This window comes from Necator americanus, chromosome II (genome assembly GCF_031761385.1).
Source record: "Necator americanus strain Aroian chromosome II, whole genome shotgun sequence".
In the NCBI taxonomy this organism is placed as follows: Eukaryota; Metazoa; Nematoda; class Chromadorea; order Rhabditida; family Ancylostomatidae; genus Necator; species Necator americanus.
In genome coordinates, this window is record NC_087372.1 from 30,339,466 (window position 1) to 30,453,973 (window position 114,508).

At 40.3% G+C, this 114,508-nt stretch overlaps 19 protein-coding genes across 26 annotated transcripts; 11 read left to right on the forward strand and 8 right to left on the reverse strand.

Moving 5' to 3' along the window:
- Window positions 1-17,484: 17,484 nt before the first annotated feature.
- On the forward strand, window positions 17,485-25,847 carry RB195_019938 (uncharacterized protein; the record flags this gene model as incomplete). The annotated part of the gene is made up of 16 exons (XM_064188019.1): window positions 17,485-17,532; window positions 17,655-17,803; window positions 17,864-17,940; window positions 18,000-18,064; window positions 19,297-19,377; window positions 19,457-19,578; window positions 20,875-20,933; window positions 20,992-21,051; window positions 21,130-21,267; window positions 21,359-21,498; window positions 21,576-21,675; window positions 22,387-22,468; window positions 22,724-22,822; window positions 23,941-24,079; window positions 25,041-25,112; window positions 25,791-25,847. The coding sequence occupies 16 exons, from the start codon at window positions 17,485-17,487 to the stop codon at window positions 25,845-25,847; spliced, it is 1,488 nt and encodes a 495-aa protein (XP_064043900.1).
- A 461-nt stretch (window positions 25,848-26,308) lies between these two features.
- RB195_019939 (uncharacterized protein) lies at window positions 26,309-30,261 on the reverse strand (the record flags this gene model as incomplete). The annotated part of the gene is made up of 5 exons (XM_064188020.1): window positions 26,309-26,374; window positions 26,480-26,612; window positions 26,670-26,756; window positions 29,836-29,981; window positions 30,133-30,261. The coding sequence occupies 5 exons, from the start codon at window positions 30,259-30,261 to the stop codon at window positions 26,309-26,311; spliced, it is 561 nt and encodes a 186-aa protein (XP_064043901.1).
- Window positions 30,262-30,364: 103 nt separating this feature from the next.
- Window positions 30,365-30,751, reverse strand: RB195_019940 (uncharacterized protein; the record flags this gene model as incomplete). The annotated part of the gene is made up of 2 exons (XM_064188021.1): window positions 30,365-30,472; window positions 30,554-30,751. 2 exons carry the CDS (start codon window positions 30,749-30,751, stop codon window positions 30,365-30,367), a joined length of 306 nt encoding a protein of 101 aa, XP_064043902.1.
- Window positions 30,752-33,059: 2,308 nt separating this feature from the next.
- RB195_019941 (uncharacterized protein) lies at window positions 33,060-33,556 on the reverse strand (the record flags this gene model as incomplete). 2 transcript variants are annotated; one of them, XM_064188022.1, is made up of 3 exons in its annotated part: window positions 33,060-33,194; window positions 33,276-33,376; window positions 33,484-33,556. In XM_064188022.1, 3 exons carry the CDS (start codon window positions 33,554-33,556, stop codon window positions 33,060-33,062), a joined length of 309 nt encoding a protein of 102 aa, XP_064043903.1. The 2 variants fall into 2 exon arrangements, with proteins under 2 accessions (XP_064043903.1, XP_064043904.1); XM_064188023.1 differs by lacking the exon at window positions 33,484-33,556 and having other exon boundaries at window positions 33,276-33,368.
- Window positions 33,557-35,160: 1,604 nt separating this feature from the next.
- On the forward strand, window positions 35,161-47,559 carry RB195_019942 (uncharacterized protein; the record flags this gene model as incomplete). 4 transcript variants are annotated; one of them, XM_064188024.1, is made up of 17 exons in its annotated part: window positions 35,161-35,290; window positions 35,370-35,482; window positions 36,474-36,529; window positions 37,939-38,018; window positions 39,504-39,644; window positions 39,747-39,837; window positions 40,538-40,651; window positions 40,711-40,849; window positions 41,080-41,178; window positions 42,456-42,534; window positions 42,589-42,701; window positions 42,797-42,925; window positions 43,793-43,897; window positions 43,965-44,075; window positions 45,882-45,968; window positions 46,033-46,196; window positions 47,415-47,559. In XM_064188024.1, the coding sequence occupies 17 exons, from the start codon at window positions 35,161-35,163 to the stop codon at window positions 47,557-47,559; spliced, it is 1,896 nt and encodes a 631-aa protein (XP_064043905.1). The 4 variants fall into 4 exon arrangements, with proteins under 4 accessions (XP_064043905.1, XP_064043906.1, XP_064043907.1 ...); XM_064188027.1 differs by lacking the exons at window positions 35,161-35,290; window positions 35,370-35,482; window positions 36,474-36,529; ... (5 more) ...; window positions 46,033-46,196; window positions 47,415-47,559 and adding exons at window positions 37,358-37,458; window positions 44,993-45,098; window positions 45,292-45,404; window positions 47,020-47,229; XM_064188026.1 differs by lacking the exons at window positions 35,161-35,290; window positions 35,370-35,482; window positions 36,474-36,529; ... (7 more) ...; window positions 46,033-46,196; window positions 47,415-47,559 and adding exons at window positions 37,358-37,458; window positions 40,927-40,944.
- A 4,947-nt stretch (window positions 47,560-52,506) lies between these two features.
- Window positions 52,507-60,940, forward strand: RB195_019943 (uncharacterized protein; the record flags this gene model as incomplete). Its single annotated transcript, XM_064188028.1, has 18 exons — window positions 52,507-52,578; window positions 53,156-53,217; window positions 54,238-54,328; window positions 55,041-55,129; window positions 55,372-55,477; window positions 55,558-55,878; window positions 55,935-56,030; window positions 56,096-56,269; window positions 56,582-56,848; window positions 57,013-57,138; window positions 58,000-58,070; window positions 58,122-58,302; window positions 58,965-59,093; window positions 59,171-59,238; window positions 59,291-59,598; window positions 59,658-60,178; window positions 60,597-60,715; window positions 60,802-60,940. 18 exons carry the CDS (start codon window positions 52,507-52,509, stop codon window positions 60,938-60,940), a joined length of 2,940 nt encoding a protein of 979 aa, XP_064043909.1.
- A 5,197-nt stretch (window positions 60,941-66,137) lies between these two features.
- On the forward strand, window positions 66,138-66,473 carry RB195_019944 (uncharacterized protein; the record flags this gene model as incomplete). The annotated part of the gene is made up of 1 exon (XM_064188029.1): window positions 66,138-66,473. One exon carries the CDS (start codon window positions 66,138-66,140, stop codon window positions 66,471-66,473), a length of 336 nt encoding a protein of 111 aa, XP_064043910.1.
- A 995-nt stretch (window positions 66,474-67,468) lies between these two features.
- Window positions 67,469-67,804, reverse strand: RB195_019945 (uncharacterized protein; the record flags this gene model as incomplete). Its single annotated transcript, XM_064188030.1, has 1 exon — window positions 67,469-67,804. One exon carries the CDS (start codon window positions 67,802-67,804, stop codon window positions 67,469-67,471), a length of 336 nt encoding a protein of 111 aa, XP_064043911.1.
- A 220-nt stretch (window positions 67,805-68,024) lies between these two features.
- On the reverse strand, window positions 68,025-68,855 carry RB195_019946 (uncharacterized protein; the record flags this gene model as incomplete). Its single annotated transcript, XM_064188031.1, has 1 exon — window positions 68,025-68,855. One exon carries the CDS (start codon window positions 68,853-68,855, stop codon window positions 68,025-68,027), a length of 831 nt encoding a protein of 276 aa, XP_064043912.1.
- Window positions 68,856-69,195: 340 nt separating this feature from the next.
- RB195_019947 (uncharacterized protein) lies at window positions 69,196-69,651 on the reverse strand (the record flags this gene model as incomplete). The annotated part of the gene is made up of 1 exon (XM_064188032.1): window positions 69,196-69,651. The coding sequence occupies one exon, from the start codon at window positions 69,649-69,651 to the stop codon at window positions 69,196-69,198; it is 456 nt and encodes a 151-aa protein (XP_064043913.1).
- A 5,028-nt stretch (window positions 69,652-74,679) lies between these two features.
- Window positions 74,680-75,957, forward strand: RB195_019948 (uncharacterized protein; the record flags this gene model as incomplete). The annotated part of the gene is made up of 1 exon (XM_064188033.1): window positions 74,680-75,957. One exon carries the CDS (start codon window positions 74,680-74,682, stop codon window positions 75,955-75,957), a length of 1,278 nt encoding a protein of 425 aa, XP_064043914.1.
- Window positions 75,958-76,199: 242 nt separating this feature from the next.
- Window positions 76,200-76,754, forward strand: RB195_019949 (uncharacterized protein; the record flags this gene model as incomplete). The annotated part of the gene is made up of 1 exon (XM_064188034.1): window positions 76,200-76,754. The coding sequence occupies one exon, from the start codon at window positions 76,200-76,202 to the stop codon at window positions 76,752-76,754; it is 555 nt and encodes a 184-aa protein (XP_064043915.1).
- Window positions 76,755-77,870: 1,116 nt separating this feature from the next.
- On the forward strand, window positions 77,871-78,638 carry RB195_019950 (uncharacterized protein; the record flags this gene model as incomplete). 2 transcript variants are annotated; one of them, XM_064188036.1, is made up of 2 exons in its annotated part: window positions 77,871-78,138; window positions 78,247-78,638. In XM_064188036.1, the coding sequence occupies 2 exons, from the start codon at window positions 77,871-77,873 to the stop codon at window positions 78,636-78,638; spliced, it is 660 nt and encodes a 219-aa protein (XP_064043916.1). The 2 variants fall into 2 exon arrangements, with proteins under 2 accessions (XP_064043916.1, XP_064043917.1); XM_064188035.1 differs by lacking the exon at window positions 78,247-78,638 and having other exon boundaries at window positions 77,871-78,203.
- On the forward strand, window positions 78,291-78,638 carry RB195_019951 (uncharacterized protein; the record flags this gene model as incomplete). Its single annotated transcript, XM_064188037.1, has 1 exon — window positions 78,291-78,638. The coding sequence occupies one exon, from the start codon at window positions 78,291-78,293 to the stop codon at window positions 78,636-78,638; it is 348 nt and encodes a 115-aa protein (XP_064043918.1).
- A 7,297-nt stretch (window positions 78,639-85,935) lies between these two features.
- Window positions 85,936-92,997, reverse strand: RB195_019952 (uncharacterized protein; the record flags this gene model as incomplete). 2 transcript variants are annotated; one of them, XM_064188038.1, is made up of 14 exons in its annotated part: window positions 85,936-86,057; window positions 86,159-86,298; window positions 87,011-87,174; window positions 87,282-87,398; window positions 87,467-87,541; window positions 87,779-87,886; window positions 88,396-88,539; window positions 88,594-88,710; window positions 89,069-89,146; window positions 89,234-89,326; window positions 89,409-89,549; window positions 90,388-90,494; window positions 90,557-90,649; window positions 92,916-92,997. In XM_064188038.1, the coding sequence occupies 14 exons, from the start codon at window positions 92,995-92,997 to the stop codon at window positions 85,936-85,938; spliced, it is 1,581 nt and encodes a 526-aa protein (XP_064043919.1). The 2 variants fall into 2 exon arrangements, with proteins under 2 accessions (XP_064043919.1, XP_064043920.1); XM_064188039.1 differs by lacking the exon at window positions 92,916-92,997 and adding an exon at window positions 91,805-91,925.
- A 1,283-nt stretch (window positions 92,998-94,280) lies between these two features.
- RB195_019953 (uncharacterized protein) lies at window positions 94,281-97,170 on the forward strand (the record flags this gene model as incomplete). Of its 2 annotated transcripts, XM_064188041.1 has the most annotated exons (8): window positions 94,281-94,294; window positions 94,412-94,571; window positions 94,651-94,773; window positions 94,830-94,996; window positions 95,542-95,713; window positions 95,807-95,865; window positions 96,803-96,938; window positions 96,994-97,170. In XM_064188041.1, the coding sequence occupies 8 exons, from the start codon at window positions 94,281-94,283 to the stop codon at window positions 97,168-97,170; spliced, it is 1,008 nt and encodes a 335-aa protein (XP_064043921.1). The 2 variants fall into 2 exon arrangements, with proteins under 2 accessions (XP_064043921.1, XP_064043922.1); XM_064188040.1 differs by lacking the exon at window positions 94,281-94,294 and having other exon boundaries at window positions 94,413-94,571.
- Window positions 97,171-97,384: 214 nt separating this feature from the next.
- Window positions 97,385-100,757, reverse strand: RB195_019954 (uncharacterized protein; the record flags this gene model as incomplete). The annotated part of the gene is made up of 9 exons (XM_064188042.1): window positions 97,385-97,487; window positions 97,542-97,718; window positions 97,986-98,145; window positions 98,271-98,364; window positions 98,418-98,534; window positions 98,657-98,836; window positions 100,321-100,458; window positions 100,514-100,642; window positions 100,698-100,757. 9 exons carry the CDS (start codon window positions 100,755-100,757, stop codon window positions 97,385-97,387), a joined length of 1,158 nt encoding a protein of 385 aa, XP_064043923.1.
- Window positions 100,758-100,883: 126 nt separating this feature from the next.
- On the forward strand, window positions 100,884-108,189 carry RB195_019955 (uncharacterized protein; the record flags this gene model as incomplete). The annotated part of the gene is made up of 20 exons (XM_064188043.1): window positions 100,884-100,931; window positions 101,018-101,120; window positions 101,252-101,391; window positions 102,867-102,985; window positions 103,056-103,153; window positions 103,218-103,303; window positions 103,467-103,556; window positions 103,691-103,837; window positions 103,905-103,997; window positions 104,111-104,164; window positions 104,690-104,816; window positions 105,578-105,680; window positions 105,759-105,906; window positions 105,991-106,151; window positions 106,244-106,364; window positions 106,756-106,875; window positions 107,077-107,162; window positions 107,325-107,395; window positions 107,766-107,943; window positions 108,036-108,189. 20 exons carry the CDS (start codon window positions 100,884-100,886, stop codon window positions 108,187-108,189), a joined length of 2,247 nt encoding a protein of 748 aa, XP_064043924.1.
- Window positions 108,190-109,135: 946 nt separating this feature from the next.
- On the forward strand, window positions 109,136-112,270 carry RB195_019956 (uncharacterized protein; the record flags this gene model as incomplete). Its single annotated transcript, XM_064188044.1, has 9 exons — window positions 109,136-109,246; window positions 109,483-109,593; window positions 110,223-110,381; window positions 110,847-110,962; window positions 111,155-111,260; window positions 111,318-111,437; window positions 111,511-111,636; window positions 112,017-112,139; window positions 112,193-112,270. 9 exons carry the CDS (start codon window positions 109,136-109,138, stop codon window positions 112,268-112,270), a joined length of 1,050 nt encoding a protein of 349 aa, XP_064043925.1.
- Window positions 112,271-114,508: the final 2,238 nt, after the last annotated feature.

Here is a 114,508-nt window from a genome sequence, read left to right on the forward strand (position 1 = left end):
AGTAAATTTAAAAACACTAAGAAAACTCCAGTAGAAAGATTAATTAATGGGGAAGTCATTTTTGAGTATTAGAACAAAATTTTCTTCTTAATTCCAAAGAAAGAGTAGAATTTGTTGTGATGATAGAAAAATTTCGCTTACGTCAATCTGTCAAAGTCGAGTTGTACTGTTTTATACTGATCAAGATGGATAGTTCTAAGTGACAAAAAGAAACCATATTCTGGAATTCAGAGCTGTGAACCATTAAGATTTTATAACTTTGGAAAAGTATGATTTAGAAGAGGAAGAACACACCGCAAACACTTTTTTCTGGAGTGAATGAATGAGTTTTTTCTGCTATTTTGATTTGATGTAGCAAGAAGAACGTTTCCAGATTCTTTTGCCACAATCTTCAAATCTGCTTTTCAAAATAATACAACTCGTACTAGATTTTCCAAAATTTTCTTTTGGCTGATTCCTTGCTAGTTCTATTTTAGTTTAAAATGAATGCATGCTTCCTTTTTTCCCCATTTCAAAAATGTGAGGTTTGAATGCACTTGCCCAGCTTCATTCTCCAGTTGTGTAATCTATCTTTGTCAATTTTTCTGCTTTTCAAGTATTTTCTATCTGCTCGTGAAATAAAACGAGAGTAAATCCAGCTCATTTACCAACCATGGTGTTCTCTTGGATCTCTATAGTAACTCTATGCATCGTAGAAAGATGTTTATTGAGGTCATTTTGTATTTGCGAGTTAGGCAGACATCATCCAAATTTGGAGGATAAAGTAAAGTCTTTGGCGGATCAATCCTTTTTTCCCCAAATTGGGATGCGCCTACGTGTTTTTACTGCAATTCGTAATTGTTGAGGTTTTGGAACGGCCACCCCCCACAAGTCATTGGCCTATACAATGACTTCCGAGGGCTAGCCGATGTGTCAACTCGGTGTATTTATCCTCCCAGACAAGTCCGGAACCAATTTATCGACCCGGAGGGATGAAAGGCTTGGTTTGCGCCACGGCGGTCTCGAACCGTCGACCGTGCGACCACTGCGAAACCCCTTACCGACCGCGCTACAACCGTCCTGTCAACGTTGTTAGTACACACCAATCCTCAAAAGCGAAAAAAAGAAACATATTGACTGGAGGTAAAAGTATAGTATATTTACTAGTTTTCAGTTGCATCCAAATTTAGGCTAGTGATTTTAAAGTTCTGTATGTAGTTTCTAGTTCGAACTATTTCTAGATTCTCTCTGACTATCAGGGTGAGGCTGTGTACTGTCCCATTCTAAGTTTTTTTTTTTGAAACAGATGTTTGTGATAATGCGAATGAACAACAAATTCGTTTAGAAAACATTATTCAAGGGAAGATATCAGAGTAGGCAAAAGCTGGACCAAATATTTAATTGTGGAGTGATTGATGAGGCTGGAAAACCGTTAAAGTCAGCATAGCACGGATCTGATGTGGTGACAAGAAAAGCTCTAGATGAGGTTGTAAATTGCGGGATACGGGGTGGTACTCAATCAGTATTTCCCTATTAAGAAGAAGCGGACGATAATCAGCCGCAACCGCACGCCCTCGCGCACGCGCCGCATCCGCGTGCGAGCGGTCGACGACAAGTGATCTCTTCTCGCCAACTTATTCAAGTGAAACTATTGAATATTCTGCTGACCACACCGGAACGTGTACACAGAGGAGCTTTCCAGCGTACCTAGTAGGGATCAAAACGAGTCCCACACCGTTTTTACGGCGACTGAGGAAAGATGGGCGGAACAAAAATGGATCAATCTACAACGTCATGTCAACCTTTCACTCCGCACCACGTTAGACTCCTGCTATGCTGCCTTTAACAACGTAGAGGACATTCGGCCCTTTATCAGCGAATGGATGGTGTTTGGTAGATCAAAACACTCAAAGAAATGTACTCAACACTTGTTTTACAACATTTTCAACATATTTCTCACTTTCTGGACGTGACGCTCCTTGTCCGTCACCGAAAAGACGCTACGAGGTTTCTGATTCATGTAACACCTTCTTCACTTGTAAAATATGAACAGTAACTGAAAGAAAGGATTCATTCTTCACTCCAAAAAAGAAGTTCATTATCTGAATCAATATCTTTATTTAACTTTTGCTAAGCTACTTGCTCTTATTATCGACTTTTGCAATAGAAAACAAACTAATAATTTCGAGACAAATCTGTAAATGAACAAAGTCAGACACGGAAACCTTAGGAGTCGCTGTAGGAAAATAAACTTACCCGCATGTAGTGTTCCTTGCACCTAATACGTCTTCCGTGTAGTCGATATTAAAGATAAATTCCACCCATTATTCGCTCAAGAATCAAGGATCTTTAAAGATCCTGTCTCAAACTTCAACAATAATTCACGAAAACTCATAATAAAGCAATAGAGTTCTTACTTTCTGCCCAAGTCAAGTCCTCTTTAACCACAGCTCTTTCTTTCGCTAATTTAGGGTCCTCTGTTTCTTTTTTATTTGTCTTTAAAGGCATCACCTCACGATGCTGGGGTGGTACCGGTTTCAGGCGGGTAATGCCTATACGGGGTCGTAGATTGTGGGGAAGAGGAGGGTGATTCCGTTCATCTCTTCCTGTATGAGTGTAAACGCACGACCCCAGAACGCTGTTTCTTACGACGTCCTCTATTGCATCACGCAACCGTTGGCTCCACCCCCGCCTGCGATTCGTCGAAAACCGACTCGGACGCCACGATAGGAAATCCATTTCATTCCACGAATCGCAGGCGGGGGCGGAGCGCAAAGGTGGCGCGTTATAATAGAGGACGTTGTAAGAAACAGCGTTCTAGAGTCCTCCGTTTGCATTGATGGAGGAAGAGATGAGAGGAATCACCCTCTTCCCACAGTGTACGACCCCGTGTAGGTGTTACCCGCCTGAAACCCGTACCAACCCAGACTTGTGAGGTTATGCCTTTAAATTTCGTATTTCATTAATTCAAAGTGCACATTGCTCTTCTGTTCTCTTTTTTTCATCAGTACCAAGTGGTGCACTGATCCTCCGAATATGGGTTGCTGTTCGCCCTAATTCTTCGATTTCCCTTTCCTAAAGAGCAGAGTTCCACTCTTCTCGTCTTCGTCATGGTGTTTTTTGAAGAATAAAATCATATGAGGCAATGAATGTATGCATTGGTTCAATGCAGAAGACATTAAAATACGGGACCCTAGCTTCATGAAGGTAAAAAAATGGAGAATTTTGGTTATCTGCTGCTGTTTTCGGATGACATACCCAAAAGTCTATGCTTTTCCTACATACTTTATACTTTATGAGATTTTAGTAATGGTATACGGTAATGAGAATCAGGAAACCCATATGTATATGTTTAACAGATGTGATTTGTGAAGGATGTGCTTTATCTCAGCTCACTCTTCACTCTCGAAACATTCGCAGATGATTTTTCTCATCTGTTAGTAATATTTGCAGGAAAAGCAGTAACAGTAATATTTGCGATTAGTGATTATGTTCCACTGCACTTGAATATTGACATTTTGAATAAGTAGCATTTTTTCAATTGATTTGTTTGACCTGTAGCCAAGATTGGTATCGATTTTTCCTTAGTAGAGGCTAATGTTTCGCTGTTATCACCTTTTCAGAACCTTGAAGATCAAAGCCATCAGTGACTTATCCTCTCATGGGCCTCCTCATCCTACAGAAAGCATTCAAATGATAGGCAAACTCAACAACAAAAACAACACATCGGCTAGTGCTTATCTCATTTGCTGCTGAATCCGGTAACGTAACAGATCACCATGTACCACAGCTATGGATCACAAGGTCTTTTTATACGGACCTGAAGGGACGTCCCGTACGTCAAAATCCATAAAGACGTTGATACGGCGGTAGTATACGTTTCTTATACTACCCGCTTCGTTTCGTTCTAGTACTGTACACTTTCGTGATCGCACCGCACTCATCCCATCTGTTCATTTTCGGACCTGTGCCAGTTATCCAAAATGCCTCAGGTGTTCTGCGCGCTATGGACTCGGTCTCGAAGGATAGTATCGTAACGTCCACCTCTGTGTCGGAGTTTTGATGACATATTCTACGGTGTGCTCCGAGTCCGGTAGAGAGTTTAGATTTTGCGAGTCCATCTAGGCGCTTCTCTACCCGAGTACCGAGTGGACGCCCCGTTTCCCCTATATCATCGTCACCACACGACCTCGAGTTCGCTCCAATTTTGACTACAGCTCAACCAAGTCACTGAGTTACAGTTTCTTTCTCCACTTGAATGACTCTTTCGGCAGCTACCCATCCGATGAAGCACTCGATAATCCTTTCTAATTCGTCTCAATCTTCCAAATCTTCTTTACTGGATTTTTAGCTCTTCCAATCTAAAAGATTTGTCTCTGCTGACAGATTTTTACCTCTACATTCATATGAAAATTGTTTTTATATGATTACTTGCCATTCGCTCTTTCTCCAACGAGCATTTTGAAGCAAATTTAAAGAATCTGGCCGAATTGCTGTCTCCGCGCTTAATACACTTTGAAAATTCGATTTTCTTCTGCAATAAATGATGAAGAAAATTGAAGACATTTTGCGATTCTCAGCATCAAACATTGTCTTTTTTCTGATGTCCAAACTCAAAACAGATTTGCAGAAACCATCTGTGCCTTTCGCTGGAAAAGCTCATAATACATGTTTCCTTCAAGAACTGATCTCCTCGATCTCAAGAGGAACACAAAAATGAATGTGCACTTGAAAACACGTAATCTACTAGCCATTTCTTTGAAATATGGGTTTTTTTTTCGGAAATGGAGAGCACAACGAAGTTCCCTCATAAATACATGAATGATTACCCTTTCGTCGACAGCGCTGCTCACCAGTGAGGTGCACACTTTTCAGCGGTAATTTTTCCTCAGTTTTTCCAGTAATTTCTTTAACGTCAACTACCACGAAATTGACGATGTTGGGATTTCCCCGTAGATAGATAGCAGCGGATGATTAGTTAGTTCAGTGGCTGTTGTTGTGTGCATAGTTGGGAAATTGTTTGAATTGAAAGGGAAACAAGGTTTTTTCCAGTGCTGTTTTTCAGAGCATATTTCAGAACTGAGCGTGAACTACACCACTAGCCCCGTCTATTCGCAACTTTCTATTCCCTGTGGAGAGATAGTTCATACTACGCTTCCTTTAAATGTCCTCACAAAACAAGTAAAAAGAGGCAAAATCTTCTAGTGATAGAGGAGAAATTCACTTCTCTTGGATCGACTGAAAATGCATGTGTGCACACAATTCCCACTATTTCTTACTGTTCGCCTTTCTGGATTTTTTTCGTACAATATGCAATAAATCTGCCATACATAGGTTAAAATGCATTTCGATTTGACTGCTAGAACACTTTCGCACTTTTTATAAGATAAAGTGAATGATGTGCACGGCGTTGATCCATAACTATAAGGATGCCCTGTTCAATTCAGTTCAGAATCATTTGAGGTTCACGAACATGTAACTGGCCTATAAAATGACTTGCGGGGGCTAGGCGATGTGTCAAGTCAGTGTTTTACCCTCCCAGACCATGTCCGACACCAATTTATCGACCCCCGAAAGGATGAAAGGATTGGTGGACGCTAGGGCGGATTCGAACCACCGGTCGGTTGTGCAGCCATAGCTGAACCTCTTACCGACCGCGCTACATCCGCACTTCTCACATACATCTCGTTTGTGAGTGTATTTAAGGATACTGAGAAAGTCATCCGCCCATTTGAAATATCCTACCGTCATAGCAATAACGACTCCTCTTTTTTATTCCTCTTCAGACGTTCGTTGCTTATAAAAATGAAGAATATTTCTCTCAGCTGATGTTCCTTTCGTATTTCACGTGCAATATTTTTTCCCACTTCCTATTCTTCTCTCAGTTGGGAAAAGTCATCATAGAAGGGGATTTTGCTTTTATGGAAATATGTAACCATAAACTAAAAGCAATTTAACTTTTTAGAAGGTATATTGAATTCTATACCTTCTATCACGATATTGAAATCTAAAGCTCTTTTTAGTGCCTGGAGCCGCTAAGCCAAAGACAGACAAAAAAACGTTCCGTAATTCTATATCCTGCAAATGAAACATTGGGCTGTCTCATAAAAATTTACCCTTGATATTTTCGAAAATTATTTTTCTAAATAGCTTAGAAACGTACTAAAGTGCTTGAGATTGAAGTTAAGAAATTAATAAAACAAAAATCGACTTTTGGGGACAATTTTGAAGTTTTTTCTAATGTTACTCCGAAAATAATCTGAAATTAACTTTAATTCAGAATTTTAATAACAGCATGATTCTTATCTGGATTTCTTACTGTAATGAACAATATCTGTGGGACATCTTGTTGTGCTTTGTTCCACCTATACACGTGAAACGCACATTCCACCATCTACATATTTCTTAAATTGAAACATACATTCTACCATCTATTTCTCAAATACTTTACACATTCTTAGCCACGGCATACTGTAGCATTCTGCATAGCAATGCACACAGCTGTTGCGTGTAGCCTTTGAAGGAGAATGATTTCCCTTTTCTCTTTCTCTTTTCTTTTCGCTCCCCTCTTCTTTCTTTTGATAATAGTTGTAAAAACTCGGTATTTTATTTGAAGGTCGTATATATTATTGGCAAAAATTCATTGACAGTTTTCGCTTGTTTTCATTCAATGACTGTAGAATAATTATGTAAATGTAAAAGAAGAGCAAAGTCTTGCTCGTTTATTTCTGATCTTTGGCAGAAGAAATTGCTATCGTTGGAGCAAGAAATTCGAATAATATGTATATGCTAAAAAAAGAGCTGATCTAACGATACCCATGGAGGAAAACAATGACTCATCCACCATCATGTTGTGTGCTCGACGAATTTCTGAGGGATAAAAGATAAAGTGTCTGACGTCAATCAATCCGCCTAGGATGCGCCACCGCGTTCACATCAATTCAGAATCGTTTGAGGTTAACGGATGCGTGCCTAGCCTGTACAGTTACTTGCGGGGGCTAACCGGGGTATCATGTCAATGTTTTTATTCCTCCGAATAAGTCTGGTACCGATTTGTCGACCAAGAAGGAAGGAAAGGATGGTTGGCATTGGGACGGTTTCGAACCAATGATCGATCGTGCAGACGCAGCGGAACCTCTTACCGACTGCGCTACACCTACTCGCTCTACATTTCTTTTACTCTCTATCACTTGTTAATTGCACTCAGCGTCGAATGTGTCCAACCGTATCTCGCATATCGATCCATCTACGACTTAGAGAGGTTAGAAGAGAGAAGAGAGGGTGTGAGTAGCAAAGAAGGGGCGTGCGCTGCGTTAAAGGCGTCGCGTCAGTGCAGCTGAACACGTCTGGCGGCGACTGTAAGTGAGTCCCTCCCTGATCAAATCTAACGCTATCGCTTTTACCCTTTCAAACTTTATTTTGAAGAAAAAACTGAGTGATAAATTCGCGATGAAAATCCGGTTAGTGAAACACTAAGAAAACTTATGTACGGTTCTTTTGGTGTAATGAAATTGTTTTCATACTTGATGATTACCGAATATCTTCACTTTTTTATGAATAGGTTTTTTTTAATGACTCACAAATTGTGAGAATTGTTCGGTTGTCCACATTATACACGGATTTCCAAAGATTTTCGTCGTTTTTTGCTGTTGCGTGAGCTACAAAAACCTTATAATTTCGCGTTTAGGTAGCTAGGGGTCTAATGTTCCAGTTGACAGCTGGATCAATTCTCAAATGGCTTTTGGAATGAACATTTGTGAAGATTTACGCTCTTTTAAATCCACATCTGGTAGCAAACACAGGAAATCAATGCGACGCAAGGAAAACACTGCACTTTGCGCGAAACCATGTGTTGTTCAGCAGCATCGCTCATCTTATCCATCCATCCGTTAGACATAAAATTATTTTCTTCATGAAAACATGCTATTAATACACTTTTTTGCGCGGCTTAATTTCTCAAACTGCTCAAATAGCGCTTAGGTCGTTCTCTTGACATATGCGTTCACTGGCGTTTATGATGTATTGTTTTGAGGTTCGCCTCTTCTCGACAGAGTTGTTAGCATAAGCGACTCACATCAATATGAGGCAAGTTTTGAGAAAGCACAAGTTCTGCTGAAACACGGGATGAAAACAAGCGTAAATTGTTCATTTGAAATCTCCCCCCCCCCCCCCACCCCTCCAAAGAAGAAAATCAAAATTTTGCGAGATGACATTCATGAGGACTGAGCAGGACTGAACACTGTGCTGTGCTTTCCTTCGACTCCGAAAAGTATTTCTTTAAAAAGAAATGCCAGAAATGATCGTGTTTGTGGCTTTTCGAAGAAATGAAAATACGATAAAAGTCTACAAAAATCGTTCATTTCACATTAGGTTAGACACATTAATGGGCTCACTGTTTGAAATTAGTTTTTTAGTAACATTGTCGGAAGATTGTTAAAATTTTCCAAGAAGAAAGGAAGGCAAGAGCTAATTTTTCAGCTGTAGCTGATGTAGAGCTACCGTCAAAGAGAAAATAATGTTTATTTTACTCCATTCCTCTTGGTTTCGCCAAGAGAAAAAGAATCGTTAGAAATGAGCGAGTAATGATGATGCGAAACGACTGCGGATTATGCTTCCGCTAGTTTTCCTGCTCATGTTTTTAAAATATGTCAACTCGTCTCAGAGCGAAATCCTTAGATGAGCTGAGAAACATTTTGGTGGGTCTTCAGCAAAGAAGAACCGCTGTGACGACCTATGAATGTAGTGTTGTGCGACAACAATATAAAACGATTTCTCGGCTGTTTTTGATTTTGTAGTTTTTTTTGAAAAGAACATTCTGGTCTTTGCAATGAAAAAATCCATTAAAAAGACCAAAAATCAGGAAGAAAATGTTGGATCCCGAAGGATTTTGAATCGTTCTATAGTTTTGTCTGAAAGAGGATAGGCCACGATTAATCCATCTTGCCTTCAATCATTACTTTTTTTCTTCCTTTCCCCTTGTACGGATCCAGAAGAAGAAGAAGACAACTGACGGAAACCATATCGACAGAAAGAGCCATTCTTGACGTACTCTATGGACTCTGCGGAATCTATTTCACTACATCGAGGAGTACTGTACGAAAAATGTAGTTAATTTCTTTGAAATGGTAACTTTTCCCCGTTTCATAATTTTTATTTATAGAAAACTTAAAGGTTAGGTTGGCGGTAAACGTGGACAAAAATAAGGGATTTGTCGTCCTTGAAAAGTAATTTGTTTAGGGATATCACTGAAATGTCATTTACTGGCTATACTGCTCTGCAAACGCTGCAAGGGCTCTTTCGCTGTGCGATGACCGTAACCGGTAGCTACCGTAACCGATAACCAGATTTTTGCTTTGCCTTTAACATTTGCAGAGAACCTAGTTACGATTGATCCTTCCCCGGGCAGGAAGCAGGCGCATTCCAATAATTGCTGTCTTTCGTGGAACTTCGAATCGAAAGTACGGTACTATTCAGTGCAGTAGGAAGATGCGGATTTAATAATTAGTAGAACTCTGGTCTTGGACATCGGAAGATTATCCTCTTGTCAAAACTCTCCCACATTCCTTTCGCTCTTTCGCTGTTTAACTCCACGTTGGTTCCGAAACTGTAGTTTTGTGCAACTCATTGCACGGAAGTAAACATTCCGTTCCTATCACGACGATTCATCCCTGTCTTCATCTTATGCGCAGAGGAATTGTTTTAAGTACTGGTTTTCTCTTTCATTTTTCTTTTTCTCGTTTTATTCTTTTTCTTTCTCTACTTTCTCTTCTCTCTACTTCTCCATCTATCCTTTTTTTACTTTCTAGAAGCCTCTCATCTACTCACCAGAATTCTAGGATTAAAATTTTTGCATGTTTCTGAGAAATTCCATGTTTCCGTTTTGTTATTTCCCAAAGTTTATTTTAAATTGCAATCCTCCCTAGAAATTTGTAGAACACCTAATCATCATGCTTTTTGAGATGACATCAAAAGAATCTAAATGGTAAAAAAGGAAAGATTTCTGGCTGACAGAATTTAGAGAGACATATCCTTGGAGTCCATTATGTGTTGCTATTAGTAATAAAGTAATAATAAAGTAAATTAGACTTAGAATTAGTAAAGTATATGCAAGAAGTGAAGTAGTTTTTTCTCTGAAAGTTTCTCGACCCTAGCCACGGATAAAAGAGCATCCCCACAAATTCTATTTTATGAAACCTCTCAAAACTCATTTCGAATTATTTTATTTACCTTCCGAAACACTACTCGCCTAATAATGATTCTATCAGTGAGATTTGTGGTGAAAGGAGTTTATTTTCGCATTGAATGCGGCTTGAAGTTCTTAAACAAAGGTAATTTTTCTATGAATTTTATGATGTGACTAAGAAATTTTACTTTACCGGTAGGTGACAAAGAAAAAAAAACCTCTGTGCAATTCACCACTCAACGAATTTATCAGCAACGCTCAAATTTGGTTGCACACGAAGTCTTTCAGATATAGGGAATCCCAGTTCCCTGGTTAATGGAGAAACTGTGCTTGTTTCAGGGTTACCGTTCCCTTACACTTGTAGCTGTTCAGTGTTAGCAGTTATAGACGGGACCCTTCCCACTTCAGGGTCCTCCTGCCGTGGATCCACAATAGAATTGTTCATATTTGGTCCTCAAGAACACTAGGAGAACATATGTATGTATTTGTTGTCGAAAGAACATTTTTAAAACAGTAAAAAAACTAAGTATTGGGAATGAATTCTGTAATTACACACCTTTCCTGTTCCTCCTCGCTACACGTGAATAATGCTAAGTTCAGCACAAATACTAATGAGGTTCTTCCTCGCTACATTCCCCAAAGGAGCCACGGAATGATTAGTAGTTCAAGAATTAATAATAGTTTTAAAAGAGCAATAATTAATAAATAATGACGAATAATAAAATAGTTAATAATAATCTGATACTCTGAAATTGTTCCCTCTAACATGAACATATGTACATCGCTGTGCAATAAAATTTAGTGGAATTTTAAATTGGAAACAGTGGTTCATCTGCTGAAAAACAAGTAAATAAACAAGCTAACAATAGCAAAGCAGCAAATAAACAAATTATTTTTCAGAAATAGGAAGTCATGCAAAGTCTTTTTCCGTTGGTTTCAGTAATTATCCGTAATGAGAATCATATGCTCGAGCGATTTCCGTCATTACGGATTTTCCATGGAGCCGAGAATTGCTTTCCGCGCCTAAGAAGCTAATTATCAAACAAAAAAAAAACGATTCAATTATGTGAAATCATCTAAATCAATCTTTAATGAGATAAGAAAAAAATCCGAAGCTTCCGGCGATGTGCCGTCACATCTGCATTTGCAGAACCGTTGTCTGAGTTGGGATCTGACCGCTGCTCGATTTTCCTGAATGGTATGGATGTGCTGAGAAAAAGAGATTAATGTCCGTTTAGGATGCGCAACGCCGGTGCGACAGATATGTCCAGTTCCCAGTGATGATGACAGAAAAGCAATTTTTTTCCTCTACATCTCCTCACGTCTTTCCTAACTATTTATAGAATCCTTTTTTTTCGAACATTTCTGGAGCTCTGGCAGAATCTTTTGATGGATTTGTAGATGTGCAGCCACAGATAAGTAAATTATATAGTATAATGCACTATCTATTTCCAGACGTCCCTTATTTGATTCCCTCTTTTCCGGACTTTTCCTTTCTCGCCTAATTCTCTTACACTTTTAAAAACTCTTTCAAAAACTTAAAAACTTGAGTCTCACAATCAAAAGATTTGATTTCCCTTTTATTCAAAGACATCCATATTTTGCTCAGTTTTATGTCTTGCATCCACAAGCAATGAATAAATAGAAGAAATTCTATTCTGGACGATGTGATACGGATAAGGTAAATTGACAAACTCAACGGTGCACCCAAAACGACATCCCCATACACCGTTTTGGTTTTGGTTAAAAACACACTGATACGATAATGATAATGATTTGACAGTAAAAATGAGACAAAAAACCGTAAAAATAAAACATTTCTACAAAAATTATATGGGGAACCGTTAAACTGTAAAAAATAAAATATTAGCGTAAAAATCATACGGTAATACAGTCTCATGATCTGCACAAACCCCATCTGCGTGTAAGTAAACGCCCCATTGCAACGTTGTTCATCTACATGCGTGCCCCACCTCTTGTGTTTACCCTCCAACCTGGATGGCAAAAAAAAGAAAGATTCCTTAGATTTGTTTGTTTATTTATTTTATTGGGAACACTCATAGGTGTGCTATAGAGCAGAAACAAGAAAGAACAGAGCTCACTATAATTTTGCCGAATTTTAATACAGCAATTTACCAACTTAAAAAGAAAGAAGGCATTCTAAAGGTTTCTTTGTAGGTATGGTAACTATCTTTGTAAAATAAGTCTTTTTTTTACTGAGTAAGCTGGCTCTTTTTAGCTCATCGCGCAAGTTAAGGCTAGCGAAAGACGTTAAGAAATCGTGTTTTTTCATACATTTTTTTCACCCCCGTTTGCTTTTCACCAAAAAAAATTGTCAGACCATTTCTCAGCAATCGTTAACTTTTCCAAGGATTCATCGGGACATTTTTCCTTTTCCTCGGCTTTAATCGCTCTCCGAAACAGGATTCGCTTGAACATTGCGCCGTGGTCATAAAGATTACCAAAAACCCTTAACTTCGATGCTGCAAACTTCTAATGGCCATAAGAGGGAGGATAGGTGCTCATGTTTGAATTTATGGATGCTTTTCGTGAAAACCATAGCATTTTATGGATCTATAAGGATTGACGAAGGGAAGCAATACTATTCTTATGCAGTATTCAGCAGCAGAACCTGAATAAGCTTTTCTTCCGGGACCATACGCACTTTTCGGCGAAGCTTTTGGTTCTCGAAGAAAAGTTCTGGAAACTTCCGCTGTGGTGTGTGATTCATTTCCATTGTCAATTGACGCAGGTAGAGCGGATTTTTATGGAATCATTTTAATCTAAAATTTCTGTTGCTTGGACCCGGAGACTTCTACCCGCAGAAAACATAACTTTTGATTTTTGATTTTGTCATATTGCTATGAAATGAGCAAAACAAAAGCTTAAAAATGGGATTGCTATGGACAGGTTGTGCATTTGTTTTCAAGATCGCCTTTTTGTGGTTGAAAATCCACCATTCTTCCCATTCCCTCACATTAACGGATATTGAATCAAGCATAAGTAAAATGAAAATAGATGAAGATGGAACAGATGGATCCACCCAATTGAGTTTGACCGGTCTTCCATTCTCTTTTCCCAAGCCACTCAGAAATTTCATTTCTTTCCGTTCTATAGCTTTTGCATCAATTATATATTTATTCGCTGTAAATCAATAAACTACAAATATAATATTCCGGCATATATACTACGCACTATGTTATTATTTTAATATTTTTTGCCCTTTTTTAAAATTCCATCTATCGCTATTTATTATTTATTTATTATAAACGTACGGGTGTAGTGTAGCGGTTAGAGGTTCCGCTTCCTGCACGATCGAACGTAGGTTTGAATCCGCCCTAGTGCTCACCAAGCCTTCCATCCCTCCGTTGTCGATAAATTGGTACCAGACCTGTCTGGGAGGATAAAAACACTGACTTGATCATCGGCTAGCCACCGCAAGTCATTGTATGGGTCAGTTACACGTTCGTAAACCTCAAACGATGCTGAATTAAAGTGAACGTGGGGGCGCATCCCAAGCGGATTGATTAGAGCCAGAAACTTTATCCTTTAATTAATTCTCGTTCTTTTGTGTACCCATTGTTCTAGTAGTTAGATATTGGAAAAAAGACAGCTTTGAGGACACCATAGCACGAATCTCACTTAGTGAAGGAATCTGCGGGAAATTCTAGAGTTAGGATTGTAGATTTCTGGATAAGATGTTGTTCGTGGACGTTGGGTGTGGCACAGTCGGTTAGAAGTCCGCTGTAGCCACACGGTCGAGGGTTGGAAACCGCCCTAGTGCAAACCAAGCCTTTCATCCCTCCGAGGGAAAATTAAATTATTACCAGACTTGTCTGGGAGGATAAAAACAATGACTTGATCATCGGCTGGCCCCCGCAAGTCATCGTATAGGCCAACACGCGTTCCAAAACCTCAACGATTACGAATTCCAGTAAAACGCGTTGGCGCATCCCAAATGGATTGATACGCCAGTGACAGCCACTTTATCCATTCTATCCTTTATATGTAGATAAAATAAAAATACAATTGAACATAACTCTCTCTGCACTAATGATACCATAGATTTTTTTGCGAAAATTTTGCAGAAATTTTTTGCGCGTGAATGAATCGTTCAAATATTTCTTTTTTTTATTCCCAGAAATTCTCGGCAAATGAACGATTGAACATTTGCGAAATGGAGTCGCAGCTGGGACTGAGAAATTTCGTCCAAATATAATTTGTGACTTCCGGCGGTTGGTATCCGGCGTGGTTTTTAACGGCCTGAAGTTGGCGGCGTTCGTCTTCACTCTATAGTCCCTGGGGTCCGCTGGATTCGCTTCACGTACTGCGCTGTCCACACTCGTCAATGCATAAATAGCCGTCGGGTAACTCTTTGGGACCATAAGTTGTCGCTGGCGCCGAGCCGATGCTTCGTACTACTCATTGAAATTTCCCATGAACGCAATAATCTTTCTATCAGCAACCTTCGCATTGTCCTGGATGCATTGCATACTGCATCCCAAATTTTTCTTTGAGAAAATTGCTCCTGAATTCCGAGCTCATTAGAGATAGCAATTTCGCGTTCTCATTTCCCAACAGTTTGCTCTCTTTAATTTGAATTTCTTCGTTGCTCTCATTAATGATCCTTTAAAAAGCTTCGAAAAAAGTTCTTCCTCACTTTCATCGCTCAAACGTGGGGCATCGAGAAAGGCATCTGATTTTTTCCATTTTGCCGGTTCCAGAGGACAATTCGTGCTCCAGCCTGAAAGTGTGGAAGTGTTCTTTCTCAGGAATATTTGAGTCATATGTCAATAGTGTATACTGTAACCTAGCAGAGGATAAAACCATTCACTTTTTCGTAAGATCGGCTGAAAGGAGACAACTTTCTTTCAAGAGGAAGGGGACGACGTTTTTCCGACATTTAGCTGTTTTTTGAGTGCATTTTCTACCTACTATTACACACACATGACGGACATCATCGATATTTTTTTGCTGCGCAGCTTCCGTCCTTTTTCCCTCAAAGTTTCTCCAAATCACTGTCGTAGTGGCGTTTTTCTTAAGTGCTGCATTCCTTTTTTTTTGTTTATTGAAAGAACGGTAGTTCTTCTCAGAATTGATGAATATTTGGAGGGAAGTTTTATTCTCTTCGATAGTTCTTAGTTTTCATCTTTATTAGTTTCGAATAAAACCGCGAAAAAACTAATCCTTGCTTCGTGGATGTGACCTTGTGGGTTAAGGTCAGCATTCCACGGAATAGGCGTTGTTTTAAACTAACCAGAAAAAGATAGAGTTAGGGATGTAGATAATGAGTATGACCATGGTCACGTTGAATTCCCCTTAACTCTCCTGAAAAAAGCCGTGGGAATAGCTTTTTGCTTGTTTTTTTTTTCTACGAGGCACGTTATAACGCGCCACCCTTGTACACGCGTCGCGTCCGCGAGCGAGCGAGAATGAGGTTTTGCGGCAGTCTATTCAGGTGAACGAAACGGAGTGCTGAAGGAACCGATACGTATACAAACAAGGTGTTAGATGGTGCCTCGCTGGAAAAAACGTGCAGAAAGACCGTCCTGTTGCCGTTTTTCCAGAAAGATTAGGGAGAATTGAGCGTCATTATGCTCATACTCGTAATCTACATCCCTCAACCCTATCTTTTCTTGGCGAGAACTCAACATCAACAAATTCATGGAATGCTGCTTTTCCTCAGATGTTCTTAGTTGAGTCTCTAGACATCCTGGCATGACTAAGCACCATAAGAAAAATCCCGAGACACAAGATCAGGGTTTTTAGCAGGTCTTGATGCACCGGGTTGGTCCGTTGGATGCCGAAGCATTACATCATTGTGCAATTACAGCTTGATTTTGTAGGAAAAATTACAACGATAGTCCTTTAATAATCGTTTTAGTTAACAATGATATACGTAGCGCTCTCGGGTATCACACCCTACAAAAATTTTACTCGGATGTGATACACGAGTGAAAGTTTTTTCCTAGTGTTTTGATGAACATGAACACTTCTATTGTGGATCCACGGCAGGAGGATCCTGAAGTGGGAAGGGTCCCGTTCATAACTGCTAACACTGAACAGCTACAAGAGTAAGGGAACGGTCACCCTGAAATAAGCACAGTTTCTCCATCAACCACGAAACTGAGATTCCTTATATCAGAAAGACTTCGTGTGCAACCAAATTTGAGCGTTGGTGATAAATTCGTTGAGCGGTGGATTGGACAAAAGTCTTTTTTTTTCTTTGTGACCTTAGGATAAAGAAAAAGGTCTTAGTCACATCATAAAATCCAGAGGAAGATCATCTTTGTTTAAGAACTTCAAGCCGCATTCACTGCGAAAATAAACTTCTTTCACCACAAATCTCACTGATAGAATCGTTATTAAGCGAGCAGTGTTTAGAAAGTAATTAAAATAATTCGAATTGAGTTCTGAGAGGTTTCATAAAATAGAATTTGTGGGGATGCTCTTTTATCCGTGGCTAGAGTCGAGCAAGTTTCAGAACAAAAAACAACTTTATTTTTGCATATACTTTTTCTAATCCGCTTTATTACTGATAGCAACACATAATGGATTCCGAAGATATGCCTCTCTAAATTCTCCCAGGCAAAAATCTTTTCCTTTTTAGCAGCACATGCTCCTATGTCATGGAATCCTGGAATTGGAACTTCTGGCTATGTTTTCTATTAGTGTGCCCACGAGAATTTCGAAAAGGACCTTCGTTTCGTCTTAAATAGAGATTTAATCGGAACAATCCTACGTTTATTCCGCCAAGTGCCACACTATCCTGGCGTGGTGTTACGATACTCGTTGAACGTAGCGGAAGCGGAAACCACTTGTACGTTAAATCTATTCTTACGCAGTGTTCCGCCGTATGTGCGGCCTATCAACTTGTCATTTAATAATTATGCAACTTTCCGCATATCAGAACGCTAGGCAGCAAATACAAATTGAAATTAAATCACAAGTTATAATCAATTATAGTAATTATTAATTAATTTGAAATCATTCGATAACACTTCAGTGAGTAAGTTAAGTAATCATTTTCAATGCTCATTCGTACACCTGAAGATGCTTCAAATTTTTCATTTCGAGTTGATTTGAAGTTGAATTTAGAAGTTGAATTTTCATTAATTCATTTTTAATCTTTAAAATTAAAATGCAAATTTTGCTATGCAGATGTTCCCAGCTCAGGTCTGCACGACTCGTCTGCACTTCTTCTTCCTCTTTTCGTTCCTCTTTTTTCATGTTCGTTTCTCTGAGTTCGTTTAATTCATTCATTCATTCCGGGGAAATTTCTCTAAATAACAAATGTAAGACTTTCAGAGCACTTCGCATTGATGCAGATCCTGCTCCTCTGTCTAACCATCGTCTCTCTGTATAAACAAGTGAGCTCCACAACAATAAATACGTGTATATATCTTTTAACTGAGTCTCCGATGAGCATTAAATTTTCTTCGCAGTCCTTCTCCATGAGCCCCGGCTCATCTCCTCACAAAAAAACGTTCAGGCTAATGCTGTACGAGGTGCACTTGTACTGAAAAAGTCACACCAACTATCTATGGATTCTGACGATAACGCAGAAGAATTGGAAGAGTTAGAAGAGGAAGAGGAGTATCGGCAGCATGATTTAGACAAAGCAAGCATTTTTGAACAAGGGTTAGGTGACGTTCGTTTTGAGTCGGATAACGACAATCCACAGCAATCATTTCATTGCAGAGAAACTCGGGATTTTCTACAATTTCTGAGAAAAATCAAATACGATCATAGACAATGCCCGGATGATGAGAAAGGCGGTAGGTGATGGAGACTGCATTCGCGAGAAAATCATGGATCTCAGAGAATCCCGCTTCAGGGCCTGTATCCGTGAACGTTTCCATCGTGGTCAGCAATGTGAGATCCGTGTCTGAGGTGACCATGGTGAGTCCATAAACTATTAAAGAAATAAAATAAATAAATAAATGCATCAGCAAAAGTCATTCGAGACTATCCGTGTTTGTCCTCTTTTATGTAGTTTCTTCCACACACTTTTTCTTTACTGCATATTCAATTTCTTTTTGAATTTCTTCCTTCTTCGTTCTGAATTCTTTCTTCTTTTTGTTTTGTTTTTGATTACTAAATCGTCTCTGTGCCAGAAGCGTTCACGTGACTGATCACTGCTCATTCTATTCTGTTCTTGTTGCTGGATTTTCTATTGTTTATTTATATTCATCCTTGTCTCATCCTCTTCGCACGCCATTGAGCGCGTTAAATAACTAAATAAATAAACATTCAAAATCGAACATTTTTGTAATTGTTGTTTTCAATAAGCTGCGCGCCCATCTTTTACAAAATACTAATAATTATTCGCTTTTAGTTATACCTCTTACTCTCCTTCAAATACCGCTTTCGTATGCATTTTTCCTATTTTTAACGCACTTTTGCTAGGTTATACTCCTCGAACTCATGGGGATTATTAAGAACTCCTGCTAAGCGACCTCTCCTGCTTTTTAGGTGTATTGAGAACATGATGAATTCTGTGAGTTCCATTAGATCAAAAAAAGAGCAAGGACGTTGAATTGCGCAAGCAAGGAATTAATACGAATGATTGCAGAAAGAAAGTAATAAGGTAGTAAGTAGTGAAATATTCACAAAACTTTTAAAGGATAAACAAGACTAAAACTTTGCTAATTCCTGTAATTCATATGGGGATTCAAGCTATGTAAGTGTTTTCCTCGTGGAGTACTGTCGCAAAGTGTCAGCAGCACGTTCTTCCTTGCTGATCAGCTTCGTCTGATTGATCTATTCGATTCCTGGTATTTAAGAATCATTGTTCAGAAAGATTCTGAGCCGAAAACGCGTCCAAAAATTTATTTTCCCATTACTTCACTCTTCAAATAATTTCGTTCAAGTTCGACGAATACAAATTAAATTTTCTCCTCCTCTCTCTTCAATAACAATTGCCTTTTTCTGGTTACCTTTACCAAGAAAAAAATGTAGCGAGCGTATATTTCAAAGAACTTTCTCTTATTTTTAAGGAATGGGGACAATCTCATTATGATGTTTTTCTTCCATTCTTAGGTGAAGAATTTTATAAACGGAAATGTGTCAAAACAATAATCAAAAGTCAGTAGACAACAACTCCATGAGCTCGCCGGTACGCTCTATTTTAGGACTATTCCATTGAGATGTTCTACAGAGAAGCATGGCGAGATCCGCGTTTGAAGTACAGTAAGGCAAAATTTAAGAATAAGGTAACCACAATGATTTACTCGTGTGGCTTAACAGCGCTGCTAACCAATCAGTAATCACAACTAAACCGAGAGATTTCAGACGGAAATCTCGTTACACGAAAGCTATTCGAACTTCCTTTGGCATCCGGACACATTTGTTCCGAATGCAATTGCATCGAAGAATCCAAGAAAACAAAGCATTACACACAGGTCACTGTTGAGGTACGTTTACTACTGATTCAAGCAGAGAACAATCGGCACTCGTGCTTCACCGGATGCTTGAGAGGAGTTCACGTCCTCTCGTACAACTCACTTCCCAGCACATACTCTTCTAAGTTGACGTCGTTGGTTTTTCGCAAAATGTAACCATTTCAAACAAGGTTAGAGGCTAATTTAAAAATTTAAGAACTTCAAAAAGTCTAGACTTAGAGACACGTAACGGTGGCTCCAATTCACTTTAGTAAACGTCTTTGTAACGATTCAAATACAATTGGAACACGTCTATTTGATTTGACTTAGTTTGCAGTAAGAAAAGTCAATCTTACGGAAATTCGAGAAGTCCTGGGTGGGCGGGGTGGTGCATGGAGGTTGGCTGGAACTCCTGGACTTACATTGTAGTAAAATACTCTCGAGCTTTTAGAATCACATCCACTATTCAAAACCCTCTGACACGTCCGAAGGCGATCTGAACACTGAGCTTTCGACGGAAAACAGAATCTTATCAGCAAATAACGAAGTCCTCCAACTATAAGATTAATTCGAAATGAATTATAAGAATGAAAGGATAAGTAGATCAACAATGTCGACTCGTCCGAGCGGGTCTTAAGGGGAAGGAGGTGCAGGAAAAGGATCTCTTGAGGATCATCAATTAGGGACTGGCTGCGTAAGCATGGTCACCGAGCGCAGCGTGGTCGAACCGCAAAGGTTTTGAAGGAACCGTTACACCTGTCTTCGCTTACGAGAGGTTTCACTCATTCCAACTTGGGGCGTACGAGTGAGCGAGCGCGACTGTCTTCTTCAGCTCAGACTCTTCTTCGTTCGCTGCGCGTTGTCAAACATTGTCTGAAAAAGAATCAGCAAATATCCTTTAAAACCTGAACAGAAACACAGTTTTTTATTTCAACATTTTGTTACTAACTGTAAAATTTATTCATTTATTTGTAGTGTTATTTATTTGTACTTATTTATTTTATTTTTACTATCTTTCGGAGCCATTTAAATCTGTATTAAAAGAAAAGATAAAGTCACTGGTGGATCAATCCACTTGCGCCGTCGCGTTTTACTGGAATTCGTAATTGTTGAGGTTTCTCGACCCGGATTTCGAAGGATGAGAGGCTTGGTTTGAACTTGAACACTAGGGCGGTTTCGAACCCTCGACCGTTTGGCTACAACGGACCTCTAACCGACCACGCCACACCCGCCCCAATTTGTATAATTTATTATTAAATCTCGGAAAAAAGGAGAAACATTGCTGTGGTTATGATTTAAAAAAATCTATGAGTTTTGCATACGTTACAGGCTACGAAACGACGGCAGCATTCTCTACAGTCGTCGTCTTTCGTTGGTGGTTACTTGTGGTAAGATTTTAATATTAGTTCTATACAAGTGAATATTTTCTTAAATATTTCTTTCAAGGAATGGATCTAACCTTGTTCCCGTTCGACTCTCAGCTCTGTAAGCTTGGAATTGAAAGCTGTAAGTTTTTCTCAACTATATGTATGGAACGGAGTCTATAATCACTCTATTCGAGTTGTTTGAACTGAACTTTTCTAGACGGTTACACAGCCGATCAAGTACGGTATGTGTGGTCGCAAGGTCGAATTCAAGCCTTAATACTGCATAAAATTCGTCTACCAGACTTTCAGATCAAAGAGAGTTACGTGACAAGTCGGGTAGAGAGCTATGCGACAGGTTTGTGATACTGTACGATATAATAATAATAATAATATATATAATATAATGACATTATTTTTTAATAAAAGGTCGTGACAGCCCCGTTTAGGCGACTATTCGCGGTTGTACGTTTGCTTCGTTTTCTCACGATCAGCCGGATTCTGCTTCCTGCAGTTGATCATTCCTTCTACCGCTGTAGTCATTACATCATGGGTATCGCTGTGGATGGAGAACGAAACCTCCTTCCAAGTGAGGCTTGCGGAAATTCTTCTTCTCATTTCCAAGCGACAGAAAATCGATATTTTGTTTTATCACCATAATTTCAGGATATGATCTCAATCATACTTACTATCACATTTTTATTGTTTTCATATAATGAGGTAATGCCACGGGTGAGTTATATCAAAGCAATGGATGTTTATCTTGGTGAGTTCTCTTATTTCAACGGGAAGAGAAAGTGATTTCTTTTTAATTTGAAAGGAAAAGCAGTTTTTATCTACGACTATGCTGGTGCGTCGATGGTACGAAAACAGGAAATCGGAAAAACTCTTGAAGATTTTTTAACTTCTGATTTTTTAAAAACAGTGAATGAATTATTTTTAAGTAGCTATCCGTCTGCGTTTTTCAATGTTTATATATATTTGTTGACTTTTTTCGAAATTTTTCTCATCAAATTTTTAGAGGACGCATCTATTCATGCAACGTTTTCGTTTCTGTACGTTCGAAACTGCGTTGGCGGGATGCGTGAGGAAATAAATTAGCAAAATATTGCTGAAAATAAGCTCTGAAAATACATAGATCACGACATTCACGAATCGTAACCATATCCAGGGATTTGGATTTTCTAGAAGTCTTGGAGACTTATGTTGTCATTCAAAAGACGTTGAGTCAACATACTTTCGTTTTCTGTCTCTTCCGTAATGCAATTTTTCTTTAAATTCTGAATATAGTACAGAAATTGTCGTAGGTTCCTTGAAGTAACCCCTCCTTGTATGCGACTGTAATGATCTGCAAAGTGCACGGTCTTGCAGTGGACCAAAAATATTCAATATGTAGACAATCTGATTTCCATGAAGGCATTATTCTGAGATCAGTTCATTGTTTATCGATTCGCTACGGTATGGTGAACATTTTCAGGTGTCTGTTTTTGCATAGTATTTTGCTCGTTAATAAAATTGGCTATCGTCAAGTACATGAGGCAAAGGTTAAGATTAACGCGGTATGTCTTCCAGGTTATTTTTTTTTGTTGAGGGATAGTATCCCGCAAAAATTTCTGTTCCTTCGCCCAGTTGCCCTGTACGACAGTGGGGCGAGCGACTGCAACTCGATCAGCTCAAGTTTCAGTACGCTCGCCTCTTTACGGTATCGATTGGCAGTCGTGATCATCCGACACTGGGAAACCGAAGACAGAACTTTCGACGGAGACTATGTGTTAGAAATTTTTGAATGCACTTCTGAAATCACCGTAGTTCAGCGACACGTCGATTGTGGCGGGATTGCTACCGATTGTACGAGTCTCGAACTGTCTGGTAGATCCTAGCAGCTGCACCGTCGAACAGAATGGTTTGAAGAAGTGAGTATTTCATTGAATTCCCCGGATATATGCCTATATTATTGTGCTCATTGTGATATTTATGACGGAACAAACTTGTAGCTCTAAGAAAGTTGAGTGTGATGAGTGCCTATGAGGTTAACAATTCCAAGAAAAATCAGCTAGAGGCTCTTTAATTGTAGAAAATACATAAAAATTGTATTCAAGAATAGAAGATGCAAGAATCTTGAAATACGGATGCTAGCTTTGAAAAAATGGAAAGGAAAACTTTGCTTTTTTTGACTGACTACTACCATTAAATCGAAGTACAGTGACGAAAAGTTATTGAAAATAACTACATTTTAAGTTTCGCGTTCTGTCAGAGGACTTTCAGTAGAGTATGTATGTTCCGACAGAAGTTTCTTCCATCAACGTATTCCGATATATTCTTCGTCTGTTCCCAACAACAAATTTTTGAAGTCACAATTTTAAAGAATCGTGTATGAAGCTATGGAGCTGCAGCAGATCACGTGCAACAAAACATTAAAGGCATCACCCCACAAATCTGGAGTGGTACGGATTTCCGGTGGAGTATTCGTATACGGGATCGTAGATTAAGGAGAGGGGGTGATTCCGTCCATTTCTTCCTAATTGCCGTAAAATAATGGACCGAAATATTCGGCTTCGAGTGTTCTGGCGGGCTACTTTCTACAACGAGTACGATTGGAGCGCGCCAGGCTCGTCCACGCGCCGCATCTTCCGGGCCGTTTCTTACGGTAATTAGGAAGAAATGGACGGAATCAGTCTCCTCTTCATAATCTACTATGCCGTATACGAATACTCCACGTGAAATCCGAAACCTCAGGTTCGTGGGGTGATGCCTTTAAGGAGGTCATAATTTCTGTCACATTTTTATGTTACGGTAAAAAAAAAGCTGAGAACAACTTGTAACTCTCTAACTTGAATTCACTGCCCTACCGCCCCTATTGTGGTTTCTTCACTACCTTAACTAATACTCAATAAAGATAATAATCCAGATATAGGGTTTAAGTCTTCGTCTGGTAAAAAAAGTAGTTTTTGATGCTCCTTACTGCTTCGAGCGATGGGACGTCTAGTTTAGTACATGACACAATGATGTGATAGTAACGGCAGTGGTTTAGAAGTTCTCTACCTCAAACCGCTGGTCTCTACAATTCCGTTCCTTCGGAGAAGTTAGAATCGACAATATCCATCGATCCTAAACCTAAGACTATTGAATTCACTCCTCGGTTCATGCATAGGTTTCACTGGATATCACAGGTAAGAAATTTTGAGCTTTCCTAAGCAACGAGGTCATGGGGAAAATCTATTTTCTAAGAATCGGTCGTGAATACGTGGTCAGTTCTGTAAATACGCGAAATGAGCTGCTGTAGAGTAGCCTTGAGCCGTTGTTTGGATACTGTAGCTAGACTGTACTGATGGTGTTGGACCAACTGTAGGGTCGGTTACTGTCTAGGTAGGGGTAGAGGTTTTTTTTCTGCAGCAGTTGTCGCCTACTGCTGGCTGTTTCTTCACTGAGGTACAGCTGCACACCGAACAGTGTTTGTCCGTGAGTTCCTGTCCCGTTATCTATCACAGAGGTTCATTCCCGTTCACCGAAACTCACCTCCTATGCCTTGCTTTTGTTCCCATAACTGTAGAATTTCGAACGACTGCCGAAGAGCCTCACCTCTGAGGATTTCCAGGAATGTTCTGCGCAACGGAAACGAAGTTGGGACAAGTACATTGTCAAAAATGGAACACTTTAAAGTGTATGAAATTTATGTGTTATTGATCTAGCAGAATAATGCTTACATGAAGCTAGTTCTCGTATTTACTGGACTGACTACGCAGCAAGCGCAAACATTTCCGGGGAACGATACGCCTTTTTCTATCAAACGCTGATCCATCTGTAACATTTAATTTTTCTTCTATTTGCAACTTATGTGAGTATGAACTTATGTAGACAATATTAATTACTCAAATATTTCACATGTGAATCGGAAAAGTCAAAATGTGACTGTGTTTTCCTTTGGAAATTGTCATTCCCTAAACATCGGGCTGCAATTTAAGCAAAATCCAAACTTTAACAATTCCTTCGAAAGAGTTTTCTTCGATAGAAAAGCTTGGGTTTTTTTAAAGAATGTTTACACTTTTCATAGCGTTGTTTGCAGTGTATTTGCGGAAAAAAAGAAACATAAATTACTTACCCATAGATCTACCTTGTAGTGAAATATTTCAGATGTCGTTCTTTTTTGGTTTCGTCATATTCTGTCTGTTCTACTTCCTTGTCTATCCGAATATTCATACACAGGTATGGCGATGGTATTTATCGACAATGAGAGAGTAGAATGAGGGAAAATTTATCAATGAGACAATACATAGATTTGTCATTTTTATTTGTTTATTTTATTGTTTATTTTATTATCCACTTACTTTTTTCATCACCTTGACTCAATTTCTTCGTCGAACAAGCGGCTGTAATAATTTCATTATTTGATGCTCTTGTTTCTTTTATATTTTCAAATTAATTTATTTTAATATTTTTTTCTAATTTGTTCACTTTATTTATGTGTGTATGCTCAATTTACTAAATTCTATCTTGAGTGAAAGCGAAATTGTAAAAGAGAAAGTGAAAAGAATAATTGCGATACAAAGTAGGAATCATGTACAGATGACAAGATTCTCAAAAAAAAAAAAAAAATTCGGAGCTGGCATCGTTGGTGCCTCAATTTATATACATTCTTGAGCAAATAGCTAGTTATTCATATATTTCATATTTGGAAAAAAGGATCATTCAATAAATTTTAAATTTAAAATTTAAAAAATAATTAATTAATTAATCAAAAATTAAAAAAAAACATTAAATTAAAATTGAAAAATAAAATTACTCCTATTTAGTTGAGTTCATGGGTATTTTTTCTGGGTTTTCCATGACACGTTATTCAAAGAGTTTTTCAGTGACATCGTTTGAAATTTCCCTTATTTTTAGCTAATCGACGAAGATTGCGATCGGAACGCGGCCGAATGGTTTGCGGACATTCGATGATCCCTCTCTCTCTCCCTGATTCTAAGGATTCCGCGCGCCGCTTTGTACACTATCAATTTTTACATGTTTTGTTGAATATCATATAGATATTTGTACATATGAATTTTGGGCTGAACGAGTAGATCACATACATACGTAATGCATATTTTATATATTCTTTAGCGTTTATAGTAATTTATAGGAGCAGCACAAAGCATTTGAGCAATGTTAATGAATAACCTTTGTCATATTTATTTATTTTGTCACGGGTCGCCGCATTACGATCATTGAGACGAAGCGGAGGAATTTTTATAAATACGATCAACTGAAAATCCACAACTACTAAAATATCGATCAGAAAAGGTCGTAATGCGGCAACCGAAACAACAGAAACGGTGTTTGTAGACTGAAAGTGTCAATTATGAGGTTTTTCCTGGATTTCCTAGTAGTTTACGTTTAGTACGCTTTGTATGGATCAACTACTATAGATGAGACCATTTCTTATTGAAATTATTCCACAATTGTTGTTCCGAATTGGCTCCGAAATCCTGAAAAATGTTGAAATTTGAAGCGTTTTGTTTGTAATAAAAAATAAACTAAGAATTGTTCTGTTGGTGACAAACGCATGAAAGTACAGTAGATGCCCATCCTACCTCATCTTTTTCCCGTACACCATCGATTAGCGCAGAATAACCATATGTGTGATTCAGGTGTGCCCATATACGTGTTTCCCCATTTATCACTGCCAATTCTGGAATCACATCCAACACTGCTAATGCAAAGTCTCTAACAGATGTATTATCAGAAAAAAAAAGAAAAAAAATTAAGAACTAAAAAAAGTACTGTGGCATTGGCATAGTGAAGCAGATCGTGATGATCACAAGCAGTAGTATAATCGTACGCATATTCTGGAACACAGATTCCAAAACTCTGAAGCATTGAAATCTATACATAGACATGGAAATCCCGCCAAAAACTTCCTGAAATCGGAAGATTTTTAGACTCTTCCTCCAGTATATAATGCGAAAATAAAACCGAAAAGGGTTCGGTTAACTTTGGAGTGATGATAGACCTTGGAGTGTGATCTTTTTAGGGAAAATTTTCTTCCCTAAATAGTTATCGTTGCATATTTCACAACTATTTTTTCTGATGTTTTCTGAGATTTACGGGAATCTCACCACACGTATCAAGATCCGTATTTAATTTGAACGACATTTTTAGGATCACGTATTTCAGTTATGATACGATCAACTGTAAACGGTTCAAAATCTCGTTTAGCTGTTCTCACGCTGTTGCAAAAATAAAGGGAAATCGAAAATAAATAAATAAATCAAAAAGTTGTGACTGAGCTATGTACAATACAAGATTTAAATCAGACATGACATGAACCTTCACACTTAAGTTATTGTCTGAAAATATCCATTTAACAGTCTACCACTAAATACATGAATTCAAATGACTGGAAGGAGATTGAAGGGAAGCTCTAAAGCCAATTAAATAAAAACGATATGAATTACCCATGTTGTGAGCGTATTTATTGAAAATACAGTTAACTATTGGAGATATAAGGGCATAGTTAAATTAAACATGGACACAGTCAACATCAGCAGGAATTGTCCACCAACCGGTCCAAGATGCTTGCCTAAAGCTTTTCTTTTTTATTTGTCACATGCTTGCTCACATGTTTCTTGTTTTTTTCGGAAATGGCGGCGATGAAAGTACACTGTGCAAAAAAAAGTCTATTTGCTAATGTTTATAAAGCTCTAGTATTTTGTTGGTGCAAAAGAAATGCAGGTTTTTCTACTTAAAATCTAAATTAATATAACTCAGATCTAACAAAATTTATTTGATCAAAGTAATCTCAACAAGTAGCATATAGCAAGTGTATAAAAAATTCAACTAATCTCCACTATAGTTAGAAAAAAAAAACTTTCGCGATTATCCAGTTTATTATGTGAGAAAAGCGACACTTTCTAGGATCACGCGTATCAATTTCTGACTTGACACTGCCGAAAAAAGAGCGAGCATACTCCTTGCCAGGTTCATTGCGCTCCGCGTCGCCTCATCGCTTTTCTGCACAACGTGGCGTAGCGTTTGTTCTCATTACTGATGATTGAATTTTAGTAACTTTGAATTTCAATGAAGTGGTAGCGACAAACGACGCGGATGATACCACTTTTTAATTGGAGAATTTTTCAAGAATTATGTTTCTGCTTACAAAATATGTCAGACTACCGGGGCGTCACCTGAGAAATAGCACCACGTTGTTGTTGTCACCTCTCCTATATATTGGCCGCATCACATAATAATCTGTGACTCGTACAAGTTACGTGCGCAGATGACGAGGTTGTTTTTGTCCTGACGTTTTACATTTGGATCACTCCTGCAACGTTGTGCGAACAAAAACCACTGTAATAGTAATGTAATAGTAGCAGTCCATTCCTAATTTGATTGATGCGTTAAGAAACAAGCAGCACAGAAATTTGCAACAAACAAGTTTTCTTTCGAAAAATAATAGATTTAGTTGAAATCAGCAAGAACTCGCAACTTGGAGAATTAGTTTAAGTAAAGTCCTTTTTGTCAATTTTCATAGAAACGTCTGTGTGCCAGCAAAAAGAAAGAAAATCTTTGTCAATCATGTTGCTGTACGAAGGGATGTTGGGGGATGTTTCTTTGGCCTCTGAAGAGGATTTCACAAAATTTTGAAAATATTGCATAATACAAGGATATCACATGTAGGTCGAGAAGGTTGGGCTATGTTCAAGGATGAAACACTTGTGATCAGATGCGAGCAATCACGAATCAGGCGATCATATCAAACCGTCAATTACGGTATGTAAGGTATTACTGCGTTTTGTACAAGCGAAGCCACCGCGAGCAGCTGACAGTCAGATCTCTCATGCGTAGCCTCTGCTTTAATGTACACATTTAATTCTCGTGGGTTTAGTGTAGCGGTTAGAGGTTCCGGTTCCTGCACGATCGATCGGAGGTTCGAATCCGCCCTAGTGTTCACCAAGCCTTTCATCCCTCCGGGGTCGATAAATTGGTACCAGACTTGTCTTTGAGGATAAAAACACTGGTTTGACACATCAGCTAGCCACCGCAAGTCATTGTGTAAGCCAGCTACACATTCGTAACCTCAAAACGATTCTGAATTGAAGTGAACATCCTAAACGGATTGATCGACGCCAGACACTTTATCCTTTATCCTTTAATTAATTCTCGTTCTTTTGTGTTGCTCTAGTAATTAGATATTTAAAAAAAAAGATAGCTTTAAGGACAACATAGCACAAATTTCACGTGGTGAAGGAATCTGCGGGAAAACCTAGAGTTATGGTTGCAGATTACTGGATAAGATGTGGTTCCGCTCATTTCTCCGTGATCATCGTAAGATACGGGGTGGAACATGCCGTTCTTCCTACGATTTCAGTTGCAACGCGCCATCCTCGTCCACGCGCCGCATCTAAGTGCGATCGGTAGAAAAACAATGAACTTTTCCGCCGGCCTATTAAAACCAATGAATAGGCTTTAAAGGGAACCTGTACGGACTGTGTACAGAGGAGCGTTCGAACGTTCCTCGCAGGAAATAAAGCGGTCCCCACGCCGTTTTTCAGTACGGTCAGAGACAGAAGAGCGGAATCACCCTGGATCCCACAATCTACAACAACATCTCTAGCTGTTCCTGCCTCACCACGTTAAATTCGTGGTATGCTGCCTTTAAACGAAGATTCAAGAGTGAAGATGGCCATTTCGTGTTTTAAAGACACGAAAGCCTGGATTTCTCTAGGGAATTTTGCGTTTTCTGTGCCGCTATAGAATTGGTTGGAAGTAAATAGTAATTAATTAATTATACAATTAAAAATTGTCAATTTTCAATTCGTATACACTGCTCAAGGGCACATTCCTTTCATTGAGCAGAATTCTTGTCAGTAAATGTTGCGCCAGCATCGCTTTTTCCATCGAATGACAGTTTCATTCAATTCGAGGAATAATCCTAGGTTCTACTTACTTCAAATGAAAATTCGATTTTGCGTTGACAGCAGCACCAACAATGCTCGTTGTTATTTCGAAGACAACAACAACCCAGACGTTTCTCAACGTATCTGCCTTTGTATGCAATAAATCAAGCTCGAACTCGGACTGTTTCCCCCACAGCTGGATATTCAATGCAGAGAATCCCTGGCACCTAGCTGCTTACAGCCACTTCGGTGGATCCTATTGGTGCCTTGCACCGCTTATTTCAGGCGTCTTTTACTTAGAATTGGGGAAAACGCATTTTTTGGATATTTCCGTGGATTGCATGTACATTATGTAATCTATGAGGTAATCCACTCATAAAAACATGAGAAACCGCCAAGAAGTAGAAGATGAACAGTGTATAACAATAGTTTATTTTCAAAGATGTAGTCTTTGATTCCCTATTGGATTTCACCATTTCTCCAATTTCCCTGAAATTGAAGAGAGATTTTAGAAGAATTGTAAATCCGCATTCTATTTATTCAGGACCTTTACATTAACTACTAGCCGACTACATCTTTTTAGGCTTCTTCTTCACTTTGCGCTCTGTTGTCATCAAAATGCATTTGAAGGAAACGATGATTGTAGATCAATTCCCAAACACGCAAAATCTCTCGGGATAATACCATCTGGAACAAATACTTGAACATAAGAGGGAACGATGAGATTCGGGTACGATCAACACGAAGATCTTCAAGAGGGAAATCTACCTGAGCAGTCTGGATTTGTGTTGGATGAACGCGACGAAATTTGCTGATCATGTCCATATCGATCAAGAGTTCGTAGAAGTATTCTTCGACTCCACGCATCACATTCTCTTCGTCATCGAGAAGTGTTGTACCATCCATAGCTTCGTTTCCTGGAGCTGAGAAGTGGTCGCCGCCACCATCCACTACGTGATCGGTCATCCGCTGCTCACAATGGCGATAGAATGATCCTTCTTGACGCTTATCTTCCTTATTTATAGAGCTTGGAAATGATAATGACTGCGAAGGTTCGATATTAATGGTGGAAATGTAAACAAGATATTGGTAGATGCGGCACGCTACGCTTCCTCTCAGGCTCTTAAACACGTGAACAGCTCGTTTGTCAAAGATCGCCGTCCTACACGGTAACCAACCTCATACACGGGATAGTCAGTGCTCCGACCTTCCTTCACTTTGGGAAGGTCGGCGAAGGGACCCGCTTCATTTGTGAACGGTTGGCGAAGTGATCCTCATCACTTGAGCTGCACCCCTTTCACCCGGGAGGATTCGCCTCCTCCCAATCGCACCTATAATCGAGCCTTAAAAGTGTGAATTCATGTAGATCAACTGTTGTTTCTGCGTTAGTAAAGAACAAGTCAAAAGCAGCACAAAAATCTTTCTAAACTTTCTCTCATATTAATTAAAGCCAATAAATATTAATTTGTACCCTGACACTTGGGAAATTTCACTTCAATTACAGATAGAGAAGCATGGCTTTTCTCACGCCTGCAGCCAAAAACCCGTATTTGTTTCTGAGCGATAAAGCTCAGTGGGTTAAAAGAGGTGGTAGCAACGCATGACGTAAAAATCAGTTCCGTAATTAAGTTGGATAGGTACGAACTAATTAAAACAATAAAAACAAAAGATGTATAGAAAAGTAGTAGTACAGTAGTTCTGAACAAAAGACCGATTGGCGTTCTTTTCTTATAATTTCGATCCACCTTGTGGATTCTACGATACCGGAAATTAGAGACGTTTTATGATCGTGCGTGAAGTGAGCGAGGTAAGTTGTTGTGAGACTGGTCTTGCACGTTTTATTACTTTCTACTTTTCTTTTTTTCTTTTTACTAGTAAAGTGAATTAATACACTCAGTATGTTTAGAATTCTAAATAGTGAGGACTAAAACGACTGCAAAGCTAACAACAGCGGTTTTATGTAGTTGGTAACTATGCAATGCTTATTTTTTGATTTAATCCTTCTGCGACATGTTTAGATGATATTCGCAGTGGATTCTATTTCTTATTCTCTATCTTTTTTAATCTTATTACTAGCTTTCTTTAATATCTGTGTTAATTTTTACCCAACCATAAAACCTATGAGGATTTAAGGGTTATTTACAGCTGTTGGATATTGTTTTTATAGCTCTGAGTAACAGGATGTATGAAATATTGTTGCACACAACATTAGAAAGAAAATATCGAGATCGAAAACAAAAATCCGGATATGAGCGAAATTTTGGAGGAAATACCATTAGCGTTTGAAACCTCATGAGCGCATACAAGCGCACCCTCGGCGCTAATGAGTCCTTGCAGTGCGAATGCGGATATTTCATCGAACCAAAGAAGATCGAGGAGAGAAAGTTGAGGAAAGAGGAAATAAGGAAGAAAACGGACTGTGCTTGAATTTGCTAATGCACATATGAAGAATATTGTAAGGATTCATCATGAATGCCAGCGTTGGATCCTCTATGCATCCTTTGAACAGTTTGAACCAAAATCTTCGTTTTATTGCGTTTGTTTAATGGTCAGATTTTCCGGAATGAATTGGTGAACTTTGAATTAGAGCTGCAATTAATTAGTTAATTAAGTACTAGTATTAATTAATATTAATATTAGTATTAATTAAGTTAATTAAGTCTTTAGCAACATTTTCTTCCAAACTTAAGTCATAAATTGGTGGTGTCCAGAAGCTAGCCTGAAATCGTTCGCTGGAGAAACGTCCTCTTTTCAAAGAACCGCTTCTAAATCTGAATAGTTTAGTGTAGATTTAAGAAAGGACGTTTATCCTGTTTGTAAAGTCGTTCAAATCAGTTGTCGCAGCGTTGCAGATCACTTGTGGATGAGCTCAGATATCACTGGAAAGTGATAACCACCCGTTCTGACTGATGTAGATATATGAACTGGTTGAAAATGGCCGTAAGAAGACCAGTGAAAAAAGTCGATCCAGACTAGGTCGAGTCCATCACCGAGGAGTTAAAAGGCACCATTCACCGAACGCAAATTATAGCTCAGTCTTCCTCCTTCCCTTTCCTCTCATTGACCTTCGCTTACTTACTGATGCAGTTCACGTATATAAGAACTCTGATTTTATCCCAGAAAAGCTTCCAGCAGGTTTACCAGTCCAGAGCGAGAAAATCCGATTCATGATGACAGTTACTTAGCCGCTCACAGCCGGCATTGGATTAACGTCATGAACGCTTAGCGTCTTTTCTTCTAAAGTCTTTTTTTCATTCGCCAAAAAACCACAACGCTACCCAACGCTTTGGCTGGTGACTCGTTCCTCATTCAGTTCCCTCATCGTCTTTTCTTCGTCCATTCCCTTCAATTCCTCGCCACATCCTCTGCAAAGTTTCTCCAATTGAACAAAATAGGACGTCGATTCTACCTGAAACTGGGAGATTATAAATACAGTTAATATTAAGTTAAATTACTGTAAATACAGTCCGCTTAGTTTTTTTTTACTTACAAAATGTAATCCATGGTTTGATCCTCTGACAGTGCAACGAATTCGAAGCGAAGCTAGCACATGACCATAATTGGGCTCGTGCCTAAGCTCCATCGCAGCTTCTGAATCCAAAACAAAAATATCTTACTAATTTAAGAAAAAGCAAAGAAGAGGATTGGTTTTTTTCTTTTCCTATCTTTCCCTCAGTAACATGACAGCGCCCAGTTACCTGTGTGAGGCAATGACGTCAAACAAACCTGTAGTTTTATGAATGGGCATACATTCAGCTGGTATATTTGCATTTCTGAAAAAGAAACCGTCTTAATTTTTTTCACAAAGTGTGAAGTTTTATAAGAAATATAAGAATGTCTATATTTTCTATTGGTGTGACCGCGAAAATTTTAAATCGGAACTTTATTAGCCTGACGTTTCGGGCTTTTTCGTTGTCTTCAGAGGCCTAAATAGAGGTTGATTGGAACAATCCTTCGTTTATTCCGTCAAATGTCACACCATTCCTGGATGGGTGTTTCGTCCAATTGTTCAAGGTAGTGAAAACGGAACCCACACAGACCCTGAAACTAGTCTAACGTAGTGTTCCACCGGATGTACGTTCGCTGGTCGATCATGAACTTGTCGCTGCTCAGTGTACCAACGTATCAGTATTGTTGATTAGGATCACCAGGATCGCCACGATACAGCGTTTGACCACAATACGATCAGGCAGTTATAAGAATGTTATCACTATTCATAGTAGTATAGACGAGATAGTGTTTATTAATTCTGGAGGTAATTGTCTGTACTATTGATAAATCTATTATTTTCTGTATTTATTTGGTGATCTGGTTCAACTCTAGATAGTTGTGTTTGAAAGAATATTCAATAGAGTCTCTAGCACAGAAAAAAATCGCTGTCAGTGGTTAAATCAGTTTAAAACTTCTGCAATTTGCAGTTAAGAAGAGGAAATAATTATATGTTTTACGAGTCAATAGAACTCTCACACTTAAACAATGCATAAACAACGTAACTCCTTGGAACTTGATATTGATTTAAGAAATTCTCAGTCTTAACTGTCCAACTTAACTGCATAGTTTTCAAAAATAAAAATAAAAATTCCACAAAATTTTTTCTAAATCTTAAAAACTGTACACGTAAAACTTTGAAATTCCCCTTACACGTTTTTTTTCGTAAACTCTGTTCTGCCTCTTTCTGTGTACTTAGTGGCACAGTCTGCCTTAGAATTGTTGATAATTTGGGATTTTCTCAAGAAAAAAATGCAAGGAATTAGAATTTTACAGATAATTTTTTGGTTTTACATGATATCTTTAAAAAGTCAAGCCTGGCTACCTGAACATCTAAACAAAGATCGTAATGGTTTTTTTATCTTTTAAAAAAGCTAACTTTTGCCATAATTCCGAAAGGATGGATGCTTATTCCACCTTCTAGTAATTAGGCATAAAATAGTCTTGTTCGAAAATTAACTCTCAGGTTTTCTTCATCACTCCCTTCTTCTTTTCTCCTCGATTTGTTACACAGTGCAATTCCATCTTCGCAGGATTGTCTATGCTTTTCCTCAGGCGCGATGAAAGTATTTGATCTCCTCCAGCAGCTTAAATTCTCTTCAATTTCTAATTACTCTCAGACTGTAAAAAGCAATTCCTGGAATTATCATGTGAATGACTATGTTGATACGCCTACGATTAATTGCTTTCTTGAGGTTAGTAAAACGAGTAAAAAAAGACATATTCCAGCGTTTTGTATGCATTTTACTGTTTATACTTTGCTCTGGATTCTCCCTTTAACATGGGGCCGAAGTCGAGTAAGATTTTTTTAATCTACGAGTTGGTCATCACTTCCGTGATGTTAGACCTCTACATTCCAGATATCATGTTTCCACTACATTTCGTGCATGGAAGAAGCTCACAGAGGTCTTCGCCTGTGCGCAGGAGCCACATCATTGGCTCTCGCTATGGAATCGAAGGAGAAACCCTTCGCTAACTTTATCCATGAACACAAAAATACTGCTATAATGTGTCAAGGTAGAAATGCTACATGCGCAATAAGCTTATCGGAAATAATCGATTCATATTTTTCTTCAGAATAATTCTCTTTTTTTAGAGCGTCTTTCACCCGATAGCCTAAATTTCGAAGTGCTGCAGATTCTTGTGAATGATGACGCACGTGAATGCTTCCGACAACTTCCGAAGAGCCGTCGTCAACGGGATTGCAGCGTATGAGTCATTCATTCTTCTAGAAGTTTGTCTTCACTTATAAAATTATGTGCAAAATGAAATCGTGCAAATCTGAATGAAGGAATCAAGAAATAACACTTTGGAACAAAGACAAAGTGTTGTTCAGTAATTGTTCAGTAAAAACGATTAGTATTGTCATAATTGCGATTTTCAGGCTTTAAATTTACAAAAAAAGTATAAAATTTACAAAAGAAAAATCAGAAGGTCGTATAATACTGAAACAAATAACCAAGAAAAAAGTCTCCGAGCTCAGCCAACAGCAACATTTTAGGTTAGCACAAATTGTCCTTACAAAGAATCGTCTACTAAGAATCACCTCAGTCAACCTCCGCTCGAATGTTTCGCCACATTCTATTCCCAGAGAGAGCGATGCGAACAGCTTTTAGACTGTTGCCCTGAGCACATAAGGTGGTTTTCTTTTTCTCATAGCTTGGTTTTTTTCTTAGTTTTTATCGTCAGATCCAAAAGTCGGTAACAGTTCAATCAAGAAAACAAGGAAATCCCACATTGCATTGCTATATGATATCTTTATCAGAATTACATCAGTCAGTTCCGCTAAACAACTTGTCAATTTGAATTTTTTTTCTTTTTGTAGATTTTTATGGTTTTGGATGAGAGAATATCCTTTTTACATTTGTGCCACAAGGACCTGCTGCTCGGTGCAGCAGAGCTTAGCGGTTGGAATCAGGGGAGAACCCCTGGCAAACGTCATTTATCGCTGCAGTTCGCGATGGTCTCACCTCGATTCCAACCGCTGCAGGCCGCGCCGTTCCGAGCGCATCCGCTTCAACTGCATTGTGCTTTTTGTTGTTGTGACCTGTGTATATCATCCATATATGCAATGTAAGTGGACAAAAATTACCTTTGCAAGCAATAATTAAAAAATTTGAACAATAGCAAGTAATAAAAAATAATTTAATCTGATACTTTAATCGCTTATCTCTATTTTATTTTTTTTCTCTTATTTTAGATGCGGGGAACGCTTGAATGCCTTGTCTGTGGCATATCAACACGCAAAATTGAAAGGTCTGTATTTTTAACGTTGCAAATTTTAACAACAACGAATTGACAACAAACGATAGTTCTTTTGTATCAAGGTTCCACATGATTTATTTTGAAGCTCTTGAATTAGTTCTGGGTTTCAGTCAGCCCGCACACGCTCAACTCAACAATCGAGGAATACGACACTAAAATTAACACATTAATAGCGATTTGGTTGCGGGCCTTGAGGAGATGAACCTAATCCAATAGGGGTTTACAGAATAGTTGAAAATTTCTGTACAAAAGTATATTCTTTTTTCAATCCGGCTCCTTGTAGCTACACTATTACTATTATTATTTTTCTCAGGGCTGCGTATACTAGTCTGATTGGTACCGACTCGTGGTGGGCCTGCTTTTACTAAACATACTCAGATATCTGAGTGTACGCCTCGGGACCGTACGAGCTATATAACCTGCACTGTTATACGGCGCACGTTTCTCAAGTATTGCGAAACGGTAATGCCGTTAGCACCCAACCCATACTCTGTAGATCAAATGTCTGAGAACATGGATCTTGCACAAAGATCCGTTTCGACGCAACTTCCGCGACGAGGAACCAACAAACCGCTCTCTTTCTAGACTGCTGCGATATAAGGATGCGCCGTTTGCTTCATTGCAAGAAACGCGCACTGGAGGACGTCCCATCATCAGCATCGAAAACCGCGGCGATGGTGATGAGGAACGACTACAATAACTTGGTGGAGGACTTTAGCTCAACGTTCAAGAAGCGCCTTTGTACGACTGCAGGATCGCAGAGGACACAAATTCTGCATCGTAAGGGATCACGCAAAGGCTTTTTATTGTGAAGTCCATATGTTGTTATGCAAGATACGCAGTCAGCAGGCGGTTATTGTCGGAATCGTTGCAAACGCAAAGATGGTTCTCGAACAACAGTCCGATGTTCTTGGAAAACAGTAATATCCCACAAAGCAAACGTCGGACAACGGTAGTCGTCAGGTAGACCTTCGCAGGTAGACGAACCTCATCAACCGCATCCATGTCTAAGAAGAATCATCGACGCTATCAGCTTACGTGGCTTTTAGCGCCGAAAGAGCGCATCGTCAGCTAAAAATGACAAATTTGCCATTTTTAGCTTCGAATATCCGGTAATTTTAAGCTGTGTGGGATGCCGCATTTGATTCCAACCATCGCACAGTTCTTCTCAGGTTGAAGTTCTGCCAAAAATCGACATGCCACGTCTGAAGGACTAGGAATGTAGAAAGAAATTTTGCCAGAGAGTGTCGATAAATAATGCAGTGCGGATGCTTGAGGACGCCGACTCTCTCACTGTATTCAGGATGCTGCAAAGAAGACGGTCCCGGTTTTAATGCTGAATAAGAAGTTCGCCTTTGCATCTGTGAAGGCCGGATCCACATACAATTCTGTATGTACAGCGCTACTGGCGATCTTAGCCAGGAGAAGGGTCTGATGAGAGCGTTGCGTGGTCAACTGAGACGTGATCGCGAGAACGAATGTACGTCCAGGGTGAAGGAGTTTGAAAGGGCGTGGTAAGATGAGAACCCAAGAAGGCCTATGCTCTACTTAGACAGTATAGTTGCAAAATGAAGAGATGTTCACCTGTCTTCAAAACTCAACAGTCGTTGTCGGGGATGCAACCCTACCCATCTGGAGGGGACTTTTAAACATCTTGCTCAAACGACAAGCGCCATCAGTCCCTGGACTTGAGCAACGAGTCCAACAACAAACGTACACCGCTGTCATTGAGGAACCACTGACCAAGTCGGAGGTTCTCATCTGTATCCAAAAAATGAAGAATGGAAAATTTGGTGGAGACGTTGAGATCAGTGTAGAAATGCTGAAGTCCTTCTTCTTCTCCTTACCTTATCCTTAAGTATACAGGAATTACCAACAAATATCTTTACCAAGTGGATGTACAAGGTTTTGGAGCGGATCACTTTAAGAAACTACCCGTGATGAACAAGCTATCCGTCATACTCGTGGATCCACGATTGACCAGGTGCTCATTATCAGGAGAGTAATTGAAATGTGACAGTGGCACTCGAAGCCTACGCGGTTAGCCTTATTAGACTTTGAAGCCACTTTCGATTGTCCTCACCGATGCGTCCTCTCAACGCGCTTCGCGCCAATGGTGTTCCAGGAGAGTTCATTCGCCCGAGAACTAGAAGGACAAGTGATGCGGTTTGAACACAAACACCTGGGTTTACTTCATCGTTCGCAGTAGAAAAAGGACAAGGGGCTGTCGCTGGACCTTTCTTTTTCAACTTTCCCGTCGATGATATCATGATATCATATCATCTAAGCAGACATGGGTCTTCTCGAGACGCGGATCAGGGTAGAGGGACAATCTATCGAATCTATCATTTATTTGGGCTGTATGCTGAAAAACGATGGCAGATACGAGAGAGGTATTCAGCAAAGAGGCGCTAAAGCTAATTTGGCATTCAGCTTATCGACCAAGTAACTGTGGTCGACCACCATCACCAACAAAGTCAAGTTGCGAGTCTACCTATCCGCACTTCGCCCTATCATTATGAACGGATCGGAGACTTGGATGCTCTGTTTTGGGGTAGGCTGTGGCCGCACGATCGATCTGAGGTTCGAATCCATCCTAGTGGCAGCCAAGTCTTTCTCTTTCGTCTTTCCGTTGTCGATAAATAACTTGGGCCTAACCTGGGAAGACAAAAACACTTGACACATCGGTTAACAATTATATAATCTGGTCATACTCTCGTAATGCTCAAACAATTGTGAATTAGAGTAAACGTGGCGGTGTATCCCAAGCGGATTGATTAACACTCATCATCAACAGTATATTCTCAGTGTTACAGTGTTTGAGAACTCAGAGGTGGTTATAAATGTCTGTATTGTCTTTTTAAAGATGATTTGTAGCACATTTAGATCCAAATTCAGATAATTCAGACTTTGAAGGATTCTGACTATGGAATTTGTAGTTTGGGACACAAGTACTTCTTTTCAGCCAAAGAAATCGTGCAACGACTACTTCTTTGTCTTGAGTCAGGCGAACCTCAGCATTTTTCGGAACTTGCTGCAATGCAACTAGATAGAATGGATTTTCGAATACCAGGAATACCGTTTCTTAAACCAAACAGGGAAACAGGTAAATGAAAGTGACTAAGAAGCTGATTCATCCCCCAGTGCAACCCAAGGCTAACCTTTAAATCGTTAGTTCCTCAACCTAATTTTTTTTCTTCTTCTTCAGAACAGCGTATTGCCCGCCGCCTTGGCTTGATGTCCTATGCGGCCATAGAGCAGAGACGAGAAAAACACTTGAAGAAGTTTTTGGACGTTAGGTATGGGTGCCTGATCCTAAAAATGTAATACTAAATGAGATTAGGAGTCACAAATCGTCAAGTCATCTAATCGTTCACACGCCATTTAAAGCGAGCGTAGAAATTGACGGTATGAAAACCCCTCAGAAAACGTAGAGTTCAAGTTGTAGATTACGGAAACGAGCATGCTCCAGCTCAACTTTCCCTAGTCGTTCTGAAAAGACCGTGAGAACCACTCTAATTCCTTTGAGGTACGTCAGAAGGAGTCAGAACCCTTGCACACGTTCCGATGTTCTCTGAAGGCTGCTGAGTAGAGACCACGTTACTCCTCGACTGCACGCCCACCGCACCGCGTGCAGAAGGGTGGCGCGTCGCCATTAATTCCATAAGAAAGAAAGGTGCCTTCCAAGTCGCGTTTTTACGACAATTAGGGGACGATGAGCGGAGCCAAGCTCGTTTCCGTACAAAAAACAAAATCCGAACTACGTTTTCCCTGTCGTTCCTGTACCAGCTTTGTGAAGCTGCCTTTAAAAACGAGGCGTAAGTGATAGCTTTGCAGAGATTAGCAGATTTTTAGGTGCCATGTTATACTCAAAATACACCTTTATCAGAACTGTAAGTAAATAATAAACATCATATCCTGATGAGATAGAGATTTTTATCATAGACAACCCCTCTATCAAAATGAGGTAGCTATTTCACTGAATCGAAACAATTTTAGAGAACGTCTTCTTGAGGAGAGAAATTTAAAGGAGGTGAACTCAACAACGCAAAGCTCCCGAACGACACAAATCCCAAGTAAAGAAAGAATGGCAATTGTCAGGAATCTACTCAGGTTAACTAAATGACGTCCTATGTTTGTAAGGTAACCTTAACCACGTTTTCATTTTATAGGAATGCAAGAGAAAATGAACTTAGAATATACGCCTCCCTTCTGGCCGATGGAAATTTCGCACGTTTAGCTGAACTGGAGAAGATCAAAAATGCTAATAATACCCTTTCTGGAATTTTACGATCCAAAAAATTAATGAAGGTTGGTGAGGTCATTCAAAGAAAGAGTATTCTGTAGTCTTGATGTTTCAATTCCGATTTGATACTGAACGATTTTAGGAAGAAAATAAGGATTAAGCACTAGGACACTTACACTCCACTTACATACAAATTCTCAAAAAGCCATCATTTTCTGCTCAAGTGTTTTTGAGAAATGTCACACAATACACGTAAGGATAGTTTGAGTCGTTTCAGCCTATTATTTGTTTTAAGGCAACATTATCGTCAAAAGATCGGAAAACGTTCGTCTACTACGAATCGCCGCGAATGAATGGGTCAGATGCGAGTTTTCGTCCGGGAACTGTTCCAGAAGTAGGCCTCTTTCCAAAATTACATAGACATGCTATCATGCTATATAATAACGCGCTTAGTCCGTGTGTGTGTGTCTCTCTGTGTCTCTCTGTCTCTCTCGAAATTCCAAGATGTGACGGGTCCCACAGCGTCGGATAGGTCTGCCGGCGCCGAAGAGCTATAAAAGATGGTGCGACGGGTCCCATATGTATAGAAAAGATCTAAATCCTGTGCCGCCAGTGCAGCACTATCGCGGTAACAGTGTGCACGTCGCAAAAGTTAAATGGTGCGTTGTAATCGTTTCATAGCCGTTGCCACTGCGAGCGTCGCGTTGTAGCTCTATTAGAATAAACAACAGTGCGGCTACCGTAACCGTTATAGATGTATCGCAGTTAGAATTTGTTAACGAACCATCACGAAGTTACCCGTTATCGAAAATGCAGATTGTTTGAAATACAGCAACGATCTAGGGAGGTTTAAGCATGTTTTTCTTGTTGAATACAGGATGCTCAACTAGGACTCTGGGCATAATTCATCTTGCAATCGTTTAATGAGGTACAGAAGAGACGTGCAGTAAAAAAATGTGGGAACGTTCTGGAAATAAGACAAGTTCTTTGAGTTTTATCACCTCTTTTCTCACTTTTATCTTCTCACATACTCTTTCAGCGCTGCGCAGGCGCTACCGCTTGCATAAACAGAACCACAAATTCTGATTATTGTCTCTGGTTGGTTGACAAAAAATGTTTACAAAAATAAGTTGGGATTGGAATATTATTCAAGATATTCATAGCTGATACATGATCTTTCGTCTTAACGTTTTGACGACAGCGCGGCTCAAGAGTGAGCCGCAAGGCCTAATCTTTCGAAAGCAGTCTCCAAAGCGTCTGACTCAAGTCCGTCTTTGGTTTCTTAGGATCCTACGGATTTATATACGAAGATGAGTGGGAGCAAAAAAAAACCCATTACAGTGTCAAATGCAACAAATACAAATTAAATCTTGTAAAAATGTAAAAATTTCCAAACAAGAAAAAAGTGGTCACTATGGGACAACGCGGCTCAACGTTGAGTAGCACGATGTTCTAAAACGTTTCTGTACCACGTGCCAGGCACTAAAAAACCTGAGCGGTCGAGAATGGGTTAAGGACCGTGACTGTCACTAACCTTTGATGACTCCAAATACTTTCCACCAGTGATATGTATCCTCTATCATATAATAGATATGTAGACCACATTATCCAAAGATATCATATAATATTTGACTCAGTGAACCTCCTATGGATCCTACTAATCCTTTTTAGCCTCAAGAAAAAAAGGGAGTTGTTAGCAACTACTATACGCAAAAGTACTTCGTACGTAGAGGAAGAAATCCTACGAAAGGTTTGCTCTTAGCACACCGCTATTTCTAGTAGAAAACGGTTGATACTCATTTAGTTCGAGCAAGTCCCCAAAAGGGATTACTAGATGCTCAGCGTATTAAAATTTTGAAAGAAGACAAGAACTTGACCATTCCAATTCAAGCATTGGGATTGAAGAAAGTATACAGGGTAGGCTCTGCTTCCCTTTTTTTCTTAAATTTCTCTGCAGCACAAAATATCAGAAATAGCTAATATTATAATTACAATATAATTCATTATTTCAGGGGCAATCGCTTCCTTTGAGTGGGTCGAAGACACTATTTTTTACACCAAAAATACACATGAAAAGCAGTTTGAAAGGGTCAGCAGATATTTCGATGGTTGCTCCAATTCACACACCATCAAATAATGAAGTAAGTATATCGGTATGTTCTCTTAAAGGCATTACCCCACGAATATGAGGTGGTACGGATTTCAGGTGGATTATTTGTATACGGGATCGTAGATTATTGAGAGGAGGGTGATTCCGTTCATTTCTTCCTAATTACCGTAGAAAATACCTGGAAGATACTTCTTCGAGCGTTCCGGCGCACTATTTTCTACAAGGAGTTCGATTGGAGCGCGCCAGCCTTGTGCACACGCCGCAGCTTCAGGGCCGTTTTTCAAGGGAATTAGGAAGAAATGGGCGGAATCACACCCCTCTCCATAATCTACCATCTCGTATACGAATACTCCAAATGAAATCCGTACCACCTCAGATTTGAGGGGTGATGCCTTTAAGAAGTGGTTCGATCATTTGCGTTCTTGTTGTGATGCACTTCAATTTGAACCGTATGTTAGCATAAGCTTCCAAAATCATTAAGTATAAATCATCTAAAGCTAGGCAACATCCTATTACCTCTATTCTCTATTTTTTCTCCCAAAACCTCACTTTAAATTGGAAGGAAGAAACTGAATCCAATCAACTAAAGAAACTACTCCATTTGACATTGTGTTTAGTGCCGCGTGGAGCTTAGGCGATCAACTGTTGAAAAACACAAACGTTGTTTTCCTACGCAAAGCTGCAGTTTTCCTAATCTTCCATCGTTGACCTAAGATAAAAGAAACGGATTGAATCTCCTCGTTTATAACAATTCCCTCTTTAATCAATTTCCATGAAACGTTCACTGACACAGTGCTTTCGAAGTGCAAATATTTCTTGTGTAACTTTTTTCCCCAAATCTTCTATTTTCTTTTCTTAATTTAAGTCTGAAAGAGAAGAGTGAATTGAATCAGTTAAGGAAACTACTCCTCTTGATGCACCACAACAATTCCACTATATTGTAAATAACATTGATGAGGCAGGATCATCAGCGATCTTCCGGATATCAGAGTGCGACTTAAACGTTAGTGTAAACGTTTATTAAAAAAATACCATTTCAGTTACCAGGATTATTGTGTATAAGTATTTAGAACTCCTCACTTTTTCTAAACAACACTAACACTCTTTCAAAGAATTTACAGTTCAAAACAAATTCCACGGCTCAAATCACGTTACCGATAAATTCTTCGGATGAGAGTGAGGTAAGATAATCGATCTTTGTAATTTTTACACACAACAGGTTATCTTTGGAAACAGGGCTCAGGTGAACAGGTGGTCAGAGATGCAGAAGAAGCGACTGGTAACCGTTATTATTTGTATACTCTGATTAAGTATCCATAAAGATTTGTTTAGTCACCTTGATCAACAAACATTCCCCTTCAGGATGGCGTCCTGACGTCCAGCTACATCCTTTTAAAGTGTGTATTATTCCTCTGAAATTCAATGGAATGAACATCTGATAACGAAAATGAACTTCGTTCAAAAATAGTTCACTAAACTAATGTACGAGACCCCTAGAGAAACACTCTATTTTTACCAACAGCATATCACGAAGCATATCACGAAATTGCCGTAGTGTGGAACCTCATGGAAAACATGGAATTTGGATTGTAGGTTGCGAATATAAGCGTGATCCCGCTCACTTCTTCTCAGTCGCCCTGAAAAACGGTATGGGAAACTACATTTGTTTCTCAGGGTTGAGTTGAAACGTACCACTCTTGCGCACGCCACGCATCCATGTGCGAACGGTTGAAAATCGATGGGATCTCCCCACCAACCTATTCAAGTGAAACCAATAAACAGACTGCTTGGTGACCGGAACGTGCGGGAGGAGGTACGTTCTGACGCACCCCGTAGGAACAAACGCTGCTACCACGAAGTCTTCCAGGACGATTAGGGAATAGTGTACGGAGTCGCGCTCATAATCCGTAATTTACACCAAGCTCTATGCAGTACGCTTGTGATACTTACAGTTCCTTCTTCCCAGAAGAGCTCAGTCTGAGAATACTGCAAGATGTGCAACCAAGTATTTATTCAAAGTTTGTAGTTTTTGATTGAAATAAATCAAATAAATTTGGAAAAAAAGGCCATGAATAATTCGTCAACTCAATAACTTTAGCGACAACAACAAACAAGTTGTGGCACTTACGCTACATGCCTGGAGATGATCCACGATTATGAGGATGCCTGTGAACAGCGTTACGCAAGAGACTACATCGCACATGGTTTCTTCGTTTGTTTTCTAGACTTTGTTTTCCTCAGCCATTTTTGACCTACCGGCAGTTACTATTCGGTGATTAGTAGATAAGTATTAACACATTTCTTTCCTCCCGTAAGCAGTGTGAGAAACTACTACACCAATAATCTGATGGTTTATTGGTTTATGGTTAATGGCCCCTGTACCTTCACTTTTCCAAGGAATTGACGACATTGAGATCCTGCGTATTCTTAACGCTGCCAGTTCTACTGAAAATGGAGCGACCGTTCACAAAGCATGTCTACGTTCGATTAACAAATCGGAATATGCCACGGTATTCTTTTTAGCTTTGTTCAATTAATTCATTATTTAATTGTTACGTATCCTGGTTTAGAAATTGTCCCTTTATCAACAAAAAAATCTTCTTCATTATGTGCGCTATAAATTATGCCTGTCTGTACCATGATGTACGTCTGTTTAGGATATAGATGAGTCGAAACGATTTGAAACCCGACGGTATTGCGTAAACGACTGCTTTTGAAACAGTAGGACAGAGCGTAGCGGTCAGGATGGAGAGACGGGATCCTTGTTGGCATCATTTGTCGCTGCACTTCGCGATTGTCCCACACCGATTCCAACCACAATCTGAATCGCGCCACTTCGAGCGCAGCCGCTTACGCAACTGCACCGTACTTCACATCGTTTTGACATGACTATGGCACAAGAAATATAGGATATTTGTAATATTAGAGAGAAAAGAGACGAAAAATAGAGTTTGCAAGTTTTGATAATTCTCAAAATTGTGTTTCAGGTGAAAAAAATTCTTGTAAGTCATCGAAGCCTTCGAAAACATTGTTTAGAATACGGGGCTTATATAACCAAAAAGGCTGAGCTAGAGGTTTGACAGCTGTTTTGCTCATATCCGTGCTGTTCGTACGCCTGTTGATAGGAAATCTTTTCAGGACCCCTCTTGTCACACCGTGCTCCCGTCAACGGAATCAATCGATAGTTATCTCCATCAAGCACACTCTCGCTCAGAAAACAATCGTCTCGCTTGTCATGCACTTTTAGACGAATTAAAAGACGCTTGCAGTACACTAGGAAAATGCTGTCCGAGCACAAAAAGGTGTCTCTTTAATACCTCTTAAAAGACTTCCATGATATCCCTCTCGCGAGAAATTGCCTATAGTTTCTAGCACCTACCTGAATTATTAGGTTGTTCCGAAAGTCTTGCACCAAAGTTTGTTTAGAGACCTTGAATTAGTATTTTTTGGCAATTGAATATGATAAAATGCTTTAGAAACTTTCACCAGACGGGTTGTAAGCAGAAGCTGCTGGCATTGAACCATGACTTCAATAAACCAAAGTCAAATCTGAACAATCGTGTTCTACGGATTCCTGCAGAGACACAACGCGCCACCAACAACGCCACCGTCCATACCTGTGCTGCGTTCAAGAAAGATGCAGTATCCCGCTGGATTGTCCCCGTTTCTTCTAAGAGCTCGAGTAATGAGGTATTTGGCTGGAAGATCGACCACTTTCTGATCGCTCGACTGACTGCAATGATGCTCTGTGCCTTTTGAGACAAGCACAATGCAACTACATCTTCGTGCTCTGCGTTACAGAAAAGTTATGTCGACTTAGGCCCTCTATGAATAGAGTACCTCGAACCTATCAACAAGAATGAGTATATTTAAACGTTTGCTTGTACGCCCACACAAGCAGGACTTTCTCTACCAGCTCAATACAGGAGATGAGAGCTGGGTATTGTATGTTAGGCATACACGGCAAAAAAGTTGGTTTCCATGGGGCGAACCAACTCCAAAAGAACGGAAAGAGAAAGCAGAAAGAGAGTAGATTTTGCTGTCTAGTTACTGGGATTCCAAGGGAATGGTGTACTATAAGCTGGCGACACCGTGACCACTCAGGTCTAAACTCCTCAATTACAGAATTTGGCAGACGCAGTTCGCCTGAAGCCTAAGAAAATCGGTCATTTGGTTCTACTTCATGACAAGGCCCTACCTCATGTGGCAAAGCTTCCTCTCTCGCAAAGCAAAAAACCGAACTTACCAAACTTCGTTGGGAAATTCTACTGCACCCTGCTTAATCTCCTGTCCTGGCCCGTCATTGTCATGACTATCATTTGTTCTGGGCCTTAAAGATCATAATGGGATCATAATGGATCATTATGGATCATAATGGGCTTTTGTTTGCGGTAACGAAAATCTGGAGCACATCCGGTCACCACAACTTGGAGCTTTCTTCTCCAAAATTATGAAACTATCTCGATTGTCCGTAAATTTCTAAAAATTTTTCCCCGTGATGTAATCCACTTCTTATTTAGATGTGAGAAGCAGCTTCAAGTACCTTCGCTACAGCAACGGCTACAACACGCCATTGACCGCCTCATCATTCAGCATAACATCTGCGAAAGAAATATGTTGGAGACTTTGAGGCTCATTCAAGATTTTGAGGACGTGAAACGATAAAGGTGTAGGTCTAAATAAGAGGACATAGGGAAAATTCAAGTGTAGTAGGAAGAGAACGTGTTTATTTTCTTTTTAACATAAGAAATCGCTCATAAGTTTGTCATGGCTCATATTCATTCGGTAAATGTGAGCTAGACCCACTTATGAGCGATTTCGTATGAATTTTTCTTCTATTTAGTTTTTTAATATAAAATTTAACTGACGCTCAATGTTTATTCTGTCTAAAAGTTATTTTATTTTATGCAGTTTTTATTTTCTGGATTTGGAGCAATTCGGGCGACATAGGTCTACAGAGAATGAACTAGAAGTTCATTCTACTCTAGAAATATTCTCTTTTAGAACGTAATTCTGTCCATGAAAAGGCTTTTCTCATTGTTGTGTTACATTATCAACACGAAATTTGCTAGTATATATTTGCAATGTAATGATTTTACCGTTAATTTATAGTAACACCATAATTTGGACTGCCATTTGCAGCTCTTCGATGGTCTCTTTAAGGTATTTGATGTAATTCTGTTATAGACGGATTTGGTCGCATTCCATTATGTTTGTATTAAACTTTTAATTCGTCTCGCCGAATAAAAATGTCGTCCAATCAGGAATTTTTTTCTTTTTGCTCCCTGCATTGATCGCTCATGTAGCGCCACTTGAATCAGTAATTCCATACAGTTTCATTAAAGCTTTTTTTTTGTTAGGATGGGGCGGGTGTAGCGCAATCAGTGAAAGGTTCGGCTGTGAATGCAAAGTTGACGGTTTCAAACTTCAGAGCCTTTCATCAGCTAATTCATTCCTCCTAAATGGAGACTCCTTGCGCCAACTGACGACCAAGTACATTTTGTTAGCGCGTGGCTGTCACCGCGTCTTCATGTCAGTTCCAGAAGATATGGTGATATTGAAATATTAAAACTTTTCAGCATAGCAATTCTTCTTCCCTGAAACACTTCCAAAAATGTTTTTCAAGATGTTCTTCTCTTGAAATTATTAACGATCTCCCAAATCCAACCATATTCACGTAATTTAAGCCTTGTCGACATTGTTTTTTTTAAATTAAATTTACGCTCAAGTTGTTGAAAACGATGTAATATTGAAACCATGATATCTTTTGCTCACTTTCACACTTTTTCTCTTCTGTAAGAAGTAGCTCTAGTACACCTTCGAATCCGAGAGATCCTACTGATTGCTACTTTCGAGTATTGGCATAGTTTGTAAATAGTTATCATGGGTTTCTGTTGTAAGGAACTTCATTACCTGGTTTATGTTTTCTCAAATTAACCTAGTAATTTTTCCGTTCTATTCGTTTTCTCGACATTCGACCTGAGTGACTCACTCTTCTCTATTTTGTTGTCCTAAAGGATAACAGCCTTTGGAGATATTTTGTACGCTTTAGAAGGTGGAATTATTACGCCACTATTTCAGCAAACCCGCTTTCTCTATTATTTGGCTTCTATCAGCCACTACAGGAAAAGGTGGGACAACTATGATCCGCTAGTGCTTAGCACCATATTTCCATCAGTCAATTTAAAGTTTAGTTCTTTTCGAAATTTATTTTTTTACTGGACAGAATAATTCGTCAAATTTGTAAAGGAAGCTTTTCACGAAGCAATTCCCAACACGACGGCGGAGGAGCTTCAGTCTTTACGGATTATTTAAACTTAAATTATATTGTAGGCGAAGGTCTTTCAGGAGCACATTTTTTCATCTAATTTATTTCTCCTAGTTCTATCTTCGTCTTAAGGGCAATGTAGCACACGAAGGCTATGTCATAGAGTTTTTAAATGAACATTTCAGTCCGCTTTCAACACAGCATGTAAGCGACGGCTTATGATAAAATATATGCACGAGTGCCAGCATATTTTATTAGAAAGATTTTTCAACTGCAAACCAATCGAAAACTGATGTAAAAAATTTATTGTTGACATTTCCTTCGCAATGCAGATCAGCTTCCAAATTTTCGTTTTTGAGGAGATACTGTTCCCCCCAACATGCTTCAGATTGCTAGATGCTCCTAGACCTAAAAGTTCCATGTTTCTTTGCATCCAGCTGAAGATTCTCTTGGCCGTTTATTGTCGGTTCAATCTCAGCGCTGTATTCTTCAGTGAATTGCGAAGACGGAACATTATTCTCACAATGGGACTGCAAAGACAATTTTGATCTTGTGTTCGCCGATCAGCCTATGAAGGATAAAGTACGAAGTGTCTGGCGTCAATCAGTCTGCTTGGCATGCGCCATCGCATTCATTTCAACTCACCATCGTTTGACGTTTACGAATGCGTAAGTAGCCTGTTCAATGACTTTCGGAGGCAGGGAAATGAATCGAAAAATCGGAAATGAATGATCGATCATGCTGCAGCCATAGCGAAACCTTTTACCGACTGCGATAGACAGCCCCAATCAGGTTTTGAACGACATCATTGGAGTATTCTATGAGTTATAAGGAAGTCAGTTGTCGCAGAAGTCGTCACTACGCTTTGTATTGAAGTCATCGAAGAAGTGCCGAGCAGACCACGTAAGATCACGATTTCCTTGTCAATTATAAGATCGTTGTATATCCTCCTACTTTTGCGCAGTTATCAGACTATACCACGAATCTCCCTCACTAGGGGGATCACAGCCGGTTAGTCGTGAGGCTACGTGGCGCGTCCCCGGGTGGCGGATAGGGGCTGATCGCGGACCAAAAGCGACCTTGTGCTTGCGCAGAGACGCGGGCGGATTCACGGGATGGACTCATTGTTTCTGCTGAGGCAGGACTGACTCATGACATCCTTGTATCCCGCACGTTGATCCGGCCAAAACCCTGCAATCAAGTGACCGGAAGGTGCAAGGGAGGCGGTTTGAAGTCGCCTCCAACAAATAAGCTTCACATGTCCACTCCGGGAAAAACTCATGGGACTAGAGGCTTGCAACCTGCCCATGTTTTTTTAAATACATTTGCATGTCACAGTAATAGAAAAGAGTCTCCGGAGGAAAGCTTGGTACGGCAGCGCCAGGAAGGGCGGGGTTGCAGGAGTCATATAAGCCACCGAAACGGAAAACGACTAGGATGACTATCTGTACTTATAAGTCAGGACGGGTGTAACGTAGCGGTTAGAGGCTATCCACAAATTTACGATACATTTACGCTACAAAAGATTTCCCAGGTGTGGTCAACCATCATCTGAAATTAATGCTCGTCATAATAAATGTTGAAGCTTGGTTTTCGCTCATCAGCTGATGTGGTTTGTTTTCTTTTAGCGATCTCCAATAGAACACAATTTCTCAGATGATTTGAAGCGAATCGATGCTTACTGGACCTGCACAAGCAGACCACATTTCCGATTATTTGTTATGCGCCAAGAATAATGACCATGAACGCATACGTAAAGATTTTGTCCAGTACTTCTGATCAGAAAGCTCTTTTGTTCCCTTATCCGTTTACCTTCTCAAGATTTGTGAGAATTAACTCTTTCAAACAAAAACAGTTCATTTTGAAAAGTTCGACTTCCAATGAACCTCGGCATAGTTGAATGTAGTATCGAGTTTGATAAGCTGTACACGAGGTTGTTAAATAAATTTATTGGCTGACGTTTCGGCAATATAGCCTTCTTCAGAGCATGAGATGGGCGATTCAATCTACAACTTAAACGACCTACCTCTCTACAACTAAACTCCACGCCTACTTTCAATCACCAATTTAGCGACTATACTGAATGCTCACCTTAGATCGGAGACGCCTAGCATAGACCGCTAACTGATCGATCACGAGGGCGAATGGTTCGAATGTCACATTCGGATCGGAAGAACCATTCGAGATATGGCGTGAGTTCCCTAGTTATCGACAGAGATTCGCCTTTGCGGTTCATTTTAGGGTTTTTGGCTTGGATCCAAAATGCCTCCAGCGATTTTCGAGCCAAGCTGTCCAATTCAATTGTAGATTGAATCGCCCATTTCAGGCTCTGAAGAAGGCGATATTGCTGAAACGTTAGCCAAGAAATTTATTTAACAACCTCATGTACAGCTCATCAAACTTGATACTACAGTTCATTTTGTTTGATGTTCAGTATCGGGCTCGTAGGTGACCTTTTAGCCTTTTTAAGACCTTGTTGCATTTCAAACAATTAGTGGTAGCTACATCTTAGAGACCGATAGATAAATAGCAGCTGTTAAAGATGCGGAAAAGCTCTGCTAACGAGTACGTGGACTCTGCAAAGTGTCAGCCTCCAAAACGTGCGTACACCTAGTCTGCACTCGAAGTGCCCGGTATATGTACTACTAACTTGTAGCCAATTCGCAAAAGAGATGATTTCATGGAAACCAATCGCTTTTACTCAGAACTGTGGTGCGGCATTGTGTACTTGTAGGGGCGGATGTATAGTAGGGTCAAAAGAACATGCAGAACGGTGCAATAGCGTAAGCGGCTGCGCTCGTAGCGGCGCAGCGGAAAAAGCGGTTGAAATCAAGCTGGGAGCATCGAGACTATCTGTAGCAAAGAATGATGTTAGCAAAGATCCACCCTCGACTGTAACCACTACGCTCGACTGCATCGCTTTGCCCGCACGCGCTTACGCAACGGCACTCTGCTTCATGACGGTTTGAGCCTACTATAGCGCAGTCGGTCCATGTCAGACATGCGTTAATCGCAAATTTAAAACGATTCTGAATTGAAGTGAACGCGGTTGCATATCCATAGCCGATTGATTAACGTCAGACATCCTATCCCTTATTCTTTATGTATACTTGTGTCTCCTGCACAATAAATTATGCGCAGGAGTCACAAGTACATATAAAGTGGTGTGGCATTGTGTACTTGTACGGGCGGATGTATAGTAGCGTCGAAAGAACATGCGAACTTTGCGAGGTGCTGTGCTCCAAACTGGCGAGCCGCGACGCACCCGCCGCAACGTCTCATGCGCAGTCAAAGCGGAGAGGATGTGATTCGAGCACCGTCGAGGAAGTTGTAGTCTCTTGTAGATGTCTGAAGCAGGTGTTCGAGAGGCTGCTACGTATACTGTTGCAGATACACATGGCTCATCGTCCTTATCTGTAAGTTCTCTAAGATTGTTTACTCTAAGTGGTTTTTCCTTTATTTACGTACAACATCTTTGAAACAGCTATGATCTGCACGATTTCTAGATCCTCTGGGAGTTCTAGGCTTTATCTTTCTCGTAAGTAGTAAACAAATAATCATAGAACTTTTCATGTGACAATGTCCCAGACAAGTATGACTGTCGTAATTAGCAGCTAACAGCTCGTAAACTATAACAGGAACCATGCTTCATGTTAGGAAGTTAAGTTCATTAGTAGTACTAATTCCGTTCTGTTATTCAGGACTTACTCCACTCAGCCTTTAATTTACAAGTTCATTCCTTACGCTATCTTGACGAGAGACTTTAGAACTCTCGTCCGTATTGAATGTTGTTCTGCTTCTTAAAAGGAACAGTATTTTTGTTTTCCGTGACCATCCAATATTAGTAAAGGGTAGTAGAATTCTATTGTTGGGATCCATTGCGTCTTTGTAACTAACTGAAAACGAAGGCTTCCCATACAAGTTGCTCCTATTTTTTCATGTTTAGAGAACAGTAAAGGATTTACGGAAAGAGTATGAATTTGTTTATTTCAGAGTGTGCAAGCTAGCTTTTCCGCGAATGCTGTGATGGATCATGGACATTCATCAACAAGTCTGTGGGTTCTTTTTCACGTTCTCTTGGATAAACATTTTTTTTTCTCCTCTTACATTTTCTTAAAGTTCAAGAATTGATGAAAATGTAGTTGGGGATGGAGCACTCAGTAGCGCCATTATTTATCGACGCTCTAACTAACTTTTTTTTCCTTCATAACTTTAGGTTACATGTCATAGATCCTCTAATACTAATGCTTATGTTTTAGGGCCCGATTGATCTAATTATTTACTCCGAAAAATAAGGACATCATGAGTGGTCCCGCCCCAACTATATTTTACCCCAAGAAGTTCATATGAAGGATGTAATTTGTCCTTCTCTTATTTCTCCTCAAAGCGTCATATTTGCTCGGTTGAACAGAAACAAGGTTTTACTTATTTGAGATGGAAGTATTCACAGAAATAAAAACAGCAAAATTGTCATGGTCAGTATCTTTTGATAAAACGTAATGCGTCTTGTTGTGTTTTACAAAATTTTAACTGAGTTACTAACCTGTTTTTCTTTTTCTCTTTTCACCAACGACCATATTAATATAAATAAAGCTTACAAAGGCAGAAGTTTTTATGAGTTCGTTTTCTTTTGTCACTGGACATCAACCGCAGTGTATTGAACTCGATGAACGTTAAGCTATTTCGCATACTTCTTAGTTAATTCATGGATTTCCTCAAAAAAGAGGTTTGGTTAATTTTGGTTGTTTACTTGCCGCATGCAAATATGACGCTCCCCAAATATATTTTCCTGATGCAATTTTTCGTTTCCCTGATCATAATTAGATTTGAGCAACTTGTTACGCTGACTACAGACTATCACTTAGTAAAAGTAAAATGCATGTAGTAATATCGGGTGGGAATTTTGTATAGTAACAAAGATAAAGTAACTAGACAACAGTCCAATTAATTGGATGGATTGTTTTTCAAAGGAGTTCTAGATTCAAACACTACTAAAATTCAAACACTTCAAACTAAAAACTACTAAATTCAAACACTTCAAACACTACTAAACATTCAGTATTTTCTTGAATTAGATACCAGGAAGGAGGTTCGGCGATCCCAGGAGTACCAGTTGACGCACCACTGACGGTCAAGCAACATTTCCAACAGCAGCGAAAGCAACAGGTAAACCCTAGAATCACTATAAAAACTTTATTTTTTATTTTTTATCCGTTTTCTGAATTCTTTGTGCAGTTTTTTATAGTTATGGTTAGCGTTACAATATTTGTTACCTTTTCTAATTATAGATGTAATAAATTTGTAGATTAGGTGGAAAACTCGAATTTGTGTCCAACTGATTCTCTCCACACCACAAAGTGATTTTTATTCGATTTCATATTTTATGTTTCAAATGATGAGGAGCCTCCAATTCGCAGTAAGAACTTGTAAGAAGTAGTAGTAGTAAGTTAGAATTTGTGCATTTTCAACAATGAACTAGGTTTACTTATGTTAGTGACCTTATCTTCAGAACATCTTTAGCAATGCATATTCTTCTTATTCTATTTATGGAACCGTCGGAGCGATTATTCAAAATAGGACGTTGCGGGAAATGGAGGGGAAGCATGCATTGGATTGAAAACTATCCTGTTTTGGTTGATCTTTGGAGATGAAAAAGTATGATAAAACAGCATTTTCCTTGCAGCGAAACGATGTAATCGTTACTGAAATTGTGACACTCAAGAAATGATTTTTTTTTACTACGGAGGGTTGTGTAGGGTAGGGAAGAAACAGGAAGAAGTTTTAACGTCATAGATGAGACTGATAGTTGGGTTTGGTCGTCTCCGGTTTTTGGAGAGTTTCTCTTCTTTTGAAACATTTTAATCCGTTCTGTTTTTAGAAAAGACGTGCTCGAGAGAGTCGCAGAGAGGAGAAGATTCAATCTGGAGCGAAACAAGTAGCTACTCTTACTACGTCTTTGCAGTCTTCGTACGTATTACTGTTTTTACTTCTTTACATGACATCTTAACTATTATGTAGAAATATTTGAAAACGAAACTACTACCGAAAACGAAGAAACTCCTTTCCTTAGAAAAGTATGCTTATTCATATTTTTGAAAACTAACTTGTGGACCAGGTTGACAGTTCATTCTTTTTCACCTTTAAACATATTACACGTATCTTTATATCTATTTCTTCCCAAGAATTCTTCACGTTGACCTCATTTTTAGCGTCACCACCACACTGTCAGAGGCAAGCACGAGGAACGATGTACAGCAACAGGTCCCATATTCATCGATTATGTTACCGGAGTCAGCACTTCTGCCCTCGCAGCAGGTGTTTCGTTTCGCACTATACTTGCAGTTTTCTTGTAAAACCATGTCCAGATATTTCCAAGTATTTCTGTTTCTGTTCAGTTGCGACAAAATACAGCTGGTGCTGATGATCTTTCCAACGACGTCGGTGGGAGGATTGGTTCGAAGTTGCTTGGTGCTTTCAAGGCAGAGGACTACGACCGAATGTATGGGGCAGCAACATCTGCTATCGGCTCGATTCCTTCAAGTGTCGGCCATTTTCCTGTGCGGAGTACAGAAGAACCATCTTTTGAATCTTCGCTGAGAACTAATGCTGCCGCAGATTCGTATGAGTCTCTTTTCCAAATGGCTGAAGCAGATTCTTCCGACCGAAAACCTTTCGATATTATTGCTCGTAGCGAAGGAGTGAGGACGGATTGCCCGGTCTGCTAATGATTCACTTCACTTCTTCTTTCTACTTATAGCATAACATTTTCAAGGCAAATAGTTATGACCATACCATCAATCAAACACCAATAATGCAATTGAGCGAGAGCTCGCGGTTAGAGAACTGTGTTCCAGCAGAGTTGTCAAATGTATGACTTTGATAGTATCCGATTGAACTCAGATTTCATTTCTCCGGAAGTTTACGTGATTTTAGATCTATCCATCTGTGGATGGGCTGGACCTGCAAAGTGTACACGCCGACAATGGAATAGTTGATATGAATGCCCCACTTGATCAGAATCACGTAGATGCAGATCCAAATTCTTTTGATCAAGGAGTGGAAAAACTTGAAACCGAGACGGACGATCGATTCCTCAACTGGCTTTACGTGAGTCTAGCCTACCCTCTCTATCTTCTTCTCTTTTAAACAGTTATGTCGGTTGTCACTTATATTTACTGTAAGCAATTTTCTCTTCGTAACTTCATTTCTCAAAAATTCACGTCGTTAGCGCCAAATGCCATTGCTCTCTGTATGTACCTATGTTGCAAGATCCTTACTGTAGAGGACTGCGTTCCTTGCTTAGCCGGGCATGTATAGATATGGTAAAACACTTGTAAATCTGAGCATCATCGGTATTCCCACGTTTCTACGTATTTTTTGATCGTCCTATTTCTTCACATGTATTTTTTTCTATTTTAGTGTGAAAATGAACATGCTGAAGACGACAACGCAGAATACACAAGAGTGCTGGAAGAGATCGAAAAGGACGAATGTTATCCTCTCAAAATGGAAGGCGACAACCAGTTGCAAGATTTCGGCTTTGCTGGTTGCCCTTCATCAAGCGTTCAAACAGAAGGCGTACGAAAAGTCGAGCTGGACCCTTCGCATCCTCTGGCTTCAGACTGTGTTGTTGGTGAATACGCTTCACTTCCACCAACAATGCCTCCACGTGAGCCTGTACCGGAGGTTGGTTTTAGAAGTTTGTTCATTCCATGTCGTCTCATTATCATTATTACTGTAGGATTTTTTGCTGGTTCACGTTTAGAGGACGTAGTCTGCAGTTGTACTTGATTACATACGAATTAGCATAAATGATTTTTTTCCTAGACGGACTGCTCAGTGTTCTTCAGGGTTATGCCATGAACGATTATGATTCTGAGCTGGATCTTGATATGATGCCTATAGGTGAAGATGAAGAAACAATGTACGGACGACTACTAGATGTACTTGTGCGCGATATAAAGTTGCTGACATACGTGAGTTTGAGTATTATTGTATTAGTTATGAATTTGTAATAGTTTATTTTCTGTTACCCACAACGTACTGCTAATGATCTCTTTAGAAATGGATTGCGAATCTTGTCACAAATATTCACAGATGACCAGTCTTTTGTCTTGCCCTGCATTTGCAAACCTGAATTCTTTCAAAATTTCCCATGTGCGGTACACTACCGCTCATTTTTCATTGGTTTCTCTTCTTCGTCTTCTCTCACATATCTTGAAGCAAAAAGATCACCCACTCAAAGCAACAGAGTATTATTATTTTATCTGGCCGTTTGTTTTGGTTGCGACCCTCCCACATCAATTTTTGTTGCATCAATGAAGTCATACGCGTAGCAAAACGTGTTTGGTTATCATCGAAGAAGTATAACGACAATGTAGGTGTAATGTTGGTGTATATCTATTACTTTTAGTCATTTCACAATAAGCAATGTTCTTGTTGGCAAATCTATTAACAGAAAAAAAATTGCGAATATACTTTTCATGTGTTGTGGATTAGAATGCTCTTGGAAGTGGCAGAGGTTTTTCTCATCAGATTACGTGATATTTATTTATCATTACCTAACGTCGTATGTCTGAGATTTCAGCTTTCTATTCAAATTCACGGGAATAACCATCGATAAAGTAGGTAGAATATTTTGAAATAATTTGCACAGCTTTGAATGTCGCTGTTGTTTCGATGTAGAGAGTAGAGGCAGTAATTTGAAACTGGTGACGAGTTTTCCAAGCGACGAAAGACGAAATAATGTTTCTGAGGCTAGACTGCTCATAAGACTCATCACTTTGTGTTTATTTTTGTCAGATCCTGTGAACCTTTAATTCATTTCGTCCTTTCAGAATAATGCTGCTCTTGTCGATGAGGTTTCACGTCTGAACTATGCCATTATCATCGCATCCGAGGAACGAAAGTACAGTACAACTCAGTTGTTTATGAAACAGACAAAACGTCAAATTTACAGAGTTTTGGCGAGAAGATCTTGCCACCATGATAGAAATCGAATTCGGCGGCTTCAGACGGCAAATAAACGTAAATCGGACGCTCAGCGACGCCAGCAAGAACAGGTGACCCTCGCAGAGACGCAGGAGAACATTGCCCAAATCAAGGCCAAAATGGCAAAGACCATCATGAGCCCTCAAAAGGTGAACATTCCAATTCTTTTGTCTGGAGTTCGTATTATACTTCCATTAAGGTGTATATCTTCGGCATGTCTTATAGATCTGGAAGCGTTCAAATCACTTTGAAAAAATCGGTGCTTAGTACATAGAAATGATAATCTGTTGATCAGAAGAACTAAAGTACGATTGATAGGCACTGAAATAAAGAAGACTTTGATTTAGAACAGGGTCCAAACTCGCTTACATACTATTTTAATTTTAATATTATATTTATATTTTGTTCGCTAGCAGCCGGATTTCGAGTCACACGATGATATACGATTTCGAGTAATTTCCACAAGCGATAGTTCTAGAGAATAAAGCGACTTATTGCGCGAACAAAACTGATTAATCAACACCATTCGGTACTCGGTCTCCGCTCAAACTAATCACTGAGGTGAAATTCAGTGGATTTAAATATAGTGATACACAACAAACAAATGAAAAATGGAATATTGGTGAATGAGTAGTAGTAGGAACGATTCAACACGAATTTATTCGAAAAGAATTCATGTTATTAATCATTTGCATTTTATTTTCAGAGGTTTATAACGAATGGGAATAAAAGAAAACTTTATTGAAGAAAACCTCTTCTGCTAACCTATTTAACGTTGCACATAAATAACATTAAAAACATCGTCTTCTAGGCAAAGCCGACCCTATCATCTTCAAATACACGTCCTACATTGGATGTCGCAGCGATTAAACGGAGTGTAGAGGCTGAGCAACGTTCACTCGAGGATAAATTGTCATTGTCGAAGAAATCAAGACGAAAGGTATCCTTTTGGAAGATATCGAATACTATGAACAAAAATGAGTATGTTCACGTAAATACAGAACAATTAATTTCCAGATTGGAACATCAAGAACACAGCGTAAACGTCCAGACTCGCAGCGTTCAGACAAGGGATCTTCCCTGCAGTAGGTTCTTCCTTTCTTTTTGATATCGTCTTCACAGTTCTCTTTCTTGAAGAAACGCGAACGGAGGAGCAGCAAAACGTGTACGAGCTGACTCTGAACGACCCGAGGCCAACGATGATGTGCTGGAAGAAAGCAGTGCACCAGCAATAGATCACATACACCTTTCGCGTAAAGCAGCACGATCCGCTAGTTTTACTGGCGAATCTTCAGACGAGCAAAGCCATCGACGGCGCAGTGCTCGTCAAGTCTCTTCTCAAGATTGCACAACAGCAGCCAATGATTGCTTGTCTAGTGCTGCTGATCTCCAAGAGCCATCTTCCGCAAACTCATTAAACGATCAGCCTACGAACGAAGCTCCTGGTTTGTAGCTCGTATTATTAAACCTTTGTAATATGTGATTTTCATCTTCAAACTTTTAGGTAATACTGTAGAGGTAGTAGTGTCTCCCGAACAAGGCGCTGCACAATGTACGGAAGCTGGAAAGGACGACGAATCCCAATCATGGCGTCGCCGATCAGGACGACCTCCTGCTCGTGCAGCCAGTGCAGCTGCACAAACCCTCTTGGCCGCTGAATTGGCGGCCACTGAGGAAGTCCCCTCGTATTTACCAAGAAGACCGAACAGATCGCGTTCTAGTACAAATGAATCGCCCACCGCTCGTTTACAAAGGTCGAAACGTTCTACTGCATCTTTGAATCCACCAATCGAACAGAACATGGATGAGTTAGCGTCGCATCCAATCGAAAAGGAACTAGCTGTTGAAATCGACGGAGACGTAATGAATGGAAGTGGCTCTTCCAATATGTGTGATTTGGAATTAGACCAGAAATACGATACCGCTGATGAAGAACTGCCGTTAGGCGACATGTTAGAATGTGAAGACTCAACTGGCTCAAGAAGTTCGTTGCGTTTGCGTCCAAATAGAAGGTCTACAAGAACTGTAAGTGGTCTTTGTCATTTGATTGTTTTTTTTCCTTAATTTTCACCAAATTTTGTAGGGAAATGTCAAGAAATTTTCATTAGTGTACAAGTGTACTCCGAACCGAAATTTTTATCCTACTGATTTACTGAAAATTCTTTTGAAAAGCAACTTTGGTCACTGATTGAAGTGGTTATGGTTGTATTTCTGTTCTTCTGTTTTAAGATTCTTTACGATGAATTGTGGGGTCAAAACGACATGAAACACAGTGCAGTTGCGCAAGCGCCGCTACTGTCCATTGTGGCGCTCCGAGCGCAGTCGATTACACAACTCCACCTTGCTTCATTTTGTTTTGTTTTGACTATACTTCTTCTCATCAGAGGGATATCCTTAGCTTTTTTTATTGGTAGTGAGCGGTGCTTTGAAGAAAAGTTTTCAGTCTTCACGGCAAAGCTTTGGCGATGGTCTCGATGGGACAGAGACTCCACGTCGAATATCGCGTTCACCCTCACACGATGATCTAATGCCAGGCGAAGAACCTGTTTCCAGGTCGACAAGGTAATGCGTTATTTAGTTGTTCCATTTCATATGGTTTTTCTTAAAGCAGTTTAATCTTGCACTCTTCGTGAGCTGGCTATTTTAAGATCTCATGGACGAGCTGGTGGTTCAACATCGACGCAGAGTGAGCGTCAAATGAGAGAACGAAAGCAGCCTGTGTTGTATTCACCAGTCGCCAAAAGTTCTACTGTGTCACAGCCTCGAACCGTAAAGAGGAAATCTTAGATAACTTCACGAAATTCTATACGAAATATCTCTATCTACTCCTTCGGTGGTTGAATACTGTTATAGGATTATAGGTATACGTTGTATGCCATATAGCGGTTCCTTTTACGAGTAGGCTGTTATGGTCAAACATGATTTGTGCGTTTATTATGTACAGTTTGCAAACTTATGTAAGTACTAAGTGCGGATTGAACTTAATGCAGCAAACATCTACGCGGTCCAGAGTTGATACATCTTATCCTCAAATTAGCAGCCGTTTGCTAACCCTTGTTGTTATGTGCTTTTGAGGAATTCGCTGTTAATATTCTTATCCTATCTTGGCTCAGGTTATCGCAATCGATGAAAATCTTAACTCCCAATCTGGAGCTTAATTCTATGGGCGAAGTCTTCAATTGATAGCGCTGAACCCTGCACTTCGTTTTCAAAGAAGTGTTAACTCTACTCTCCTTTGATTATTCGGTTACGGGATGGGCGTTGTAGGACACCGTTCGGAAATCCTTTGTTCGCTATTCTGCACGAAATTTGGCTACTCTTCCAGAAGACAAGAGAGTATATAAATTTTGGTTCCGAAGTTTTTGATGATAGTTCAGATGTCAACTACGTAGTCTTTATACATTACTACGAATCTCGGCATTTATTTTCGAGTTTTTCATAGACATTTCTCTCGGAGTCATCACCAAGGTCATTTCTCTCGGAGTCACCACAAATTTTAGAAGCCGTTGATCTTCAGTTCAAACCTTAAAATCTGTTTGCCTTTCAGATCTATACGAGTCGGTGTAGCTGATTTTAACAAAATAGCCGTAAATGTCAGGTGAAATGCGATTTCAAATGTGTATTATTCGAATTACTTAGAGCCAGCAATTACCAGCAACCTTAAAAGAAAGGAAAATATTGGTGCGTTTATGCAGTTGCTTGCAAAATAAACATTATAACACGAACTACTCTAGTTAAAGAATAAATGATAAAGCCTTGGTGTTGATCAATCCCTTCGGGATGGACTATCGCGTTCGGCATCAATTCACAATCCCTTGAATTCACGAACACGTGTATAAGCTGTACAGTGATTTTCCGGAACAAGGATTGGCATTTTGAGCAGGTCTTTGTTTTCATCTTCACAAACAAGTCTGTAATCAAGCTTCTCAAAGGAAAGAAAGGGTTGGCTGGCCGGGAGCGGTTTCGAACCATCGACTGTGGAGCTGCTGCGGAACTCAACTCTGTACTTCATCAACTCTTCGTCATACCAACAAATACTATATACTGGATTTGTAAGCAGAATGTATGCTTGCGTCGAAATTTTGATAGGGAGAAAGAGAATGGGAGGATCTTACGTTCAGGACGATCTAAGTAACAGAGTGGAGCCTTATTTTATCCCTCTAAATCCACGTCTTCAACCTTTCCTTGGCGTAAACAACGTTAATAGTGTCCTAAAGGCAGCGTATCCCAAAACTGACGATGTTGGGGTCTGTGTGTGGAAGTTTGGTTCGTAGTTTGCGAGTATGTGCGTGGCCCCGCTGAATTCCCCTAATCGCTCTGAAACGGAGCAGGACACGTTTGTTCGAGGTAAGTTAGAACGCGCCACCCTTGGGCACGCGTCGGTTCCCTCAGCACACTATTAAGTGATTTCACTAAGAATGCTGTTGAGGAGACCTCATTGATTCTCGGCCGCTCGCACGGGGATGAGGCGTGTGCTCAGTCGCAGGAACAAACGACGTTTTTCAGGACAACTGAGGCCGACTGAATGCGCCCGTGCACATGCCCGTAATCTATACCCCGAACTCTATGCTTAATCACAGACACACTGCCATCGTCAGTTTCGTGATACGCTGCCTTTAAAATTTGTTCCTCCTAGATTTGTTGTCCTCATTCTTCGGGAATGTGGACGTGTATAAATCCTATATATATTTTTTCCAGCTTTGAATAAAACATATTTGTTACTGTGTGCGAAAGCCGCCCGCTCGACCTGTTCGAAGAACAACGGGGGTCAAGGTAATCAAGGTGAATATAAACATCATGAAATGCGAGTAAATCCGTCTACAACATAATAACACCAAACAGCTTATGAGACCATCAAAGAGCTGCCAGTCCATGGCAGTCCAAATCATGACGTTAGTAAAAAAGAAAGCTTTTACATCGACCAGAAAAATGTTCTGCAAGGGGGTATTCCCTGAGTAAAATGAACTTCTAGTCCAATTTTTTGAACCCTACGTCGGTCGAACTGCTCCAAATGCAGAGAACTAAAACTGCATTAAACAAAACATCTCTGAGACAGAATAAATGAAGCCCAAAGCCACTACATGGGGATTGTCGATGAGATTTGGGTGAGGCCGTACAGCAGTTGTTAAAACACTTCAAGCACTGGGTTACAGAAAAGTAACGTCGATTTGGCTTCAGCATGAATAGAGTAGTTCAAAATCTGGCAAGAGAAGTGTGTGTCAGTCTTTGCTTCTGCCCGGAGGACCCGGAGGATGAAAGGCTTGGGTGACACTTGGGCAGTTTCTAACCAACGACCAGTCACAGCGAGACTCTTACCGACTGTGCTAGACCCACCCTTTACTGCATTACCCACAAATATTCAACGTGCTATGTCACCTCAGACTTGGAACATCTCCCATTTCGTTGGGAAGCCAAACACAAATCTTATGTTATCAACACTTAATCAGCGACGTGCTATGATTGTCTGGCGCGGTTGCCCACATCTTCGCCGAGGCGTGTCCTAAAAGGCAGCATACGACGAATCTGACATGGTGAGGGAATCCACGGGAAAAACTAGAGGTGGGGTTGCAGTTTGCCTTATGCCTTATCAGCGGTGGCTCCGCTCGTCTCTCCCTGATCATCTTAAGGAAATGGCGTGGGAACCACTTCGGTTATTACGAGATACGTTAGAGCGCTCCTCTATGCACACGTTGGGATCCCCTGAGCAACCTATTCATTGGTTTCACTTGAATATGCTGTTGAGAAGACATCACTGATCTTTGACTGACCGCACTTAGATGCGGCGCGTGCACACAGGTGGCGCTTCGCAAATGAAATCCTCTCAAAAAGACGTCGTCATCCATGCCGTTTCTTACGACGATCGTGGAGAGATGAGAGGAACCATGTGATAGTCCGCAATGTACGACCTCGTATAGAAGCTTTCCATGAAAAATCCATACCACTTCAGATTCATGGCATGCTCCCTTGTACAAGTTAAGTTTAAGTTCAGTGTGGAAGGAATGGGAGCTAGTTGAGACATATAGAGGAAATATAGAGGCCCCAGAGGAAATGAGAAGGATTCATAATCAATGGAATAATTCGAAACTAGAGAGTGCGTAGAGCTTGGTAGTTGAGTGACTGCAATGATTTCCTGCTGGAACATTGTCAGACATTCGTAAAATTAAGGTTTCTCTACCTAACCTCTGGTTCTGTTGAAAAACCATTTTGTTGTGTTCTTACCTAAGTAGCCGCGAGGATGTGATGTTGGAAGAAGTTGTCGTGATAGAATCGTAATAATCAAATACTATTACTAGGACGCGACCCTCATGTGAACCCGTAGATCAAAACCCGCAAAGGTCTTGGTATGGAGACAGCTCATTGGTTTCTTTCCTTCCATCCATTTTTGGACTCTTAGCGTTTTTCCAAAAATCCGCGAACCAAAATTTCAGGCTCGTACATACGATTTGATCGGGGCAGCTGTGCAGAAAAGAGCATTTTCATGGTACTGTTTGCCATCGATGACGAGCTCAGAAACTAGTCGCTGCGTACGAACGTTAAATCCTATTTAAACGATCTTTAATACGAACACAAAGTACTCACTCTGATAACCTGTGTTAGAGAATAATCTCAACCCTTGCCTTACATTTATAATCGGTTTAGAGAACAATTTTCTGCACTATAGTGAGCCTTGCATTGATCTTTTAATTTTGTATAATATCGCTCCTTCCGCATAAAAATCCCAAATGAAGCACAGTGGAATACAGATTACTTTTTGACGGCGTTAGCTTCTTCATCTAGTAGATGTGTTGGAACTGTCGAAGTTGCTCATATTATTTGTGTAATGTAAAGAGTGCATCAAATGTAGAATGGAAAAGCAAAAGAAAAAGAAAAAGAAAACGACGAGTGGAATGAACCTATTGATTATTTCCATGATTTTTAGGCTATGAGCCCAGATTTAAGCAGTTTTAAACATTAATATGCTGTTAATTGGAGATTTGTAATTCAAAATTATTTCTCGCACCTGTACAAGTTCTTTGCTGGAAATTAGTTATGTGACAGTTCGCAACTGCTATTTAGATCGCAATTTTGTTCGCACTACTACTACTTATTTATTTTTCATTTTTCAACCAGTGAATCAAAGTGAGTTAAATGCATGAGGCATTTTACATTTCATCTTATTACTTTAGTGAAAAAACGAAATAAAAATTCCACGCACAAACTGTGGGATACAGTTTACATGGATAGGAGATTACCGTGCGGAAACAAAATCTTTCCCTCCTATTTGCTAAATGAAGCATGCTGCGCAAGTGTTGCTTTTTCTCCCGTGTCTTTGGTAAATCTCACTAAAATAGAATCTGCTACTAGATGTGAACTTATTTCTTCTATATGAGCTAAACATAGAACTGCATGTTTGACCGTTAATGGAAAAACGAGCGTGAAAATATCGGGACGCTTGCTATAACAAAAATGTGGTGACGTCATTTAAGGGCATCACACTCATAAATAACAGATAAGAAGTCATCATAGCCAGCTATTTCGAAGAGCCCTTCTGCTAAATTTGATACATTTCCGTCATGGGGCAGAAGTTCTTCGTTGACTATGCTTAGGTATAAGCGAACGAAAACACAAATAAATAAATACAAACGAGCATTTTGCTGTGTAGTCAGCACAGAAATGCTAAAATATCTTCCTCTGTCTGGGATTCGTGGGATGACAAATATTATCCGCTCTGGATGGACGAAAGGATACTTGATTCGTGGAGTCACGCTATCATAATTCCCCTCCACAAGAAAATATCCATCACGGACCCCAGGAATTATCAAGGAATCTTTTTGCCGCTTGTTATGTACAAGGGTTGGAGCCGATTATCCTCGACCGGCTCATTAAACATCGCGAAGAAACAATGTACGACGAACAAGCTGGCTTTCGTCCTGCCCCATCCACGACTGACCAGGTGTTCATCGCCAGAAGAGTGATCGAAATCCGGGAGCGGTATTTGTAACCAATGCAATTAGCATTGCAGGACGTTGAAGCCGCTTTCGACTCTTCTCATAGAGCCCGTCTTCTCAACGCGCTCTGTGCCTATGCAGAATCAGAAAAGTTCGTTCGCTTGCTCGATGACATGAGTCAGCGAACAACTGCTGCAGGTCGAAAACCAGCCGGATTTACAAAACCGCTAGAGTTGGTAACTGGAGTAAGACAAGGGGCAATGGCAGGACCTTTCCTGTTCGATTTCTCCACCGACAACATTATGCGAAGAACAGTAGATCAGTGTGCCCGCCGATGTCATCCTAGCACAATCAGAACGTCTCTTGACCGATCGAGTACGCCGACGATGTAGTAATATTCGCTTCTAGCAGCCCAAAGTTATAACATGTTACTAACTTAGTATCGAAATTAGCTGCATGACAAATGCAAGCAGATGTGGGTCTCTTCGAGACCACAAACGGGGATCAGGGTGGATGGACAACCCATCAAACTCGTGAATAGGTTCTGTTTTTTGGACTGTATATTGGAAAACGATGGCAACTAGATATTCAACAAAGATGCGCTAAAACTAATTCGGCATTCAACTCATTGACCAAGTTCCTGTAGTCGACCCACATCCCCAACGAAGTCAAGTTGCAAGTTTACTTTTCCGTAGTTCGCCCCATCATGATGTACGGATCGGAGGCATGGGTAGCGCGGTCGACGGTAATGGAGGGGCTTGATCGAACAGAAAGGAAGCTGCTTAAGTGGCTGCTTGGCTACTTTTGGCTATGTAGGATATTAAGTAGGCCACAATGAAAATCTTTGATGAAATTTATTCATCTTGATCACCTTGACTCCCGTTGATCTTCGAACTGGTCGAGCGGGCGCCAGTAATTTTTCCATTTGTCCCGATCGCGTGCCAGAATAGCCCAGTGGTTCCTCCTTTCCGTGGGACACGAAGAGCATCATAATTTTTTTTGAAGGACTTCGTGAGGTAATCTGACCATCGGGTCGGCGGTCTTCCTGTAGCGCGCTTAATATCGCGGGGAACCCAGTCGCTCACGGATCTAGTCCAACGGTTGTCGTTAAAGCGCATCACGTGTCCGGCGCACCTTACTTTACTTTCCTTGCAAACGCGGCGGTGTCTCTAATCTTCGATCGCTGACGTAGGAGAGAACTTCGAATCCCTCACTTGCGTGAAACGGGATACTCCTAGCATCACTCTCTCAACTGTGCGTTCAATGACGCTCACCGCGTTTTCTTCCTGCTTGCGAAATGCCCAGGTTTTCGAAGCATAGGTCAAAGCAGGAAGTACGGTGGTGTTGAAGAGGTGAGCACGGAGCCGGATATTCCTGGCCTTTTTCACTACATCCTCGATGCTCTTGTACGCTCCACAAGCCGCTCGTCTCTTCCTCCCAGCTCGGGGGTCAGGTCGTTCATCATGTTCAGTTCCCGACCCAGATAAACGTAGCTGGTGCATTCGGATATGTTCGTTCCGTTGAGCGTGAATGGGGCATCCGAGACCCATGCGTTCCGCATGAACATCGTCTTTTGTGGATTCAACTGAAGACCGATGCATCCACATGTTTCGTCGAATTCGGTCAGCATTCGTTCCGCTTGGCTGATGCTAGGTGTTATCAGTACGATGTCATCAGCAAAGCGCAAATGGTGTAGCTGCCGACCATTAACCTTCACTCCCATGTCGTCTCATTCCAACTTTCGCATTGCGTTCTCGAGGATGGCTGTGAATATTTTGGGTGAGATTGTATCATCCTGTCGGACCCCCCTCTTCACGTCAATGAGGATATTCTTGTAGAATGGGGAAATTTCGGTCGTGAAGTTACCGTACAACTCTCGAAGTACCTTTATGTACTGAGTAGAGACGCCTTGTTTGTCCAAGGCTTCCACGACCGCTTCCGTCTCAACTGAGTCGAAGGCCTTCTTTAAGTCGATGAAGGTGAGACAGAGCGGCATCTTGTACTCTCGTGATACCTCGATGAATTTTGAAACACTGTGAATGAATGAATGAATGTAAACTCGTGATGTATCCTTTTCGGAACTCTGCTTGCTCGCATGGCTGTCCTTCATCCAAGACTTTTTCACTCCCATTAAGGATCACTCTTGTAAAGAGCTTGTAGATGACGGACAGTAAGCAGATTAGGCGATAGTTGTCGATGTCATGTGGATCTCTATTTTTATGCAACAACACGGTCTTGCTGGTTTTCCATTGTTTAGGAACCTTGCATTCCGACAGGTAGCGTGTAAAGAACCTCGCCAGGGTGTTGTTGAGTACGGGCGGAAGGTTCTTCAGTTGTTCTGGTTTTATCCTGTCGGGACTGGGTGCCGTACGATTTCTTACCGACGTAATAACATGTCGTATTTCGGACGGGAGAACCTCTGGAATGATATGTCCGTCTTCCCTCAGATGGTGAGGAGGCAAGTGGATTGGTTGGTTCCGGAGAGCAGTCATCCTCGTCTTGCGACTGGCGAAGTCTCGACGGGCATAGCGGATGCTTTTCTCCGCCTCTGCAGCCTCAGCCAGCACTTCTGCTCTTCTCTCTTTAAGGTCTTCCTTTATCGCCTCTCTGCAAAGCCTTGCGAGCTCGGACGTGAGTTCTTGGTTCCCTGCCGCTCGTGCTGCTGCACGCTGGCGTATTAGCTCAAGAGTTTCAAGAGACAGGCGTCTCTTGGTGGTTTTAGAACTCTCAGCCTTCTTCGCGCAGTCATGGAAGGTGTTCAACGAGCCGGTCATATTCCTCATCGATGTTGTCCATTGCGGAATCTTCCCAAAAGCCGGCTAACGTAGCGAAGAGATCCCAGTTGATGGTGGTTCTGGGATTTCTCCCTCTGAACTTGGCGGTTTTCTCTTCTCTCCTTGTGAATGAAAATCTTAGTCGGAGGAGGCGATGGTCCGATCCCGTATAGAACTTTGGTACAACAGCGACATCCGTCAGGCAGAACCTTTTATTTACGATGATGTGGTCTATTTCATTACGGTACCCTCCACCGGGTGACTCCCACGCCCAGCGTAGAGAGGAGGGCTTCTGGAATTGCGAGTTGCCTTTGGTCCCGATGTGAAGTTCCTCCGGCGTTCATCTTGGGCCAACTTTGGCGTTGAAATCGCCAATTATGACCTTGTAGAAGGCAAGATCTTCTCGGTAGAACTTCTCCAGGTCCATATAGAAAGCTTCGACTTTTTCTTCTTCATAGCTTGGTGTTGGAGCGTAAGCGACGTAGATTGTCAAAGCTGTTGTTAGACCACATCTTCTCATCCGCAGACGTCCGATTCGGGTCGTAAGTTGTTCGAAAGAGTCGATGTTCTTTGCCATACTCGTGTTGACGAGGACGCCAACTCCACCAACACCTCTACTGTCGCATGTTCCTAAGAACAGTTCTTCTCCAGTTTCGTATACGGCGTTGAGAGGGTGACGTCGTCTCGTCTCGGTCAGTCCGATGACGTCGTACTTGATTTTCTTGGCTTGCATTATCAGATCTTCGACGGCCGCTTCCGATGCAAGCGTACGTGCGTTATAAGTACAGATCGCCATCCTAGTCCTTTTCCGTTTCGGTAGTCTACATGACTCCTGCAACCCCGTCCCACCTGGCGCTACCGTACCAGGCTTTCCACCGCAATCAGGTGACTCTTTCTATTACCGTGACATGCAAAAAAATTTTGAAACCCTTGGCAGGCTGCAAGTCTCTAGTCCCATGAGTTTTTGGAAGAACTTCCGTTTTTCCGGAGTGGACATGTGGAGCTTATTTGTTGGAGGCGACTCCGAACCGCCTCCCTTGCACCTCCCAGTCACTTGATTGCAGGCTTTTGGCTGGACCGACGTGCGGGATACAATGATGTCATGATTCAGTCTTGGTTCAGCAGAAACAGGGAGTCCATCCCCTGAATCCACCTGCGTCTCTGGGCAAGCACAAGGTCGCTTTTGGTCCGCAATTAGCCCCCTATCCGCCACCCGGGGACGCGCCACGTAGCCTCGCGACTAACCGGCTGTGATCCCTCTAGTGAGGAAGATCCGTGGATGAAATTTATTGAAAAAAATAAATTGATGTGGTCTACCGGCGTATGATACGTGGAAGATATTAGCATCTTGCACCGTCATCAATAGTGCCTACAGAAAATCGTCTTCGCTTCTTTAGTGATGTATTAAAGAGACCAGCAGATTGCCTTGTTCATCAAGTTCTGCGGAGTTTGTCGAGTTTTAGAAGAGGCCATCCGGTCAAAAACGGAAGTTCTGGAGTAAGGTGATGAAAGAGGACCTGAGGACACTCGGCGTGGATAGGCAGTTCAGGGGAGACGTAAGATTTCGCAGAAATGGAATAGCGACAAATGGATTGATTCTGCGTAAGCTCTCGCAGACAATAGAGAAGGATGGGCAGAGATATGCTCAAGGATATCACACATGGGCGAATATGCGTCAGGCAAATGACATCATAAATCACCCGCCGATAAAATCAAAGGAATTCAAGTCAGGATCTACTTTCGTGTCAAAAAGCGTAAGTGCAAATAATGTCACGGTTAACGGTAGGAAACGGACTGAAGTTTCTGAAAATAGTCTGTCACTGAAGTTATTGCAAAGATAACGTTGACGTCAGACTTCCTCTCCCGCTTTTTTGACGTCGAGTCCACCATGACCTTCTGTATTTCGAATTTTCGACCTTGCAACTAGATATGAGAATATTTTTTTTGTTTGACATCAGCGCAAAACTAATCAGAAGTTAATAGAGGGCTGATGATGGATGATCCAAAAAAAATGAGGAAATTTTCATTTATTGATCAAAGCTCGATTGACTCGATCCTTTCAAAGATTGTGCTTCAACTATCCGAAGCGAAGGAAATCAAGTTGAACCCCTCTTGGCGCTGAAAGTAAGAACACAGCAAACGTTTACTTGTGAGTTAGCAAAAATACGTACATTTTACAACCACAATCAGAAGAACCTGAAACGAAGAAAAGTGAAATTAGCGAAAGTATCAATAAAAATCAAAAGCAGTGTGGGAGAATAAAACGACGAACCATCACAACGCAGTGCAGCAGAGCCATTCCCTATTTATATGTGGTCTTTCTTCTGAAAATTAGCTACTAAGGTTACCTCTCGGATTTATTTTTTCGCTTTAAAAAAGTTGGAAATAAAATTTTCAACAGCAGCTTTGCACACATAGTCACCGATTGTGTAAAAACTATAGTCACCGATTGTGTAAAAACTACGGTGGAAGTGATCAACAACCGGCCTAGCATGATCTATAACAGGCGAGATGACCGACGCATCAAACTGCATATTTATGTGTAGGTCCGCCATTCGACCGGCTTTGAGAGCGCTCTATGATGTCACGTGGCGTGATATTATCTGCCACAGCTAAATTTGAGGTTAAGGTTGTTTGTTTAAAGTTGAGGTTGTTATAGGCAGAGACAACATGTATGTAACTTTCAATTGATTAGACTTAGAACGTTTTGTGGGCATTTTGAAGGCGGAACAAGGTAAAGAAATGAGATTGACATGGCCTGCCTTAAGAAAATTTAATGACTAGTTAAGATCATCATTTTTCCGTATGCAGAGGCAGTGGCTAACAATGAAAACCAAACTACTGTAGTTGTTATATTTGATCTCGTAAGTACATACATGGTCGGGAAAAGATTACAATGTGAACCTTCAAAACACAGTTTGACATTATGAAGAAATTGAACGTTATTCAAAAATGTGAAACGAAGGGATGTTAGGTGCTGTGAAACATCTTTTTTACACTCACTCATGTACTGTCTAATGGACAGAAATGCATGAATTTTCACGGTGCATATGCTGGATCGATTGTGGTCGATGTGATCCCGCTTCACTCTATTATTAGATTTTAGAGATCTGTAGCAGGAGACGTGTAACAGTAAAAATGCAACCACGATCGACGAACGATCCCTAGAAAGCAGGACGTTCGTCCTCAAAAACATCATGCGCAAAATTTAACGGAAACACCAAAATTGTAGCATAGTCATGCTTTGCGAGCGAAGTCATAGCACAGTTGCTATTTTTCTTTGCAGCTCAGCTCTTTTCAGGCGGTACAAAGCATCTTTGGACAATTGTACTTCATCAATGTGATCTTTTCCACAAAATATTTGCTCGCCGATTTCCCCTTCCTTCAGTTTCAGTTTTGCATAAGAGTTGTTAGACCACCGGTATTGCTAAAATGATGTTCTTTCTTCTTTCAGTTCTTCGAACTGCTCTCGAAAGAAGTCGATAATATTCAGCAAATGTTTTGCTCAGAGTTCACTCGTGTTGCGTTTTCTCTTCTCATCTTCTTCTGCTATAAGATTCCTATGCCGATGAAAGAGCGAATTTCACATTTACTTTACAAGTACAATTGATGCAGCATATTCGCATATGTGAATTTAGTTATACATTTTTTCCATTAGCAGGTGTTCGAACGGTTGTTTCTTAAGAGGTTGAATGTGGCAGAATCACATATGCTTTTAAAATGGGTTAAATTAATTCAGAACACTGAGCAGTATCGTTATCTTGGAGTTGCAGCGATATGATTTACCAGCCTGAACGTCCGTAGCCTAACAGTGCCCGGAAACTTCATCGCTTATTTTGGTGTCAAACCTAAATACGCATCCGCTCGTTATTCACCGTATCAATAGTCCTTTCTTATAATGAAATAGCAGATAGCGACATTTTTGGAAAATTAAAATTGTTTTTTATCAAAGAATTTCTTATCCATTTTTTTTAACCTCGAAAAACTGTAAGTATAGATGAATGAGGTTGTTATGGTTTGGCGCGATTCTCTTAAACTCAAGATCAGATTCGTGAATGTTGTGGGTAGAACCATTTCAGCTTGGATTGTTGTTCAAGTCTCATGTTTGCCTTCGCAAAAAAACCCTGCCGCTACAATTTGGATCTCAACATGTTGAGTTCATAAAAATAAGCGTTCTGTTGTAGTTTTCAGAGTTTTCCGTCGGGCGTAAACTGTTGGTTACCAGAGTTACTCTACATCGCAATTAAAGGCGCATGATTTACAGTTGTGTTTTCGAACTTGCATAGACACTCTCCTTTTAGCTGTACAGGGAGGTATGCCTACTAATGAGAGGACGATCGCTGATGGGTGTTTACAGGGGCAATGTGATGGGATTTTCCCATAATATTAAATACTATCAATCAATTAGAAGTGTTACAAAATATTACATTAAACTAGGAAAGACTTTTATTACATACATCACAAAATATTATATTACAAAGTTTGGTGGCAGTGCAGAACGAGGTTTGTCGTCTTGCACGTGTGTTACCTCCTTACTGGAAAAGAATTTGGGTTACCTAAAGCGTTACAGGAAAAAATGCTGGTTCGAATTTTCGAGAAGCCAATATTGTTGAAGTTCGGCCCCTGTTGAAAGAAAGAGGAGCAGCATGAATCTATCTTAATTCTATGCCTTTAAAATAAACTCATTTAATTCTTGCACAAGTGATGAAAGCTCCGATTTTTTGTGATAGAAACCACTGAAAAAAAATGAAGACGCAAGATGACATTATGCAGCGTAAGAAATAATTTATTTTCAACCCACCAACCAAACACCAATAATTCCAAATGACTTTTAATTTCTCAGGGCATTTTTGGCGACTCAGTCTCATCTGTCGTCGAACGTGCAATGCAGCCAAGGAACCCACATCACCTGAGATCGACGACACATGAGTACGCATCACCATCACCATCATCCCACATTTCAATTGAAAACCGACTATTTTCCATGTCTTGGGAAATAGATATGCGAAAAGGAAGGGAGCCTGACGAAGGACGTCAAAGATGCTCTCGCTCCTTGTGCATCTATCCATTTTGAGCGGATGATATTTGTCATCCCACGAATCCCAGACGGAGGAAGATATTTCAGCCTTTCTGCACTGACTATACAGCAAAATGCTGGTTATTTATTTATTTATTTATTTTTTTATTTGTGTTTTCGTTCGCTTATATCTAGGCATAGTCAATGAAGAACTGACCAAAAGTATCACATTTAACAGAAGGGCTCTTCGAAATAGCTGGCTAAGATGACTTCCTATCTGTTGCTTATGAGTGTGATGTATGTGTGACGAGTGTAGTATGAGTCCCACAGATCTACCTCACTAGAGGGATCACAGCCGGTTAGTCGCGAGGCTACGTGGCGCGTCCCCGGGTGGCGGATAGGGGGCTTATCGCGGACCGAAAGCGACCTTGTGCTTGCCCAAAGACGCAGGTGGATTCAGGGGATGGACTCCCTGTTTCTGCTGAACCAGGACTGAATCATGACATCATTGTATCCCGCACGTCGGTCCGGCCAAAAGCCTGCAATCAAGTGACTGGGAGGTGCAAGGGAGGCGGTTCGGAGTTGCCTCCAACAAATAAGCTCCACATGTCCACTCCGGAAAAACGGAAGTTCTTCCAAAAACTCATGGGACTAGAGACTTGCAGCCTGCCAAGGGTTTCAAAATTTTTTTGCATGTTACAGTAATAGAAAGAGTCACCTGATTCCGGAGGAAAGCCTGGCACGGTAGCGCCAGGTGGGACGGGGTTGCAGGAGTCATGTAGACTACCGAAACGGAAAAGGACTAGGATGGCGATCTGTACTTATAACCCACGTACGCTTGCAGCGGAAGCGACCGTCGAAGATCTGATGATGCAAGCCAAGAAAATCAAGTACGACGTCATCGGACTGACCGAGACGAGACGACGTCACCCTCTCAACGCCGTATACGAAACTGGAGAAGAACTGTTCTTAGGAACATGCGACAGTAGAGGTGTTGGTGGAGTTGGCGTCCTCGTCAACACGAATATAGCAAAGAACATCGACTCTTTCGAACAACTTACGACCAGAATCGGACGTCTGCGGATGAGAAGATGTGGTCCAACAACAGCTTTGACAATCTACGTCGCTTACGCTCCAACATCAAGCTATGAAGAAGAAAAAAATCGAAGCTTTCTATATGGACCTGGAGAAATTCTACCGAGAAGATCTTGCCTTCTACAAGGTTATAATTGGCGATTTCAACGCCAAAGTTGGCCCAAGATGAACGCCGGAGGAACTTCACATCGGGACCCAAGCAACTCGCAATTCCAGAAGCCCTCCTCTCTACGCTGTGCGTGGGAGTCACCCGGTGGAGGGTACCGTAATCAAATAGACCACATCATCGTAAATAAAAGGTTCTGCCAGACGGATGTCGCTGTTGTACCAAAGTTCTATACGGGATCGGACCATCGCCTCCTCCGACTAAGATTTTCATTCACAAGGAGAGAAGAGAAAACCGCCAAGTTCAGAGGGAGAAATCCCAGAACCACCATCAACTGGGATCTCTTCGCTACGTTAGCCGGCTTTTGGGAAGATTCCGCAATGGACAACATCGATGAGGAATATGACCGGCTCGTTGAACACCTTCGTGACTGCGCGAAGAAGGCTGAGAGTTCTAAAACCACCAAGAGACGCCTGTCTCTTGAAACTCTTGAGCTAATACGCCAGCGTGCAGCAGCACGAGCGGCAGGGAACCAAGAACTCACGTCCGAGCTCGCAAGGCTTTGCAGAGAGGCGATAAAGGAAGACCTTAAAGAGAGAAGAGCAGAAGTGCTGGCTGAGGCTGCAGAGGCGGAGAAAAGCATCCGCTATGCCCGTCGAGACTTCGCCAGTCGCAAGACGAGAGACAAGGAGAGAAGAGAAAGACAAGAGTGGTCCTTAATGGGAGTGAAAAAGTCTTGGATGAAGGACAGCCATGCGAGCAAGCAGAGTTCCGAAAGGATTCACTACGAGTTTACATTCATTCATTCATTCATAGTGTTTCGAAATTCATCGAGGTATCACGAGAGTACAAGATGCCGCTCTGTCTCACCTTCATCGACTTAAAGAAGGCCTTCGACTCAGTTGAGACGGAAGCGGTCGTGGAAGCCTTGGACAAACAAGGCGTCTCTACTCAGTACATAAAGGTACTTCAAGAGTTGTACAGTAACTTGACGACTGAAATTTCGCCATTCCACAAGAATATCCTCATTGACGTGAAGAGGGGGGGCCGACAGGATGATACAATCTCACCCAAAATATTCACAGCCATCCTCGAGAACGCAATGCGAAAGTTGGAATGAGACGACATGGGAGTGAAGGTTAATGGTCGGCAGCTACACCATTTGCGCTTTGCTGATGACATCGTACTGATAACACCTAGCATCAGCCAAGCGGAACGAATGCTGACCGAATTCGACCGAAACATGTGGATGCATCGGTCTTCAGTTGAATCCACAAAAGACGATGTTCATGCGGAACGCATGGGTCTCGGATGCCCCATTCACGCTCAACGGAACGAACATATCCGAATGCACCAGCTACGTTTATCTGGGTCGGGAACTGAACATGATGAACGACCTGACCCCCGAGCTGGGAGGAAGAGACGAGCGGCTTGTGGAGCGTACAAGAGCATCGAGGATGTAGTGAAAAAGGCCAGGAATATCCGGCTCCGTGCTCACCTCTTCGACACCAGCGTACTTCCTGCTTTGACCTATGCTTCGAAAACCTGGGCATTTCGCAAGCAGGAAGAAAACGCGGTGAGCGTCATTGAACGCACAGTTGAGAGAGTGATGCTAGGAGTATCCCGTTTCACGCAAGTGAGGGATTCGAAGTTCTCTCCTACGTCAGCGATCGAAGATTAGAGACACCGCCGCGTTTGCAAGGAAAGTAAAGTAAGGTGCGCCGGACACGTGATGCGCTTTAACGACAACCGTTGGACTAGATCCGTGAGCGACTGGGTTCCCCGCGATATTAAGCGCGCTACAGCAAGACCGCCGACCCATTGTCAGATTTCTTGACGAAGTCCTTCAAAAAAAATTATGATGCTCTTCGTGTCCCACGGAAAGGAGAAACCACTGGGCTATTCTGGCACGCGATCGGGAGAAATGGAAGAATTACCGGCGCCCGCTCGACCAGTTCGAAGATCAACGGGAGTCAAGGTGATGAGTGTGATGCCCTTAAGTGACGCCACCACATTCTTGTCATAGCAAGCGTTCCGATATTTTCACGCTTGCTTTTCCATTAACGGTCAAACTTACAGTTCTATGTTTAGCTCGTATAGAAGAAATAAGTTCATATACAGTAGCAAATTCTATTTTAGTGAGATCTACCAAAGGCACGGGGAGAAAAAGAAATACTTGCACAGCATGTTTCATTTAGCAAATGGGAGAGAAAGATTTTGTTTTCGCACGGCAATTTCCTATCCATGTAAACTGTATCCCACAGTTTGTACGTGGAATTTTCATTTCTTTTTTCACTTTCCATTCATCATCTTCAAAGGCCCGAAATAACTTTACCTGCAATTGGGGTGAAAGCAGCTGAACTCTTGTGACATATGAAGTAATAAGATGAAATATAACTGATGATATATGATATAGTCTCATGCACTTGATTCACTTTGATTCACTGGTTGAAAAATTGAAAAATAAATAAGTAGTAGTAGTGCGAACGAAATTGCGATCTAAATGGCAGCTGCGAGCCGCCAGCTACCTGTCACTTAACTAATTTCCAGCAAAGAACTTTTACAGGTGCGCGAAATAATTTTGCATTAAAAATCTTCATTTAACAGCATAAATGTTTAAAACGTGTTTAAATATTAGGTTGAGTCGAACGTTCTCGGACAATGTGGCAGTGATGATTTCTAGAGATCATCACTCAGCAAAGAACCGACAAAGTGTTAGCTACCGTTTGATAGAGTATAAAAGCCTGTTCAAAGTGTAGGTTAACAATTGCACCAAGCTAGTTCCTTTCCGGGCACCATGCCGCGCAATTTCAACCCGTCGTCACTCCACCATCGCAACGTCATACTCTTTCTCCATCTATCTGGCCAGGAACCCGCGGATATCGATAGACGTTTGAAGGAAGTTTACAAGGAGCACGCCCCCGCTAGAAGTACAGTCTACAAGTACCACTCGAAGCTCGCGACAGGCGACTATTCCATTGAAGATGAAGACAGTTCGGTCACCGGGGACGGGAAGTGGATTTCCTATTCTAACATTCACCGGCGTGCCCAATGGGTTGACAAAGGTACGGATGCAGAAGACGTCCGTAAACTCAACGTACACGCCAAAAAGGTTATGCTCTTCATCTGATGGAGCGTACACAGCGTCGAACACTGGGAGCTGCTTGCTCAAGGATGTACAGTGACCGCAGATGTCTACATTGAACGACTGAAGAATATGAAGACAAATCTCGAAAATGCACGCCCGCAGCAGCGCGAAGTCTATTTCCTGCACGTCAACGCTTGGTCGAACATTGCAAGAACGACCAAAGGCAAACTGATGAAATTCGGTTGGACCATTTTACCACACCCACCGTATTCACCAGACCTGGCTCCCTTGGATTACCACCTTTTTTCCTATCTCCAACGTCATCTATATGGTCAAGACTTCCAAACCCGCGACGACATCGAAAAGGCACTTGAGCAGTTCTTCAAGGAGCAGTCCCCAGCGTTCAAGAGCAAGGGGATCTACGATCTGCCTAAACGTTGGAAGACCATCGATGCCAATGAGGCATACTTCAGATGATTTACAGTTATCGTTTGAAAATTGCTAAGTAAATAAAAATGGTGCCAATTTGTCCGAGAACTTTCGACTCAACCTAATATCATAGAGAATGACGTGAAGGAGTTGTCTCAAGAGCTGAATGTTCCGCTTCCTGCAGCCGTAAGACTTGACAAGGCAAACGTTTGGATACAATACTTTCTTCCGGTACTCCTTTCCTACATGACTGAGAGAGACTCTCGTATTGGCAGACGGGATAGGTTGCTAGGTTTTATTGTCACGAATAACATCTATCGCTACCAGCACTGCAGAAGTTGAGAGAGGTTGTTCTATATACTCAGTAATACGTGAGCCACGACGAAGTGTCACTGCTGTTCCGCACTTAAGCAACTATCTCAGGTGTGCGGGTCTTACTCCTTTCATTTTATTCCTATTCATATTCTTCTAGTTACAGAATCGCCCATCAATGATCCCGATTGCTTGTCTCCCTACGAGTTTCTGACTTTTCCAATGGAGTTGGTCGCTGAGGGACACCAATTATCCGACCAACTCGGCGCTACAAAAGGACCTGGAAAGAAGTCTCTGGAACGCATTCGAAAGGAGGAGAAGTACAAGTCTATTTTCAGTCCAGACCAGTTTCATGCTCAGTTCTATTTTTCCCTCTCTGATGAAAACGACGATCATACTATATAATAACGCGCTTAGTCCGTGTCTGTGTGTGTTTGTGTGTGTGTGTGTCTTTCTGTTTGTCTGTGTCTGTGTCTGTGTGTCACGAAAATACTCCATAATGAAGCAGAACTCCACAGCAGTGAGGTGCCGAACCATCGCTTTGCACCTGATAGGCGAGCACTCTACCTTTTCACCATTGTCTAAATTGGGTAGATATGCATGTTGGCTTTGATAAGGCAAGTTAGTTTCTCTCATATGTTAGTGAGAGTAAATGAACTTTATTTGAATGTATACTTTCAGATTTGCAAACTATCAAGGCGCTTATTCAGTCACGTGTGTGCGTCTCTGTATGTGTGTGTCTCAGTCAAGAAATTCCAAAAAGAGAGGGAATATTATGGCGCCGGTTCGGTGCGCTGGACCCTCAAGGCGGCAAAATCGGGTGAGCCAGGTGCTATGGGGTCGAATTCGTGCCCTGGAGCCAGGTAGCTGTAAAATGGGTGGGACGGGTTCAACGGGGTTGAAATGGTGCGCAGGAGCCCCAACCCAGTAGAATTGGTTTCTGTGGTTTCAGCTTCAGCATGTCTCCCTGATGCTGCTAACATCCTTTCTCCAAAAAGAAGAAAAGCACGTGCGAACGGCGGCTTAGATACAATACATAGGAGCCAACGTTTCCGCGATCTGACGTAGAACCTTATCATGTTAGCACTTCGTTCTTTGCTAATAGCTGAGAACGAAGGAAACTCATACTTCGAATAATGTTTCCAAATTGTGGAGATTTGAAAGAAACATAGATGCTAAACCAAGTTCTATTGTTCTCCAAATATAGAACCGAAAACCGATTTTATGGTTTAGGGAAAAGCCATAAAATCTTTCATCTATGCTTAAATTTTCGGGCAAAAAAATTTTAGTAAAACGTTGATAGAAAAAAGCAATACTAATTTTCCAAAAAAAAATGTCGCTACTTTTATTTCTTACTGATCGGTGAAGGCGAGCGAAGCGAACACGACAATATGCCTGAAGTCCGTATTTAGTCGGACATTCAGGCTGGTCAAGAATAAATGGAAAATTATTGAACATTCGCAGGTGCATAGCGGGGCGAGACGCAGACAGGGCAGACGCCGAGTGAGTGTGCGAGCTGTACTGCGAGGCGTGATTGCACGTGTTACAACATACATTTTGTAGAAAGCTTTACTTCATAACTAACACAACATAACATAAATAACAGCACGTGTTACAACATACATTTTGTAGAAAGCTTTACTTCATAACTAACACAACATAACATAAATAATAAAACAATAACATAAAGAACAGTGGCCATGCCTTCACTGAATAGAGCACATCCGGTTGCTCGGCTCGTCCGGCTTACAAAGCAGCACGGCTGCGACATCTACAAATTCTATCCAGACGCCGGAATACTATAGGATACTTCCTTATCATCGCGAGGTATGCAACAAGTCCAACCAATAGAACTGCTGGGAACACCACAAAAAATATGGTGACCAGAATGCAATGAAGAAATTTTTTATGTAAACCATTTAATCAGCTTTTTCGAAACAAAATTTGCTGAAACTTTGAATGAACCTACCATTCAACTATGTCCGAAGAATTCGATGGGCATCCCATCATTTCGTAAAGACTATCAGAGTTGGACATTCTTCCTGTGTAAAACAGCATTAATATAATTGCAAATTACATAAATATATCATTTGGATAATTACACAACAAAGCACTGATATAGATAAGTTCCTGTGTAAAACAGCATTAATATAATTGCAAATTACATAAATATATCATTTGGATAATTACACAACAAAGCACTGATATAGATAAGTTCCTGTCTCAAACAGAGATAGGGGAATCGCTACACGAAACACTTGGAAACAAATTTATTAAACGCTTCATCTCTTATTGATGACTCTATGCAGGGCCCAGTTAAACGTTCTACTTCTCTTCCATTTGCAGCAACAAATCACAGTAATGAAGAACATGACTACGAATGCGGCTGCAATTCCAAGCAGTACAGTTACCTTCGTCGGATTCCTGATTCATAACAAATAGCAAATCTAAAACCAATGCATCAAGTGCTGAAACTACGACATATTCGAATTTTGAAGCACATTTAAACACATCTACAAGAACTAGACTATGGGTAAAACTAAGAGTCAAGAGTAACGCGAAACAAGAAAGGAGAAATTATGAAAACACGGATTCAGCAGACTACTTCTACAACTGGTTGGGACCAATGACCCCTACTGTGAGCACGTCATATCTGGGATCGATGTTTCGGCTAACTGTACGCGTCTTATGACCACAGGATAGATTTCGTAACTCTGCAGCAGTGACGCCACACTTATCCGTCCTCTAGTCACTAATACTATGGTTCCACCTTCAGCTGGTTGTGGTTTTTATTTTTTTAATTGCTACTCCACCCATTTCGCATTTTCCACATTTCCACATATTTTAACTTGCTTTTTAAGATTCGTCCGCACAAAATTGGTAAAATAAATTTTTGTAGATAGAGCAGAAACCCATTCTTTCATCACGGTCATATTCATCTTGTTCATCTTAACTCTTCGAGCTTCATTCTGAGTATCAGATATAAACTGATGTCTGTTCTTCGTGGCTGTTACAAAATACACTTTTCTTTGGTTTTTCCAGAGCTCAAGACCATGCCTGTCACATGCACATGAGCCCCGACACCAAGAAACCACGCCAAGTACGAATGATTCTCAAGATCTAAGGACAACGGCAATTACCTTGGTGTCATCTCTCTTTTTCTTCGTAACTATTCTACATTATGAATGTAAGTCTCCAAATTACCTTATCCAATTTCTTCCGATGTTCCGCTTACTCTGATATGCTGAAACCGTTTTAGAGGTACGCTATTCCTTGGATAAAGAGGTTTCTGCAGACGCTCAACATAGAAATGCGAGAGAGAAGCAGCTTCAACACCGCCTTTAGTCCTTAGAGGGGAAATGCCGCCGCCTGCGAATGATTCTGCTTAACTGGTTTTGGACAACTTTACTTCTACTTATCCACATAGTGAGTTTTTTGAAATCGTTTCCTGCTCTTCTTTGCTTTACTGACTTTGTTCAGATGCGCTTTCCCGGCTACTTGTGGAGAAGATTCAGAGGGACCCAGTAAGCAGATGCATAAATATATATGTATATTTAAATATATATTAATAAATGATGTTTTGTTCCAATCTTCTTAGTCGCATACCAAACTCTACCGCTAGAAAATTGATGACGGCTGAAAAACAGTTTAAAAAAAAGCAATAAAAACAATTTATTGTTCTGTCAACTCTTAATTAACACGACTAGCCACTCTGATTTATTTCGTTCACATTCGGCTGTCGGTTCTAGTATGAACAAGCTTCCAGCGAACTCACCACCTTTATTATCACACGCTATAAATTTCAGAATAGTATCGTTTCAAAGTAGGATACTTCTTCAGTTATTCTTCGTCCCACCACATGCTCAACCTCCAAAACTGTAATAACAAAAGATGCGACTACTGAAAAAATCGTAAAAAAAAAACAATAAAAACAACAACAAAAATTTCCGTTTCGTTCCTGCCCTTAGACGGAATTATAGAAAATATGAAGCGCCTTCCCCGGAATTCGTCAGTAAGGAAGGAAGGCAGAATATCCGAAAAGTAGAGACTAGAGAAAAACTCAGAATGAAAGGTGCGCATCGAAGTGCGCTGGAGAAATATGGCAAAACAGATACAGACAAAAAAGAAATTAGGGAGAAAAATTAAAATAAGAAAAAGTTATTTTCGTTGTCGTAATTAGTTGCGTAGCAAGTGAAGAAGTGCACATGACACAGAAAACAGTGAAATTAACGTATATTCGAACATCCATCGTCGTCCCCCCCCCCTTCACTTTCGGCTCTCCAATATGGGCAGGACCTCCTTCACCTGGGAGGGGGCCGGCTCCTCCTTATCGCACCTATGACGTGAGTTATGAATTCCGTTCGGTCAAGCTTTATGAATCTGCTGCTGATCGCAAAAGTTGCAACGCTACGAAAACCGCTCTAAAAGTTGGTTTGTTTGTTTGCACTTTTTCCGCTTTGGTAACAACTCAGATTAATCTTTTCGGACGCAGTTCTCCCAAAAAGTACTCTCTAACATTTTTAAAGAAAAAACATCTTTCTTCTTAACATATATGAACAATCGATCGGTATTGACATTGTGTGAAAAAAGTAGAAATATGATTACTCGAACAGAAGAAATGAAAGGGATCTAGATATTGAAGAACTTAATATCAAAACAGAAACTAAACTACAAAATAAAACGTAGCGAAAATGAAATTACGAAACATACAAAGAGTAATAGCGGAGAAAGTGCACAACGCCAATCTGAACAGAAAGTTACATTCTCAAAAAGAACCACTGGGCTACTCTTTCACACGATCGGGATAAATGGAAGAATTACTGGCTCCCGCTCGACCAGTTCGAAGATCAACGGGAGTCAAGGTGATCAAGATGATGAGTGTGATGCCCTTAAATGACGTCACCACATTTTTGTTATAGCAAGCGTCCCGATATTTTCACGCTCGTTTTTCCATTAACGGTCAAACATGCAGTTCTATGTTTAGCTCATATAGAAGAAATAAGTTCACATCTAGTAGCAGATTCTATTTTAGTGAGATTTACCAAAGACACGGGAGAAAAAGCAACACTTGCGCAGCATGCTTCATTTAGCAAATAGGAGGGAAAGATTTTGTTTCCGCACGGTAATCTCCTATCCATGTAAACTGTATCCCACAGTTTGTGCGTGGAATTTTTATTTCGTTTTTTCACTAAAGTAATAAGATGAAATGTAAAATGCCTCATGCATTTAACTCACTTTGATTCACTGGTTGAAAAATGAAAAATAAATAAGTAGTAGTAGTGCGAACAAAATTGCGATCTAAATAGCAGTTGCGAACTGTCACATAACTAATTTCCAGCAAAGAACTTGTACAGGTGCGAGAAATAATTTTGAATTACAAATCTCCAATTAACAGCATATTAATGTTTAAAACTGCTTAAATCTGGGCTCATAGCCTAAAAATCATGGAAATAATCAATAGGTTCATTCCACTCGTCGTTTTCTCTTTTCTTTTGCTTTTCCATTCTACATTTGATGCACTCTTTACATTACACAAATAATATGAGCAACTTCGACAGTTCCAACACATCTACTAGATGAAGAAGCTAACGCCGTCAAAAAGTAATCTGTATTCCACTGTGCTTCATTTGGGATCCTGTTTTTATGCGGAAGGAGCGATATTATACAAAATTAAAAGATCAATGCAAGGCTCACTATAGTGCAGAAAATTGTTCTCTAAACCGATTATAAATGTAAGGCAAGGGTTGAGATTATTCTCTAACACAGGTTATCAGAGTGAGTACTTTGTGTTCGTATTAAAGATCGTTTAAATAGGATTTAACGTTCGTACGCAGCGACTAGTTTCTGAGCTCGTCATCGATGGCAAACAGTACCATGAAAATGCTCTTTTCTGCACAGCTGCCCCGATCAAATCGTATGTACGAGCCTGAAATTGTGGTTCGCGGATTTTTGGAAAAACGCTAAGAGTCCAAAAATGGATGGAAGGAAAGAAACCAATGAGCTGTCTCCATACCAAGACCTTTGCGGGTTTTGATCTACGGGTTCACATGAGGGTCGCGTCCTAGTAATAGTATTAGAAGAGTGATTCTATTAGAGGAATGATTCTATCACGAGGAGTTGTCCCAACATCACAGCAACGCAGCTACATAGATAGGAATAGTACAAGGTGGTTTGTCAAAGGAACCAGTGGTCAGATAGGGAAACGTTAATTATACGGATGTCTGACAATGTCCTAGCAGGAAATCATTCCAATTACTCACCTGGTTCTACGAACTCTCTAATTTCGAATTGTTTAATTGATGTTGACGTCCTCTCATTGTCTCTTACGTCTCACCTAGTTCCTATTCCCTTCACGTTGTACTTATATCTTCACTTCCTTTCCTCGATTTTCAAAGATAACTGGAAAGGTTTTTCCTTTCCCTGTTATCTCATTTGAAGGTGATTTGTGCATCCTGTATGCAAGTTGTGATCATCTGAGTATTAGTAGCCAACACCCCATTCTTTCAGTTCTCTTTGATTTGGGCGCAACACTATTGTCGGTGCTCAGGTTTCTTTTCAAAACCTGCCCGTTACAATGTTTTCCTGTTTCTTGAGGGACACTTTTCTATGTGTGCTTTGCGTCAGTTTTGCTCTGAAAGGCGTAAGTAATTAAGGCTGTGCGGAATGAGAAATATTTGTACAGATTCCTGCAACATTTGCCGTTTGTTTGGATTATAACTTAAAACGTACTCTACTCTACTGTCGATAGATTATTTCTCTATTTTAAATTCATTTAAATATATAACATTTCACACTCGTACTCAATTAGGACTAGACAATTAATGGAACAGTGTTGTAACATAGATGGCATCTTTGTCAGTCCAAATGGCTGCACTCCAGAAACTATCGGTTAGCACCTGGTTTTGAACTTTGACAAACAGATACGTCAATAATACATCCATAAATAAATATGAAAACATATCAAATGCGAAAACACTACGATGTAGTAAAAATAAGATATGCAGCAACAAGAGGATGGTAGCTATTGCATGAATTAGTGCTGAGTGCAGATATACTTCCATTGAGTGAACTCGTCAATTCCCTGTGCTGCTCCTTCTCTGCCTAGGCCACTTTCTTTTACACCTCCAAATGCTGCTTCAGCGCAAGACATGAGCCCTGAACAAATTAAGGATAATAAGAAGTAAATAGAAAAACTCATAGAAAGTTGGTCTCAAATGTTTGACTTTTCGGAATTTCTGAGCCTACTATAGTCTTACCTTCATTGACTCCAATCATTCCAACCTGCAATCGACGCGTCACCCGGTAAATTTGATCTGAATCTCTACTGAAGACGTACCCGGCGAGACCGCTTCGGGTGGTGTTCGCGGCAGCCAGGACAGAAGCTTCGTCGGAGAACCTTCAAGGAAATGGCTGTGTTGTAGCGTTTATTCCGTACGAGTTTTCTATGAATCATAAGTGCGATAGGGAGGAGCCGGACCCGTAAGTGAAGGGGGTCTAACTCATGGGGTGCAGCTCAAGTGAGGAGGATCTCTTCGCCAATCCCCCAAAAGTGGAAGGGGTAATTTCACCAGCCGTCCAAAAGTGAAAGGGGCAATTTCGCCAACCTTCCAAAAGCGAAGGAGTCGAAGCACCGGCTCCGAATATCTCATCTATGCTTTGAATATCGATGTTTAGCTTCAATTGAGTGTACAATTATTACGTTGTTTAGTTTTCAGAGAAAGCAGAACGTTGCCATCTGCAAAATGGATAGCTTTGGATGAAAGAGGCAATGAGAAACAAATGTGAGCGGCAAACACTTCAAGATGCCAGCCACTACTATCTATTATCATACCCTTATTATTCTCGTCGATGCGCCTGGAAATCATATTAATTTTGTTGATTTTTGCATATGAATTCCTGATTGATTAACTGATTCCTGAATTAGACGCAATACAAACTTGCCAACTAAAGTTCTCGCAGATGATCACTGAGGATACGATAATAATGCTCTGTCTTATCTGCATCAGAAAAGGTAATTTGTCACAAAAAAAACGGGTTAATTAATTTTTTGTTCATTTTCCCGTTCGCTAGACTCAGTGAAACCTTACCAATGGCGAAAAAAAACCAACTTTCTCACAGCCACTACAGGACCAAAAATTTCTGTGTGTGCAATTTCCATTTCGTCAGTGACGTTGATCAGAAGTGTAGGTTGAAAGCAAGTCCCTTTACCACGTTTCCCTCCCAACACAACACGAGCTCCTTTGGATTCCGCATCGTTCAGAAGGTCGGTTATCTAAAATTCAATTAATTATCGTTAACGTCCAAGCTTGGCATTTAATTTCGGGCCTGTTTTTTTAATTTAATTTTGTGAACCTGAAGTACGCATATATTAATTTTCACCTTCTTCACAGCTGCGTCATTGATAAGAGGTCCTATCGTCGTTTTTGGATTCATTCCATCGCCAACAACCAAACCTTTCATTGCAACCGTCATTTTCGTTATAAAATCGTCATATATCTTCAAAGAACCGATCAATATAACATTTTGTACCCAAGACTGATAAAACGATTAGAAGCACAGCGTACTTTCTGGTGCACGAAGAAACGATTCGCAGCAACACATGTTTGACCAGACCCTCGGAATTTTGCCGCCATTGCTCCCTTCAAAGGAAGAAAGTAGCAAACCGTGAAGAAACGACAGCAGTCTCTGTCGGGAATTCTGGACCAAACACAACAAAAAACACTTCTATTACTTCTATTGTCAATAAGTTGTATCTATCTCTGTCTATCTCCTTTACTCCACTTCACGTTAGCACATCAATCATCTCTCAAATAACATACACTGTTGCCTGGAGGATATGGAAGGAATATGAGCGGTATGAAAAATTTGTAGCAAACCTTAACAGTTACATCCAAGTCCGCTGATTCAAACACTAGCACCGGAGCGCTGCCGCCAAGTTCAAGACAAACACGTTTAACAGTGGAAGCCGACTGCGCCAACAAAAGCTGAATAAATTATTTCTAGAACTGGAAAGGTGGTGTAACTAAGATGTCAAGGGAGTTAAAGGCAGCGTATCACGATTTTGAAGTGAAGCGTAAAGCACAGCGAAAGTCTGAAATTCTTGTTGTGGATTGCGGAATAGGGCATGTGTCCGCTCACCTTCCACTAATCATCTAAAAAAATGGCGTAAAAGATTCCGTTCTTTCCTACGGAATCACTTGCAATTCGTCACACCCACGTGGGAGCGGTCCAAAATCGATCAGGTCTCCTCTACAGCCTATTCAAGTAAAATCTTTGTACAGGCAGCTGAGGGAAACTGAGAAAACTGGCATGTTCTACCGTTCCTCTCGTTCCTACGCCGTTTTTTACGACGATTAGTTAAAGATGAGCGGAACTAAGTTAGATTCTGCAGTATACAACCCGAACTCCAGGTTTTTGTCGTTGTTTCCGAACCGCGCAAAAGTCGTGATGCGCTGCCGTTAAACGGATTTCTGACATAAAGATTTCTCTTCACCTTTCCGACAGCTGTGCTTCCAGTGAAACTTATCACATCCACATCAGTGCTTGCACAGACATACTTCGATATAGCAGCAGTTCGGTTCTGATCAGCAGTAATAACGTTGAAGACGCCTGGGGGCATACCTGCCTCCTCTGCCGTCTAAACACCATAGCTAAAGGACGTTTGAACTGCGTAAAAATCTGGTGACCTAACCTGGGCCATAGCTAGCGCACTGAGCGGAGTATCCTGAGCAGGCTTCACCACAACAGTGCAGCCAGCGGCTAATGCTGCTCCGGCCTTCCGGGCAATCATTGCTGTAGGGAAGTTCCACTAAAAAAGCATCTTGAAAGTGCCAGGTAGTGAAATACATAAATCTCCTGTAGAAAGCATCGCAGTTGTGGGGAAAGAATGGAAAAAGAAAATGTTGCAAAGAACTGGTAGATAATATTCCCATGCCTCTTAATTAAAATGGAATTTTTGAAGATTTCTGGTACCAGTACCAATAGAGATGTTATTTATTTCACTGCACCTAACAAGAGCTCGGAATTTCGACTAATACTAACAATAAAGAAAATCCAATAGCACCACTGCTGGTAAAAAAAGAATGATGTAGGGACTTGAAGAGACCACAAATTTATCGCAAATTGAGAAGTGATACAGAAGAATGAAATTCGGGAAGAAAACTAACTGGTGTTATGAATACAGCAACTCCAATAGGTTCTCGAATGTGAAGGTGCTCTCTGTTGAGAACAGCAGGGGTAACAACCTTAATAAGTTAAAGTAAACTCTAACTGAAAAAAAGAGAAAGAAGACAGACTCAAACGCAGTGAACGGACATTGACGAGAGACAAACCTGCCCATAAATTCGTCTCGCTTCTCCAGCATACCAGTCGAAAAAAGCGGCCGAATATTGTATTTCACCGCGAGCCTCAGCTAATGGTTTACCCTATAAATTCTCGAGTAAGAAAAAGAATGGCGTCGATATGCGTTGTTATAGCTGATCCTTTCCTAATTGATATGGTTTTCACCTGCTCAAGAGTCAAAACCCGTGCCAGTTCTGCTTCTTTCGCAACAAATATGTCGAACCACTTTCTTAGGATTGCACCACGTTGTTTAGGAGTTGTTTCTAATGACCATTTTTGGAACGATTTCCTGGCAGCATGCACAGCCTACAAGACTTATCGGGATTAAGGCATTCTTTTCAAAACAGATGTCAAGAATGAATAGGATTCAGAATAGTCGCCTTCCAGAACGCAAATGCAGAAAACAAGACGAGTAGATGTCGAAATTCAACTCTTATCTTGTTCTTTTCAGTTAGGCTCTGTAAGCTCTAAACATATTTCTCACCGACGCGCCATGAATGCTCACTTTTTAGAAAATTATTCACGCCATTTCGTTGATAATCCTAGATCCAATCCTATAATGTTAAACACAAAAGAGTTGAGCTGCACTCCCAACTCCAGACATGGTCTTCACTCGGTTTTGATTTTATTGATAGAGAGAAATCTTTGATTAACCTTACACTCAAAAATTTAAAAAAAAAATGAGATAAACGAAATATTGACGAAAATCTTGAAGATACTACTTGTGCGTTGACTATGGCGACCTTGGTGCAGAACGATCATAATGCGAAGACCAGTCAAATGAAAACATGAACAATCCGACATGTGAGGCACATTGCACGAATACAGGATATGTCTTCTTTACCTCAGCCCACAATCGTAGAACGACCACAATTGCCTTGAGCAACTGTTCCGCACTATACTTTAGATGCTTTAAAAATGAGATAAGAGAGGATTTCTTCACAAAATGTAACACAAGTAGTCTTCAAAACTCCATACAACTCTTCAAAAAAAAAGAGCTTATGGTACTCATTCATCTGCTCAAATGCACGAAAAAGGGAAAGAAGGAAGAGAAAGAGAGTAATATGTTTGTTTGTACACCTGCATGCTTCTCCATCTGAGTCTTCACTGAATTTTGACATATTTCACGCATAGAACGACATACCTTCTCAGCCTCATGGATATCGCAATTTGTTGTTTTACATAGCAGCTCTCCATTGTATGGATTTGTCACGTCGAAGGTGCTTTTTTTCTGAGATTCGATCCACTGACCTATGAAATGACCAACATTTACACGGCGCTAGATGATTTCAATGAAAGATATATTTGCAAACCATTTATGTATGCTAGTGCTCCTTTGGGAAGAAGCGGGGAAGAAAAACCGGATGAGAAACGGCAAGCGAGCGCCGTCCCACGGCTCAACATACCTGAAAGGACAACTTTTTTTCGCTCTTAAATGACGCATAAAGTGCTGTTCGTTTTTCTTCATACTTATTTACTAAACAAAAAAAAAAACTTGGAGACAAGAGTTGGAGCGAAAAGATAGTTTCTACCCAATGTGAAATGAGCCCTTCCCTTCACTTATTCTGAACAGGATAAAACTTGCACCTTCATGAAATATTATAGAAGCAACAGATTTACTAGGGTGCAGAATGAAAGAAAACACAAAAAGTTCTTTCCCATACGTTCAAAGTCTTCTAACACTAACATCACTGTTAGCACCTATGCAGGAAATAAGTCCTCAAACCACAGTCTTCAAAATAGTGTTCGGTGAAAAATTCGGTACATATTACTCTGTAGTAATAGATAGGGTTTGAGACAGTTTAAAGTACCAGTAGTGGAACACAGTCTTAAACCAGGAAGGAAATTAGAGCCATCAGCAGCACCCGAAATACTTGTTTATCCAAGGAGTCAACTCATTATACTCATAGGAATTGAACCACGTAAAATAAGTGAAATCATTGGCTGTGCAACTCTTTAGAGCGCACAAGTAATGAAATCCACCCTCCCTTTTTTTCGAGGTGGGTTCTCGTGTGTGTTGGTTTCAATGCGCGACTGTGAAAAATGGGACTGAGGGGAAATGGAGGATAGAGGAACCAGTCCGTAACAAATAACCTTAGAAAATGACGCTATAATACTCCGATAGAATCGGACCGAGTGAAAAAGCGCCGTATCAATCAGCGAGTGAATCACTATAGCGGAGAAAAGAGATGACGAATAAGATAAAAATGTGTGTCATAAACAAAAAAAAAATACGTAGACCATTATTTTTTCTACAATTTACCAGAATCACAAAGATTTTCATGACGGTCAGTACAAAATGGTTCTCTGTATGATGGAACGGAATAGGTTATTGAATGGGCCTTTCACACTCACAATTTAAGAACCATATTCACTTCTATTTCGCTGTAACTTATCGCCAACATTTTCTTCTGTGTGCATAATTTCCCGTAAGAGAATGTTTTAGATTGTGGAACACCCTTCAGTTGTTTTTCAATGTTCTTTAACATTTCAGTTATGAAACTTGTTATCGAAGTATAGGGTAGGGTAAAACGATATGAAGAACGAATGCAATTGCGTACGTGGCTTCTCTCGAGGCACCTCAGTGGAGCGTGGCGGCTGGTGAAACCACACAGAGCTACAGCTTGCGACGGTCCCAACTCGGTTCCAGCTGGTGCCTCCATCGCGCCGTTTCGAGCGCATACGCAAATGCACCGCAACTACACTCATGTCGTATTGACCCGACTATAGCCTAGAGTTTCTGCAAGCTCCATGTTTTTTTCTAGATAATTGCGTGAACCTATAGTATGATCAAATCCATGTGAAGCACGAGCAGTTGCGTAAATGGCTGCGCTCGAAGCGGTGCGGTGGAGCGTAGCGATTAGAAACTAGGAGGATCCTTGCTCAAACCGTTTCTCGCTGTAGTTCGTGACGGGCCCACCTCGATTCTAGTCGCTGCACCGCGCCGCACTGCTTCAAGCGCACCCGCCTACGCAACTACACTATGATTCATCTAGTTCTGATCCAACTATAGCAGACATTGCACCACAGTTATCATTACGCCATGAAGGAAACAAGTTCAGAAAATTTGTTTCATTAGATCTGTGAGAAATTCAATAAAGTACGTATCTGATACCTCTGCATAAAAAACTGCAAGCAAACGCGCAGTAAACTCAGTGCGCAGGAGTGCATATGTAAAAAAGGGAGTATTACATGCATTGCAATCAATGCGCAGCCAAATTCGGAGAGCTATACTTGACGGAAGAAAGAAGGATTAACTCTCTAAGCCTAAATAAGCCATTCCCAAACAAAACCTCTCAAAACTTTACATTCGGGAAATCAATAGGCATATATGATGAGCTTTCAATTCGTACTTTACTACAAGCTTCGTTCGGTGAAATTTTCAGTGTGTTTCAGTCTTGGCTTTTGTACCCTAGAGCAAGAATTCAGGTCTTTGAAGAATGTCAGGGAGGGTGCAGAAATTCTTTTGCAGATTCAATAATTAGAAAAATCAAGATCACCAAAAGCATCAATTTAGCCTACGACACAACTCTTACACACAAAAGACAGGGGAAATAAAACCATGTGAAAATGTATGTACCGATAATAGAAGTCTCAACACTACATACGGAGAACCAATTTCTTCTTTTTCGCAGTGTTATTTCTCATTCAAATGGGTGTGAGAAGTTGTACCAGCAAACTGATGTCTCTGATTCCGGATTTGTAGGGAATGGTCCGCGTCCTTACTGTGACTTACTGTGAACCACTTAATCATTACTAGACAGAACCCAGCTCCTGAAATCTCTTCAAATCACGCTTCAAAGGAAGACCAGGGGTCAACAATGGAAAATGGAGGAATAGTCGCTGTACAACAGCAAGCCTTCGCACATCTGTAGTGGGATCAAGAAGTGCCGTGAAGTTAAATGCTGCATCCGTGTACATCCTTTCGCAATAAGAACGACGTGAATTGGTGCGTTTTCGAAAGGCTAGCAATGTGCTAGTATCGGTGATACAAGCGTATATGATCTCCCACTTGTTCTGTCGATTATGTGTTTGTGATGTCTTGTATAAGATTGGTCTATCCTTGTGGTCCTTCTATAAATTTCGCTGCTTTTGCTCTTTCGTCTTGTGTTTCTTGAGTACCTTGTTACTTCGGTTTGATAAAGAATTCGAATTGACTGTAAATAAGACATCCTTTTTTTACCGCAACGCTACCGTGATACAGTTGCAGTTTAATGCGTAGTTAGGCGGAGATACTCAACTGTATTTTTAATCCCGGGATTTAATAATTAGGTGAATCGAGACCGTAGAACCTAAGCATTTGTCTTGGAGGGTAGAGTCAAAACGACATGAAGCACGGAAACGGCAGCGAAAATAACGGTTGGAATCGAGTTGGGATTATCGCGAACTGTATCAAGAAATGGTGCTAGCAAGGGTCCTCACTCAACTCTAACCGCTCCTATAGTATATCAAAACGGAGCGTGGTGAAACCCTTGCTAGCACCACCCTCACTGCAGTTAGCGACGCTCCTACCTCGGTTCCAACTGCTGCCTCCACCGCGCCGTTTCGAGCGCGTACGCAAATGCACCGTGCTTCATGTCATGTTCATGTTTGACCCGACAAAGACACGTGGGCTAACGCTAATATAAGAAAAAAAGGAAGATAACTTCTAGAAATAAGAGCAAGGTGCTCCACCCAACTACACTTTGATCCAGTAAAGACTGATATATTCAGAGAATTGTCCACATATGTCTCAGTTTCATTAAACTTTACCAGGGTGGGTTCCTTCAACCGCTGGTGCTGCTACTGTTTCATGATCTTTCTGCTCTAAATATAAGAAAATTGCATTTTCGTTCAAAACATTCTAGCCATGATCAGATTCCTCATTCACTACTATTTAAAGACAGCATACCACGAATCTGGGGTGAATGCCTTCTATTGCAGCACGCCACCGTTGCACGCGTAGCGTCCCTTACTTCCTATCTAGTGTGATGTATATTTTGGTGCAGTCCCCCTGAGAAAAGGCCAGGATGGCCGGTTTTGGACCAACATACGTACATGTACATGTACATGTATGCACTGATTTGGACTGTTACTACAGAAGTTTATTTTTCATTTCTCTTCTTTGCTATCATCTTCTGGTCTAGGATTTGTAGAGAAGGACGTGATATGTCGGATTTTGTTTGTAGAATGGCTCACCACGAGAAGAAATCAAAGAAGAGCAGGGAACGTTCAAGGAGTAGAGATCACGATCGAAAGAAAGATCCGAAGAGAAGTAAGAAAAGACATCGCAGTTCATCTTCTGAGGAGAGTTCGAGCAGCGCCTCAGATCATGACGACCGGTTCCAGGTAAATATGGAGACTACTCTTTTGCATTTTTTCTTCCTCGTAGCAGTGAATGCCATCCATAACAATATTTCGTATTTAGTCTGCTCTCAACAAGCAAAGAGAAGAGAAGAAACGTCTACGGAAACTGGAGAAGGAACGTTTGAAAGAAAAGGAAACACCGGAGGAAAAAAGGGCTCGACGCTTGGCCAAAAAACTCAAGAAGGTAGTCCTTCGATGACTCAAGATTAAATAAAGGCATCTTTATACACTTGGTTTAAGCAAGAAAAGAAGAAAAAGGAAGACAGCTCCTATCTACCTCCTCAACTTGCCTATACTAATCTGAATAATCCATTCAACGACGTGAACCTGACTGAAACCTTTGTTTGGGGGAAAAAATTGGAGCAAGAAGGGAAGTCAAGCTATTCTCGGAAGAAAATAGAGAAGGAGTAGGTCCAATTACATATATTTTTCCGCTACTCTCTGTTGTAATTACTCTCCGACTTCGATTATGATGTTTATCAACAACAGCTTTATGGATCACCTAGAGGGCTGAAGAAGATTTTCGCGGTGTTTCTGCAAAGTAGTTAGGAGTCTGTTTGACTTTCCTTTGGGGCGCTATTTCTACCATTATTTTCCGACTTTTAATCTAAATTGTCTGAACTTTTTTCAAGTTTCGTTAGCAGGTTTTCGGTGACCTCTCCTATTTTGGAGTTCTTCATTCGAAGATGATCTGTAAAGTGGAGAAGGATTGACTACCAGGAAAACTCTTCAGTGATGAGAAAAACTATCTGTAAAAACCGCATAACTAGTAACCAGATATCTTAATGATCTTGCTCCGTGGTTCCGCATTATCAATATATCATTCGCTTCTCGCTGCTTCCGTATTTGAGTTCAGCAAAAAACAAATTGTGCTGCATTATTTGTGGAACATATGCCTTTGTAATCTTTGATGGTCCTCTGCATGAATTACGAAGTTATCCCAAATTTCCAGAACACGTGCTCGCGTTGAGAAGAATCTACGCGAGATGGAGGAATTAAAACGTACTCGTGATGCACGTCTTGCAGCTCGTGAAGATTTTGAAATGATGCAGCGAGATGCGGACCGAAAAGCGCATGCTGAATGGACGGGCAAGGAGGCAGAATTTCAGTTGAAACAGGCTAAGGTAAATTCTTGACGATACATACACTGACTCCGTGAATTCGCCGACATTAAACTCAAACTGTTTGGTCACCCTAGTGATATTGCTCAATTATAGGTGCGCTCTAAGATTCGCATTGAACAGAATCGTGCCAAACCGATAGATTTGTTATCGAGGTTTGTTTATGTTCAAACATTCTCCTCGGACTTTGTGACTTTTCTTTTTTTCTTCGTCCTACACCGTTTTGGTTACGAGCTTAAAAGCATCACCTGACGAATCTGACTTGAATTGGGGAGGCTTGGTCCAGATGATTGTGAATACACCTCTTCTTCTCGAAAGTATAGTTAAATCCTTAACCGAGATTTCGCAAGTGTTGTCACGCTGGTAAGCGCTTAAAGGCATCACCCCACGAATCTGTGGTGGTACGGATTTCAGGTGGAGTATTCTTATACGGGATAGTAGATTATGAAGAAAGGGAATTACGCTCGAAGCCATATCGTTCGGGCCGTTTTTTACGGCAATTAGGAAGAAATGGACGGAATCACCCGTCTCCCCATAATCTACGATCCCGTATACGAATACTCCACCTGAAATGCCTTTAATAGACGCTTTGATATATGGAAGATGTTTGAATGCACCCTTGAGATGCATCATTACACCTCCGAAATGCAGAAGGGACGACATGCGTCAGGGATATAATTCAGCAGTGGTGCGGTTAACTTTGCAGTCCGCTCTTTTGCTAACCCGACTTTCCTAGCATATGGTTTTCAGACTCACTGTTCTTTGTGACTCGCATTGGATATGCAACTGCAAATTCTCTTTCAAATCTAGTTTACATATGGTGACAGCGGTATCTCAACCCTTGTCTCGCAGTTGTAATAAGGTGACTCGAGCTAGGTTTTCTGGTCGCGTGGAGAGTCTTTTTTGTCACGCACTATATTACAAAGTTTAGTTTGCAGCATTGCTGAACAACTCTCACAATTTGTACTTATCAGGTTAGAAGTTGGGGGATCGTTGGACTTTGGATGCGTGACTCTAAAGCTGTTTCGAAAAACGAATAACTGTGTGAACAAATATATCATTGGAAGATTCGAGTTTGTCTATGTTTTTCAGATACATCCAATTCGGAGACGAACATGTCGACGGAAAAGATGACCAAGAGACCGACGACTTTGAGCTAGAGGACCCTCTCAAGTATTTGAAGGGACTTACTCAAGATGACTACGAAGACCTAGTAGAAGACATTAAGGTGGACAAAATGTTTTTTTATTGCCTTCTAATATTTTAACACTGGCTAAATCTAGGTGTACCGCACACTGGACGGCGATCGCCACTCCGATTTCTGGAGGGATGTTCGTTGCGTGGTCGACGATGAACTAAGGAAACTGAGAGATGATAGAGGTAGACTTGGCACTTCAATCCACGGCTCGGTTCAGCAAGATGTTGACAAGATATTCAAGGTAAATAAGGATTTTGTTTAGCATATCTCTTTGGAATTCATCTAAGGGATATGGCTGGTGCTACGGTAACCATTTTTTTACATGCTGTGTTGCTGACAACGCTATCATTTTTGAGTAATTGGTCACTATTATCTCAAAATCCAAGTTCATTAACGAAAGACACGAAGAAAAACACAACGGAAGATTCACATTGTGAATAAATGCATGAGTTTCAAATCGTCATTTAAATTTCTGGCTAGTTTTCGCATTCGCCTGCTGTATTCTCTTCTTCGGAGCAACTAGACTGTGTCGCATCTTCATAATTTTCGGCATTGACAGGTTTTTTTTCGACGATAAATCTGAATAACTAACAGGAACGATGGAACGTATTGATTACACTCTAAGGATGCTACCTCGGTATTTCGTCCTCGGTCGGATCACGTTCAAAGTCCATATTGTCGTCATCGCTTTGGACTCCACCAATGTCGCGGTAGATTTCGGTTGTGATCAGTTCGAGTTTTTTGTATTCGTAGTCCGACACAGGGTCTGCTGATGACTTATGAGTGATAACATCAAGAAGTTCGTGGTATCTAAACATGCATTCACAAGCTATGCTCAGGTCCATAAATCACGCACTTCTTCGAAGTCAGCAAATTAACACTTTATTCGTGTACGTTTTCTGACATTTATGTAAAGAGTAGTCAGTTTGTCACTTGTGAACAGGTTTGAATGCGAATGGTTACGCTAATGATTTGTTCTATGCTTTTCTGCGCGGTCACTGCTTAAATCCTAAACTTTCAATGAATAGTCACTTTTCTTACTTTTCATTGAGTTAAAGTTGAATTAGATAGTCTTACTGTGATGGAAGTCCTTGAAAAAGTTCTCCATTGTTGATCGTTTGGATCTTAGTCCATTTCACGTCGTCATAGCGATCTTTTTCCCAAGGTAGGGAGCCTTTGGTAAGATACAAGAATAGATAAAACCACGCTTCGAGCTCATCTCGACATGAAATTGGGTCTAAATTATTGGTTACTGTGTTACTGGTTAATCCACTCAGCGATCAACGTACAGCATTGTAAGAAACATGAATAAACTGTTTCGATCAAAGGGTTAGAATTGAAATCCTAACTACGCCACTACACCTTCGTCATGGTACGTCATTGGAGCAAATAGTAAACCGCCACACCAGTGAGGCATGATTAACTCGTGCTTTTGTGTTCCTCCTTTGGAAGTATCCTTGAAGTATCATTTTTATTGGCGCTTATCTTTGCTATTAAGCGTATTCTTACCTTTCGAATTGTTGACAGATCGGCCAAAAATAGATGACGTGAGCAAGCATCAAAGTGAAACATCTCTGGATTAATTGCTCGAATCAAATAACCAAGGTTATGTACTGCACGTATAATCTGGGAAAGAATTTTTAAGGAACGATTTTGTCAGATTTATATGCTGATGTTGCAAAATCCAGCCCAAAAATACATTAAAAAATTGGTTGTATTAATACTTGCGAGAGAAGCAATGCCATTACCTTCAAAATATCAAGAGCCAGTCGTCCAGCAGTCCCGTGGCTAAACTTACTTCCGCAATGTGCGAAACATTGGCTAAGCAATGGTCCGGTGCGAAAATACAAAGCAAGGAAGTAGAAGTTTTCTTCTTTCCAAATAGAGTGAACCTGCGAGAACATGCGCCACAAGTTTTGTTGTTCAACCTCAAAGATCATTATGTATAGCATGTCTTACAAATATTTATAAGTTTATATGCAGCCTAATCTACGAAAGATCTCTGTAGTTCCTGCACTTTTGGTTGCAATTAGTCTAACTATTTATATCAGATCAACACTGTAGGGGCATCATTTTGTGATTTTTAGAAGTATTTGGTCAGAATCTTCACTGCCAATGCATGTAGTAAACTCCGCTTTGCTGATAGGCGTCATGAAAGCTTAGCAATCCATCTAACTGATTGAAGTCTGCTTCAGGAGAGACGTTGACTATCCCGCTATGATTCCTTTCTATTTGGGTTCTATATGTTTTCCTGCAGCTATTTTAGCCTTTGTAAAAATCTTCTCTGAACAATAACAAACCAGACATTCCTACTTTTGAGAATTGGTGGAACGTTTAAGAAAATGGAATCTTTAGAGCGTGAAGTCTGTTTTGAGCATATATGTTTCGTCTGTGATCGTTTCCAAATGTCTGCACTAAAGGCGTTTGCTGTAATTAAGTACGTATTCATTTCATTGCGCGTAGTACCTTCCCATCTATTATTTCCTTTTCAGCACCTAAAGGAACGGCGCGTTTTTTTTCGCAAACTTATTCATTCGTTTTAAACATTGCTGGAACTTTGTAGAAGGAATTATCACTGCTAGCAGTTCGATTTTGGTATATTTTTGTTTGTTGGTGTGCTTGGTATATATAGGTGATACGGATGCTGTGAAATTGTGGATGTGGCTACACTCCTCGTCGCTGGTGGTTATGAAAATCTGTAATCAATGAAACAACGAAATATGAAGTGCAATCAGTATGCAACAACTCATTCAACTTTAATTCAGTCGTTTGAGGTTCGTGAGGGCGAGAGCTGTTTACACAATGACTTGTGGGGCAAGTCATTGTTCCCCTATCAAACAACTTCTAGTAGCGACCTATCAATTTTACGGGAAAGAACACTTGGTTGACCTAGCACCCCTCCGAAGAATATACAATGCCGATGCTCATGAACCTTTTTACTACTGCGCTACGCCTACCCTACCTGCAAGTAATACCTACCGAAAATGAAATCTAATCGATATCACCGGTGTTAATCTGTAACCTGTAACAAGACTATTATCCATTTTTACAAGGATTTTGATTACAAGTGGTCGTGAAGTTTACCGACAGTGAGCCAAAAAAGATCGAAGGGGTGTTAATTTTGCTGTTGGACGTGGGTTTAATGTCAAAAGTTATACAAACGAGAAGCTTTGCAGAATTCTCGTTTTTGAACACATGTAATAACCGATCCTTCTGATTCTTTTCTAATATGGCTGAGTTTTGCACCGTTTTGGATAAATTAGTCTTTTCTACCTTGCTACTTGCACCCAGGACTGGAGCTGTCTTCCGAAGGTGGTGCTGCATAAACTTTGTCGCTTTGCAAAAAGCTCATTTCGTGCATCTCTTCTTAAGGCTAAACATGTTAATGAATCTTGTGCCTGAAGGAATTAACCTTGCAGAGAAACGATGCTTCTAGCTGAGGGATAAGTATATGCTCGTTTCCAACCCGTAGCACCAACTCCTTTCCATCAGGTGCTGTAGCTAAATAAGTAGCACCAACTCGATCGTCCCAGCCTATACGTTCATAAATCTGTAATTTATTTTGTTTGCTTATAATCATTTGGAAAACTCAGGAATTGACGTACCTGGCAACGTCTATCTAAAACATGGTTCTTCTGATACATCGGTATTCCGTTGATAATTTCGAAAGGAAGTTCTTTTTCCTCAAGTTCTTGATTGTCCTCTTCCGATGAAGAAACTGACGAGATTGATATCTGCAAGTATTCTTCTCTTCTTTTCATATGGTGAATGCATCGCGAACTGCATTACTGCATCTTGGTCTTGAGTCATCTCAAACGGCTCCTTTTCTTCAACATCAACGTCCGCCATTCGATAGGTGGCCACACCTCGCTGTGTCGCAATGAAAAATAAAGGAGAATGTCTATGTGACTGTGATATAACGATATAGATAAGCAATGCGGACTTGTTAAGACGTATACGTCAGGTCATGAGATTATGTATCAAGGTGAATATTTTGAGCGAGGTCGTATTCGTCTCATTCTGGTATTCAACTCCAATGCAGCTGAATAAAAGAATAGTGGGGAAAATGCGAAATGTCTTTTTGCCCTGTTTATAACCGATCGTTTTAGGGGAAAAGTGTTGATGATTTATGTCAGCTGGAAAGGTCTGTTATCAACAAGGTGAATTCTGGTGGCTCCGGCACAGATATTTCATACTGGGAAGGCCTTCTAGGTATGTAATTTGTCTGTTGTCTGGTATTCTGCTGGAAGTTCTGTGCTTCTCATTTTATTTTTGTTATTTCTGAATTATAAACGATATGAAATACCATTCTTTGCTTAAGTACTTAAGCAACTTTTTTCTAGTGCATTTGAAAGTGTATATCGCGAAAACGCGCCTGAAGGAATTCCATCAGAAGATGCTAAAGTTGAAACTGGCCAGGATTCGTGAAGAACAAATGAAGGAAATTGGAAAAATTGACTCCCATGGACGACCCACTGTTAAGGTATTTGTCTTTAATAGATAAAAGCAAAGTAATAGATAAAGCAAAGTAATACTACTCGCTTGTCAGTAGCCAGAAAACGATGGAAAGGGAAAACAATAGGGTGAAATCTGATGGAAATCCATTTGTTTCTTCTTAAGATATGAATTTAATCACTTGAAAAAAATCCCCATTATGCTCATGTTTCAAATCTGCGCTTGAAACCAACGACAACAAAATGGGATACAAACCAGACGAGCCGAAGAGAAAATCCAACGGAGCTTCGCGTTCAAAATTTCATTACGCGTCTGCAGTTTGTTTGCACTACTTTTGCATAGCACAGCAGCTGAACTTAGGACTTAATGACCTTTACTGGATTTTTATAATTTGATTTTAATTATCTAATTTTGTATCGGTGGTTGCGTACATGACTTATAGTCATGTGTGGTACCTGTCACTGCTTGGAAACCTTGGAGTGATCCTCCACATACCGTACCATGTTACGCGGTAAGGTGTGTGTGTTTGTGGACGCCAATACAAAACTAACTTTTTCCATTTAATTCTTGCAGAACTCCGTCTTCGTTGTCACATGACTTGACTAGCTTCGGCGATTTGCGTATCGATGGAAAACACAGCTGGCTGCGTTATTTACAGACGTTACTTATTTAATTGTAGATGCCTGAAGTGGTGAAATTTTGAGCGCATAGCGCCGTTAGGTTTTTCCTTCTTGTGTTACCTTAAGAAAGCCACAATTACTCCCTTCGTTTACCCGCGCTAACGTGAATTACTACGATTTAACATTCAGAGCACTGGGCGGAAATCAGAGAAGAGTAAATCTCCGCAAGGACTATGTGTTCGTTTTTGCAAATCAGTTTGCTTTCGTTTCAATTCTCGAAGGGAAAAATGTCTGTTATCTGCTCCCCGATTTTTTCACCTTTTATGTTTTTTACTGTCTTATTTCGAAGTTAGACGCAGAAACCGATTACGGAAACATTTGTGATGTTTAAGTACAAGAACAAAAAACCCCGCACACCTGAGTCTTGATTAAAGTAGTAGACTTTCCGGGAAGGATCATTGAAAAATAAGCTGTAGAGAAAGCAGGAAAATATCACTGAATCCATTTTCGGGAAACACTAGAAATGTGGAAAACTTCAACGTTCAAAGTTCCGTGCGAACTATTGCTGATTATGCCCGTAACAGGAAAACTAGTGTATTATACTACACCGCCCGAAGAGTTTACATTTCATGTGACTCGAGTTCATTTTGGTTCGGTTCGTTTAGAACTTATGCCAGAAGCTAGTGTTCATCCTTTAAAAATTTGCTGCTAATGCAATCCAGTTGTCCTGAACTACGCTATAATTTTTAAGTTGGAGTTGGATTGCAGCAGGATTTGCTTTCTGAAGCAAAGTGGAGAATTTTCTTCTCGCAGGCGGCTATAAAGATATATATCAGAGTTGAAAGATAGTAAGAGACGCCTAATGATGAATAATCCCTTTTAGAAAAGGCCTCTTTCTGACGATGATGAAGACGATTTAGAAAAGCAGGTACGGAAAAAGATAGATCTTGATGAACTCGAGTCTGCGGATCTTGATGACGAACAGAAAGAAATGCGTTGGAGGTGCGTTTCTTTCCTTTTTTTTGAGGTCTTCAGCTTGCTGAATATAATTTGAAAATCATCGTCACTATAGGCAATTATCCCCTGAGCAGCTGGAAGTTGCTACGTTAGAGCTCTACGAACGCGGCGGTTATAGTCCCACTTATGGCGATATTAATGACACAATGCCGGGTGCGTCACGGAAAGTTTGACACAACAGTTCCCTTCACTGCTTTTTTAATTTCCATTTTTTAAGGCATTGAGGTACTGGACGAGGAGAATGATATGAAAGATCTTTTGAAAAGGAGGCAAGAACATCGAAAACAACCCGCTGGTGTTTCAGTAAGTTCTTTTCTTTTTCCTCGGAGTAAGTTCGTTTTTTTTTGTTATTTGTTCATTCGTCAAGAATTCTTTTTTTTTTTGCTGCAGTTACTTTGATGTTGCAATGCTGATTATTGTTGTTATCATTTTCTCTTGTGTGATAGCGTTCATCTTTCCATCCTAGAAAATCGATGCTGAAATGCTTGCAATTGCCAGAAAAGGCATGGAAGGGGATGAGTCAACTTTTTCTGTTGAGCAGCCGCTGGAAGCACAGGTAGCCTGGTTTTCTTTGATTATGTTCTGATTTTCAGCTGATCGTTAAGTTGTCAGTATTTGTCAAATTAAGCAGTAATTTAGAATTTGCTCATAAAATGCATACTTTTTTTTACTATTGTGGCTTGATTCTAGTCGCACTTATGGTCGGACAAATATCGTCCTCGCAAGCCGACGTACTTGAATCGTGTACAGACTGGATTCGACTGGAACAAATACAATCAAACTCACTACGACATGGACAATCCTCCACCAAAAATTGTGCAGGGCTACAAATTCAATGTAAGCGGTGTTTGTTTGATATAAAAATTTGTCTACTAAATTTGTAGTTCGATTTTTGTATTCACAGATTTTTTATCCCGATTTGCTGGATCCATCGGAGACACCTTCGTTTACTGTTACTCCTTGCGATGATCCAGATTTTGCGGTAATCAGGTTTAAGGTTTGTGTCCTCTATCACGCCAACATCTTAAAATTGTTCTTACTTCATATGAAAGTGAGCCATAATTTCGTTATTAATTGATGATTAGATCTAAAATTTCCGCTATTGTTTAGGCAGGTCCTCCATATGAGGATATCGCTTTCAAATGTGTAAATCGTGAATGGGAAGTCAGCCACAAACATGGGTACAAGTGCCAGTTTCAAAACGGTGTTTTCCAGCTGTGGTTTGTATTCAAAAGATATCGGTACCGTCGGTAATATTGTATATGCAGCTAGTTGTTATTGCTTTTTGAAAACTGTAAACTTTGATTGTTGTCGTACTTTTTTTCTCGTTGGGGACAGTCTGCAAAGGCTCTAATATTCTCTTCTATGATATCACGGGTTCAGCGCTTCTTGTAATCAGAATAATTCTGACTTCTGCTAGGTGTTTGGAATTTCTACGTTGGTCTCATAAAATAGTAGTTACTGTCGCATCTTCTTTGAAAAGGATTGTACTTGAGAATATGTTACTTTATTCAAACATTTGTTTGAATTTAATTCAGTTCTAATTTTTATGATGTATATCAAGAGTTTGTGGTAATAAAACGTAATGATTGAGCTGCCCAGTTTCAAAGTTCTTGCGGAATTCTACCACAGAGTTTTTAAGGATTATACTATAACCGCTCGAAAAATATGTACTAGAAATCGTTTTAGATGTCCTATAAGGACAATTTGGTCCGGTTATTGTTTACCGTAAATGGTACTGGATTTGTTCTCATCGCTACAATACTGTTTGTTATTGATGCGATTGGAACTTTTTTTATCATCCAGAAAGTACCGTGTGAGTTGTAAAGATTTCATTTTCTCAATTAAGAGATTGATAGTATTCTATTCGAAAGCTTTGAGTATTTATTCGGATATATCAACATTATGCATGCGTCTAGTGAATATTTCGTGCTTCCTGATTTTCGATGTTCTAGTTCATTTTAATGTCGAAATGGCTGTATAAAAAAGTTCGGAGGTGGGAATACTTTGAATAATATGTTGCCTAATGAGACAATTATAAAGGGAACTGCGAGTGATTTTATTTTTCTCTAAACAAGAACTCCGGACTAGAAAAAGTTCGATTTTTTTTCGCCATGGTATTACTCAACAGATCTTGTGCTTGAACAAAGCCGATTTCGCGAATGTATTGCACTTTCTATTCGAGCAAAAACTCGAAACCATACTGAAGATCCCAAGAAAATGTGGCTGTATTTCTGTCTCGCGTTACGAATGCTTACTTGTCTTTATTGATACAGTAGTAAGTTCCTTAACTTCACAGTATTTCTATGAAATCTACTGGTTTTGACTTTCTCATATTTTGAAGATTAAGCAAGGCTGTTCTTAGGATACTGAGATGCTTTTTAGCCTCAGCGTTTCAACATTAAGTTCAAATTTATAGTCTTTTTTTTTCGAAGTCTTCGGAGACTGGAAACGCTCAAAGGAAGCTAGCAACATCAATCACAACTTCATATACCCTCAAGAATGCCTTTAGATCTCCAATCTTATTCACTTTTTGATTCGTATTCATATGAATCATTGGTAATTTTACATTCTCAGACACTGAAATCGACTGGTCAACATATATGCAGCAGGTGGAGTGTTACGTGAAGAAGAATATACGCAACTATTCTCAGATTGAAGGTGACACTGGCCCCGTAGTGTAAGTAGTGGTTCAAAATTTGAATAGAAAAGGAGGAAGAAAAAAGCGGGAGTTTTTACGCTCATCTGCCAACTTAAGGTATCCTGCTGGGCACCTCTTAACCTACAGTGTCTTCCATACATTGACCAATGCGGGTAAAGATATTCGAATGGCTCAATATATTTTTATGGGGCTTTACCTCATGAATTTGCTGGCTGTATTTCGCCTTTACTATAAATCCAATAAGGTATTAATTTTAGCCTCAGTTTGTTTCTTAGACACGCTTACTATCCCATAAACCTTATTCTTCCATTTCGTACGATTTTTCCAGATAGCTCCTTTCGCCCTAGTATTTCTATGCTTCACCGCGTATCGCATTCATTCGATTTTTGTACTACGATTATTTAATGATCCAGTGGCTATGCTATTCTTCTACTTGGCTGCTAATTTCTTCATATCGCAACAGTGGTTGATCGGTTGCTTACTGTACAGGTATGCAGCAGGATCAATTATATTAATGATATCTTAGTGAATCTATAGTTTAAAGTGAAGGAACTCTTATAGTTTCAATACGTTTAATTCAGCTTCGCTGTCTCAATCAAAATGAATGTGTTGCTGTTTGCTCCTTCACTGTTTTTCATTCTTTTACTAAATATTGGTATATGGAGAACAATACTGAATCTCACATGTTGTGCTGTTGTGCAGGTTTGCGTGTTGTTAACTAGTTTTCTCTTCTAACTGTTGGGTAGTACCTTTGTGATGTGTATATTTTTCCTCTTTTCTACACTTATAGTCGGATTAAACTCCCTGAAGCCGTGTGCAGTTGCGTAATTGACTGCGCACGAGCGGTGCGGTGGAGCTGTTGGTTGCGATGGCCTGAAATAGCAATCTCTGACTTCACCGTGTCGCTTCGAGCGCAACCGCCTACGCAACTGCAAAAAGCTTCAGCTTGTTTTGAGCTGAATACAACATGCCTAATTTTTCGATGCAGCGGTTTTGACGGTTGCTTTAATTTTACGCATATCAAACTGTATAAAATGCATAGTGTTCTGCAGTATTTGGTGTTCTTCTTGACAATTGTTACCAATTCTTTCAGATTTATGTCGGGCTGCCTTTTCTTATGTATGATCCGGTAGCGTATATCCGCCGGTCTTTTGATCTTGGTCGCGTTTTCCTTTTCAAGTGGACGGTCAATTGGCGATTTCTTCCCGAAGAGGTGATCAGTACAGTGTTACATTCAAAGTGTTTTTTTTTTCAATGCTCCTCTTTCCAATGGCGGTCATCTAAGAAAGGAAAATAATTCGTTCTTGGTTAGGTTCTCGTTGAGTAATTCTGTTTTTTTCAAATTTTTACTGAGTGACAGTAACATCTGGAGAACTGAAGACCGAATCTGTTATCAAGTTTATCTAATTCAAAGGTATTCCTATCTCCTCGACTCCATCTTGCACTACTTTCTTGTCACATTGTGGTGCTTGCGATCTTCGGATACCATATGTGGTTCAGGTGAATCAATTTCTATCTACTTAAGCTAATTGAACTTCCTAGTAAACATTAATTATGCTTTCTATTCAGGTATTTTTGTTTAATTTTTCAAATTTTTCTTTACATGAACGAGGAAATACAGAAAATTGTAGTGTTTTCAATCTTTTCATGGAAAGGTTCCAGATCTCACGGAGGGTTGCGAGCGTCTCTCATCGAACTTTCACACGGAATTAGAACGAGGACTGGTGTTGGAGGTGAACATCTCTATCTTGGTTTTGTTCTTAACTTTGTCTCCGGAATTGTAGTAAATTTAGGAAGCCTCGATATTGTTCTAACTACACTGCCTGCGTGGAAGCACAGACCTTTTTGGTGTCCTTGCTTAGGTACTGTAGATAGAACGATATCGAGGCCTAGCAAGGGGATGGGGGGAATTTGATGGGATACGCATAGTCTCGGAAACCTTTAGCCATTTTAGCCCTTTGATAAAGAGGATATTGTTGAAACACCAGCTATAAATGAAGTTTCACCAAAACGTTATTGGAAAAACAAGAAAAAAACTCAGCACACAATGCCTAGGTTTCAGGAAGAGAGAGCTTGAAGATTGTTCTTGTCTTTTTCTTTCAGAGACGCTTTTTGCGTTGTTCTCGGCAAATTTGCTTGGTATAACTTTTGCCCGCTCCCTACACTACCAGTTCTATAGTTGGTATTATCACCAGCTTCCATTTCTCCTATTCTGGAACTCTAGTGGGTCCACATCTACCAAGCAGTCAGCGAATGTGCCATGGTTATCGATGATTATAAAGTGAGCCTATGATGCATTGATGAATTGATAGATTCGATGCATAGAAGGAAGATTCAGCGATTTCAAGTTCAACTCATGGGACACTTTTTCAGAGCTGCGGGTTTAATAGGCATTGAAATCTGCTGGAATGTGTATCCATCAACAGCTCTTTCCTCGGCATTCCTTCATGTCTGTCACATCTCCATCATCACATACCTCATTGCGAATCGCATTGAACGCTTCAAGAGAAAAGCAAAATCCTTGTAAAGTGTGGTTTGAATGTTGCTGAGATGACTTCTTGGCTAAACATCTAGTCGTTAACTTTTGTATAGTGAGAAACTTTTTTCTTCTCGAGAAAACTGTCTACATTGTTTCTTTTTGCTACTTGTGATTCCGTTGCTGCATTCCGTTTCTCTGACAGGATCTGTCGCCTCATTTCTACTATACGAGTCTTTGTGTAAGTTTGTGCCTTTCATCTTGTGAATCTAGTTGGGCTATTTTTCTTAGATTGCTTTATGTTTGGGACGTAGTAATTTTCAATAAACATTTCACTTCAAGAAATTTTGATTTTGCACAGATGGTGGCAGTACACCTTATGCACGATATCTCGAAAGTGAAAGTGCCATTTCGGTGGCCTTAAATTGGGTAGTGTGTCATTGCAAGGAGAATTTTAAAGTTTTAATGCTAGTCCGCTGTCACTTACGACTATTTTTTCCAAACAAATTATACTAATGTTAGGATTTGATTCAATGGAATCTTCTATCTTCTATCACTATTATTGTGACTGAAAATCTTCAATCACTATTATTGTGACTGAAAACCGTCATATATTCTCACATCAGTGATGGTCGCAAAATTTTCTTTCGGAAAGATGTGCGATGAAACGAGTGTAATATCTCGAGGAATTGCTGTTACCTTAAAAATGTCGATCTAAGAAAACTGAAATTAAATACAGAGTTTTGAAGCGAGCACTAGAGCGAAAATATCATGTAGCACTTTAGAAGGGTATGCAAATTCTCGAAAAATATGCTGACCCAACCTCTGAGGCAGACAGCTCCTGTTCCATCTTTTCTTCTTTTCATCTACCTACTTCGCAAATAGGAATAATTAAGCTCACTACAAATTTTTGGAAATATTGAACATAACGTGGCAGTCTTTTCTTTAAGAAAGGTTATTTCAGTGGATTTCTTGCTGGTAACTGAGTAGCGTGTATATGGTCTTTCTTCGGGTTCTCCGTTCCTTACCATGCACAAGTTCAACATCGATTCGCCTTCTCGCCACTGAAGCCACATCCACTGTTGAGGAAAAATTAAACAGGAATATCGTGAGTATTCATGAGAGATTCGGATATCATTTGATGAAATTTTTGAACAACGAATGTCTGCTTCGATAGACTTGTCAATGGTTTAACTGCTTTTGAATGTGTTTTTTTTTCCAGAATTGATTTTTTCCAGTCGTTTGAAAACAGTCCGGTCTTTACAAGATTAGATGCCCATATAAAGAATCTTAACTCAAAAGTTTAGAAATTACGATTGGAAATATATGAATCTATATATATAGGTTTTTGACCGCCGTCTAAAAAGAAAACAACGAGAATGGGCAGTTCGCCAAGCTGACTTCAACGAAGCACAGTATCTGAAAGAAGAGATTGGATGGAGAGTTGCCGATAAGGTGTGATTATGCTAATTAGAAAATGGAGCTGAGGCAGGAATTAGACGAACTGAAATTTTCTACGCATATCGCGAAGTCATGTTCTTAATGAAATTTACCTATGGCTAGTCAGGTGTGGACGTGAGGATTTGAGAAGGAATTGAGACTTTGGGATACTTTTATAGTTGTTGAAGTAGTTGCTGTGTTCGTGAAAATTAAGGTTATCCTAGGTCAGTGTTTTCATCAACGTTTCAAAATCACTTATCTTTAGTCTTGTCTCTGCCGATACTCTTATTTAAATTTGTTCTGGATTTCGTCACCAATTTTCCGTATATTCGTGTTTATTTCTCTTCTCCCATTTTTTTCGCATTGCTCATTACGATGGAGCACCGAACTTCGGAGGCTAATCACAGTAGATTGGTTTCAATATCAAGTAGTGTTCTGATGTCAGTTTTCTTGCTTGTTAATGTACTACAATCTGAATGATTGGGAGGGAATCAAAGGAGTAAAATAGCTCCACCTATTTTATCTTTTCTATGGCTGCTTCATGACACATCCTTACATTCGACCTTTTTTCGTTCTTTCCCTCATTTCTACATCAATGTATGATTGTGGTCCTAACCTAGACCTGGTCAAAAGCCCCATTTTAGGTATTTGACCTCACCAAATTCAACCCCTTAGCACTGGACATAGGCTGTGGAGTCGGTCACATTGCTCCTCATATGATCAAGGAAAATGTCGGTACTCTTATACAATGCGACATGAGTCCAGCTATGGTTAACAAAAGTCGTGGACCAGATGACAATGAGGTATGATTATCTGTTTTCTTCGAATATAATTCTTTTCGCTGAACATAAGCATTTTGGATGATTGAGTGGTAGAAACCATGCCAACCCAAAACTGGAAAGCAGTAAAAGCCATACTTTGTTAGTTGATTGCTAATAACACCATATCTATTAATTTTAATAACGTTGACCTATGCTAGCTATTTGCCTGAGTTTTGTTTTCTTCTGAAATCAATTACTAGCTGCTTCCTAGAACGTTATTCTGTACATGTACAGTTGGCGCTGAATGTTCTCAACCATATTACCTCTCCGATTAGGCGGGACAGAGTGAAGAAGAGGCGTTCACTCCAGTACATTCGAGTGTATAATTTTTACTAGAAGACTAACGCTAAAACAAAGAAAACATCATCATAGCCTCAATTAAAGCCTAAAAATTGCTGATTGTGCCAAACACGTTTAAAAGCGAAACTACTACGAAAACTTGTTAAGGTCAAAATTGAACGTGTGGTGTGTGATGAGGAAACACTTGAACCTTTCAAGAATGATCAGTTTGATTTATTACTGTCATCGATGTCAGCTCATTGGATCAATGACCTTCCTCAATGGTGAGTCTTTTTCTCTTTTTTCTCGTTGCTCCAGTATTCCTGTCGTTGTTGTCGATGTCTTATTTATTTCCTGATTTACGATAGTTTTATATTGTGCCAACGTCAAAAGGGCAGACAAACACCTCTGTCAGTCGAAAGTCATGATCGTGATTTGTTTCTCTTATTTATGTTCTATTTTCATGATCTCTTGAGGTTTCGCCGCTGCTACGATATTCTGAAACCCGACTGTCCCTTCATTGGCGCTCTTCTTTCGGAGGATACTCTTTTCGAGTTAAGATGCTCGTTACAACTTGCGGAGGTAAACTGTGGAAGAGAACTGGAATTCCATTAGATCTGCATCTTTTCGTATTTATAGATGGAGCGCACTGGAGGTGTCGGTTCGCACATTTCACCATTCATAAAACCACAGGATATTGGAAGCCTGTTGAACCGAGCTGGCTTTGATATGATTACGTTAGACAGCGACGAAGTAGAGGTGTTTGTTGTTCCATGAAGGTTAACTAAATACTACAAGATCACCCTCAAAGTTCGAAGGCATGATTCTTCAGGTAGGCTATCCGAGCATGTTTGCTCTGATGTATGATCTACAGCTGATGGCTGAATCACATTGCACGTACTCACGAAGTCCAGCGCTTCGCAAAGATGTACTGCTTGCAGCTGAAGCCATATACAGGGTAACACCTCTCCAACTGTCTTGTTATAGTGTTTTCTCCAGCTAGCACGAAAATCCTATTAATTAATAGAGATTGGTGTGTTACAGTAAGCTGTTGTCATTTTTGGCTACACTGGTGCTGTATGTACTAAAGGTATCTACAATGCCTCATAAAAAGCAAACAACCAACATAATCTTTTTTTTCGTAATGAATTAGCTGTAAACTTTTTCAGAAATTCACTTTATACTCAGTGTTTGGCGCAAAATTTTTTTTTTTACCAAACACTGAGGTCTTCGCTCAGCCTTTTTTATGAGTTCCATTCAACATTGATATTAACGCCATAAAAAATGGATTGGTATTTCTTGAAGAACTAGATGAACATCGTGTCTTCTTCTATCTAGACTATGTATGCCAAGGATGGGAAATATCCAGCTACGTTCCGTGTGATCTCGTTTATCGGTTGGAAACCTGGACCAGAGATGCCGAAGCCAGCAAAACGTGGATCGCAGAACGTCTCCTTTAAGGTAGGAGAGATTCTGTGTGATGTCGGTTTCCCATGCAATAACTTGTTTTTCAGGATCTGGGTAAAATTGTAGAAGATCCACACCTTATGCAGAAGCTGAGCGAGAGGGAAGACACCAAAGATAGCAAATAGATTTAGGACTTAGTTTTTTTGTTGATTAGATTGTTGTTATGGTTCTCAGATTCTAAACACAACGTCCTGACGTTGTCATGAATATTGCATGTAGGAATCTCATTACGTCCTGCGTTTTCTTCATAAGTATGTAAAACGAGAAGTAGTTTTTGTTGATATCTCTATTTTTATTTTCCTTTCTTTATTTTCCTCAGATTTGACCCGTTCCATAACAGAACTCGAAAATGAACTTGGAGAGAACGGATTCTGTATGTTTTTAAGGCTCTTTTCTTACTTTCGAAAGTCTGACAATTTTTTCTACTTGAAAGTAGGTCGGTGAAATAAGTAGGAACACTCCTGCATTCACATTACTCATACCACTAGAACTCGAGGATTTTTCTGTGAAGAATTGAGGGAAAGAACTGCGGAATAGTGACCCACTTTCGGGAAATGTAATCAGTTTTGAATAATATCAGGTTGTGGAACCGCAAAGTTTTATACTTTATTTTACTTTGTATTGATTTTTTTGCTTTTTTGTAAGTTGTTTATTATTATTTGAAAGAGCTCTTTTTGCTCTACAGAATTGTGATAATTGTTCTTCGCATAATTTAATTTTTTTTTTATTATTTCAGTCTTAGGAAAAAAAATAGTCTCAGATATCTCTCGGATATCCAGGAGACAAAAAATCAGCACTTTCGACAGCTACTTTCCTTTGCTGTTTGAGAGATCTGAACAGGTCGTAAAACAAAACCGGGAATATATTAGTTGATCAATTTGTTATTAAAATTATCGTTTCCGTTCGATAAAATTGAAAAAAAAAACGCTCTTGTCGAATTCAGAAGGTCTTCCTTTGAGAGGTGTGTTGTCGAGGTTAATGTCGCCGTTTTTAAATTTTGCTGTGGACTCTGACATCGAAAATGTCATGAGCGACTGCGGCAGCTTTTTTACTTCGCCAGAAATCGCGAAGAAAACCAGGTGATAGAATTGGTGATTTTTGCCTTTTGGATACTCTATTTCTGAGGCTCAAAAATTACAAACAATTAGATTATTCGGAAAATTATCACAGTTTTATAGAGGAAAAGAGCAAAAAATAGATCTTTCAAATAATATAAATACCTTACCAAAGAGCAAGCAACTCATTATAAAATACAGTGTAATATAAAACTCTGTGAACTCATTCCGCAACCTAACACTAAGAAAAAGTAATGGTAATACTTAGAACTAAGAATAAGTAATACTAAGAACTAAGAAGAAGTCCAAAAAGTCCTAGAGCCTCTTCTGTATCAATCCACTTGAGATGCGCCAATTGTTTTACTGCAATTCGTATTCGTTGAAGTTCTCGTAACGTGTGTTGGCTTATACAATGTCTTGCGGCGCCAGTCGATGATCAAATCAGTGTTTTTGTCCTCGCAGACAAGTTTTATACCAATTTATTTACTCGGGAGGAAGAAAGGCTTGGTTGTCAGTGGGGCAGTTTCGAGCCATCGACCGTGCGGCTACAACGGACCTCTTACCGACTGCGCTACACCCGCCCCATACTACTAAGAAGGACAGGAGAAATTGGATATGAGAGGTAGCAACAAAAAGTGTAAAAACTTAAAGCATTAGCATGAAGCATTTTTCGAACTAATTCATTTGTACGATTGTCTGAAAGCAAAAAAGTAAAGCCAATAACACAACGGCTTCAGTTCGTGGGAAATCCGGCTTCGCAGCAGGCATTCATATATTATTTCATTAAAAGATTTTCAATATCCATGGTAGTAAAGTGACGAGAAACCTTCAGTTTGGCACCAAGACAAGCGAAAGTATAAAAAACAGACATTAATAAAATATTGGTACAAAATGTCGTATACGGAAAGGAATGATTCGTTGGAAATTTAAATTAATTTATTGATAATTTGTTAAAGAGAATTCAAATTCGTATTTTTCATAGACAAAAAGCAGAATTAAATGTTAAAAGGAACAACCTCTTGGTGCAGAAGAGGTTATTGGCGTTTTCTTCCCAAAGTAGGGTGTGCCTCCTCCTTCCATACTGCTTCATGAAAGTGGTTACTTCGGAGTGCTTCTTTTAAACCGTTTTTCTTCTCGATGGACCTGATGCTTGATGTGAAGCCATGTAGACCCGATTGTTTGAGTTTGTAGTATAAAATATATATATATATAAATATGAATAAATAAATAAATATATGGTAGGGTTTAAATGATAAAATGACATGAAGCACGGTGTCGTTGCGTGAGCGGCTGCGCTCGAAATGGTGT